A 118,524-nucleotide genomic window follows, 5' to 3' on the forward strand; every position below is an offset into this window, starting at 1 on the left:
ATGCCAGAGATGGTTAATGGGTTAATAGATTAGGTAGATCCCAATCTATTCCCCTTATGCATTTTGCAACTGAATTTTAAGTAAAATTTAAATGCATGGTCTTTGTTTATTGTTTTATATGTTTTTTTAATAGAGTTTTATTATTTTTCAGTTACAAAAATAAACATTCCATCTTTCCTTAAGCCGTGTGTCGTCTGGGTACAAATATCTTTGTGCAACATTGTTCCTCATTTACTACATCTTTCACATTCATATTAACATTATTTCCCTGTTTAGTATTATAATATATTAAGCATTTAAATATAATAAAACTCCATGTTTCTTCTTAATATCTTCTAGTAATGATATAATATCAACATTAAACATCATTATTCTCATCATCATCATACTAACAGTTTTCATCTTATTTATATCTCTATCTAAATATATTGTCTATTTATTTTTTAGCCTTCTTCATTTCCAAACTCCTTTTTTATTCTCCAACCATTGGTAAAATACTTCCCACATCACTTTTATATGGTATTTTTATTGAGTGACTTTAAACCCCTTAGAGTTTGCCTTGGTTAAACGGATGGTATAGTAATACGTAATAATACTTTATGTAGCCAATTTGCATCAACATACAATATATATAAATAAACTGTGCTCATGCAAATGGGCTATAAAGTATAACTACGTATTACTTCCCATTTTATTTAGGAAATCTTAATTTCTCATAGCTAAATAATGTACAGTATTTAAGAAGCATTGACTCTTATAGAGCTACCAATATATGATTTTCCTTGCCTAACAACAAAACAACATCTGATTGCTAGGCATAAGAGAGCTGGTATTTCTCCCAAGGGCGCTGCCATGGGATTGATGAAATAGTAGCTAGATTTACATATGGTTCAGTTGGCTATTAAACACACCCATTTTCTTGATAGGCATAAACTATAAATGAGCAGAGAGACTGCATTTAAAACTAACCAGGCTTAGCATAGTTTGCATGCACATTACTAGGAAGACTTGTAACTCTCCTAAGTATCACATTCCATTATTATCAGTATGAAAACTGGAAAATAAAGGATTTTTCAAACTGAATATATCCAGTTGCAACAAGGTACAGCCTCCATCTGCCCAGAATAATTGATAGTGTTATTCCTTCTTATGAATTTCTGGTTGGTATGAGTAAAGTTTCAGCAGTGATGAAATTCTCCCTTTTAGAATATTTACTTCTCAACTTCCCCTTGTCATCATGGTCTTTTGAAGGAAACAGAGCCGGGAATAATGGCAATTACCATTTGATGCCACTAGCACCCAGCATTCAAAGACCCTTAAATCTCATGCCTCAGTACATTCTCAAAGAAACAATATAGAAATCTAATTCACATGCCATGCTAAATCATATTTTTATTTGTTTCCCTGAGGAAGCTTGCAAATATTAGAACATACATCTTAGCATAACTGTGAGTTCAGCCCATGTATCACATATCACACTATATGACAATGTTCACTAAGCCAGAATTGGTTAGGTTTCTTCATTCCACTAAACCATAAATATGAATTTATTAGCTAGAAAAGTTGGTACATGTGAAACGCAAAGAACCAAAATGCAATGTGCAAATCCAGCCAATAGATATCTTCTCTGATGACTCATTTATAGGTGTGTGTTTATGAAGATAATATATTATCTAGAAATCTGTGTGCATTAATGGATTATTTTAATTATTAACCTTATTCAGCAGTGGCAAACACTAGCTGTTAAGAGACTTATGAATACCTCATAGCACAAATTTGTTTTGTAGACAAAACCAAATTTCATGAGATAATGCAACATTAGCATAATTGGGTAGGAAAAAATGTACAGTACAGGAGAAGGAACATAAAGAACAATAAAAATACCTTAAAACGTTTGTTATATAAATGTTGGAATCAATCAACTGACGATCCAATTAACCCAGATCATACCTATAAAATGTTTGCTGTAGCAATCTTGCCAAAATTCAAAAATGTCCAATTTATAACAGAACAGCCTAACGTAAGGCAGCTTTCTAACATGGGTCAGTTCTTAAAACTTTTAGCTGTAGCTAAAGAATCAAAGGGAGGCTAGAGCTTAAAGGAAAGGAGGGGGGAAGCAAATGATCATCTCGGCAGAAATCTCTCCCCCAGCCCATTGCAGAAGCCCCTGGAGCGCTGTTCTTAAAGCGTTTAACACAATTACAGGTAGTCCTGGACTTACCACCGCAAAATTTCTGTTGTGAAGCATGACAGTTAAGTGAGTTTTGCCCCATTTTAGGAACTTTCTTGCCACAGTTGTCAATTAGTGCAGTTAAGTTAGTAAAACAGCTGTTAAGCGAACAGGCTTCCCCATTGACTTTGCTTGTCAGAAGGCCACAAAAGGTGATCACATGACTCTGGGACACTACAACTGTCATAAATCCATGCCAGTTGCCAAGCAGCCAAATTCTGACCATGTGATGATCACGGAGATGCTGCAATTGGTGAAAAATGGTTGTAAGACTCTTTTTTCAGTGCTATGTAAATTCAAAATGGTTGTAAGTCAAGAACTATTTGTATCCCTTTTCCTGGTCTTCAATAATGTTGTTAACCTATCCACTCACTCATACACAAAGATTTTGTTGTTTTATACAAGTGTCACAACTGCAGCTGCCCCCAACCGGATCCTCTACACCCAAAACAGCAATGACAAAAGTTATTTATCCAATTTTTAAAACCACCCATCCTCCCCACAGAGGCTCTAATACTCACAGGATATGCTCTAGACTAGAGCAAATATCCCAGGTCTTGTTTGGCTGTTTTTAAGTAACTTTTGCTTATAAATGTTTACATTGCTTGCTTCCAAAACTTCATGGGAAAGGAGGGTTCTTTATAATAAAGTTCAGAATGTAAGTAATTTTGATAATAATGCTAGGAGGAAAAATGGTGGTGAGGGAGAAGAAAAAGACTGGAAGCAGTGGCCAGGCCTGTTTCATTTTTTTATTTTTCAAATTGTTTAAATTCATTTTATATTTTCTGTGCCACCCAGACTAACAGAGACGTCAGCTGCATTATATTTAATGTATTGTTACTATTGTTTTAATGAGTATATTTGGTAAGCCTCTCAGAATCCGTTGGAATGGGAGGCTGCATTAGTAAAACTATTAGTATTGCCTCAGTCAGAGAAAAACCAGTCACAATAGCCTTCCATCCTTCCGAGGTGGGTAAACTGAGGACTGAGATTGTTGGGGGCAATAAGGCTGTAAACTTCTTTGAGGGGGCTGTAAAGTAGTGTGAAGTGGTATATAAATCTAAGTGTTATTGCCCCCCTTTCCTCCCTCTGTCCTTTCCTTCCTTCCTTCTTCCTTCCTTCCTCCCTCCCTCCGCCTTCCATCCTTCCGAATAAAATGAGGACCCAGATTGTTGGGGGCAATATGCAGACTCTGTTAAACGCTTAGAGGGGGCTGTAAAAGCATTGTGAAGCGGTATATAAGTGTGATTGCTATTCCATCCATCCACCATAACATGCAGTGGTTAGAAGGCAGTACTGCAGGCTAATTCTGCTCAGAGTCAGGAGTTCAAATCTGACCAGGCTCAAGGTTGACTCAGCCTTCCATCCTTCCAAGGTTGGCAAAATAAGGACCCAGATTGTTGGGGGCAAATAGGCTGACTCTGTAAACCGCTTAGAGAGGGCTGTAAAGCACTGTGAAGCGGTATATAAGTCTAAGTGCTATTGCTATCTCTCCTTCCTTCTTTCCTTAGCCATCCATCCTTCCGAGGTGGGTAAAATGAGGACCCAGATTGTTGGGGGCAAGAGGCTGACTCTGTAAACCGCTTAGAGAGGCGTGGAAAGCACTGTGAAGCGGTATATAAGTCTAAGTGCTATTGCTCCTCCCCTTCTGCTGCTGGGGATGATGGGAGCTGTAGTCCAGCGCTCCCGAAGAGTGCCGGGACGAGCCCCAGGCCCCTCGACGCAGGGCAGCGGCCCTTCGTGCGACGCCAGGCACCCTTCCCATCTTCCCTCAGCGGCTCCCCGCATCTCCCCAGGGGGAGGCGCGACAGGGATGCCTCCCACCCGGAGTGCCAAGGAACGGGAGGGGGTGAGAGGGAGTTCTGCCGGCAGGCAGGCCGCCCGGGGAACGGCGACCGCGCGGCCCCGCTGCCCCGCAAACGCCCCGGATACCTGCGAGTCGCGGAATTCCACCACCACATTCTCGCTACTCCAGCGCGCGGCCATCTTGGCTGCCCTGGAGGCGGCGGCGCGACGGCGGCCAGGAAGTCGTCGCGCACGGAGTGCAGGGCCTGCCGGGAGGCGTAGTTCTGGGCGCTTAAAGGAGCCGGAGCTGCGCAAGAGCCAGACCTACGTTTCTTTCCTCAGGGTTGGACTACAACTCCCAGAGTCTCCCCTCGCCTGGCTAGGAACCATGGGAGTCGTGGTCCGACGTCGGTTTGTTTTGATCTTTCTTAAGGCAGCCTGCCTCCCACTTGCTCTCTCTTTTTCTTTCCTTGCATGCCTCTGTCATTGGATTTGCACAACAGGCTAAGACACATACACACACCACACACACACACACACAATCCCTCTCTTGTAAATTGAAAGCAAGCTTATCCTGCTTATGAGCGCAGACAGGCCACTGCTATGTTTTTGCACAATTATTCTGGACATATTTCCTAATGATGATGATGCCTGATCTCTACTCATGCAAAGACACAATAGGCTGGGAAGGGATCTGTCAACCCTCTATTCAAAGTTTAGGAGAATAGGGATTTTAGTCAATCTTTACCTAGGAGAGATATGAATCTTTCCATTCCTGATTAGAGCACAATATAACTACGGCTGAAAGTTCACAACTGCCACTTCAATTACATCACACAAGTTAATTGCACAAAAGATGAGGCATGCTGGACCTACTCCTAAATAAAATCAGGTTCTTACAAGTTGGGACAAAACTTTCCTTGCTGCCTACTGACCATCCCAAGGAATTCCTGGGATTTGTACCATCACATTTCAAAAGCTCTTATGACTGGAATTGTCTGAGAGCACAAGTAAAATGGACAGAAGTATATTCTCTTCTCGGCTGACAACACTCAAGATTTCATAACCCCTTACCTGAAATTGGTGTGAAGGTTTGTGCGGCCCACTGTAAAAGAATTGGTTGAAAACTGGTTCTGTTCTACCTTTTATTTTTGTCTTTTACATCTCAGAACTCCCCGTTTTTGTTGAAAACGGGCTTGGCTGCAAACCCTCCAAATGCGAAAATATGATTTATCTTGATAGCATTTTTTTTAAAGTTTGCGAAGGAATTACATTGGGTGAATTAACTTATACTAGCCTGGTGCAAAATGTAGAAAAGAATGGAACCTAGAATAAGGTTCTCTTATTTCAAAAGTAGGGAGCGATGGCCACCTGTCCAGAAGATGCAGAATACCAAACAGAATGCAAAATATCTGGAGCAAAGTCAGGATTTATTATGCACAAATGTTTCCAATTCTTGGGAAAAGGAAGACACCCCTTTAGGTGTCATTCATCAACAGGCAATTTTAGTATATAAAAGAATAAAATGCTAATTTATTGTATTTGTGTGCGTGTTAAACACAAAAAAGAAAAAAATACGTAACACATTCAATCAAGAGACTTAAAGGTTTATACAATACAATACAATAGTAGAGTTGGAAGGGACCTTGGAGGTCTTCTAGTCCAACCCCCTGCCTAGGCAGGAAACCCTATACCGTTTCAGACAGATGGCTATCCAACATCTTCTTAAAGACTTCCAGTGTTGGGGCATTCACAACTTCTGGAGGCAAGCTGTTCCACTGATTAATTGTTCTAACTGTCAGGAAGTTTCAATGAGAATAGAGCTGGAAGGGATCTTGGAGGTCTTCTAGTCCAACCCCCTGCTCAAGCAGGAGACCCTATACCATTCCAGAGAAGTGGCTGTCCAGTCTCTTCTTTACAGATCTCCAGTGAGATTTTTTGTCTGCCAATGAGTCTTATGCAACAATGGATTCTATCTGCTTCTTTAGCTTGTCTCACATTCCCTCCCCCTCCCCCTTGGGTTAGGGGTATCAACTGAAGGTTGAGAGTTATCTCTGGAAATATATGTATTCAATCCATAATCACAATAAGATTCATGCATCAGGAGATGGCAAAATTTTTAAGATGGGATTTTAATGCAACTGGTGATAAAAAGAAAAAAGAAACGAGCCGATTTGTATTTTGCGCCAAGTCAAAATTTGTTAATCGTGGTTTATTAAACTATAAATGGCAAATCATCGTAAGCTTTATATCATGGTTTATATAAGCTATCCTGATGGAATTGATAATCATGCAAGACACAAAGCAGAATATCTGACTGTGGGCGACACCTATAATTATGGTTTGTCCTCTTTCCAAAAATGTATCTCCTGAGGTTGTTGTAAAGATAAAATCAAGTGTGAGATGAAGAAATATTGCCCTTTGCAGCAGAACATAAATGTGCTGAAATGCGCACGTCATGTAACTGTAACTGTTTTCAGGGTTATTTGATACATCTTTGGTCCAAAACTAAGTTTCACTATGTTCTATTAAGGCTTCATTTGATGCATCCTGTGATGGAGGTAATGTGGAGGTAATGGAGTACAGTTGAGCCCTAAATTGTTGCTAAGTGAAACATTTGAGCCAATTAAGTAAGTGCGGTAAAATGTTCACGATTCACCTTTTTTCAGTGCGCTTGTAACTTTGAACGGTCCCTAAATGAACTGTTGTAAATCGAGGACTCCTAGTATTGGAGGGCGCAACATGCTTTAATCCAGGTCTTCAAACTTGGCGACTTTTAAGACTTGTGGACTTCAACTCCCAGAATTCTCCAGCCAGCAGAGCTGGCTGGAGAATTCTGGGAGTTGAAGTCCACAAGTCTTAAAAGTCGCCAAGTTTGCTGACCTCTGTGTCAATCCATCAACCATGGGCCCTGCATGCCCCCAGCCCCAAACAGACCCCAGTCCCCACTCCCACAAGCCACGATTGCGCAATCCCTGCCGCCCCCCCCCCCCAAGCAAACCAGGATCCAGCCCAGCCCTTGGAAAGCTACCCGGGGCTCTGCTTCTCGGCGCGAGGGGGAAAATCTAAGGCTGCAGAAAGTTCATCAAACGCCTCGGCTGTTCCGGAGGCGTTAACGGCAAAAGGCCGGAGAGATCGTCGGTTAAAGCCGTTCCAAAGCTGGCTCCCGCCTAGCCGAGCCGGGACTTCGGAGCCTCGTGGCGGGGCAGGAGGGGAGCCAGGCGCGCCCTTCCTCCGTCCGCTTAGCATCCCGCGGCGGCGGCGGCGGGAGGAGGGGAGGGGAGGCGGAGAGGAGGAGACGGGGAAGCCGCGGCGCAGGCGCTGTGCGCGGCTCTATTGTCTCGGCTCCGGGAGCCCTCGGGAAGCCCGGCTGGGGACGGCCGGGGACGCACCAGCACCAGCCCGCCGCCCTTTACAGCCCTCGCGGCCCCGACGGAGCCAGACTCCCGCGGCGGGGCTGCTGCTTGGCCCGGTCTTCGCATGCGGAGCGGCGCTTGGGCAGCCGCGCTCTCTTTCCTCCTCCGCCGCCGCCTTCCGTAGGGCGGGACCCCCAGCTGTCCCCGCCGTGGATGAGCCCGGGAGGCGCGGCGGGCCGCCCGTTGGGGCGCGGCGGCGGCTGCTGCTGCTGCCGCTGCACGGAGAGGCGGAGACGGGGAGCGCGGCCGCCGGGGCTGCTGGCCGCCGTTGCGCGATGCCGGGGGGCCTGAGCGCCTAGTGGCCCTCCCTGGCTGGCTGGCGGGCATGGGGGGCAAGCAGAGCACGGCGGGCGCCACGGCGGCGGGGCGCTCGCGCGGAGGAGGAGGCGGAGGCGGCGGAGGAGGCCCCGTGGCCAGCGACGACAGCGCGGTGCCGCCGCCCGGGGGAGCCCCGCACTTCGGGCACTACCGCGGCGGAGGCAACGGCGGAGGAGGCGGCAGCAGCAGCGGAGGAAGCGGCGGCGGGAGCTCGGCGATGGGGCTGCGCAGCCGCTCCGTCAGCTCCGTGGCCGGCGTGGGCGTGGGGATGGGCGGCGTGGAGCCGGCCGGCGCCGGCAGCGTCCCCTTCGGCCTGTACGCGGCGGCGGCCGGCACCGCCACCGGCACGACCCCCACGGCGGCTTCCTCGGCGGCGGCTTCCTCGGGCGACTCGGAGCGGGATGCAGGCGGCGGGTCGGGCGCGGACTCCGCCCACTACGGCCATGGCAACGGTTACCAGGAGACGGGAGGCGGTCACCACAGAGACGGGATGCTGTACCTGGGCTCCAGGGCCTCGCTGGCCGATGCTCTACCTCTGCACCTCGGACCCCGGTGGTTCAGTTCGCACAGCGGTGAGTGGACGGGCTTGGGGAGCCCAAGGGGGCTCTGGGGATGCGGCTCCTGGGGGCTAAAGACCAGCCACGGTGCTGGGTTCGAATCAGGAGCCAAAGGCCCGGCAGATGGGGAACAGGTAGCCTTTGCAATCTCAGAAGGCTAAAGGGTGTCAAATTGCTGGTCAAGGAAGTGTTAAAAGGCCCTGGCCGCTTCCTTCACACGTCCTTTGCACATGTGCCCTTCACACCTGTGCCCCCTCTTAATCTGGGTCAGGCTTCTTGTGTGTGCATGATAAAGTTGGGTTAAGCCAACCTCCTCGGTATTCAGGACATTGGGCATGTCCAGAAAATGGGTAAATACAGTAACCAATTACAGTTTGTTAAACCAACAGTTACGTGTTGTGAGAGGCCCTTCTGGTATTAAGAGATATTGTTATAAAAGCCATGTGCTGGGAACTAGATGCTCCATTGATCTTCTCTTTCCTACTTAGCAAGTCAGGGAGTGCTTACTCTAGAAAGCATCCTGAGCTCTGGATTTGGACTAAGCCTGGTACAACTTTGGCCTTCATAAACGGCCTGGGTAGCATTTTTGCCTTATTTGATTTCTGTGGTACATGAAACCTGGGATCAGAGAATACTTGTTCTTGAAGCGACATTCAGGCTTGGTTTGAACGACAGGTCAGGCTAAAACATGGCAGTGGGATGATATGTTGTGTGTATCTAGATAAATATGATATGTGAATGAAGGCAGTTGGAGTAAACGCCACCTAAAATATTAGCCAAATAGCTCCCTTGTCTTCCCAGCAGAGGTTAGCTGGGGAAAGAGTAACAAGGGGGTAAGAATGGAGGGTGGACAAAAAATTTGCCAGCCACTTGTGAATACCTGGAGCAATTTGATTAGTTAGTTCATGGCCTGGGGCCTCCTAGGACTTATTTTCTTTGCTTAATTTTGCTTTAGTTGTTGATTTTAGATCAAGGGTAGACAATTCATTTCCCAGATGGCCGCATCAGAAATTGGAACTGTTGTGGAATGCCAAACAAATAAGGCTGTGAAGCTTTATTCACATAGATAAATTGGGGAAAAATAGTTACCTTCAAAATAACAGCAATCCATGTGTCCCCAAAGGTGCTTTTTCAGGAGGCAACTGGATTTTCTTGTGTGTGTGTGTATTTTAAGAGGTTTCGCTTCTCATCCAAGAAACTTCTTCAGCTCTGAGAGGATAGTGGGGAATGGAAAGATTCATCTTCCGTTCATCCCACTATCCTGACAGAGCTGAAGAGGCTTCTTGGATGAGAAGCAAAACGTTCTTCAAAAGTAAAAACAAGAAAATCCAGTTGCCTCCTGAAAAAGCACCTTTGGGACAACCGTGACCTGGATGGCTGAGAATCTCTACAGACTTTTTAGCAATCATGTGGGCTGGACAGAGACAGCCAAAAGTCTGCATGTGGCCCAGAGGCTATAAAATGCAGATATCTGGTTAAGATGCGTCTAAAAGCATCACTATATGACTCTCCTACCACCATGGTGCTTCTCTTTTTCTTTTTAGTACAGGGGTGAGAAACCAGGTCGATTCTCAAGATTTCTATACTGTAGTCTCCTCTGTATTCTTACCATTGACAAAAACCACAATAGAACAGCTTTTGAAGGTACTACATCCTCACTTCTGTTGTTATTAAAACCGGAAAGATAACACAAAAGTATCTTTCCCAATACTCTGTAACTTGGGGGTGGATAAAAACTCTTGTCACAATTCCATTGTGGTGGCCCTACAATGGAATTCTAGGAGTTGAAGTCCAGGTATCTTACAATTGCCCACACGGTTGAGAAAGACTGAATTGAGTTGGTGTAAAAGAATGTAGAATTAGGTAAGATTGGCTCTCCTAGATCCCATGGAAAGCATTATGAGTTTTAGGGAGTTTTGTTTTTTTCTTGTGAGAGAATGAAAAGGGTTAATACTGTGGAACATCACATTGGTTTACAGGAAGTATACTCATTTCTGAGAAAATAAATATGGAGGGATTTCCCCAGCAAACTCATTAGGAGGAAGTTAACAGAAAAAAATTTATTTCAGGCAGAGAATGGGACAAGCTTTTTAGTTTAGGCCTCTAGCAGTCAGTTCCTGAAATTGACTTTGGGGATGCCCCCCAGGGAGCATGCCTGGAAATGCTGCCAAGAATTTCCATTGGTTGAGTTGCAGGGAGAAAGTATGCTCAAATTAAGTAACATCCCAAAGCAAAGCAATTTATAACTTAGTTTTGGCAGGAAATAGAGGAAATCATGTTCTTTTTGCCAGCCAATTGTGCTTCCTTTATCTGTCCAATAGTTGCTTAATTGATTAACTTTTCAATTACACTGGATTATATCAGCAAATGTGAGATACTGTACCTCATTTTCCCTCAAACCTATTTCCTGCTCTGTTCAGTTGAGCTATGAAGGTTCTGTTTTGCTTTCAGTTTTGCATCTTACAAGAATTGCATTGGCTGCCCCAAAGTTAGAGATGTGAAATTGCTCTGCCATTGAATTGTTTGTACTCCTTGGTAGGGATTTCTGTATTTTGGTTTTGCTCAGCTTTCCTTTGTATTCAGATGGAGTAGACATCTTGTGTGCATATTTGTGTGTGTACTGTGTAACATGTGGATAGGGTATTCCATGCCAGTTATATTCAATTTAGTTTTGAAGATTCAGTGCAATCTAAGTGAGCTATCACATCAAACTAATGCAAACCAGTAGATATAAAAAGTCTTCTGCCCAGATGCAAAATCTTTTTTGCCCAATTCACTAGGACTTCCATCTTAACCCAAGTCGTAAGTCTACACCGACAGACCAAGCTGGATGTTTACATTTTTAATGGTTCTAAATTCGATTGCATTTTCAAATCAATTTTGTAAAATGTTTTTGGATGGATTTGTACAAATAAATCCAGTTAGCAATTCTTCAAACCTTCTCGGACTTCAGTTTTACCTACCACGCTGAAGAGCTGTTTTGTCTTCTGGAATTTTGAATTTTGTTCCAGCTGCTTCTCCTGCCCAGTTTGTGGCTCACTTACTCCCCGCCTACGTAGGAGTTACACTGCTACCATAACTTTGAATGATGCACCACTTCAATATTGATTGATGCCTTTTGAGTCTCATGTTCTTCAAACTAACCTCCAACGGTAAATCCCTGTATGGTTTGCAAAATGATTGGCTACTGATGTGGTGCCTTCGTCCCTTGACACTGTGATGGTGACTCTGGCAGTACTAATTAAAAATCCATGTCTTCGGTGTCCAGATAATTAGGTTAATCATGCAATTAATACATTCCATCAGCATCCATGTCTCTGAACAGCTGGAGGTTTGCCTGCTTGGCACCCCCCCCCCCCCCCCCCTGTGCTGCAACCCTCTAGAATGTCCTCTTTGGGAGAGGACTTATTTTTCTCCAAGGGGAAGTGACAGAGGGCCGTGAAGGTCATGGCACAAGTGACCAGAACTCCTTGATAATAATGCTTGCCTAGCGCTCTGGCACACAGGCCAGAGTCTGTAGGTTTGTAAAGAATAAGGCAGTGAAAAAAAGGCTTCACTTTGCAATTAAACAGCAAGCAAAATTCGTATATGGCCTTTGGCCAGGTTAGCCTCCATGAATCTGGTTATGAGCTCCCCTGATGTTGGTTTGCTAAATTCCTTCCTTCTCTGGAAGGTGAGATGAGACCCTCCTGGCCAGGCTGATTTTAAGACAGAGTCAAAAAAGTCACGATCACAGCCCCATTGGTTGGCTCCTGCTCCTGGGCTTGCCTTGGCTTGAGCACTTTTAAAGCCCACTTTTGGACAAAAAGGGCTCTGCATATTTACTTGCTCAGATATTTGTTTTCCTTCTTTTCAGCTGCTTAAGGAGCTACAAGGTTGGTGGTATGAACGCACTCCGTTCTTGCCGATAAAAGTAGCCTGCAAATTCATATCTAGCAGCCTACGCATACCTAATCTTAGCCCTTTGGAGCCAGAGGGAAAGAAAACTCAAATTCTGCTAAGCTTCCACCGAAATCTCTTACTCACTTGAACTCTGGCAGATTGCTATTTATAAGCCTGCCCAAAGTGTCTCCCAAAGGTTTGGTGTTATTTCTAAAGGCGGAAGTGGAGACAGGTGTGATTTCAGCCTGTTTTAGTCAGGTTGGCTGTGCAGAAGCTCCCGGCTGCTCTGGTCTTCTTGGTCTGGTCACAACCTTTGGGTTGGAGAAGACCACTTCTCACATTATTTATTTGCTGAGTTTATTGGCTGCCATGGAGCTACTCCGGGGAGCTTACAATAATAAAAAGGAAGAAAATGTAAGGAGTATAAACGGAACCGATGTAAAATAATAGAGCAATAAAATAAACCATGACAAAGGAAGACAATGAGAATAATACAACAATATGATAACCAAAGGTGGACCAATGGAGAGCAGAGTGCGGGGGGGGGGGGGGGGGAGGTGGCTTCTGCCATCAATCTAGCAGCCACATCCAGTAGGTAATTCCCCCATTTGTTCCCCAGACTACCAGTAAAGCCAGGACACCAGGGGTCTCTGTCCTCTCTGAGCTTTGCTTGTTTTCTTGCATGTTTTTTGTGTGGATATAACACATGCGCTTCTCTGGCCCAGCGTTCCGTGCTCTTACACAACAGCCTCTTGACATTTGTGGGTTTTACAAACCCCTTGCTGGGAATTCCTGAGCAGTCCCTCCAGCTGTGCCAGCATCTTTTCCTGGGAGCCAAAGACCTTTTCCTTGCAAGTCTCGCAGCGTTGACGAGAAATAAGCAACAATAAAGAAATAGTCATTTTTCTATTTCTTTTTTTATCCTCCCAAAGTGTCTCAGTAGGTTGGACTTGTTCTTTTCTTTTCTTTTCTTTTCTTTTCTTTTCTTTTCAGGGTGTCATAAGGTACAAAGCTTGTTTTTTAAAAAAAAAACATCTGCCATTTCTTCCCAAACATCTGCCATTTTGAGCCATTTCTGACAAATGGCAGTCCAGTCTCTTCTTGAAAACTTCCAGCGATGATGTTCCCACAACTTCTGAATGCAACTTTTGTTCCATGGGTTGATTGTTCTCACTATCAGGTAATCCCTCCTTATTTCCAGGTTGAATCTCTCCTTGATCAGTTTCCATCCATTATTCCTTGTCTGGACCTTCAGGTGCCTTGGAGAATAGCTTGACCTCTCTGTGGCAACCCCTCAAATATTGGAAGACTGCTATCCTGTCTCCCCTGGTCCTTCTCTTCACTAGACCAGCCATGCCCAGTTCCTGCAACCGTTCATCGTATGTTTTAGCCTCCAGTCCCCCAAATCCTCCTGGTTGCTCTTCTCTGCACTTTTTCTGGAGTCTCAACATCTTTTTTATAGTGTGGTGACCAAAACTGGATGCAGTACTCTAGGTGTGGTCTTATTGAGGCTTTATAGAGTGGTATTAGTACGTCCCTTGATCTTGATTGTATCCCTCTGTTAATCACTTAACTCTTTGTCCAATAGTAAGGAAATTAAGACTTCTGCTGGGCTGCTGTTTTCAGGTATTTTTCCATTGTGTGTAACCATCTTGGCTGCTTTCATTTCTGAATTCTATAAAAACCACTGGGAGGAATTCTTCTTGATGTATCTCCTTGGAAATGTGAGAATCTAAAGAGAGGACAAACAGCTAGGCAGATATTTGTATATATCTCAACATCTTTTTTTATAGTGTGGTGACCAAAACTAGATGCAGTATGGGTGGTCATAGAAATGTGATTAAATAAATAAAACAAAATGTTGCGTGCAGAACCACAGGATAAAATGTGCTCCTGGTGTTTTGTACAGGATGATAGCACCAGGCTGACCTTCTGAACTTAGGAGCTAAGTATAGCTCCTGGCCTGGTTGTAAATAGATAAGAAAATAGGTCCTAGACTCTTTATAGTTCTTTACGGAAAACAAGACTATTTGAGTGGGAGATGGGATGGGAGCAATAGGCTGGATGGGGAAATCAAAACACCAGACCTAGAAGAAGGGAATAGCAAAGAGCTTCCATGCCATTGCTAGGAATCTAGCAGTGGTGTGTCCATGTAGCCATTAGGAATTAAATTCAGTTCGTGAGAAACGTTATCTTCATTGTGTAAGCCTTGCAAATTTCAGATAACCAGGATTACATTGGTGGTTCTCTCTCAGCTGCCTGGGAATTAGAAGAGTGAAGTTGGTTGTAGTTTTCACCTACTATATGGAACCCTAACGTCAGAAGGGATCAGGGGTGGGTTCCTGCCAGTTCTGACCTCTTCTATAGAAGAGGTTCCACAAATCTACAGTGCCGTTTAGAACCGGTTCCAGCTCCCCCCCCCCCCCCCCCGCACATCATCAAGATGAAGAGCGAGAGGAGGAATTCTGGGAGTTGAAGTCCACAAGTCTTAAAGCTGTCAAGTTTGAACATCCCTGGTTTTTTTTTTCTAAAGGGTTAGGGGCGCAAGGGCCTTGTAACTTGACAGCTTTAAGACTTTCACGCTTCAATGCCAGAGTTCCTGAGCCAACATGACTGGAGGAGGAATTCTGGGAGTTGAAGTCCACAAGTCTTAAATCTGTCAAGTTTGAACACCCCTGGGTTTTTTTTTAAAGGGTTAAGGGTGCCAGGGTCTTGTAACTTGACAGCTTTAAGACTTGCGTGCTTCAAATGCCAGAGTTTCTAAGCCAACATTTTGGTTGCTAAGCAAGAGCGTTGTTAAGTGAGTTTCACCCCATTTTACAAGTTGGCCACGCCCACCCAGTCACATGACTGCCAAGCCACTTCCACTCGGTCACATGGCTGGCAAGCCACTTCCACCTGGTCACATGGCCGGCAAGCCACTCCCACAAAGCAGGGCACACCTACAGAATAGATTCTAAACATTTTTGAAACCCACCACTGGAAGGGATCTACCAATTCTATCATTACTTGATCAACTAGAAAGAGTGCAGAGAAGAGCAACAAAGAGGATTAGGGGACTGGAGACTAAAACATATGAAGAACGGTTGCAGGAACTGGGTATCTTTAGCTTAAGAGAAAGAAGGACTAGGGGAGACATGATAGCAATGTTCCAATATCTCAGGGGTTGCCACAAAGAAGAGGGAGTCAAACTATTCTCCAAGGCACCTGAGGGTAGAACAAGCAGCAATGGGTGGAAACTAATCAAGGAGAGAAGCAGCTTAGAACTGAGGAGAAATTTCCTGACAGTTAGAACAATGAATCAGTTGAACAGCTTGCCTCCAGAAGTTGTGAATGCCCCAACACTGGAAGTCTTTAAGAAGATGTTGGATAGCCATTTGTCTGAAACGGTATAGGGTTTCCTGCCTAGACAGGGGGTTGGACTAGAAGACCTCCAAGGTCCCTTCCAACTCTACTATTGTATTGTATTGTAACTACACAGCCAACTAGCAATGGCACTGACCCTCAACCAACACTTCACCTTCCAATGACCCTCACCTGACATCTACCCATCACAAGACCCTCAGCTGACATGACCCAAACCTGACCCATCTCAAGTCCCATCACAAAAGTGTCATCATGTCACACCTGATGTGACCCTCATCTGATGTGACCTCCCCATCACAAGACCTACTGACCAAACGAAGCCCTGATAAGCAGAAGAACACCAACGTTGACATTCCCTAACTTCCACTGGAGATGTTACCTAGCGTGGTAACGAAATGTTCAGAAACCAACCCAGAATGCCAGAGAAAACCTTCACCCTCACTTGCCAAAGAGGTTATGCTATGCACAAGGATGGAAAGATTTGGCAATACCATCATGGTTGGCAATCATAGTTTATTTAGGTAGTTCCTGCCTTTATTATTTTTATAAATAATTCAAGGCGGCCAGCATACTTAGTATACTTTCCCTTACAAGATTAACCCTATGAGGTGGATTGGGTTGATTTAGAGCAGGGGTGTCCAAACTTGGGAACTTTAAGACTTGTGGACATGCTGGCTGGGGAATTCTGGGAGTTGAAGTCCACAAGTCTTAAAGTTCCCAAGTTTGGACACCCCTGATTTAGAGGGACTGGCCCATAGTCACCCAGTCAGCTTTCATGCAAAAGATGAAACTATAATTCACTGTCTCCTGGATTCTAGCCTGGTGCTTTCTCTACTAGACCAAAGTCACTCTAGAGATGGTAGACCTGTCTGATTAGAGCAGGAGTGTCAAACTCAAGGACCGGGGGCAGTGGTGGGTCCCGGATACCGTTGTAACCAGTACGGTGCAACGGGACCGGGCGTCCACCACATGAATGTGCGCATGCGTACTTAATACCTGCGACGTTCCGCGATGCTCCAGCTGCTCAGCGAAGCGTTGCGCAGGCACAATATGCTCTGTGCACATGCGCAGAAGCCCCGAACAGTTCAAATACTGGTAAGGAGAGCGGGTGAGCCCTCCGGAGCACCATACTAGAACGGTATCTGGGGCGTACCGGTCGGATCCCACCATTGACCGGGGGACTGGATCTGGCCCACGGGTTGTTTAGATGTGGCCCGTGGGGCCGCCCTGGAATCAATGAAGGATCCTCCCGCAGTGCCTCTGCGAGTGAAAATGGAGTTCAAGGCCAATTTTTGCTGGCAGAGGGATGCAGGAGCCCCTCACAGCCGAAAACGGAACTCAGGAGCCTGTTTTCTCTCGCAGAGCGCTTGGGCGACAACAGGCGCCTTCGACATGAGTGACATCAAGCTGGCCACGCCCATTCCCACCCCCACCCCCCGAGGTCAAACACAACCCTGGTGCGGCCCTCAATGAAATTGAGTTTGACACCCCTGGATTAGAGAAAAAGCAATATCTATGCTTATTGCTGACTGGAAATCCCTTAAGGACTTTTTACATGTGAAGGCAAATATTTTTTACATAAAACAGGAAAAAATGAACTTATTATGATTTGTGGTTTTAATGACTAGATAGAAAGAAAAGAATCACAACGTAACTCTAGAGCAGTGATGGTGAACCTTTTTTGGCTCGCGTGCCACAAGTGGGGGGAGCGTAGGGGGGTCGAGTGCGGGCGTGCCGCACCCATAATGCAACGCGCGACCCCCCCAGTGCGCATGCGCACACAACGCGCGACCCCCCCATTTTTACATGCTTTTTTTGCCCTCCTCAGGCTCCAGGGGCTTTATAGGAGCCTGGGGAGCCTCCCCCGACCCCCCAGAGACCCTCCGGACGCTTCAGGGACCGTCCGGAGGCTTCTCTGAAGCCTTCGGAGCGCTTAAAACCACCCTCCGAGCATACTGGAAGTGACTTCCGGGTTGCTGGGAGGGTGGTTTTAAGCGCTCCGAAGGCTTCAGGGACGGTCCCTGAAACCTCCGGGGGCGGGGGCGGGGAGGCTCTTTTCGCCCTCCCCAGGCTCCTATAAAGCCTCTGGAGCCTGGGGAAGGCGAAAAATAGCTTTTAAAAAGGTGAACTCAGCTGACAGGGCAGCGCCTTGCGTGCCCTGACAAGTGGCTCCGCGTGCCATAGGTTCGCCATCACTGCTCTAGAGAAAGTGGTAAATCTACAATGGTACTTAGAAGTGCTGTAAAGACATTCAGAAGCCACTTCGTTATATCTTGTTTTGTTGTTCTTTTCTATTTTTATTTTATCTTCTTTTCACATTTCAAGCTTTCTCTTTTGTTTTCTTTTTTTTTTTTTCCATCTTCATTTTAATTTGCATTCATTTTACTCTTGTTTTTTCCCCCCAACTCTCAGTAAAATCATATTACAAAAAAGCCTCTTGCCAGCGTACGCAGCGGATCAAGGGACATTTGTTGAAAAGTGCCATTGTTTATGCAAACACAGACAGGCAAATTCAGAGAGTGGCCTGTGAAAGCAGCTAGGTTGGCACTGAGGCAGCCAACGGTGATGAGCTCATTTGGCAGCCCCACATGGACTGTTGGAAGAAAAGTAGAAATAGCATTGTTGGCTACAAAAAGAGAAGAGGTGTTTATAAAGGCACCTACATCCTTCAGCAAGTTAGAGATGCTTAGCAAAACTTTGGATTTTATGTACAGGTGATCCTCGACTTACAACCATAATTGGGTCCGTTGTGAAGCAAAGTGGTGGTTAAATACAGAGAAAATGCCATTTTTTTTGCCATTGATCTTCAGCGAATCACTGCAGCTATTAAGTGAATCACGTGGTCGTTAAGCAAATCCAGCTTCCCCCACCGACTTTAGTTGTCCGAAGCTGGCTGGGAAGGTCATCCATGGCGATCACATGACCCCGGAATGCTGCAATCGTGGGAAATCTACGTAGTCCTCAACTTACAGCAGTTGATTTAGTGACTTACAACATCACTGAAAAAAGTGACATGTCCACTTTTCACACTTGTCTGGTCATGTGATCAAAATTCAGACAGTTGGCAACCGATTCACATTTATGACGGTTGAAGTGTCCCAGGGTCATTTTGCAACCTTCTGATGAGCAAAGTCAGTGGGGAAACCAGATTCATTTAACTTAACAGCTGCTATGATTCTCTTTAACAGTTGCCAGAAAGGTCACAAAATAAGGCAAAACTCAATTAACAACCGTCATAACTTAGGAACATAAATTTGGGGCTCAGTTGCGATTGTAAGTCAAGGACTGCCTGTACCTGCAGGTTGGGCCTGAATTTTGATTATGGTGGCCAAGAGGTTGCTATAACAGTCCTAAGGATGCCGACCCTGCCACTCTATTTTAACCTCCTCCATATTTAACTGTACATATTTAATTTTTCTATTTATTGTATTTTGATGTATTCTTTGCATGGACTGTACACCGCCCCGAGTCCCTGTTGGGAGAGGGGGCGGTCTAGAAGCACAGTAAATAATAATAAATAATAATAATTGTGACTTTAAACGGTCGCTAAATGAATAATTGTAAGTAGAGGGCTTACAAAGGTCTGGTTTATTGAAAAGAATGGTTTGTTCCCAGCAAATCCCAGAAAATGAGAGGCTGCCACAAAGAAGGGGGGGGCTGGGGGTCAGTTTATTCTCCAAAGCACTGGAGGGCCGGACAAGAAACAATGGATGGAAACTAATCAAGGAGAGAAGCAACCTGGAATGGAGGAGAAACTTCCTAGCAATTAACCAGTGGAACAACTTGCCTTCAGAAATTGTGGGTGCTCCATCACTGGAGGTTTTTAAGAAGAGACTGGAGGGTCACTTGTCTAAAATGGTATAAGTTCTCCTGCTTGAGCAGTGGGTTGGACTAGAAGACCTCCAAGTTCCCTTCCAGCTCTATTCTGCTTCTAAAATCCCAGGAAGGGTTAGAACAGGCAAATTCGGCTTGAATTAGGTGGTATTATGCCTTTTCTTGTCTTGAGAAGTGGCATATTTGTTGCACAGGGTTTCTGGTGTCACCCAACAGGAGGGGGGGGGGGCGTGCGCTGAGCATGGATGAGCTGCAGGAAGCCGCAGATGCACGTATGGTTTAAGGCTCCCTCCTGGGGAGGAAGTGGGCAAACTGCCACAGATGGTTACCTGTTTGTTCCAGCTGGTGAGATGCGGATGGGTGTTTCTCAGATGTACTTTTAATTCTGCAAAATCTTCCTCGCTGTTTTCCTTTTTAAACTTCTTTGAAATTCCCACTCCTCCTCCATTTGGGGGGCGTTAGGCTTCAAATGGGGGTCACCCATCAGAAGAAAAATGGCATCTATCCAAAAAAAAAAGAAAGAAGGAAGGAAGAAGGAAGGAAGAAAGAAAGAAAGAAAGAAAGAAAGAAGAAAGAAAGAGAAAGAAAGAAAGAAAGAAAGAAAGAAAGAAAGAAAGAAAGAGCGAACCATTTTGGACAGACAGGACTTGTTTTCCCCCAACTTTGCTGCGATTTTCATAAATATCTGTTTAATCTAGCACAAAGAGCCTGTGACAAAACTTCAGGGTTGTGTGTGACCCCTGAAAAACTTTGGGTGTAACCTGCCCGTGACTTTCCAGTAGCTGCCAAATTGTGGCTTTAATGCAGCAGAACGGAGAATAATTTTATGCTCTATTTCAGTGATTCTCAACCTTGGCCACATTAAGCTGTGCAGACTTCAACTCCCGCGTTGCTGGCTGGGGAATTCTGGGAGTTGAAGTCGCGCAATTTAAACTGCTCTGTTTTAACTACACCTGAACATATAGTCAAGTTTTGGTGTTCGCCCTGTACCCACCTATTCTTTTGGTCCTGTTGAGGGTTGAAGATAACACATCCCAAAGTCATTTTGTTCATCTCCCTTCATGCTTGACCCATGGAGAGCTTGATTTTGCATTAAAACTTCCCCTCTGCTGCAATAAATCCAGAAAAAATCCAGAACGCCAGGGAAATATATTTGAAACTCAGCAGGGAGAGTGGCCGTTTGACATGCTGAACAACATGTTGAAAATCCTAAAGTACTGTACAGGTAGTAGTCCTCGACTTACAACAGTTCATTTAGTGACGGTTTGAAGTCACATCGGTGCTGAAAAAGGGACTTATGACCGTTTTTCACACTTATGACCATTACAGCATCCCGCAGTTCTGGCTCTTGGCAACCGACTCATATTTATGGCGGTCGCAGTGTCTGGGGGGGTCACGTGATCCCCTTTTGCGACCTTCTGACAAGCAGAGTCAATGGGGAAGCCAGATTCACTTAACAACCGTGCTGCTAACTTACCAACGGCAGTGATTCACTTAACAACTGGTGGCAAAAAAAAAAAAAGATCGTAAGATGGGGCAAAATTAAATCTTTCACTTAGCAGCAGAAATGTGGGGCTCAACTGCGGTTGTAAGTCAAGGACCACCTGTATCTTAGTTCACTCGTAAGAAACATCCCGGTTTCAAAGGGAAATCCTGTTTTGTAAATACAGAAAAAAATTTCTCTGTGCCCTTTTCCACTTTGGTTCCTATGGAGCCTGGTTTGGGCGTGTGGCTCCCCCCCCCCCCCCCCGAGAGAAGTAGAATAAAAAGGGTGAATTTGATCGCTGGTGAACATGATTTTGTGCGTTGAGTAAGGGGATTTCATTGTCTACCAAGATGTTCAGGAAGCTCAATTGGGTCATTTCGTGTCAAGTGGTCTGGGGCAGGGGTGAAATCCATCAGGTTCTGACAGATTCTGGAGAACCGGTAGCGGAAATTTTGAGTAGTTCGGAGAACCAGCAAATACCACCTCTGGCTGGCCCCAGAGTGGGGAGGGAATGGAGATTTTACAGTATCCTCCCCCTGGAGTGAGGAGGGAATGGGGACTTAGCAGTAGCCTTCCCCTGGAGTGGGGAGGGAATTTGCAGTATCCTTCCCCTGGAGTGGGGAGGGAATGGAGATTTTGCAGTAGCCTTCGCTTGGAGTGGGGAGGGAATGGAGATTTTGCAATATCCTTCCCCTGGAGTGGAGAGGGAATGGAGATTTTGCAGTATCCTTCCCCTGGAGTGGGGAGGGAATGGAGATTTTGCAGTATCCTTCCCCTGGAGTGGGGAGGGAATTTGCAGTATCCTTCCCCTGGAGTGGAGAGGGAATGGAGATTTTACAGTATCCTCCCCCTGGAGTGGAGAGGGAATGGAGATTTTGCAGTATCCTTCCCCTGGAGTGGGGAGGGAATGGAGATTTTGCAGTATCCTTCCCCTGGAGTGAGGAGGGAATGGGGACTTAGCAGTATCCTTCCCCTGGAGTGGGGAGGGAATTTGCAGTATCCTTCCCCTGGAATGGGAGGGAATGGAGATTTTGCAGTATCCTTCCCCTGGAGTGGAGAGGGAATGGAGATTTTGCAGTATCCTTCCCCTGGAGTGGGGAGGGAATGGAGATTTTGCAGTATCCTTCCCCTGGAGTGGGGAGGGAATTTGCAGTATCCTTCCCCTGGAGTGGAGAGGGAATGGAGATTTTACAGTATCCTCCCCCTGGAGTGGAGAGGGAATGGAGATTTTGCAGTATCCTTCCCCTGGAGTGGGGAGGGAATGGAGATTTTGCAGTATCCTTCCCCTGGAGTGAGGAGGGAATGGGGACTTAGCAGTATCCTTCCCCTGGAGTGGGGAGGGAATTTGCAGTATCCTTCCCCTGGAATGGGAGGGAATGGAGATTTTGCAGTATCCTTCCCCTGGAGTGGGGAGGGAATGGAGATTTTGCAGTAGCCTTCGCTTGGAGTGGGGAGGGAATGGAGATTTTGCAATATCCTTCCCCTGGAGTGGGGAGGGAATGGAGATTTTGCAGTATCCTTCCCCTGGAGTGGGGAGGGAATGGAGATTTTGCAGTATCCTTCCCCTGGAGTGGAGAGGGAATGGAGATTTTACAGTATCCTCCCCCTGGAGTGAGGAGGGAATGGGGACTTAGCAGTATCCTTCCCCTGGAGTGGGGAGGGAATTTGCAGTATCCTTCCCCTGGAGTGGGGAGGGAATGGAGATTTTGCAGTAGCCTTCGCTTGGAGTGGGGAGGGAATGGAGATTTTGCAATATCCTTCCCCTGGAGTGGGGAGGGAATGGAGATTTTGCAGTATCCTTCCCCTGGAGTGGGGAGGGAATGGAGATTTTGCAGTAGCCTTCGCTTGGAGTGGGGAAGGAATAGGGATTTTGCAGTATCTTTCCCCTGCCACGCCCACCAAGCCATGCCCACAGAACTGGTAGTAAAAAAATTGAATTTTACCACTGGTCTGGGGGTCCCTGCTCGCCCATGTACTACCAACCACGGGTGGGTTTCTTGGCTCAAGATCCCAAGCCTGTAGTTTGCTTTCTTCCTCGAGGTTCCCAAGCCTTGTGAGGGTATCTGTGCGGTTCCCAAGCCGGCAACTGGGCAGCTTATCCTAGATTCCCAAGCCTAAAGTGGGTATCTTACATGGTTCCCAAGCCAAAGTCCGTACTGTACAGAGCTGGCTGGAGAATTCTGGGAGTTGAAGTCCACAAGTCTTAAAGTTGCCAAGTTTGAAGACCTCTGCCCTGGGGTTCTGAAACTCCCTATCTGGTCTGCATGATTTCCATTTGTTCAAATGATTTACCTGTGTGCTTTAGGGCAGGACACAAATCCCTGGGAACTTAGGCACAGGTATGACAAGTGATACACAGTATGCAAACTGCACTTTCAGGTAAGAGAAACCTGACAGCTTAGTATTGTGGAACGATCAGAAGAGTTGCAGAGGCTTCCCATTGCACCTGTAGACCTCAACCTACAAGAGTTCATTTAGTGGCCATTCAAAGTTACGACAGCACTGAAAAAAAAGTGACTTACGACTGTTTTTCAAACTTAACAGCTGTTGCAGCATTTCCACCATCAGGTGATTAAAGTTCAGACGCCTGGCAACTGATTATTTACGAGGGTCGCAATGTCCCAGGGTCATGTGATCCCCTTTTGAGATCTCCTGATCAGCAACTTAACATCTTAGTAACTTACAGCGACAACTGAGACAGGAAAGGTTGTAAAATGGGGCAGAACCTCACTTAAACGAATGTTTCACTTAGCCACAGATATTTTGGGCTCAATTACGGTCGGAAGTCGAGGACTGCCTGGGTAGGCTGGGTTCACCAAGGTACTCCAATGCGTTGTTTACAAGCCTCGTGTTTCCATTTGCTAAACTGAGTCACCTTGGTGAGCTTTGCAATTTAGTAGTGTTGTGCAGACAGAGTCTGTTTGATTAGTGCACTTTATGTTCCAATCCACCTAGAGAGACAAGCCGGGATTTGTAGATAAGGCCTGCCTTTCCTCATTCCAATCCGAGTTTCACGGTCTCACTTAAACGGCAAAGCGGGAGGGTGTTTGTTCATTTATTAAGCTGAGAAGGTCACCCAAAGCATAAGACTCTGAAACACGGCGTTACGTCCATGGAAAGTTATTCCTCAAACAGATAAAATCCTATCAGTCCTCAGTACCTGCCCAACCCCAAGGCTGGGGGAAATACCAGTATTGTATTCGAATTACGATGATTGTTTGAATATGAGCCAGCAACGTGCAGCTGAAGCCAAAAAAAAGCGAATACAATCCTGGGTTGTATAAAAAGAGGCGTAGAATCAAAAATCACGTGAAGGATTAGTACTGCTTTATAAAGCCTTAGTAAGGCCACACCTGGAATACAATGCAACCAGTTTTGGTCACCATACTACAAAAAAGATGTTCAGACTTTGGAAAAAGTTTAGAGAGGAGAAGCGGATCAAAGGCCTGGAGAGTAAAACATACGAAGAACGGCTGCAGGATTTGGGTTCGGTTAGTCTAAGGAAAAGAAGATTTAGGGGTGACATGATAGCAGCATTCCAGCATTTGAGGGGCTGCCACAAAGAAGAGGGGGTCAAATCATTCTACAAAGCACCAGAGGGAAGGACAAGAAATAATGGATGGAAACTAACCAAGGAGAGAAGCAACCTGGAATTAAGGAGAAACTTCCTAACAGGGAGGACAATTAACCAGTGGAACAGCTATGCCTCCAGAAATCATGGACGCTCCATCACTGGAGGTTTTTTAAAGAAGAGACTAGACAGTTGCTTGTCTGAGATGGTCCCTTCCAGCCAGAGGTGGTATTCCTCCAGTTCTGACGGGTTCTGGAGGACCGGTTGCGGAAATTTTGGGTAGTTCGGAGAACTGGCAATGGCAAATAGGTTGGCCCCGCTCCTCCTGCCTCCCAGCTGATCTTCTTTTGTTGCCCTGAACAGGAGAATGGAGCTGGAAAGCAGGTTGGGGAGGCGTGGGGGCGTGGGGGGGGGAGATAGAAAGAATGGGGATTTTGCAGTAAACTTCCCCTGCCACGCCCACCAAGCCACGCCCACAGAATTAGTAATTTAAAAAAAATTGAACCACTTCTTCCAGCTTCTGTTCTATTCCTGTTCCCATTCCACAAAAGTTCATTCAGTGACCATTCAAAGTTACAACGGCACTAAAAAAAGGCGACTGGTGACCGTTTTTCACACTTACGACCATTGCAGCATCCCCATGGTGGTCACGTGACCAGAATTCAGATTGGTTGGCAACTGATTCATTTTTATGACACTTGCAGTATCATGGGGTTCACCTTTTGCGACCTTCCGACAAGCAAAGTCCATGGGGAACCAGATTTACTTAACAATCACGTCACTGACTTAACAATTGCAGTGTTTCACTTAACAACTGGGGCAAAAAAGCTTGGAAAATGGAGCAAAATTCACTCAGCAACAGAAATTTTGAGCTCAATAGTGGTCGTAAGTCGAGGACTACCTATAGCCACATTTTGTTAAGAGCCTTCTTAAATATCAGCCTCCGGGGTGGGGGCGGGGGGGGAAGGATTATGGTTGTTTTTTAACTATTATCATAACTGACACCACATTTAACTTAATTTGGACTTTTACCTAGAGCAGGGGGATGGCCTAAGTAGCTCTTTGCAATGCTGAAATATCAAAAGAACGAAGTGTCCTTGATGTGTAAATTTTTTTTGCAAGTTTGTTTCTTGAATGTTTTATCAAAACATCCAACACAAAAATGGAACAAAGGCTGAGAAAAAGGGGGAAAAAAGGGGGGGATGACAAGAAGGAAGGCAAACAGGATCTGTTTAGACATTTATTAAAGCACTCATCTACAAGAAGGAATATGTCGTGTATCCATCAAATATTAAACAATATTTAAAAGTTTCTAAATTAAAGAGAATACATTTATTCCCATGAGATGTCAGGACATCTGTGTCAACAAAAAATCTATTGCATCATTTTTTTTTGCAGAGTGGATAAAATTGCCTTTTCATAACTGGATAAATTACACAATTCCACTTCTTAAAATATTGGGAGTAGTTCTACTCATCCAATTTCTCCAAATTATTCTCTTAGCAATGGTCCCACACCCAGAATAGGTTGATTGATATTTCTTTAAACGTTTACAGATTTCCCCTTAAATGACACCTTGATGGGTAATGTTGAAAATTTATACAGGTAGTCTTTAACTTACAGCCACAATTTAAGCAAGACGGTTGTTAAGTGAGCTTCACCCCATTTTGCAACCTTTCTTGCCACAGTTGTTAAGTCAATCACTGTGTTAAGTGTGTTTCACTTAACAACTGTGGCAAGAAAATGTCATACAATGGGGCAAAACCCAATTAACAATTGTCTCATTTAGCAACAGAACTTTTGGGCTCCATTGTGATCATAAGATGACAACTACCTGTGTTTTACATGATTTTCCATCTAGGAGACAAGTAGACTTTGGAGAGTGGTGCGTTGGCCTAGAACAGGGGTCAGCAGCACATGCGGCTCTGGAGCTGCATGTGGCTCTTTTATCCCTCTGCTGCGGCTGCTTGTCACCGGTCAACTCCACAATTGATAGGGTTTTTGGTTAGGACAGGTAGAGGAAAAAGGATGCCGCGCTAGGAAGAGACTCTATGGTGGGGAAACTGGACTTCCGGTTGGCTCCAGAATTGAATAGGGACCTTTGTGGCTCTTTGAGTGTTTAAGGTTGCCAACCCCTGGCCTAGAAGTGGAGCTCTTGCTTCACAATCAGGAAGCTGTGAGTTCAATCCTAGGTAGAAGCAGATATTTCTCTCTCTTGGCACACTGAGAATATATCTACTGGACAAAACTCCACACTGGTGACAGTAAGGGCATCTGGCCATTAAAACACTCTGCTAGCTCCATTTAGTTGCCCAGATTCCACCCCACAAGGGATTATGGCAGGGGTGTCCAAACTTTTTGCAAGGAGGGCCAGATTTGGTGATGTGAAAATGTGTGGGGCCGATAATTCAGCCTGACATTCTTTGAACCCTTAACATTAAATGTGAATTAACTACCGTATTTTTCAGAGTATAAGACGCACCAAGATTTTGAAGAGGCAAATTAAAAAAAAAGTTTTTGCACTCTCCCCAAAACAGCCCATTTTTCGTGAAAACGGGCCCTTTTTTTAAAGGGCATGAATAGCCCTTAAGAGGCTTCTGGAGTGCTCCTGGGGGCTGGGGGGGGGGGCAAAGTTGAGCAAAAAACGGCCCGTTTTTTGCTCATTTATGCCCTCCACAGTCCTCAGGAGCACTCTGAAAACCTCCTAAAGGCTATGCACAGCCATTTTGGTGAAGGGGGCAGAGTTTTGGGAGGCAAAAAATGCTGTATTCGGTGTATAAGATGCACCCAGATTTTTAGCCTCTTTTTTGAGGGGAAAAAGATGCATCTTTATACTTCGAAAAATACGGTATTTTATGAAAGACTAAACCAATAACTCCAGTGGGGAGAAGAGGCTGCAGGCCGCTTGCAATTTGAAAAAGGGCCGCATTTGGCCCCCGGGCCGCACTTTGGACATGCCTGGATTATGGGGTCGTTAAATGAAATGAGACGAGTAGATTTTGGCAGGGATCCTACCTGACATGCCTCAGATTGCATCCCATTTCACAATTCCAGAAGGCTTAAAGATAGCATTCTTTAAATTGGGGGGAGATCCAGCCCCAGACCGGAGGAGGTGATGGTTGATGATTGCTCAGCTGCACAATTTTCAGAGAGGAAGGTCACCAGCTCATCACACCTTTCAAGGGAGGAGATGATGGACTCCAAAACAAAGAGACAACAACAAAAAACACCCTATTATCTGCTGTGTGGCAATCCTGCAGCTCCCTTTGTTTCTCACCAGAGTCTTCAAGGTGTTCTTGCCAACCAAGGTTACAAGCTTGATGATTGGTTCCTTAAAGAAGACCTTGAGGCTTGACGGGACTTTTCGGTTTTTCTCAAACTGGATCTTCCAACCCAAAGCACACCTGCTTTTGCTCCTCTCCATTTCTGTTCTCCAGGCAGCGAGATTTCATTTTAATTGTTGCTGTGAGCCGTTGTGGAAGAAAAGCACCTGGGCTGTTGTTCCCAATGCAGTCTGGATTTTCGTTTTGTTTTGGGTTGGGTTGGTTGGTTGAGATTGGGAAGAATTAGGTAAAAGAGAGATACTCTTTAAATTCTGGGGGGACTTGCATTTTCCTGGTTGAAGGAAGGCTGAAAACCCCTTGCCATTAACTGCCCCAGAATCCAGCAGAGCCCATAAAAACCTGTCAACAATGGTGACGAAACCAGGGGTGAAATTCAGCAGGTTCTGACAGGTTCTGGAGAACCAGTAGTGGACATTTTGAGTAGTTCAGAGAACCGGCAAATACCACCTCTGGCTGGCCCCAGAGTGGGGAGGGAATGGGGATTTTGCAGTATCCTTCCTCCAGGAGTGGGGAGGGAATGGGGATTTTGCAGTATCCTTCCTCCAGAAGTGGGGAGGGAATGGGGATTTTGCAGTATCCTTCCCCCAGGAGTGGGGAGGGAATGGGGATTTTGCAGTACCCTTCCCCTGGAGTGGGAGGGAATTGAGATTTTGCAGTATCCTTCCCCTGGAGAGGAGAGGGAACGGGGATTTTGCAGTACCCTTCCCCTGGAGTGGGGAGGGAATGGGGATTTTGCAGTATCCTTCCCCTGGAGTGGGGAGGGAATGGAGATTTTACAGTATCCTTCCCCTGGAGTGGGAGGAAATGGAGATTTTGCAGTATCCTTCCCCTGGAGTGGGGAGGGAATGGAGATTTTGCAGTATCCTTCCCCTGGAGAGGAGAGGGAATGGGGATTTTGCAGTACCCTTCCCCTGGAGTGGGGAGGGAATGGAGATTTTGCAGTATCCTTCCCCTGGAGAGGAGAGGGAATGGGGATTTTGCAGTACCCTTCCCCTGGAGTGGGGAGGGAATGGGGATTTTGCAGTATCCTTCCCCTGGAGTGGGAGGAAATGGAGATTTTGCAGTATCCTTCCCCTGGAGTGGGGAGGGAATGGAGATTTTGCAGTATCCTTCCCCTGGAGAGGAGAGGGAATGGGGATTTTGCAGTATCCTTCCCCTGGAGTGGGAGGGAATGGAGTTTTTGTAGTACCCTTCCCCTGGAGTGGGGAGGGAATGGAGATTTTGCAGTACCCTTCCCCTGGAGTGGGAGGGAATTGAGATTTTGCAGTATCCTTCCCCTGGAGTGGGAGGGAATGGAGTTTTTGTAGTACCCTTCCCCTGGAGTGGGGAGGGAATGGAGATTTTGCAGTATCCTTCCCCTGGAGAGGAGAGGGAATGGAGTTTTTGTAGTACCCTTCCCCTGGAGTGGGAGGGAATTGAGATTTTGCAGTATCCTTCCCCTGGAGAGGAGAGGGAATGGAGTTTTTGTAGTACCCTTCCCCTGGAGAGGGGAGGGAATGGGGATTTTGCAGTGTCCTTTGTTTGGAGTAGGGAGGGAATGGATATTTTGCAATATCCTTCCCCCAGGAGTAGGGAGGGAGTGGGGATTTTGCAGTATCCTTCTCCTGCCATGCCTACAGAATCGGTATTAAAAAAAAAAATGAATTTCACCACTGCTCCAAACCTGGACTGTATTTGTGCCACTTTCCTTAACTTACATCCTCCAGATATACGGAGGCTAGAAGTCCTGAATCCTTCAGCCGGTCCAGGGAGCTCCAACCTCATCTTATCTGAAGGGTGCCAAACTGGGGGAATCTAATTTAAGCCTGGGAAGATGGTGGTCAGGAATCCAGGAATGCCGTACCCTGGATTAATTTCTGTATTGTGTGTGTGGGGGGGTGCGTGCATGCCAATGGAAGATGGAAGAGGCGGGGTGGTTGCTACCACAGTTCCTGGCGCCAGTGTAAGGAAGGCCAGAGGTTGGTGATACGAGGTGTTCTCCCTCTGTATCATATCACCTTAGGTTGGAGCAGAAATGGGGGTGGGGGAGAAATCTGTGTGTTTAGTTTTCCACTCCGAAGAAGAAAATCGTGTATCTGCTGACATCATGCAGCTGATCCCAGCTATTTTAGAGGTGTGAGCTTCTGTGCGCACATGGGCAGGCTCCCATATGTCCCGGTGTCTATCCAAATGTGCAAAAGAGAGAGAAAGCAGGACTTAGAATAACTTTATTGTCACTAATCAAGAAGTGAAGCAACCTAGAATGAAGGAGAAATTTCCTGACAGCTAGAACGATTAACCACTGGAACAGAAGTTGCCTCCAGAAGTTGTGAATGCCCCAACACTGGAAGTCTTTAAGAAGATGTTGGATAGCCATTTGTCTGGAACGGTATACGGTTTCCTTCCTAGGCAGGGGGTTGGACTAGAAGACCTCCAAGGTCCCTTCCAGCTCTGTTCTGATTGATTGACAGTACTTAGGAAGATTTTCAGTTCTCCAGGTCATGGTTGTCCCCTTTTTTCAAAAGGCAACTGGACTTGAAGGGCTGAGATCAGAACAGGAGCCAATGGGTGGAAGATCATTAAAAAGAGATCCAACCTAGAATTAAGGAGAGGCTGGACTAGAAGACCTTCAAGATCCCTTCCAGCTTGTTCTGTTCTGTCCTGTCTTGTCTTATCCTATCCTATTCTATCCTATCCTATTCTATTCTATTCTATTCTATTCTATTCTATTCTTGTTCTATTCTTGTTCTATTCCTGTTCTATTATATTCTATTCCTGTTCTATTTCTGTTCTGTTCTATTCTATTCTTGTTTTAAATTGTTTACTGTATTTTAAGCCTTAACAGAGAATGTTTTCACATTTCTGCATCATCTAAGCTGCCAAGTTGCTTACATACACACATGCACGAATGTATACATACATATGTGCATGCATTCATACTTACAAACAGGGCGGAGTGGAATTCTGAAACAAGTCCAAGGGACTGATGAGGTTTGCAATTTGGATATAAACTGCATCCAGATGGAAATTTATTCTATTGCATAAATCTACCAGGAGATGAAACAAGAAGAGAGGCTTGGGGGGGGGGGGTCAAGTGGGTTGAGGGAAGGGAAGGAAAGTCGCAGTTCAGAGTTATTTTGGCCAGCAAGTCTTAAACCTGGGTGGGCAAAATCCCATCATTACTTGTTTTCCTGGCCCGAGTGAAGAAGGCCTATTCCCTTCTTTTTCACCCCTGGCTAGTAATTCCGGGTGTGGCATTCCCAGTCCAACTATTGAACACGTTCTATGGGTGAAAGCAGCCCGAGCTACCCTTCCCCAATGAGAGCATTCATCTTCCAGGGTGGAAAAGGGAAATCCAGAATTAGAAATCATGTTAGAATAGAATAACAGAGTTGGAAGGGACCTTGGAGGTCTTCTAGTCCAACCCCCTGCCTAGGCAGGAAACCCTACACCACTTCAGACAAATGGTTATCCAACGTCTTCTTAAAGACTTCCAGTGTTGGGGCCTTCACAACTTCTGGAGGCAAGCTGTTCCACTGATTAATTGTTCTAACTGTCAGGAAATTTCTCTTTAGTTCTAAGTTGCTTCTCTCCTTGATTAATTTCCACCCATTGCTTCTTGTTCTACCCTCAGGTGCCTTGGAGAATAGTTTGACTCCCTCTTCTTTGTGGCAACCCCTGAGATATTGGAAGACTGCTATCATGTCTCCCCTAGTCCTTCTTTCTCTTAAGCTAAACATACCCAGTTCCTGCAACCGTTCTTCCTATGTTTTAGTCTCCAGTCCCCTAATCTTCTTTGTTGCTCTTCTCTGCACTCTTTCTAGAGTCTTCACATCTTTTTTACATTGTGGCGACCAGAACTGAATGCAGGATTCCAAGTGTGACCTTATAAAGTGGTATTAACACTTCACCTGATCTTGATTCTTATCCCTCTGTTGATGCAGCCTAGAACTGTTCATTTAGTGACTGTTCGAACTTACAACGGCAATGTAGGAAGTGACTTATTATGACCGTTTTTCACACCTACAACCATTGTAGCATCCCATGGCCACCTGATCAAAATTTGGATGCTTAGCACTTGACTAAAACGTATAGCGGTTATCGTTTTCTGAGGTCCCGTGATCCTGTTTTGCGACCTTCTGACAAACAGAATCAGTGGGGAAGCCAAATTCACTTAACAACTGTGCTGCTAACTTAACAATTGCAGTGATTCACTTAACAAGCGTGGCAAGAAAGGTTGGGCGAATCTCACTTAGCAAATCTCTCACTTAGCAACAGAAAATTTGGTCTCAATGTCAGCCGTTGTACTACGGCTGTTGTACTGCAGCCATAGTGCAACAGGACTACCTGTTGTAGGAGAAATGTTGACTTTGGGGGGGCACTTGTTGACTAAACCAGTTTAAGGAAGGGTGAACCCTGTAGGATTCATTTAATAAAAGCCATGCTGATTTCTCAGAGTCTCCCTGGGCTGGATGACCCATTTATTGCAGTAAGCCTTTTTTGCTTTTCTTGATGGACGGCTTTGTAATTTCATGGGTTGTTCTCCTCCTGCAATGGTCTAAAACAGGGGTGTCCAAACTTGGGAACTTTAAGACTTGTGGACTTCAACTCCTAGAATTCTGGGAGTTGAAGTCCACAAGTCTTAAAGTTCCCAAGTTTGGACACCCCTGGTCTAAAAATAGAGCCGTAATGGTTTGGGTTTAAGAAGGAGCAGAGGAAGCAATCTTTCTGCAGGACTTCTGGCCCTGGGGGCCTGCTCTGTAATTAAAACCTAAAGGTGTGGAGAAGCAGAGGGCAGGGATTGTCAAGGGTGTGTTACTTGCAGACAGAGGCAAAATGTAGGCCTAGCCCTGGAGCAATCACAGCCTCCTTTCTTAGAAAATCCTTCTCTCTATCTGTCTACCTTCCCTTTGCATTCCAAAGTGACTAATAATGCAGGCCATTAGAGCTGCATCAGAAATGAACCAATCAGAGGAGGTAATAATTAGTAAGCAGGTAAGAACTGTTGAAAATAACGTCAGTGCCAGAAGGATGGGTCTCAGAAATTTGAGGCCAAACCTCAGAGTCACGTCAACAGAATGGCCAGGCCGCCTTGTCCGCCCAACGAAATCAACCCCGTTGTGGGTGCCCACACGATGACTACCTTCACACAACCTGCTAAATCAGTGTCTGGATTACTGCAAGGCGCTGAGACGTAGATTGCTTCATAGGTTGGGGGAAACCTAAGCTTAGCCATAATAACAATTGATGAAACTTGCATGATCTCAAGTAGCAGTGTCAAGACAACTCATGCCAAGCTCAAGAAGGCCAAGGGCCAACATTGTAGCATGGGTGCTCGCTTCGGCAGCACACATGCTAAAATTGGAACGATACAGAGAAGATTAGCATGGCCCCTGCGCAAGCATGATGCGCAAATTCGCGAAGCGTTAAAAACAATTAAAAAAAAGGGCGAGGAGGAGAGAATGAGAGGAAGACGGGGGAAAGAAGAAAGAGGTAAAGAGAGGCGGATGGAAGGAAGAGAAAGAGAAGGAGAGAGGGTAGGAAGGGGAAGAGGAAAAGTAGGAGTAGGGGAGAGGTAAGGGAAGAAGGAAGGGGAAGGAGAGGAGGAAAGAAGGAAGTAGAGAAGAGAGGCAGGGAGAAAAGAAAGGGAAAACAAGGTGGTGTTACCACAGGCGGAAGGGACGGTAAATAAAGCAACCCAAACTGTATATTATAACCTATTAAATGATATAACAAATGCATAAGGAAATGTAAAGAAGAATAACAATTATTGAATATATACTTACAATGGTATGTAAGAGAATAAAAAATTAAAAGAAATTGGGGGGGAAAAGGAGCATTGTAGCATGGCAATACAAGCCCTTTTGTAGGAGATGATCAGGCTGAGCCCGGAGGGAGGGGGATCTAAGTCCAACCCACCTTGAATCCCGCTGACTCTTATCAAACGCCTATTTGCTTGGACCATTAATAGTACAGCTTCTTGAGTGATGAGGTGGCCTAGAGGAGGAGCTCTCGCTCTCACAATCGGGAGGCTGTGAGTTCGATCCTAGGTAGAGGCAGATATTTCTCTCTCCGGGCACGAGAATATTTCTGCTGAATATAACTCCACATTGGCAACAGGAAAGGCATCCGGCCAGTAATCACTCTGCTTCATTCAGTTGCCCAGACTCCACCCCACAAGGGATTATGGAGTTGTTAAATGATGATGATTAATAGTACAGATCCTTGTAGAGAATGTAAGCTGGCAATAAACCTTTATATCCATTTGAACTGCCTGGACTCCTGATTTCCTTGGCGTTTGACATCTTCGCTCTCAAGGTGAAATCCAGACAGGACAAGTTGTTTTACAGCTGAAGGGAGTCTTGGGACAGGCTGGCACGGGCCAGAGAAGATGCCGTAAAATTATTCCAGGGGCTTATGAGCTTGCCATCAGAGGAACATTAAAATAAGGTCTGTTGCAAGGTTTTAACAAAATGACGAGTGGAGGAATTAGAATGCCATTTGTGAAATAATGTTTCACTGTCTGCCTTAGAAAGTTGTTTCTAAACGTTGTAGGTTCCATTCACAATAAGCCCCGTTGAAATTGATGTCACCTAAGCTTTCCTTTGCAACTAAGCTGCTTTGGGTGCGCGTTCAAAGTCAGTTTTTCCTGATGGCTGGACTTCCTGGAAAGTCCTTACCGTTTGCCGAAGTGGTTTGCAACTGTCATCTTCTATAAATTTAATAAAACTCAAACTCAAACTTCCCAGAGCTGAGAGAGGGACTAGGCCCAGGCCATCCAGCTGGCTGTGTGCTTTAAATCAGGATTAGAACTCGTGGTCCCAGCTTTCCTATCTTGAAAAGAAACCCTTGGGTTTACTGAAGATGGACATCTAGTTTGGCCACCACTGAGTTACTCCTACCTGTCCTTTTCTGTCAAGCTGCCCATCCCACAATTTGAAAGAATCACTCGACATGTCCATGGTTGTTGAGTGGCAAAAGCTGTTGACTGATAGTGGTGGATATCTGTAGCTCTGGTGTAGGATGAAGATAGAAGTTCCTTCTCCAAGATTGCGGGTTGATTTCCAAATGTTTAGTTACCAGACCCTTACAGCAAAATTTAGGGGATGTTTACTGACCACACAATACCCTTATAAGCAGAAGAACATTCAACCCTGGCACCCCGTAAATCAGGGGTGTCCAAACTTGGGAACTTTAAGACTTGTGGACTTCAACTCCCAGAATGGCTGGCTGGGGAATTCTGGGAGTTGAAGTCCACAAGTCTTAAAGTTTCCAAGTTTGGACACCCCTGCCTAAGACCATTGAAAACACATATTTTCGATGGTCTTAAGAACCCGTGGAGTTTTGGGGTCCCTTAAAACAGGGGTTGGTCTTCAACCTGGGCAACTTTAAGACTTGTGGACTTCAGCTCCCAGAGTTCCTCAGCCAGCTTTGGGGGTTGAAGTCCACAAGTCTTAGAAGTTGTCAAGGTTGGAGACCCTTCCCTTAAAACAGGGGTGTCCAAACTTGGGAACTTTAAGACTTGTGGACTTCAACTCCCAGAATTCCCCAGCCAGCCATGCTGGCTGGGGAATTCTGGGAGTTGAAGTCCACAAGTCTTAAAGTTCCCAAGTTTGGACATCCCTGCCCTAAATGAAGATGTTGCCTAGCCTAGTAACGAAACGTTTTGAAACCAACCCACAAACCTGGAGAAAGAAACCCCACCCTCATTGTTGACTCAGCTGGCAAACGGAGTCATGGTATCCACCATTACTTACTGGTAAGTCAAGATTTAAAACCCCACATCTAAGGGTAACTGAACAGATTCGCTGGGGTCCCATAAGGAGCTAGGAGCAATGAATCTCATTCTGACTCCATGGGAGGAAACGCAGGAGGCAACTTTCTCAAGTTCAGAGTTCCAACAAGATGGCAAACTTCAGCCACTTAACCCTTTTTAGACAACTCCAAATTTGGAATCCTAAAATTACAAACTCATTTTGAGCCAGTAGTTAGAACAACTGGTGGCAAAACTTTTGGGTCAGTGCATCAAAAAAAAAAAAAAATTGGGGGGGGGGGGGTTGCGTTGGTTTCATTGGCTGTTAATTGCATCTTTTCAAACTTCTCCACCAAACTTTCAGGCAGAGAAATTGGGCAGAGGATTTCCTCCAATTTCTCCAGGGGAAGGATAAATTTTCCTGTAATTCTCCAGGGTAAAACTCCTCCTTAGCAGTGACAAACACATCATGATATGAAAGTACTAAGATGGGATTTTTTTTTTAAAAAAGTATCTTATTATATACTTAAATAAGTAAGTACAGTAAAGTATAGTAAATAAGTATATTATATAATAAGTATATAATAAGAGGCAGTTGTTACGATGCAGTACTGCAGGCTACTTCTGGTGACTCCTGGCTGCCTGCAGTTTGGCAGTTCAAGTCCCACAAGCTCAAGGTTGACTCAGCCTTCTGTCCCTCCGAAGTGGGTAAAACAAGGACCCAGATTGTTGGGGGCAAATAGGCTGACACTGTAAACCTCCTAGAGAGGGCTGTGAAGCGGTATATAAGTCTAAATGCTATTGCTATCTAACTGAATGTTGTCTGTCTATTATCTGTCTGTCTGTCTGTCTGTCTGTCTGTCTGTCTGTCTGTCCGTCCGTCCGTCCGTCCGTCCATCCATCCATCCATCCATCCATCCATCCATCTCTATATCTAAGAGCCATGGTGGCATAGTGGTTAAGAATGCAGTATGGCAGGCTAACTCTGCCCACTGCTAGGAGTTCAATCCTGACCAGTTGACTCAACCTTTCCATCCTATTGAGATTGGTAAAACAAGATTGTTGGGGGCGATATACTGGCTCTGTAAATGGCTTAGAAGGGGTTGTAAAGCACTGTGTCTTAGTTTGCACTGTGAAGCGGTATATAAGTCTAAGTGCTGCTGTTATTGCTACTTCCAGCCCTTCAAGGAAGATCAGACTAGGAATAATGCTATGTAAGTCAATTCTACTTTTATTGTAAAGCTATACAGTCGTAACAGAATTTTGCAAGTCTGAATGTGCTTTCTCAAATTACTTGTCTGCCCCCCGAGACAATTCTCTTTTATCTGTTCTCTTGGTTGCAGCTCTCTTTCCTGCTCCTCAAGGTTATTCCAAACTTTCCATTACATCCACACCCACAAGCATACTGAAGCTGACACATTCATTGTTTTGCCCTGGCCTTATTATCACGTTTGCATTGTTTTATTTTTGTTTGGCTAGAAATTAACGATTAAACATTGTTGGGCGGGGGACCCACACTGTAAGGGAAGACACCACATTCCACTCAGGGCAATTTCTCTTGAGATCTCCTCCCCTTGGAAAGATCTTTCTTTATTCCGACAGAAGCCCCCCGTGGGAGAAAAGCCCTCGGAAAATATTCTCCGGGCGTACTAGAGTGAATGGGGAGGAGGGAATCTGTCAGAGCCACCTCCTCGAAACCTTAGTCTTCCTCTCTCCTCTTTCTGGTTCCTTCCTGCTCAGAGGGCAGAGAAAAGTCAGCACTGCCAAGGGTGTGTGTGTGTGTGTGTGTGTGTGTGTGTGTGTGTGTGTGTGATGTGCAGGCCTCTGGTGCAGCCCAAGAGCACATCTAAATGCCCTCTGCTCTGCTCGGGCATGCCAAGACTGTGAACCTGGGCAACTGGCCAGCTACCCACCTGGGCACGTCTATCAAAGCAACATCCCTCTGCTGGGAGAATTGTCAGGCGTGTTGTTGACATAGTATTTCGCCCCTCCCCCCCCTCCTTATTTTTTTTAATCCCGTGGCCACATCCGGAAAGGGACTGGAGCTCCTGCTTCAGAGGGTCGGATGATCCCTGTTGATTTCCTCCCCTGGAGTAGCCAGAATGGTCCTTAGGTGGCTCTGGCGTTTGGCTGCCTTCCTGCTCTGCAGAGGTGAGCCCCTCGGATTCCCCCCGTGGAGTTTTGGGGTCCCTTAAAACAGGGGTTGGTCTCCAACCTGGGCAACTTTAAGGCTTGTGGACTTCAGCTCCCAGAGTTCCTCAGCCAGCTTTGGGGGTTGAAGTCCACAAGTCTTAAAAGTTGTCAAGGTTGGAGACCCTTCCCTTAAAACAGGGGTGTCCAAACTTGGGAACTTTAAGACTTGTGGACTTCAACTCCCAGAATTCCCCAGCCAGCATGGCTGGCTGGGGAATTCTGAGAGTTGAAGTCCACAAGTCTTAAAGTTCTCAAGTTTGGACACCCCTGCCTTTAAAGACCCATTGACTGCTCTGTGGTGCCATGCGTGCATCTCGGGAGGTGGGGGCGGCATGATGGATCACCCCTGCCTTTTCCGCAGGAATGGGAATTTACTAACCCTGGGTTGCGGTCCATTTCACGTCTCCCGCTAATCCCGCCACGGTCTCCGGCTGGTGCCGCTCTTTTTTATTTTATTATTTTTTTAAAGATTATTTCTGACTGCGCAACTGGACTTCGGCATAGACTATAAAAATAGAGGGTGTTTTTCTCGGTTGCTGGGCGATGGGGAAGCTTTGCTCCTGGTTGCCCAGGTAGAAGCCTGTACCGCTTGACACACAGGTCTCCCTTCCGTTGCTTGCTTGGGCTTGTTTTCGATGGTTGGGAAGCCATTTCGACAAACTGCGATAGCTGTGCTGGGCGTATCGGACCTGGACAGGCTCCCTCGTTCTTTGGGTCAACCCCAGGTGGAATTCTCTAGGCCAGGGCTGTCAAACTCAAGGTCTGGGGCCCGGATGCGGCCCATGGGGTGCTTAGATCTGGCCACAGTAAAGGACCAGCCCACGTTGCCTCTGCCCAGATGAGTTTGCATGATTCATTGTTTTATTTAGAACTACCTTTTGGGACCCAGGTCAGTGTTTCTCAACCTCAGCCGTTTTAACACGCGTGAGACTTCAACTCCCAGAATCCCTCAATCAGCATGAATTTCCGGGGAATTTGAAGTTGAAACCCACACATCTTAAAGCTTGTTGGCTGGGGAATTGTGGGAGTTGAAGTCCATACATCTTAAAGTTGCTGAAGTTAAAAAAAAAACCACCTCTGCCTTACAACATCCTGTGTTTTGAGAAGCACGTTTTAAAACGCCCTCCACACAGTCACCCATGCGCTTGTGACGTCCCGACTGGACTACTGTAATGCTCTCTACATGGGGCTCCCCCTGAGATGCACCCGAAGGCTGCAGTTGGTTCAGAATGCGGCCGTGCGGGCAATTGTGGGAGTTACTAGGTACTCCCACGTAACACCTCTCCTGCACGGGCTGCACTGGCTACCTGTGGCTTTTCGGGTGCGTTTCAAGGTGCTGACTATCATCTTTAAAGCGCTCCATGGAACAGGACCTAGGTATTTGCGGGATCGCATCCTACCCCATACATCCCTTTGGCCGATCCGCCCTCACAGAGAGGGACTCCTCCGGGTGCCGTCCACTAGGCAGTGCCAGCGGGTGACGCCCAGGAGCAGGGCCTTCTCTGTGATGGGCCCGACCCTCTGGAACGACCTCCCCCCCGATATCAGAAAAACCACCGATCTCTGCTCCTTCCGTAAGAAGCTTAAAACCCACCTGTTCAATTTAGCCGGCCTGGCCTAATCCCAGCTTAGTCCCTCAAGTCTGTATTTTAAATTTTTAGGGGTGGGTTTTAGGTTGTTTTTAATTTTTATTACTTTGTACAGCCTATTGTTTAATTTGATTTTATGGGAATTTAAGGGTATTTATTTTTGTATACGGTTTTTTAATGAGATGTCTGTACACCGCCCCGAGTCCCTCCGGGGAGAGGGGGCGGTCTATAAATCAAATAAAACTTAAACTTAAACTTAAAAGGCCTTTTGACAAGCAATTCTGGGGCTCAATCTACAGGTAGCCCCTTCCATCCCATCGGTCTTTCTTTTAATGAGGTTGGATTGTCTTCTCAGGCAATCACTGTCTCCTTTCCACTTTTTCTCTCTTGCAACATATCAATTACTGTAAGGAAAAGGGATGAGAAGCGGTACCGTGATCTTTGCACAAGCCCCTTTCAGCTCTGAAGCAGGCTGAGCTGGAATCTTTTCCAAATGTAATTGCTGCTGTGTAGGAATACTTAATGAATTTGCAGACGACACAGAGCTGAGAGAGCGAACACGTTGGGAGAGCGAAGAAGAAATTCAAGATGATCCAGATCTCTTAGAGAAGATAACAGAATGAAGTTGAAGAGGGACAAATGCAATAGCTTTCGTTTTTGAGAAGGGAAGGAAATCCACAGGTAGAGGAACTGACCTTAAAAGTAACCGAATAATAGTTTGAAAAGACCTTGGAGGTCATCTAGTCCAACACCCTACTCAAGCAGGAAACCCTACACCCTTCCAGACCAGTGGCTGTGCAGTCTCCTCTTAAAAGCCTCCAGTGATGGAGCACCCATAACTTCTGAAGGCAACTTCTGTTCCACTGGTTGTTCTCACTGTTAGGAAATGTCTTAAACATAAACACATAGGATAGGATGGGGATGCTATAAAGTCACATGAAATATCTGAATATGAATAATAGGACCAGCATCTTCAGCGTTGATGAAGGTACCTGCTCTGTCCTGAGCATTAACCATCTTAAGAAAAATTCAGGGAAACCCAAACAGATGCCAAGAATGAAACGAGAATGACAAAGGGATGGATTAAATTGTGCATGTTTCATGCTGGGGAAAAAAAAAAAGAGCAAACAGGAGAATCCAGTAGGGTTTTTCAAATACTTAAAGCAGTGGTTCTCAACCTGTGGGTCGGAACCCCTTTGGGGTTCGAACGACCCTTTCACAGGGGTCGCCTAAGACCAGGGGTGTCCAAACTTGGGAACTTTAAGACTTGTGGACTTCAACTCCCAGAATTCCCCAGCCAGCTATGCTGGCTGGGGAATTCTGGGAGTTGAAGTCCACAAGTCTTAAAAGTTTCCAAGTTTGGACACCCCTGCCTAAGACCATTGAAAACACATATTTTCGATGGTCTTAAGAACCGAGACACCAATTTTATGGTTGGGGTGTCACCACAACATGAGGAACTGTATTAAAGGGTCGCGGCATTGGAAAGGTTGAGAACCACTGACTTGCTGCTGCAAGACTCTACAGACTGACTTACAAGCAACAGCAGGACAAAGTGGCAACAATGGTGCTTTAGAATATCTGCAAGAAATACCACTTGCCTGTAAGCAAGAATTGGTGGGACCACAAAATAGAGACAGTTGACCACCTAGGTTCAAGATCTGAGCACTGCATGACGGGTGAACCAGCACCAACTCCTGCCCTCCTAGCACTTTGAAAGCATGCCAATGCAAGTAGATTAATAGGTACCACTTCGGCGGGGAAAGTACCGTGTTTCCCCGAAAATAAGACAGGGTCTTAATTTTCTTTTGACTCCCGAAATAAGCGCTTGGCCTTATATTCAGGGAGGTCATATTATTTTTGAGGTGTAGGAGGCAGCGAGCGTGGTCACCTCGTGGCTGCTGCTGTCTTGCCATTTTTTCAGGGAGGGCTTATTTTCGGGGAGGGTTTATTTTAGCGCATGCACTCAAAAGCCCGATTGGGCTTATTATCTGGGGAGGTCTTATTTTCAGGGAAACAGGGTAATAGCATTCTGTGCGCCTTGGCATATATAGTCATGCTGGTCACGCGAGTGTCTTTGGACAATGCTGACTCCCTTGGCGGAGAAACGGAGATGAGCATCATACACTCGAGTCCCCCTGGACAGGGGAAACCTTTATGAAGAGCTAAAGGGTCCTCGATCTTCAGAATTCATATAGATAAGCATCTACCACATAACACTTCAGACTTAACAACTGTCAGTAAGAAAGACAAAAAAGTAAAATTGATACCAATAGTAACAAGTGCCTTCAGTGCGACCCCCAAAATCGGGTGCCCCATTTGAACACCGTCGGCATTGACAAAATCCCCATCGGTCAATTGCAAAAGCAGCTCTCCTCACAGCTTACATCCTGCCCTGATAACCTTTAACATAATCAAAGAACAACATCTGTCTATCTCAGGTCCTTGGAAAGTACTCAGTAGGTAGAAAAAAATGCCAAAACGCTGACTGTGTGGCCAACCATAACAATAATAAAGAGTCACAATTGTGTCGTCTGGGAGTGCAGTGAAGTATATCTCTAGCAAGAAGAGTCCTTCTTTTCCTTCCCTTGCAAACATCGTCCCCCTCCTTCACGTGGCGTCCAAGGACAAGGTGTCAAAAATGCAGCAAAGCAGGTTCTGCTGCCATAAACCTTCTGCTCCAGTGGAGAATTTCTTGGCTGGATTGGAAGAGAGGCGACTTAGCAGCCTAAGAACCAGCCTGAAAAGTTACTGGAAGGAGAAGCCCCTATCAATAAAGGACGAAAGAACCTCAAGAGATCAGTCCGATGAGGAGGGAAAGGAAGAAAGGGTAAAGCAGAGGAAGGAAGGGAGGAGAAGTAAGAGTAGGAGAGAAGGTAAGAAGGAGGAGGAGAGAGGAGGAGTGAGGGAAAGAGGGGGAAAGAAGAAATGAGGGAGGAAAGGAAGGAAAGGCAAAGCAGAGGAAAGGAAGGCAGGAGACTTAAGAGTAGGAGAGAAGGTAAGAAGGAAGGGAAGAGAGGAGGAATGGGGGAAAGAGGGGAAGAAGAAAAGAAGGAAAGGAAGAAAGGGTGAAGCAGAAGAAGGATGGGAGGGGAAGCAAGAGTAGGAGAGAGGGTAAGAAGGAGGAGGAGAGAGGAGGAGTGGGGGAAAGAGAGAGGAAGAAGAAAAGAGGAAGGAGAGGAGGAAGGAAGGAGCAAGTCTGTTGCAGAATGAGATGGAGACATGGGGTGGCAAGAAAGTGACCCAAACTGTATTATATAGATTTGTAAGAAGATAATGATAAACATTAATGGTTAACAGAAAAATGTTAACAGCACCTATAAGAATGTATATTTGTGAATGAATTTGAAAGGGAAAAATAAAAACACTTTTTCACAAAAGAAAAGAAAAAGAAATCAGGATCAAGCACCATGCACAGAAGGATCTTGCATCACAGTCCCCGGATAAAATGCTATATAAAATGCTCGTGTAACAAAATCCTGGGTTAATTTTGGCCAGCCCCTTAATTCTGCAAACAGTTCCCGGGAGCTGAAAATCCTGAAGTGGAAACACCAAACCACACAGCCATGGAAAGCACAACTCTATCGCTGAGCAGTCTTGTTGGAGCAGATTAACAACAGATTAACAGAGTAGGAAGGGACCTTGTAGGTCATCTAGTCCAACCCCCCACCCAAGCAGGAGGCCCTACACCATTTCCGACAAATGGCAGTCCAGTCTCTTCGTGAAAGCCTCCAGTGATGAAGCTCCCACAACTTCTGAAGGCAACTTCTGTTCCAATGGTTGATTTTTCTTGCTGTCAGAAAATTTCTCCTTATTTCCAGGTTAAAGATTTCCTTGTTCAGTTTCCATTCATTCTTCCTTGTCTGGCCTTCAGGTGCTTTGGAAAATAGCTTGACCCCCTTCCTCTCTGTGGCAACCCCTCAAGTATTGGAAGATGCTCTCCTGTCTCCCCTGGTCCTTCTCTTCACTAGACTAACCATGGCCAGTTCCTGCAACCGTTCATCGTATGTTTTAGCCTCCGGTTCCCAAATCATCCTGGTTGCTCTTCTTGGCACTCTTTCTAAAGTCTCAACATCTTTTTTATTGTGTGTAGTGATCAAAATTGAATGCAGTAGTCTAGGTGTGGTCTTACTAAGGCTTTATAGAGTAGTATTAGTATCTCCCTTGAGGTGATTGTATCCCTCTGTTAATGCAGTTTAGGATTGCATTGGCTTTTTTGTCGGCCACTGCACACTGCTGGCTCATATTTAGCTGGTTGTCCACTAAGCCTCCAAGATCCCTCTCACAGTCACTGCTATTAAGCCTGGTTTCTCCCATTGTATATGTGTCCTTTTGGCTTTTCTTGCTTAAGTATAAGACTTTACTTTTCTCTACACTGAATTTCATTTTGCTAGATAGGGCCCAGCATTCAAGTCTGTCAAGATCCATCTTCTCAGCATGAAGGACATGTTGGTTTTCCTTTTGGTGGAAGTGGACCTCGGCCTGTTCCTGGGTTCGGTTGACCTTCCCCCTTTAGGCTGCGTCTGCCCTTCCTAGTCTGATCTTTGCCTTTCTCCAGCTGAGAGCCTGACCAGAAGCCATGCCCTCTGCCAGATGAGCTGGCCAACTTTTTGCAGTGGGGAAGAGATGCCAGCCAAGATTCCCAGCCCAGGATGATGGCTCTTTGGGGAAAAGCACGAGCAAAGGCCAAGTAAATCTCTGGACAATAGCAGAAAGTCATTTTTGCTTTCAGTCTGACTGGATCCGGTCCTCTTCTTTTCCAGAGACACATTTCAGGATTGTGACAGCACCAAGATAATCAAAATAATCTCACTAAGTCACCTTGAATGGTTCTCTATAGAGATCTCCATTGGTCACCTGTCCTTGTTTGTTAGATTTCTATCCTTCTTTTTAGCGCAGGGTGGATTCCACACAGCTGTCTCTTCCCATTTTCTCTATCGCAACAGCGCTGACAGGTGGGTTAGGCTGACACCAGCTGAAAGTCTCCAAAGAGATTGTGTGGTGGAGAGGGGGGACTTGAACCCAGGTCTGCCCTGGTGTAGGAGATGACGAGGCTTAGCCCAAGGGAGGAGTCAAACACATCAGTTATGCGTCCGTGCGCCCACAAGAGACCTAAGCCCAAGCCACCTTGAATTCCTTCTCTCTTATCTCCCACTAATTTCCCTTGACTTTTAGTAGTTCAGATTCTTGTAGAGAGCTTAAGTTTTATACTATTTGAACTGCCTGAGTCTCCTGATTTTCCTGTCGCTTGAAACCTAAGCAGTCACCACTCGACCAGATGGGCTGCCTGCTATTCAAGTTGTGGCTCTGTAGCCTCCATGTTTGTGGCAATGGCTCTGGGGGTACAGAGGAGTTCCTATCAGGGTGTTGCATGGCGCATTTTCCATCCTCTTTAAAATATATCCGATTATTCCTCCATAGATTTCCCACGGTTTCATACCATTGCTAGTAAGCCCCAGTAGCTGCAGAGGTGCTTAAAAGTTTGCCGAAGTCTTTTGGATTTCCCATATTTCTGCATAAACATGGCCCGAAACGTGATCCGTTCTCCACACAAATCCTTAAATGAGAGAAAGAATATCCCGTTTGAAAAGGAGGCAGAAACATTATACTTGGCCATTGATTCTTTGAGGAAAAGGATCCAAAAGATGGTGAACTTTTGCTTTCGGTAATTGGTGCGCGCAGTTGAAAAGGATCCACAAACTTTAAACGCCGCTGTAGTTTAAAAAAGGGGGGAAATAGGTTCTTCGGCCAGCTGAACTGGAAGCGCCGTGCAGAATCTTTGAAAAGGGAGTTCACCCCCATAACTTTCGTGAAAAGAAGATGATTTGCGAAGGAGATGAGCACTTGACAAGCATTTTGCTCAACAACTGCAATCCTGGCACTCCCAGTTGCAGTCGTTAAGCGATCTCCCAGATCATTAAGCAGACGGGGCAAAAGAGATGCCTGCCCAGTTCTACCCGGAAAGGAACTGCTGCAGAAATGGAGCTCCAGTCTCCATTTGGCTAAGCTCCGTCTCTCTATCTCCACCAGAGACGTCCATTCCCCCTCCATGCGCAGAAGAAAACTGCTCAGATGGGACTGGAGCTCAGAGGAGTTGGCTTGCTCTCGATACACAATCCAGAGCCCCAAAGGGAGTCTACCTGTAGCATGTCAGCGTTTTCAGAACCTTCTGATTTTTGTTTGTTTGCGTTTACCGTATTTTGCGGACTATAAGATGCACCTTTTTGCCTCAAAAAAGAGGCTGAAAATCTGGGTGCATCTTATACACTGAATACAGCATTTTTGGCCTCCTGAGACCCCGCCCCCTTTGCAAAAATGGACTTGCATAGCCTTTAAGAGGCTTCCAGAGTGCTCCTGGGGGCTAGGCAGGGCAAAAATAAGCTAAAAACAGGCCTTTTTTGCCCCCAGGAGCATTCTATAAGCCTCCTAAAGTCTATGCATGCCTTTTTTTTTGACAAAAAACAGGCCCGTTTTCGTGAAAAATGGGGCATTTTTGGGAGGTCTGCAGAGTGCAAAAACTTTTTTTTTTTTAATTTGCCTCTTCAAAATCTTGATGCATCTTATACTCCAAAAAATCTGGTGTTTGTTTTTCAACAACGGTTGCCTGTTCTGAAAAAAAATGAAACAATGCTGGACTTGATTGAAAGGCTACACAGGCCAGGCTGGAAAATTCAGAAATTACTCTGGAAGAAACCCATGGCAATCACCCTTTTTACATTATAGGTAGTCCTCAAAATAGAATGGTTCATTTAGCGACCATTCGGCACCGAAAAAAGGGACTTGCACTTACGACCGTTGCAGCATGCACCAAAAGTCATTCAAACAGAATTTGGGTGCAAGGCAGCGAGCAAGTCCTTAGGACGTTTGTAGAATTATGGGATCTTGTAATTGTCATTGGTGACTTTTCCTTGGGGCATTCAACGAGCAAAGTCAATGGGTTCACTTAACAACTGCAGAGATTCACTTAAAACCAGGGGGGGGGGGGACTGCAAAATCGGGTGTGATTCACTTGATAACCTTCATGCTAAGCTGTGGAATTTCTGGGTCCTGTTGTTGTTGTAAGTCGAGGAGTACCTGTGCTGTCAAGAAAACTGCATATTGTGAGCCTCGCTTGTCTATTTAATACAAAGGTACTCAATTTCATTGAGGGCTGCATCAGGATTGTGTTTGACCTCAGGGCGCCGGGTAGTGTGGCCAGGACAGGGTGGGTGTGGCCACATTTTGGGCCATCTGCCAGCAAAAATGGAGCTTGGGGGCTGCATGCAGGGCCCCTCCCAAGCTCCTTTTCCACTATCAGAGGGCTGCAGGAGGCTGTCACAGCCGAAAACAGATCCTGAGAGGGCCACACGTGGCCCTCCCATGCTCCTCTTCCACTGGCAGAGGATTGCAGGAGGCTGTCCCAGCCTAAAACAGACCCTGAGAGGGCCCTGCGCGGCCCTCCCAAGCTCCTTTTCCACTGGCAGAGGACTGCAGGAGGCCGTCCAGTCTGAAAACAGACCCTGAGAGGGCCACGTGCGGCCCTCCCAAGCTCCTTTTCCACTGGCAGAGGGCTGCAGGAGGCTGTCTTGGCCAAAAGCAGATCCTGAGAGGGCCACGCGCAGCCCTCCCAAGCTCTGTTTTCACTAGCAGATGGCTGCAGGAGGTTGTCCAGGCCAAAAACAGAGCCTGGGAGAGCCATGCACGGCCCTCCCAAGCTCTGTTTCCGCTGGCAGAGGCACCGTGGGCCAGTCCTTCACTGTTTCCAGGGCGGCCCCGCAAGCCACATCTAAGCACACCCCACGGGCCAGATGCAGCCTACGGGCCTTGCATTTGACATCCTTGGGCTAATAGAATATCCTGGCTTTGCCCACGATTGAGCCTAAATGCCGAACCCAAAGAAACACGCCTCATAAGACGAAGGAGCTGGGGGGGGAGGGGGGGATAAGAGAATTTCCACTTAAGAGATCCGAGAGTCTTCAGGGCGGGAAGCATTTCTCTCTCTCACGCACACAGATCATTGTTCGTGCGTCTATTCTTTGAAACCCTGGCCAGGATTATTCAGATTGGGCTGGTTGACATATGCGATTTAATATCCATTTAACAGCGTCTTTAGCGTGAGCTATTGAATCCGCTGTAATTGGGTTATAATTCGCACGGGCGGGGGGGGGGGAAAGTCCTAAGGAGACGGCAGCTGTGACCAGACCTTAATATTTTAAGAAGGTGCTGGACCCATCCAGAGGGTGGGGTGGGGAGGGCTAAGCTTTTTTGGGGGGGGAGGGGGTTATATTCTATTTTCTGGTTCGTGCAGCCAGCAACCTTCCCTGCAAAAAATAAATCTTGCAACCCCCTGCTTTTTGACTCCGTCTTGTCTCACATGGCTTTCTGTAAACTGAGTAATTTTCAGCACGTCGCCTTACATAAGAATACAAAAAAATCCCAGCTCCCTTTGCAGCACTTGGGTTGACTCTGCCCATCCTTCAGGAGAGCAGCTGCAAGATCGTTCCTTTCCCTCCTCCGGCTGCCCCAGTCTTGAGGGGGACCACGCAAACGAGCCTGCATTTGCAGACAGGATCGCGGAAGTCCGACTTTTCCCTTTGCATTAAAACGCTCGAAAGGACTCGGATTTTGAAGCCCGTAGAATCCTGTCCTTTCCTATTTATGTAATTTTATTTCATTTTATTTTTCGCTCCTGTCAGATTTTACCGTACAATGTTATTCCTCCGGCAAAAAATGTCATCTCAGATCATGGAAGAAGTAAGGTGGCATTTTGAAAAAGTCCTTTCTCGTGCACAGAGTTTTGTGTCTCTCAGCATTCAGGGCGTCTTTTGTCATTTTCAACTTTGCAACTGTTTAGTTCCATTTAACGCAACGTTGTGTGTGTGCTTTGGGTGCCGCGGGAACGATGGCTTCAGCCTGCGGGAATTCATCCCCGAGCTGTTGAAAATCCGCTTGGCATCCATTGTAAGAAGTAAACGCAGGTAGTTCTCGACTTACAACAGATCACTTAGGGGCCGCTTGGAGTTACAACGGCACGGAACAAAAGGGACTTACGACCGTTTTTCACCCTTACGACCGTTGTAGCATCCCTATGATCATGCGATCAAAATTCGGATATTTGGCCGCTGTTTCATATCTATGACGGTCACAGTGTCCCGGGGTCATATGATCCCCTTTTGCGAACTTCTGTCAATGGGGAAACCAGATTCACTTAATAACGGTGTGACTGATTTAACCACTGCAGTGATTCGCTTAACAACCGTGGCAAGAAATCTAAAATGGGGCAAAGCTCACTTAACAAATGTCTCACTTAACAACACAAATGTTGGGCTCAATTGCGGTCATAAGTTGAAGACTGCCTGTATACCCATGTACCTGTAATGTATCTGTCTACCTATGTACCTACACCTGTACATATAAACATGTCAGCCTCTTCCCGCAAACCGCTCTGCATCTGGAGGGGGAGAACATGTCTGCCCCCTAACCTGCTTCCTGCCCCCCACCTCTTTTCCAGGTTTCAAGTGCCCCGTTTGCTCCAAATCAGTGGCTTCCGATGAAATGGAAATGCACTTTATCATGTGTCTCAGCAAGCCCCGTCTCTCCTACAACGGTGAGTTCTCCTTTGCGACCTGCAGAGCCCTCTTTGCCAGGCCTGGCAGTGGCTGCGGGGGGCAAGGCGGTGGGGCACCGAGAACATCCCCCCTGCCTGGCCTTCCGGCTGCCAGTCCTGCCCCTCCCTCCATCAGCGTTCTTGCCATCTTATGCCCTGCCCTGTTCGCCTGGTGTCTCCCCGCTTCTTTGTACGTGGCATGAGCCACCCCCTGGCACGCTGGTTCAGAAAGGCCGAGCCGGGCATCCAGTGAGGCAGGGCGAGAAGGCGCATGAGAGCCCCATTTCTGCCTCTGGCAAAGAGCAAAGCCGACTTCCTTCATGTTTCAGAAGGCGATTGTTATGAGTTGCTGCTTCTGCGCTGGGTGCCAACTTCTATTCTTGCCTTGCCAGCCCCCAGGGAAGACGAGCTGCCCATTTGCAGCTCCTCTGTCCTCTGTCCGGCAGCAGGGAGGGGAGGGGGCTGCCCGCCTTGCCTTGGCCTGATCCAAAGGGCTGCGGAGTGGACTCTGCTGCCATCTAGGGAGGGGCCTGAGGTGCAGCAGCCCAGTCGGGCAGAGTTGGGGGAGGGAGGGAATAGCTGTTGGGGAGCTGCTCCCCCTTGTGCTCGTCCTAGGTGTCCTCCTGCCTGGCACGGGGCTGCCAGAGGGCAGGGCCAGCTTCTCAGCTATCTCAGGCGGCTGGCCAACACGGGGAGGAGCCCCTGCCTCCCAGGTGCAGGAAGGAGCCTGCCGGCTCCCAGGGAGGAGGGCCTCTGGTGGGCGGGCGAGGAGACATCGGTGCCAGCCCATGTCATCCCTGCAGCCTGCCGTTGTTCTACCCAGCCAGGTCGAGACAGCAGGGATGGCGCCAGGCAGCTCCCTCCGTGGGGCCAGGGGGGAGAGCAGCAGCGAGCGTGGCTTGAGGATGCAGCCAGAGAGATCTGCCCAGCCTCCGCCGGAGGGCCGGTGCCAGCTGATCCAGCTGGGATGCAGCCAAGCCTGGCCCTCCTTGCCCTCAGGGAGGTCCCTTCCTTCTCCTTCTCTCCCTCCCCGGCTCTGGGCGTGCATCTAACAAGCGCCTTACTCGAGGTCGTCTCAGGTCAAGTGCTGGGGGAGGAGAGGCGGGTGGGATCGGTGTTAGCAAACCCCCAGCAACTTCACCATCCTCCCCCCCCCCCCATTGCTGTCACCTTCGGGGCTTAGTTTTGGAGCTGCCGAGGCAAGGTGGGCTTCACTGGGGCACCTTTGGGGAGACGGCAAGGAACGGGTGCTGCATCTGGTCTGCCCCAGGTGCATGGAGACTACCACGCCCAGCGTTCCCAGTCCCCAAGGATTTGACCTGTCCTTTTTTTTTCCACGTCTTGGGCATCTTTGGCAGGCAGGGTGGCCGATTTGGGCCAAAAGGGCGCCTGGATCCCTCATTCCAACAGGGCAAGCTTTCTCCCTAGGGGCCAGAGGAATGCCTGCCTTTGGATGCCAATGCAGACATTAAGACGAAGCCGTGGACCAAGGAGGGATTTAAGTCTTGCATTGGGGGTCAAGCCTAAAGCGAGCCCATTATTTGCAATGGGAGAAATATCAGATTGTTTTTCGTTCTCCTGCATTCCTAACATCCTGGTGGTCTGTTTTCTAGAATCCAGCTTGGATAGTTCTGTTTATTTATTTATTTTTTAAATATGATCTTGATTTTTTTAACTGGGGTTAATTTTAATCAAGTCTTGGAGAAGCTGATCACTCATGGTGACTCTGGCTGCTTACAAAAAAAAAACCAACCCAGTACAGAAGCCAAATACCACCATCCCCACATGCAACCACAATTGGACCAACCACTCAATGGGCCCGATACCACTCTGGGGTACCCAGGACTGTCAGCAGAGCCCTGCCTTCTTACAAACCAGTAAATCTCTGTCATTCTGGATGGGAGCTTCAATCCTGGAACGTCCTTTTATGTTAAAAAACCCCCCAAAACTTGTTCTTAACGAGAGGCCCGGGGGCTCTGCCAGGAAAACGGGCTCCCGAGCACCGTTTTCAGCTGTGACGGCCTCCTGCAGTCCTCTGCCAGTGAAAACGGAGCATGGGGGTGAGGCAGCCCTCCTGAGCCCCATTATTGGCCGTGACGGCCTTCTGCAGCCCTCTACCAGCAGCCCCCCCCCCAAGCTCCATTTTTGCTGGCAGAGGCACTGATGGCCAATCCTTCGCTGTTTCCAGGCCAGCTCCGTGGGCCTGATCCGGCCCCCGGGCCTTGAGTTTGACACCCCTGAGGAGCCCTACAATGTGGGGTTTCTCCCAAAGTGCCTTGGTGTCCTCCGACCTGGTAGATCCCGAACGTCTCTCCCTCCTCAACCTAGTCAAGGGAGGGGGGGGGAGTTGTGTGAACCCAGCTGCCCTTTCCTGGCCCGCCTCACCGTTGCCTTCTCTTTCTCTCCCGCAGACGACGTGCTCACCAAGGATTCTGGCGAATGCGTCATTTGCCTAGAGGAACTCCTGCAAGGAGACACGATAGCCCGGCTGCCCTGCCTCTGCATTTATCACAAGAGGTAGAATACGAAGAGCCTACCCCCACCCCAAAAAAAAGAAGCCCCCCCCCCCCCCCCCCCCGCGCTGGGCCTGCTGGTTCAGATGGGTTGAGAGGCTGGGAAAGGACCTTGTTGGTCTACCAAGGCTTCTCTGAACTGCTCCTCTTCAAACCCCATGCATGCCACGCATGGGGGGCCCTTTCCTTCTGCCCCCGCGACCCTCCCAGAAGCCTCTGCCATGCAGGGCAGTGAGGGAATCCCTCTTCTCTTCTGCAGCTGTATAGATTCCTGGTTTGAAGTCAACAGATCCTGCCCAGAACACCCGTCAGATTGACCGTGGGATCCCACCCGGACTTCTTTCCAGGTGAGTTTCTTCTGCCTCTCGGCCCTAAATGGGCCCATTGTAAAGAATCTCACTCCCTCTGCTAACTCCCAGTTTAACCCGAAGAAAAATGCACCCTGGACTAAGATTCCAGTTATGGCCACGCTGGGTGAGAATTTGGAAAGCCTCTGTCCCAGTCGAGACAGGGAGGGCGCACCGGGGTTGGGAAGAAAAAGATTTAGGGCAGTGTTTCTCAACCTTGGTGACTTTAAGTGCTGTGGACTTCAACTCCCAAAGTCCCCCAATCAGTTGGCTGGGGAATTCTGGGAGTTGAAGTCCACAGGACTTAAAAGTCTCCAAGGTTGAGAAACACTGATTTAGGGGAATGGTGTATAGCAGGGGTGTCCAAACTTGGGAACTTTATGACTTGTGGACTTCAACTCCCAGAATTCCCCAGCCAGCATGGCTTTCCCCAGCATGGACTGGTGGACTTCAATGCCCAGAATTCCCTAGCCAGCATGGACTTCCCCAGCATGGACTGATGGACTTCAACTCCCAGAAATCCCCAGCCAGCATGGACTTCCCCAGCATGGACTGGTGGACTTCAATGCCCAGAAATCCCCAGCCAGCATGGACTTCCCCAGCATGGACTGGTGGACTTCAACTCCCAGAATTCCCCAGCCAGCATGGACTTCCCCAGCATGGGAGTTGAAGTCCACAAGTCTTAACGTTCCCAAGTTTCGACACCCCTGGTGTAGGGTTTCCTGCTTAACGGGGTTGGACTAGAAGACCTTGAAGGTCCCTTCCAACTCTGTTATTCTAATTCTAGATAAAAGTCCACCAGTTGTAAAGTGGCCCATTTCTAGAATAGAGAAAGGTGTTCAGAGTAAGGCGTTGCTTTGGCTGGCTTCTAGTTCCCACCATGGCTGGCTGGGGAATTCTGGGAGTTGAAGTCCACAAGTCTTAAAGTTTCCAAGTTTGGACACCCCTGGTGTATAGCTTTTAACAGAGGCACTTGAAAGCAACCCAAATGCTTCGTGCAGGCAAAAATGGAAAGAAATGTTGTCAGCCCACAGAATAAAGGAACTGGTTATTAATAAACGAGAGAGAGAGAAAACACGCTCTTTTAAACAGTTCTGCAGCAAGTGATTTGTCAGTAAGCATTGCAAACAGGAAGTAAATTCTCAAAACTAATACTTGTTTTCATTTTTCCCCTAAACAAAACCGAACAAGCAAAGTCCTTGAACCAGCCTTTGTTAGTTGGCCAAAGGACAGAACTGGGTTGCCATTGGAATCTTCCCACATTATCTTTCGAATTCTTGACACAACCCTAAGATTTTTCCAGTGATTTCCCAACCAAGTTCAAATCAGTTCTGACTCAGCTTAGCTTGTTTGAGACCATTAGGGGCTGTCGAAAGACGCATGTGTAGCCAGAACCTCTGAACTGAACCTTGCCCGATTTCATGCTTGGTTCAAATGTTCTCATAAACCTTGAGGCGTATTTCAGTGAACCGAAATAGAAGGATTCTCCCTTGGGCCTAGGGATGCATGGTTTAATAAAAGTGTTTCCAAAACAGAATATTTTTCCCGGTTCGTTAATTTTGGTTTAAGATCGTTGTCATATCCGTTCTCATGACATGAGCCCATTGATCTAGAGTAAGTAAAGAGTAAGGTTCTACATTTAGGCAACAAAAACGGAATGCACAGGTACAGTATAGGTGGTACCGTGCTCAATAGTAGTAACTGTGAGAGGGATCTTGGAGTCCTAGTGGACAACCATTTAAATATGAGCCAGCAGTGTGCAGCATCTGCCAAAAAAGCCAACACAGTTCTAGGCTGCATCAACAGAGGGATGGAATCAAGATCACGTGAAGTGTTAATACCACTTTATAATGCTTTGGTAAGGTCACACTTGGAATACTGCATTCAGTTCTGGTCGCCACGATGTAAAAAAGATGTGGAGACTCTAGAAAGAGTGCAGAGAAGAGCAACAAAGATGATTAGGGGACTGGAGGCAAAAACATATGAAGAACGGTTGCAGGAACTGGGTAGGTCTAGTTTAATAGAAAGAAGGACCAGGGGAGACATGATAGCAGTGTTCCAATATCTCAGGGGTTGCCCCAAAGAAGAGGGAGTCAAACTATTCTCCAAGGCACCTGAGGACAGAACAAGAAGCAATGGGTGGAAACTAATCAAGGAGAGAAGCAACTTAGAACTGAGGAGAAACTTCCTGACAGTTAGAACAATTAATCAGTGGAACAGAAGTTGCCTCCAGAAGTTGTGAATGCCCCAACACTGGAAGTCTTTAAGATGATGTTGGATAGCCATTTGTCTGAAACGGTATAGGGTTTCCTGCCTAGGCAGAGGGTTGGACTAGAAGACCTCCAAGGTCCCTTCCAACTCTACTATTGTATTGTATTGTATTGTATCTACACAATCCCCGTAGGATGTACACCAGAGGTTGTATTCAGAGGGTTCTGACCGGTTCTAGCAAACCAGTTGCAGAAATTTTGAGTAGTTCAGAGAACCGGCAAATTCCACCTCTGGCTGGCCCTGCCCCTGTCCCAGCTGATTGATGTGGTCGGTCTATTGCTGCCTCCCATCTGATCAGCTTGGTGGTCTTTTGTTGCCCTGCACAGGAGAACGGAGCTGGAAAGCAGGTTAGTGGGGTGGGGAGGGAATGGGGATTTTGCAGTATCATTCCCCTGCCACACCCATCTAACCATGCCCACCAAGCACTGCCACGCCCACCAAACCGGTAGTAAAAAAAATTGAATCCCACCACTGATACACATTCTGGTCTTATTCTTCTAATACTGGGTTGGATGGATTTTCTTTGTGCTCCTGTAAGGACACTCTCCTCGCCTCTCTCTTTCCTGCTTATCCAACTTTTTGTGTCACAGGAGAGTAGGGGGTGGGAGAACGTTGTCCACTCAGCCCAAGAATTTGAGAAAGATCGTAGGTTGAGGGCCACCTGAAGGAAGATTTATGACTTACGAAAAGATCATCAGTCAAAGACCACCTGTAGAAGATTTAGGGTTGTGTTTCTCAAACTCTGTTGAGGTTGTGGACTTGGACTAGAAGACCTTCCCTCAAAATAACTGTGTTATTCTGTTAACCTTGAGAACTTTAAGGTGCATGGGCTTCAACTCCCAGAATTGTCAATCCAGCATACTGGCTGGGGGAATTCTGGGAGTTTAAGACCGCACATCTTAAAAGTTGTCAAGATGGGGAAACATGAATATTGGGAAATACGACTTTATTGCTGGTGGGGAAGAGTTGGGGACTCAAAATCCTTTTCATGCCAGGGATTGACCAAAATCTGCCTTTGGTCACCAGAAGATCCTTGCAGAATCGGTTGGGAAATCCACCTGACTCTAATAGAGGCCAGCTAAGGGCCAATCGAAAACCTCTCATTCAGGGGTGTCCAAATTTGGGAACTTTTAAGACTTGTGGACTTCAACTCCCAGAATTCCCCAGCCAAGTTTGGACACACCTGCTCTAATTCAGCCTTTCCTGGATCTTTTGGGAAAAGGCAAATTTCCGGGGGGGGGGGGGGGAGGAGTCAAGAAACCCCAGCAAGAAGCAGTGGTGATTATGGTAAGCATCCTCTTCTTTATTGTTTGTTAACCAGTGGAACAGAAGTTGCCTTCATAAGTTGTGGGTACTCCATTACTGGAGGGTTTTAAGGGGAGACTGGACAGCCGCTTGTCTGAAATGGTATGGGGTCTCCTGTTTGAGCAGGGGTTGGTCTAGAGGACCTCCACGGTCCCTTCCAACACTGTTCTTCTTTTATTCGTTGAAAGACACAGAAGCGAAACACATTGGCTTCTTTGCGTAGACGTTTTTGGGAGAGCTTTTCAGTTTGCTTTATTTTTTTCTCAACAGGTCATCTCACCAATCCATCCTTCTTCCACACACCCACTCCCAACTTCCTCCAAACCAGCTCTGGGACACCCCCTCCCCGAAGGCAGCCTGGGCCTTTTAGTGTTCAGTTCTGGACTTCAGAGGCAGGGAAGACACCCAACAAGCAACTGTCGCTCCGCGAGGCCATACTTGGGCTACCGTCTTCCAGTCCGGGCAGGGGGACGAAGAAGAGGGCCTGGGGCAGTAGCCAGTGGCCGCTGCCCCCACCCCACCCCACAGCAACGCCATGATGTTTGTTTGGGCTAGAACCGGCCACGAGCAAAATGGAGCACGACGCACTTCGGTGCCATCCAAGGACTCTTCCTTCCTGCCCATACGCAGGTTCCTTCTTGCAGGGGTGGGTGGGTGGTAGTTTACCCCTCCCTTTTTATTTTCTTGAAACAACAAGGCCATTTCCCCCCTCCCCTCTTGCCTCCCCCCCACTCTCCCCAGCCTTGAGGAGGAGGAGAATCAGGTGTTTTCTGTGGCATTTTTCTGAAGGTGTTGTAAGTTTTTCTTTTCAAATGTTTACAAAACAGCCGCCATTGTGTCAACCAGTGTGCCAGCTGATGTTTATAAGGCTGCATTCTCGGGCAGGTGGGGAGCAGAACTTCCAAGACCTTTTTCTTTTCTCTTCCATCAACAAATCCCCACCCCACCCCCAATTGCCAAAAGTCCCTTTACTCTTTCTCCCCCCCCCCCCCTCGACCTCCGTGCTGGCTTCAGGGGCTGTTGCAAGTCTCCTGCAACAAGATCAGAACCGTTTTTCAGCCCTTTGTGGAGCACAGGACTGGGCCTTTTTCTTAAAGCAACACAAACAGAGGATACGACACCCCCCCACCCCCCACACTCCTGCCCTGCCAGTCCACAATTGAGCACGAAGCAAAGCCTGGCTGAGCCACAGGATTGGGGAATTGGGGTGGGGGAACCCCTGATGGACGGTTTTGACCCGCAAGGAAGGGAAAAAAAAGTATCTGTATTTATATAGGAAAAAAAATGAAAAAAAAAACAAACTTTAAAAATTACAAAAAGGAAAAAAAAAATCAAAGCTTGGGAAGGTCAAACTTCCCCTATTAGTCAAGTGTTTTGATATGGTATTCAATAATGCTCAATAAAATAGTCACTGTTATTTTATTTCCAGGTATTCTTATTTGTCTGATGGATTTGGGATGCGAGGGGGTGGCTGAGCATTTTACCACCCCTCTTTTTAAACTCGGAAATGTGAGTGGACATGTATGGGGGATGGAGCAATGTTTGTGAGCAGTGCTCTGGTTAAGCCACAATCTGAAAACAGGGTGGTTTTTTTTTTTAAAAAAGGAAATAACCTACTGTATTTTTCAGAGTATAAGACGCACCTTTTCCCCCTAAGAGGGTGAAAATCTGGGTGCATCTTATACACTGAATACACCATTTTTGACCTCCCGAAACCGCGCTCCCTTTGCAAAAATGGCCGTGCATAGCTTTTAGGGGGCTGGGGAGGGGAAAATGAGTGAAAAATAGGCCATTCCCCCCCCCCCAGCCCCCAGGAGCACTCTGGAAGCCTCCTAAAGGATATGCATGCTCTTTTTTTTTGACAAAAAACAAGCCGTTTTTGGGAAGTCTGCAAAGTGCAAAACCTTTTGTTTAAATTTGCCTCTTCAAAATCTTGGTGCGTCTTATACTCCGGAAAAAATACGGTAAATGAAACTGCAGCAGGATTTAAATCACTAGAAATTGCCATTTTAAAAAATACAAACAATATCTCCAGGTCCATGGTTGGACTAGAAGACCTCCAAAGTCCCTTCTGACTCGGTCATTCTGTTAAAGGAGGATCTGGCTGCAGGATCCGACCTCCCATATACTACTTGGAGGACCCTGAATAGGTTAAGAGTTGCAGTGCCTAAGCGTACAACCCACGTGGAACTCAAGTGCAGGCAGATAGCAACATGCTGTGTGAATGCATAGACGCTGGTATGTCGGTTACTACCAGAAACATCTACTGATGACAGCTTATTTTTAGCCAACGACAAAGCCAAAAAGGTGGGTTGGTTCTGTCAGTTTTCAAGTCTGATCTAGACACGGAAGGAGCAGCGAAGAGCATCTATGTTCCCTGATGGATGAATCCTGCATTAATCCAGTAGGAAAAATCTGGATTCGTCCTGCTTCAATTCACCGCAGCTTTGACAAGAGCAAAATAAAATAAAAGCTCCCAAGAGAGAAGAGGTGGATCGAAGTAAACTGAAAAGCTGGGAAAAACATGGAATTTTGCTTCCAGGCTCATCCAACAGAAATACTCAGCCTGTTGTCTGCCAACTCTGCATAAGCCAGATTTGCCCCTAAGGCAATGTTAACAAAGAAGGAAATAAAGGGATTAGAAGTTCTTTAAATTAAGGTTTCGCAACCTCCAGTTTCAGTGAAATACATTAAATCGGCACTGAAGCATCTGAGGAAAAGGTTGGTGTGTGGTAACGACAAAGATAAGTGTTGCTTTCTGTATGTGTTGTTGTTGTGACATCTCGCAGATATACCAAAGGAGTGGAATTTGTGTTGTATTGCCACAAAGGATTGGATCCAACAGATGCCTTTGGAACTGTTTCCTAACTTTGGAGACTCCCGGTGTGGACTTCAATTCCCAGAATTCTCCATGAGCTTGCTGGTTGTGGAATTCTGGGAATTGAAACACACACACACACACACACACAGGGTTGGAAAATGTGGCCTTAACTTATTTCCCGGCTTAGTTCAAAAGGCCAACCACTGACCTCAAATTACGCCTGAGCATTTCCATATTACGTGAATAAACACAAACACACAGCATTAATTTTAATGTAGATTTGTAAGGCAAATTCAGACAGTTCTGTATGCTTACTCTTCCTATCAGAGGCATGGCTGCCAAGTGTGTAATCCAAAGGAAGCTGACAGGTGGGTATAGTGTTTAAGGCAGTGTTTCCTGTCAACCTTAAGATGCGTGGACTTCAACTCCCAGAATTCCGGCAGTTGAAGTCCACGCGTCTTGAATGCCAGCTGGGGAATTCTGGGAATTGAAGTCCATGTATTTTAAAGCATGTCGGCTGAAGAATTCTGGGAGTTGAAATCCACGTATCTTGAATGCCAGCTGGGGAATTCTGGGAATTGAAGTCCATGTATTTTAAAGCATGTCGGCTGAAGAATTCGGCAAATTGAAGTGTCACTTACTTGGCTTTGAGTTATCATGTCCTTTGAACCAACTGTGGTTTATTCAGCAGGCTAGAATTAAACATAGTTTAGTATGATATAGAATCCAGTCAGCAGACGAGGTGAAGAAGTCTTTGCTGTGGGCACCTCTGGAGAACCACAACACCTCACTTTGGTTAACACCTGCATTTCTGACCCTGCTGGAGCGAGGAGATAAAAGCGAAGACGCCTCACTCTTCTCGGACTTCTCGGCAAGGAAAGCAAATTCAGGAGCCTCTCCCAGCCAGGCCTTGCGGAGGTTCGAGCACCTTTCCAGGGTTCATGAGGTTTTTGGGATCCAAGGCCACCTTGATCTGCCACATGGTGGAGAGGGCCACTTCCCCTACTTCCTCGCGCAAAAGCCGACGTTTGCCCAGGCCGATGCCATGCTCCCCTGTGCAGGTGCCACCCACTGCCAAGGCCCTCCTGGAGAAAAGCGGCAAAAGAGATCAAAATGCACACCCCAAATCTCAAGGTAAGCGAAGGAAAAGAACTGGGGCATTTTTCCCCCTCTCGTTTTTTTTCCCTGCTTTTGAAAACATTACGTTTAGCAACAATAAAACAGAAAAACTTTTGTAATGTTATTTTTCTCTTTCCTTCCCTCTCCTTATATCTATATCTAGTTTCTATCTATTCTTCTCTCTTTCTCCCCCTCTCTCTCCCCCCCCTCTCTCTCCCTCTTCTCCCTCTCTATCCCTCCCTCTCCCTCCCTCTCTATCCCTCCCTCTTTTCCCTCTCTTATTCCCCCACCCTCCCTCTCTATATCCCCCTCTCCCTTCTCTCTCTCCCTCCCTCTTCTCCCTCTCTATCCCTCCCTCTCCCTCTCTATGCCCTCTATCCCTCCCTCTCTTTTCCCTCTTATTCCCCCACTCTCCCTCCCTCTCTATATCCCTCTCCCCCTTCTCTCTCCCTCCCTCTCCCTCTCTATCCCCTCTATCCCTCCCTCTCTTTTCCCTCTCTTATTCCCCCACTCTCCCTCCCTCTCCCCCCTTCTCTTTCTCCCTTCCTCTCTATCTTTATCCTTCTCTATCCATATGCATATCTCTATCCCTATCCATATCTATCTACATCCATCTATCCATCCATCCATCCATCCTATTATTATAGCTATCATCTATCTATATCTATATCTAATTTCTCTTCCCTCCCTTCCTTTCTCCCTTTTTGGTTCCTGCCTTCCCTTCCCTTTTCTCTCTCTTTCTTTCCCCCCTCTCCCTCCCTCCCTCCCTCCCTCCCTCCCTCCCTCCTCCCTTCTTGAATTTATCCATTTTCTTAGGAGACTATTCTTCATCCCGAAGACATTTTATGCGTAAAATCTTCAGCGGGGGGGGGGGGGGGGATGAAGGAATATCAAACAGGACTTGGAGAAAAGACGTGGAAACGGCTAAGCACTTTTGGAGGAAAGAGGACTCTGCCTCAAGACAAAGGTGAGAGTGAGGAAGAAAGTCAGCCGAGCCCACCTTAACTTCGTTGACCTAAGAGAGGAACTGGGAGCACCTTAAAAAACGTACACACTACCCCTCCCCAGGTAGGCCTGTTCAAGCAGACACAGCAGGAATTCCAGTAAGGTTCCTTTATTATAACAAGGTAGAATTAGAGAACCTTGAATGCTTGACAAGGTTTCTTTCTCACCATCTTCTTTTAGACAAGATCAAGGGATTTGTGGAGAGGAGGAGAAGAAGAGGGGGAAGAGGAAGAGGAGGACTGCGGGGTCTTTGGTGCTCTCTGAGCTTGGTCCTTTTCTTGCAGATGTTTCAAGACCTAACTAGGGAACATCATGAGGTCTAGAAGGGAGAGGGATTCTAGAGGAAGAGGAGCAGGAGGGCTACGACTGTGGGGGTCCTTGGTGTTCCCTGAGGTTGGTCCTTTTCTTGCATTCTGAGTTTCCCCCTCTTCTCCCTTTCTCCAGATTGGAGGATCAAAGCCCGCTCCCAGGTTTTTTTCTTCTAAATTCCTTGTCACTTGTGCCTTCTCCCAACACGGACCGGAAGTGCTGTCCCTGGCCACAAGGCCTTGAAGGCTCCTTTTCTGTTGTCCAACCTGTAGTGGGCAAGGGCTCTTTCGTCCAACCCACAAAGGATTCTCCCTCCCCACCCCAGCCTACCTGCCCAGCCGTTTGGCAAACTCCGCCACCTTCTCCTTTTCTTCAACGTCTTCAGGATCAAGAACCAGCAGGCAGTGAAAGTTCCCGTCGCCAACATGGCCGACAAGAGGACCTGGAGACACGGAAGGGACAACATCCCTCGTTTCAACCTCCCCTCACATTTACTCTTTGGGACTACAGCACCCATCATTTTGCAAATCAAAGAGGACGCCCCTCTCATCTGGAAGACACCCAAGCACTCATTCAAGAACTTGGCCAACTGATCTAGGATTTCAGGTAGTCCTCAAGTTACGACCACAATGAAGCCTGCCCAATATGGCCTCAAGTTGTAAAAGCCATAAAACTGATTTTAACCAGGTGTTTTTTTCTTTTTTTGTGGCAGTCAAGTGCGAATGCCATTTCTGCTTGGAAACCACTTCTGGATTTTGTGCGTGAGGTGGGAAAAAAATGAAACTTTGATTTTGAGTTTCACTGGTTAGATAGCTTTGTTGTTATAGGAATGGCTAATTAATATGATTATTGTAAAAGTAAAAAGTTGAGGTTTGATGTTAATGCCTTATTCTACGGCACCAAAGGGAGTTGGAAGTTAATGCCTTTTTTTTTCCTTTTTCCCTCTTTTCTTTCTTTCATTTTTCTTTTCTCCATTCCCATCCCTATTTTCCCCACGATTTACTTTTCTGTTTCCTTTGTATGCTGTATTACAAACTAATAAAAAACTTTTTTTTAAAAAAAGTGTGTGAATGCCACAGACATTAAGCAAACCCATGGTGCAATTTTGTGAAAATTGGGAGGAGGGCTGTGAGAGTGGTTGGATCTGGATTGTAAGTCCCTTTTTTTTTCAGTTAGGTCATAACTTCGAATGATTGCAAAAGAACTGGTCGTAAACTGAGGCCTGCCTGTAATCAGTGTTAATCCTGGATGATTTTCTGGACATAATGAGACTCAACTAGTCCAGGGGTCTCCAACCTTGGCAACGTTAAGCTTTGCCAGACTTCAACTCCCAGAATTCCCCAGCCAGCAAAGCTTTGCCGGACTTCAACTCCCAGAATTCCCCATCCAGCAAAGCTTTGGCGGACTTCAACTCCCAGAATTCCCCATCCAGCAAAGCTTTGACGGACTTCAACTCCCAGAATTCCACATCCAGCAAAGCTTTGGCGGACTTCAACTCCCAGAATTCCCCATCCAGCAAAGCTTTGCCGTACTTCAACTCCCAGAATTCCCCAGAATTCCAAAGCTTTGGCGTACTTCAACTCCTAGAATTCCCCATCCAGCAAAGCTTTGGCGGACTTCAACTCCCAGAATTCCCCATCCAGCAAAGCTTTGGCGGACTTCAACTCCCAGAATTCCCCAGCCAGCAAAGCTTTGCCGGACTTCAACTCCCAGAATTCCCCATCCAGCAAAGCTTTGGCGGACTTCAACTCCCAGAATTCCCCATCCAGCAAAGCTTTGGCGGACTTCAACTCCCAGAAGTTGAAGTTTGTCAGGCTTAATGTAGCCAAGGTTGGGGACTTCTGGACTAGTCCACCTTCCAACTGAAGCTCTCACTGGCTGGGATGAAGTAGTTTCTGCTTCAGTGTCATGGGACCCAGGCAGGTTTAGCCACAATACCGTTCTTATTTATTTGGAGAAAACCTGTTAATGTGCAACTGACTTTCGCTTAACCTGGCTTTAGAGCTGAGTATGTTGTGCAAACCCAGATTCTGTTAATTATTTCTTTAAATGACACCAATTGAGAATGACTTCCATGCAGCCAGGAGGAATACGGTTTGTTTCAAACATGCCTTCGTTTAAGTCTGGTCCCCTTTATGACGTGTAGACTTCAACACAGCCAGAATTCCTGGCTGGCTCATGAATTCTGGGAGTTGAAGTCTACACGTCATAAAAGGGCCATCGTTCCCCAACCCTGATTTAAGCGAATGAAAGGTAATTTTCTTTAGAATGTTTTTCAAAGGAAAAGACAATTTTGATGCAGTTCTCCTGAGTTGGAGAGCTTTATGGTTGAGACCTCTGTAAGAATTCTGCCTTTCACTGCACAAATGTCTGCCTAGCTGTTTGTCATCTCCCTAGATTCTCACATTTTCAAGGAGATGTTTCAAGAAGAATTTCTCCCAGTGTTTTTTTAGAATTCAGAGATGCAAGCAGCCAGGATGGTTACAAACAGTGGAAAAATTCCTAAAAACAGAAGCTCAGCAGAGGTCTTAGTTTCCTTAAGCTCAATGTAGACTATTATTGGACAAGTATTTGAATGATTAACAATCAAGATCAAGGGCCAATACCATTCTATAAAGCCTTAATAAGACCACACCTAGAGTACTGCATCCAGTTTTGGTCACCACACTATAAAAAAGAGGTTGAGACTCTAGAAAGAGTGCAGAGAAGAGCAACCAGGATGATTAGGGGGCTGGAGGCTAAAACATACAATGAACAGTTGCAGGAATTGGGCCTGGCTAGTCTAGGGAAGAGAAGGAGCAGGGAAGACATGATAGCAGTCTTCCAATATTTGAGGAGCTCCCACAGAGAGGAGGGGGTCAAGCTATTCTCCAAAGCACCTGAAGGCCAGACAAGGAACAATGGATGGAAGCTGATCAAGGAGAGGTTCTGTCAGGCCTGTAGTTATGTTCTTTTTAGGATCTTTGGCCTGCCACACTTTCTTATAATTTCCTATGTGTTTTATTAGTGTAGTTGTTGGGAGGGGGGAATAGAAAGGAGTAGGATTGTGGAATGTATTGTTGACATTCTTTTATAGAAGCCAAGGTCATCTTTTGTCTCCGCACCTCGACACCTGACCGGAAGCAGAGGGGTGTAGATGCCAGCGTGGAAGATAATGATTGGAACATGTGATGGATTTGTGGGTGTGGGGATAGATCATGAACTTTCAACTGGGTGGAATTCCAAGGAAAAAATTGGAATTCCATAGCCGTGCTAACTTGCCTGTTATGAATAAATGGGAACTTTAAGGAAGATTCTGCCTTGGACAATGATTTATTTCATACATGGTATTTAGAACGCTAACAGGTTCAACCTGGAAATAAGGAGACATTTTCTGACAGAACCATCAACCAATGGAACAGAAGTTGCCTTCGGAGGTTGTGGGAGCTTCATCATTGGAGGCTTTTAAGAATAGACTGGACTGCCATCGGTGAGAAATGGTGTAGGGTCTCCTGCTTGAGTGGGGGGTTGGACTAGATGAACTACAAGGTCCCTTCCAACTCTGTTAATCTATATCTATAACTGATCATCAGAAGCAAGCTGGGCAAATGATCCAAAGACTCCCACACCGCAACCTTTGTTTCACGTGTTGTGATGCATTTACAAAAGGGACAGTACAATGTCCCTTTCATCATTCGGATGAAAGCACTCCCTCCCATGGATTTGCCATTGGTCCCACAGTTTGGGGGGGACGAGGGACTGGCCAATTCCCTCATCTCCTGGGCTGGACCACCGAACAGCCTCGTGACTAAGGTGTCCAACCACACTCAGCTCACCTGTAAGGTTGGAGTCCAGCAAATCTTTCTTGGTTTCTAGTAGGACCTCAGGAAGGCGTGAGAGGGGGACACACACATCTGTGGAATAGCCCTGAGGAAAGAGAGGAAGGGTAAAAGGTTGCATTAGAGCGGTGTTTCTCCGCCTCAGCCACTTGAAGGTGCGTGGACGTCAACTCCCAGAATTCCTGAGAACCGTGCTGTGGCTGGGGAATTCTGGGAGTTGACACACATTTTCTAGTGGCTGAGGTTATAATAATAACAGATTAATAACAGATTAACAGAATTGGAAGTGACCTTGGAGGTCATCTACTCCACCCCCCTGCCCAAGCAGGAGACCCTACAACAGCGATGGCGAACGTTTTTTGGCTCGGGTGCCATAAGTGGGGAGAGCGCAGGGGGGGTCGTGTGCAGGCGTGCCGCACCCATAATCCAATGCACAACCCCCCCAGTATGCATGCACGCACTACAGGCGCCCCCTCCCCATTTTTGCTTGCTTGTTTCGCCCTCCCCAGGCTTCAGAGGCTTTATAGGAGCATGGGGAGGGCGAAAACAGCCTCCCACTCCGCCCGGAAGCCCTCCGGAGGCTTCAGGGATATTCAGGAGGCTTCCCTGAAGCCTCCAAAGCAGTCAAAACGACCCTCCGAGCAAACCGGAAGTGACTTCTGGTTTGCTCGGAAGGTATTTTAAGCGCTCCAAAGGCTTCAGGGACCTTCAAGAGGCTTCCCTGAAGCCTCCGGAGCAGTCAAAACGAACCTCCAAGCATACCAGAAGTCCGTTCCCGAACTTCCAGTTTGCCCGTAGGGCCAGTTTTTTGCACTCCGGAGGCTTCAGGGAAGCCTCTTGAAGGTCCTATAAAGCCTCTGGAGCCTGGTGAGGGTGAAAAATGGCTTTAAAAAAGGATGAACTCAGCTGGCCAGCGCGCGCATGCATGCTGGCTGACAGGACAGCTCCTCGCATGCCCTGACAAATGGCTCCACGTGCCACCTGTGGCATGCGTGCCAAAGGTTCGCCATCGCTGTTCTAGAGTCTCCATATCCTTTTTATAGTGTGGGGCCCAAAACTGGATGCAGTACTCTAGGTGTAGTCTTTCTAAGGCTTTAAAGAGTGGTATTAGTACCTCCCTTGATCTTGATTCAATCCCTCTGTTAATGCAATTTGGGATTGCATTGGCTTTTTTGGCTGCCACTGCACACTGCTGGCTCCTATTTAGCTGGTTATCCACTAAGACTCCGAGATCCCTCTCACAGTCACTGCTATTAAGCCTGGTTTCACCCAGTCTATATGTGTCCTTTTGGGTTTTCTTGCCTAAGTGTATGGTTCAGAAACACTGCTATAGATTCACATCATTAACTAGTTTTGAAACTCAGAACTGGGATTAAGGAAAGTATAAGGCAAGGAGATCACTCTAGATCGCTCAGAAAAATTGAGTCAAACTGCAACTGTTCTTTCAAGATAACCAGGATGCCCTCCAGCTCACCTTTTTGCCAGGACGAAGAGCCAAAGCTGCATACCAAGCATCGTGCCGAGCTGCCCAGAGCCTTCCACGGGACTCCGGCTCCCGGGCCCACGCAAAGTCCGAGCCTCCGTTGGACTGCACAATCGCCTCTGCAGAGGGAGATTTGCATGAAATCCCACTTCTGCCACCACGTCAGCCTGGTCCGATGGATTTGGGTTTATAGGGCGATGCTACCCTGATCTACTGTTATCCTGCAGGTAGTCCTTGACTTACAACTGTTTTGTTTAGTGACCGTTCAAAGCTACAATGGCACTGAAAAAAGTGACTTGTGACGTTTATGACAGTGATGGCCACTTGCAGTATGGTCACATGATTGAAATTTGGGTGCTAGGCAAAAGGTGTATAGCAGGAGTGTCCAAACGTGGGAACTTTAAGACTTGTGGACTTCAACTCCCAGAATTCCCCAGCCAGCCATGCTGGCTGGGGAATTCTGGGAGTTGAAGTCCACCAGTCCATGCTGGGGAAGTCCATGCTGGCTGGGGAATTCTGGGAGTTGAAGTCCACCAGTCCATGCTGGGGAAGTCCATGCTGGCTGGGGAATTCTGGGAGTTGAAGTCCACCAGTCCATGCTGGGGAAGTCCATGCTGGCTGGGGAATTCTGGGAGTTGAAGTCCACCAGTCCATGCTGGGGAAGTCCATGCTGGCTGGGGAATTCTGGGAGTTGAAGTCCACCAGTCCATGCTGGGGAAGTCCATGCTGGCTGGGGAATTCTGGGAGTTGAAGTCCACCAGTCCATGCTGGGGAAGTCCATGCTGGCTGGGGAATTCTGGGAGTTGAAGTCCACAAGTCCATGCTGGGGAAGTCCATGCTGGCTGGGGAATTCTGGGAGTTGAAGTCCACAAGTCTTAAAAGTTCCCAAGTTTGGACACCCCTGCTATATAGGTTCTCCTGCTTCAGCAGGGGGTTGGACTAGAAGACCTCCAAGGTCCCTTCTATCTCTTGTTCTGAATGATTGATTGAATCACTGCGGTTGTTAAGTGAATTTGACTTCTTCCTTTGACTTTGCTTCTCAGAGGTCATAAAAGGTGGATTTTATGACTCATATTTACAACAGTTATGACCTGCGCAGGATCATTTGATCATCTTTTATGACGATGAGCAAAGTCAGGCAGGAAGTGAGATTCACTTAATAATCAAGCTACTAACTTAAACAACTGCAGTGATTTAATCCATCATTCAGAACAAAGCTGGAAGGGACCTTGGAGGTCTTCTAGTCCAACCCCCGGCTCAAGCAGGAGACCCTGAACCATCTCAGGCAAGTGGCAGTCCAGTCTTTCCTTAAAAACCTCCAGCAATGGAGCTCCCACAACTTCCAAAGGCCACTGGTTAGTTATTCTCACTGTCAGGATTGTTAGTTAATCGTTTTCACTGCTAGGATTCACTTAACCACATTGGCAAGAAAGGTCATAAAATGGGACAAAATATTCACTTACTATCTGTCTTGCTTAGCAACAGAAGGCTCAATTGAGGCCGTAAGTCAAGGACTACGTATACAGGACCACCTATGAGTGGTGCGGTGGCCTAGAGGTGGAGCTCTCGTCTCACAATCAAGAGGCTGTGAGTTCGATCCTAGGTAGAGGCAGATATTTCTCTCTCTGGGCACGATGAGAATATTTCTGCTGAATATAACTCCGCATCGGTGACAGGAAGGGCATCCGGCCAGTAAACACTCAGCTCCATTCAAGGGATTTGGGGGTCGTTAAAAGAGGATGGTGATACAGGACTATCTATGGGTCCATGCATTGCCAAGCCCTACACAGAGCTGAATTCACACACGTCGCGAAGCCTACACCAATCAAAGAGGACAGTTTCATGCGCTGTGCAAACCAAGTCATGGTCCAGCCATACGCTGCCCCCCTCCCATCCCCCGGTCCCGATACGTGGGACGTACCTGTGGCTCCTACTTGCTCCTCCACGCTCTGTTGAGTGCCGTGGAACTCCAGGAAGAGGGTGGGCAGCTCTGCATAGCTCAGGCCGCTGTAGCGGTTACAGGCGCCCATCATGACCTCGTCCAGGAACTCTGCGGGAGGAGAAATGCGCGAGCAATGCCCAAACAATCTGGCCTACAAGACGGTTTTTGAATTGCGCCGTCTGGGTAGTCCTCGACTTACGACTGCCTCAGAGTCTGCCCATTACAGTTGCAACGATTTTAAAGCTGGTCACGTGACTGGACCTGGTTTTTATGGCAGTCATTAAGTGAGTCGGCGTGGTCATTAACCGTGTTGGATTACATGAACTGTGGGACACACGGTAAGCGGGCATGACTGCAGGCTCGTGGCCAAGTTTCCGAAATGCAGTCACTCGACAGTAGAAGGGGCTGGCCGTCAGAACTTCAGGATGGGATTGTAAGGCCTTTTGGGGGGTCTATCATAGCTGAAAGCTGGACCATCAGGAAGGCTGAGCGCCCAAAGAATTACGGCCTTTGAACTGTGATGCTGGAGAAGACTCCTGTGAGTCCCTTGGGTGGACTTTTTTCCTTACCCTTCCTTTCCTTCTTTCCTTCCTTCCCTCCTTTCTTTTCCCCTTCCTTCATTCCTTCCTTCTTTCCTTCCTTCCCTTCCTTCCTTTTCTTCTTTCCTTCCTTCCCTTCTTCTTTCCTTCCTTCCCTTCTCTTCCTTCCTTTCTTCTTTCCTTCTTCCCTTCTTTCTTCCCTTCCTTCCTTCCCTTCCTTCTTCCTTTCCTTCATTCCTTCCTTCCTTCCCTTCCTTTCTTTTTCCCTTCCTTCCTTCTTTCCTTCCTTCCATTCCTTCCCTTCCTTTCTTCTTTCCCTCCTTCGTTCCTTCCTTTCCTTCCTTTCCTTCCTTTCCTTCCTTCCTTCCTTCCTTCTTCCCTTCCTTTCTTCTTCCCTTCCTTCTCCCCTTCCTTCCTTCCTTCCTTCCCTTCCTTTGTTCCCTCCTTTCCTTCCTTTCCTTCCTTCCTCCCTTTCTTTTTTCCTTCCTTCCTTCCTTCCTTCCTTCCTTCCTTCCTTCCGATTAGAATGCACTATTGCAGGCAAACTCTGCCGACTGCCAGCAGTTCGATTCTCGCCAGGCTCAAGGTTGACTCAGCCTCTCACCCTTCCGAGGTCGGTAAACTAAGGACCCAGATTGTTGGGGGCAAGAGGCTTAGACAGGGCTGTAAAGCACCGTGAAGCGGTATATACGCCTATATACGCCTAAGTGCTGCTATTCCTCGGCCTCCACCCTCCCAGTTCCCCTTCGCCATGAGCAACTGGAGTCCCACTCACCAATGCGGGCAATGGGGAGCCCAGCCTGGAGAACCTGCACAGTGCTGTCCACGGCTGCTTGGATGTTGGGGAAGGCACAGATGGCCGCCACGGTGGCCTCAGGAATACCATGGAGTCTCAGCGTGGCCTGGGTGATGAACCCCAGAGTCCCCTCCGAGCCCACAAACAGCCCCGTTAGGTGGTATCCAGCAGCGCTCTTCCTGCAGAGGAAGGGAGAACTTGGTGAGATCTGAGAACCAACCCAGCCGCCTTCCATGCATTCAGCTTTGCATTGGTGAGAGACCCCTGGCTGGGTGACCACAACTCGCTCAGCTTTGCCGATCTCCAAAAGGGAAATAATAGAATAGAATAAATTTAATTTGTTAGCCGCTCCCTCTCCAAAAGGACTCGGGGTGGCGTACAATAAAAACCCATACAAATATACATATACATACAATACATACACACATACACATAAACACATACACGTACATATACATGGAGGAGATAACAATCGTCAAATGCATACAATAATAATAATAGAATTAAAATTAACAATTAAAATACCCTCAGTTAAAATTACAAATTTAAAAAAAGGCTGTCAGGAGCAATGGGATAAAACTATGGTTGAGCCAGGCCAGCTAATTGGAAAAGGTGGGTCTTGAGCTTTACACGGAAGGAGCGGAGATCGGAGGTAATCCTGATGTCAAGGGGGAGGTCATTCCACAGGGCTGGGCCCATCACAGAGAAGGAAAGAGGGCTGGAGCTGATGGACATGCATTGAAAGGGCAAGGAGAATAGCCAACATCTTCCGTGTCCCCCTGCCAACCCAAGTGCGTCTCGTCAAGGCGATGGTTTTCCCAGTTGCGATGCGTGGCTGTGAAAGATGGACCGTAAGCAAGGCTGAGCGCCAAAGAATTGAGAATGTCAGGCCTGCCTCATTCAGTCTCCAAGAAAGAAACAGCCCCCCACCCACCCTCTGTTTGGATAGAGATAAAGGTACTTTTACTGGATACGAAATGAAAACAGAGAAAGCGAAGCAAGATCTGAAGCAAAAAAGCGTGAACTTGCACATATCAAATGTTTACCCAAATCCTTCCCCGCAATTACCCCAACCCAGGGGTGTCCAAACTTGGGAACTTTAAGACTTGTGGACTTCAACTCCCAGAATTTCCCAGCCAACATGGCTGGCTGGGGAATTCTGGGAGTTGAAGTCCACAAGTCTTAAAGTTCTCAAGTTTGGACACCCCTGCCCCAACCCAATGTACAATCTCCAACTCCCAAAGGTGTCATTGGGGGGGGGCGCATCTTCAGGTGGCCTCATTCTGCTGGTATGCAGAGACGGTTGACCTTGGCCAAACCCAAACACGACCCATCAGCATGTGCAGAAGATGGTGAGAACAAAACTCCCTTTTTGGAGAATATCTCAACCAGCACTTTTCTCCTCCCAAATACCATGAGCCCCCACTCTCCCCATTTCTACGGCAACCAATAGCAAGCATGCAAGATGGAGGCTGACAGAGGCCTTTGAACTCTGGTGCTGGAGAAGACTCTTGTGAGTCCCTTGGACTGCAAGGCCATCCAACCGGTCAGTCCTAGAGGAGATCAACCCTGACTGCTCTTTAGAAGGCCAGATCCTGAAGAGGAAACTCAAAGACTTTGGCCACCTAATGAGAAGGAAGAAGGACTCCCTGGAGAAGAGGCTCATGCTGGGAACCATGGGGGGCAAAGTATCTTTGAGGGGCACCACAGAAAGGGCACCCAACTGTGACCCAAGGAGAAAGAAAGAGGGAAAGGAGGGGTTACCTGGGCCGCCGATTCTGCCCGGCTGTATGCAGGACTCTGCCATCTGGCAGGACCACTTGTAAGTTGAGGACATTCTGGCGCATGGTGCCATAGCGCACCGCGTTTGTCCCGGAGGCTGCAGTGGCCACCATGCCACAGAGCGAGGCGTCTGCCCCGGGGTCTGAGGAGGAAGAGAACAGCAAAGTGAGAAAGAACCTAAGCCCCTCACCCACCGCCCATCAACTGCAGGAGCCTTACCCCAATTCTTAGGCCAAGATGAAGGGAGGTATCAATACCACTCTATAAAGCCTTAGTAAGGCCACACCTAGAATACTGCATCCAGTTTTGGTCACCACACTATAAAGAAGATGTAGAGACTCTAGAAAGAGTGCAGAGAAGAGCAACCAAGATGATTAGGGGACTGAAGGCTAAAACATACGAAGAACGGTTGCAGGAACTGGGCATGGCTAGTCTAGTGAAGAGAAGGACCAGGGGAGACAGGAGAGCAGTCTTCCAATATACAGATTAACCGACTTGGAAGGGATCTTGTAGGTCATCTAGTCCAACCCCCCACCCAAGCAGGAGACCCTACACCATTTCTGACAGATCGCAGTCCAGTCTCTTCTTGAAAGCCTCCAGGGATGAAACTCCCACAACTTCTGAAGGCAACTTCTGTTCCATTGGTTGATTCTTAAATCTCTCCTTCTCCAAAGCACCCAGAGGCCAGATAAGGAAAAATGGACAGAAACTGAACAAGGACTAGATGACCTACAAGGCCCCTTCCAAATCAGTTAATCTGTATATTCTCTGACTTGAGCAGATCTGTGCCGAGTTCAAAAGGCAACAATGGGGAAACCTGCAGGTCATCTACATACCATGCACAATTCAGGTGTGGCTGCTTTAGCTTTCCTGCCAGGGCATCCCCAGGAAGGTCAGCCAACTCAGGATGGCAACAGGAGGATCAAAGCTCCATTTTTTTAATCTAGGTGTTTGGGAATAACTGTGCAACACGCACAGCTTCATGGACATCTTAGAAAGCTCTTAGACCCTAGAAAGCTCTTAAGAGCTTCATGGACATCTTAACTTTTTCTGCCCATGTACGTCGTTCTGAACTTACAACTGTATTTGCGCCTGTCCATTATGGTTATAAGTTATGACGGCCATATAGCTGGTTATCATAGGATCGACTCTATTTTACAACTTTTTTGTTATGGCTGTCATTAAGCAAGCACCATAGTTGTTAAGCAAACCAATTGTCCGTTAGGGGCCAGTTTTGCTGAAAATCAGAAGTAAACCCCCCTTCTAACTAAAACATCGTAAAACATGGTCACATTACTGCCAAGTGGCCATATATGCGAGGTCGGTTGCTGAGCAACCAACATGCAGTCACAAGCTTAGGGAGGTGACCATCAGAACTTCAGAACTGAGTCGTAACTGTGCCCCTGGCGAGGTCCGTCATAGCTTCAAATGGCCACTAAGCTATCTGTTGTACTACCTGTCCTCTGTCAGCATCTCCTTCCCTTGCCCTGCATATTTTTGTTAAGGATGAAGAGCGCAACGTCTTCTTCTAAATGAGTGAGAAGCATCAGAAGAAGGTTTTCATTTGGAGATCGGCTCTGGCTCACCCCATTTTATTTAGGGGGGGCACCTCAGAGGATACCCTAAAGGCCAGCCATCCTCCAAGCCAGGGCAAAACCTAAATGCGTCGTGCATTAATTTATTTTTTTCCATGAACAGATTGCGAACTGCAAATAAAGGGCTACACAGAACCAGGTTGCTCAAAATCGCTTCCATCGCTTTCTCCCTCTCTCTTCAGAGTCAAAAATTACAGTTTGGGGGCAACGCTTGGAGGCTTCTCCATCAAGGGGCATCCATGGAGGAGTACAAAGGAGTGTGGCTTTGGACACATGGACGGACGGACGGACGGACGGACACGCATCCCATTGTGGCCATTATCTGGATATTTTTGACCAAGTGAGAACAACCAATCAACGGAACAGAAGTTGCCTCCGGCGGTTGTGGGAGCTTCATCACTGGAAGGTTTCAAGAAGAGCCTGGACTGCCATCTGTCAGAAATGGTGTAGGGTCCCCTGCTTGGGCAGTGGGGGTTGGACTAGATGACCTACAAGGTCCCTTCCAACTCTCTTATTCTATATTCAATGGGACAACTTTCCTTCGGAGGTTGTGGGAGCTTCATCCCAGGAGGCTTTCAAGAAGAGACTGGACTGCCATCTGTCAGAAATGGAGCAGTGGGGGTTGGACTAGATGACCTACAAGGTCCCTTCCAACTCTCTTATTCTATATTCAATAGGACAGCTTTCCTTTGGAAGTTGTGGGAGCTTCATCCCAGGAGGCTTTCAAGAAGAGACTGGACTGCCATCTGTCAGAAATGGAGCAGTGGGGGTTGGACTAGATGACCTACAAGGTCCCTTCCAACTCTCTTATTCTATATTCAATAGGACAGCTTTCCTTTGGAAGTTGTGGGAGCTTCATCCCAGGAGGCTTTCAAGAAGAGACTGGACTGCCATCTGTCAGAAATGGAGCAGTGGGGGTTGGACTAGATGACCTACAAGGTCCCTTCCAACTCTCTTATTCTATATTCAATAGGACAGCTTTCCTTTGGAAGTTGTGGGAGCTTCATCCCAGGAGGCTTTCAAGAAGAGACTGGACTACCATCTGTCAGAAATGGTGTAAGATCTCCTGCTTGGGCTAGATGGTCTTCAAGATCTCCTCCAACTCCGTTAATCTGTCCATCTCAACATCTCTCAAAGATGCTGAGACCCTAGAAAGAATGTGGAGGAGAGCAACGAAGATGATTAAGGGCCTAGGGGCTAAATGGTAGAAATGATGGCTAAGGGAACTAAATATGTTTCATCTCACGAAGAGGAGGCTCAGGGGGGGGGGGGGGACATGAGAGCCATCTTCCAAAATTTGAAGGGATGTCCCAGGGAACAGGGGGTTGACTTGCTCTCCAAAGCAACTGATGGCAGGACAAGAAGCAACAGGTGGAAGCTCAGCAGAGAGAGAGAGCCAACCTGGAAATAAATAAGGAGGGATTTCCTGACAGTGAGAATCAATGGAACAGCTTCCCTCGGCAGTTGTGGCTGCTTCATCATTGGAGGTTTTATGAAGAGACTGGACTGCCATCGGTCAGAAATGGTGCAGGGCGGTGATGGTGAACCTATGGCAATCATGCTCGATGTGGCACATGGAGCCATGTCGGCTGGCAGGCACACATCACCCGTTCCTCTTCCAGGTTTCTGGTGCACATCAGCTGGCCTTTGTACGTGCATCAGTGGCGCACAAGAGCTGGTCTTCCGTTTTCCTCCATGAGCATGTGCGCTGGCCAGCTGACTGTCATATGCGCATGTGCAACAGAAACGCAGAAACCTAGCTGGAAGTTCATTTTCAGGCGTGCACATGTGCCCTCAGCAGCTTCTCTTCCGGGTTGTGGCCAAGACGAGCGTTCAAGCGCTCCCTTTTTGGCACTCGGTGTCGGGCCTCCTGCTTGGGCAGGGGGTTGGACTAGATGACCTTCAAGGTCCCTCCCAACTCTTGTGAATCTAAAAGCTAGACCCTTCCCCCAGGGGGCCCTGCCTGAGCCTCAGCTGGAGCACCTCGACAGGTATACTGACACAACCCCTCCCAACCTTGCTGGGGGAAACCCCCCAACCTTGACCCACTGACGCCTCCCCTCCACCTGTCTCCAAGCTGCCGTACCGACAGGGAACCACAGGCCGTTCCCACGCAAGTATTTGTTCAGCGCCTTCCGCGTCACTCCTGCCTCCACAGCGACCGTGAAATCTTCAGGGTTAAGCTCAGAAATTTGGTCCATTTTCATCAGGTTGACACACACACCTCCCTGGGGGGGAAGCACAGGCAGAGTTCACACAACCCAAATTACAAAGATGCAGCAATAGCAATAACACTTGTGCACTGCCCTATAGCACTGTATATGGGAATTGTTAAGTAATTAAGCTCCCTGTTGGGAGAGCGAGTATGCAGAGAAGCGTAATGAGAGTGATATGGAATAACACGCACAAACCAGCATATAGAGACACTGAATAGTATAAAAATATAGTAGTTTACTATGTATAAATATAGAAGTATTCAGAGTCCGGTTATCAGTCCAAGTCATACACGGTTCAGTAATTCAGTTATCAATATAATCAGTCTAACACACAAAGTATAGCTAAACAGTTGCAAACCACAATACCTCAAAATACACCAACCAGCTTCTAACAAAACAGAGAGCTAACAGCCATTCTGGCTCCCTCTTGAGGTAACAAGCCAATTACATCTCTCTAACATTTAAAGTAACAGTAATCATAGCTTATATACATTGCCAAACCAAGCCTAGGGTTACATTCCTAACAGGAATAATGTAAGCCTTATTTGCATATCTCCTCCCACAACCTGGGTCCTCATTTTACTGACCTTAGAAGGGTGGAAAGCTGAGTCAATCTTGAGCCCGTCAGGAAAGAACGGCTGGCAGTGGGCAGAATTCGCCTGCGATGCTCCATTCTAGCCATCGCACCACCAGGGTTCCTATCCCTTCCTTACAGGTAAAGTTTCTTAAAATGAAATCTCCTGCCTGAGCTGGGGGTTGGACTAGAAGACCTCTAAGGTCCCTTCCATAGACTCCGTTTTTCTCTTAACGCTCCTCCAAATTCCTATTCTAGGCTGCAGCCATGGAATCTCTTGGCCGTGTGGACAGACTGGGCAGTCGCTTGTCTGAAATGGTCTAAGTCTGTGATGGTGAACCTATGGCATGTCTGTGGACACACGCGCCAATTTCAGCTGCTCTTCTGGTTTCATGTGTGTGCCAGCCAGATGGTCTTTGCAGGTCCTGGAGCGCCGGAAAATGGCCTGAAAATGCCCCCAAAGCAGGCCATTCGGGGCCATTTTTTGGGCCAAAAACAGCCCCCAAAACAGCCAAAAAGCAGGCATGCGCATGCTCGCCAGATGGTCTTTGGGTTTCCAGCACTCCGGCACGTACACTTGCACACACCTTCCAGTTTAGGCACTTGGTGCCAAAAAGGTTCACCATCCCTGGTCTACGTTCTCCTGCTTGAGCAGGGGTTGGACTAGAAGACCTCCAAGGACCCTTCCAGCTCCGTTTTGAATTAAAATTTGGTTGCTCCCAGCTGACCAACCAAAGCTCAGAAGGTCCCACCAACCAACACTGAAAAAAAAGCCACGCTGACTTAGATGTAGACCAAGCAGACTTAGCAGGTCCAGCGGAATTAGAGCGACCTCCAGTTAAGACTCCGGCCGGATCCCACGCAGGATTAAGCCTCTGCAGCAGTGGTGGGTTCCAGATCCCCTTCCAACCGGTACAGTTGGAACAGGCCGGCGGCGTCCACATGGATGTGCGCATGGGTCTTATCGCTTCCGTGAGCCTCTGCGACGCTGCAGCTGCGCTGAAGACTTAAAAGGAGCTCGGGCAGGTGGGTGGGCCCTGAGGAGCACTGTACCGGAACGATATCCGGGGCTCCGGGCAGGCTCCGGTACACCCGTACCGCGGCATACCGCCTGCAACCAACCACTGCTCTGCCAGGACCACACCAACCTCTGCTCCACCTGCCGCAGATCCTCCGGTTCTTACCTGCACAGCGGTGACGCCCCCTTCCAGCCCTGTGCCCGTCCCGAAGGGGATGACCGGAACCCCTCGGTCGTAGCATGTCGCTGCCAGCAAACTGACCTGCTCCACACTCTGGGGCCAGACGACGGCATCCGGGGGGCAGTTCCTAGGAGGGAGGGACATAGCAAGCTTCCCTTATGGGGAGTCCTCGACTTATGACCACAGCTGAGCCCAATATTTCTGTTGTCAAGTGAGACGTTTGTGAAGTGAGTTTTACCCCATTTTACAACTTCTCTTGCTTCTCTTGTTAAGTGAATCATTTTCAGTTGTTAGTAATACAGTTGTTAAGTGAATCTGGCTTTCCCATGGACTTTGCTTGTCAGAAGGTCGCAAAAGGGGATCCTGTGACTCCTTCCCTGGGACACAGCGACCGTCATAAATATGAGTCAGTGGCCAAGCGTCTGAATTTTGATCACTTGACTATGGAAATGCTGCAACAGTAATTCTCAGCTAAGCGAGAATTACTTATATCCATTTCATTATTCCAAGCCATATATAACACTTATAGCAAATATATAGCAAATATAGCACTTAGTAATAGCCTTTAGACTTATATACCGCTTCACAGTATTTTCCAGCCCTCTCTAAGTGGTTTACAGAGTCAGCCTCTTGCCCCCAACAATCTGGCTCCTCATTTTACCCCCCCTCGGAAGGATGGAAGGCTGAGTCAACCATGAGATGGTGAGAATCGAAGTCATGGCAGTGGGCAGAGTTAGCCTGCAATACTGCATTCTAACAGGAAGGAAGGAAGGAAGGAAGGGGGGAGGGAGGGGGGGAGGGAGGGAGGGAGGGAGGAAGGAAGGAAGGAAGGAAGGAAGGAAGGAAGATACCAGCCCTCTCTAAGCAGTTTACAGAATTCAGCCTATTTACCCCCAACAATCTGGGTCCTCATTTTACCCACTTTGGAAGGACGAAAGGCTGAGTCAACCTTGAGCCTGGTGAGATTCGAACTGCCAAATTGCATGCAGCTGGCATGCAGCAGAAGTAGCCTGCCCTACTTTACTCTAACCACTGTGCCACCGTAGCACAAATATAGCCCCAAATTATTTCAAAAGTCTGGGGTTTCCCATTTTCTCAACATCCGCGGAGGACCAAGCAGGAGACAACAGATCTATGACTATGATCTATGACTTACTACTTTGTTGTGTGCATGCACTGTGAACTCACACGCTGCAGACAAATTGTGTGTCCAAACACACTTGGCCAGTAAAGAATATTCCTATTCCAGATGAGGAGAAAGAGAGCAGAAGCTCCCAAGAAGTTCTCTGAGCATCTCAGAGGTCTGAAAATGTTCTGGCGACAGGCGCATTTCCTGGCCTCCCGATGTAGAAGACATACCTGTGCATAGACTCGTCCTGCCCATGTTGCTCACGGACAACGGTGGCTGTGGACACATTGGGCCCCCCCACAATCGCTCTGAGGGAATTGAGGAAGTCCTCCGTCAGCCACTCCTGGGGAAGGAAAAGAGGCCGCATGGAGATCATGACACAAGATGGAAGCCAGAATTTGTCTGTGGCTGTCGCAACTGAAGCAGTGGCAAGCCGACATTATATTATTCCCCTGTGGGCACCTCCTTCCCAGCCATGGGTTCAGCTGACCCACAAATCCTTAATCCTTTCCTTTCTTTCTGTTTTGCACCAATTTTATCCTAGCACTAAAACAGACCCCCAACCAATGGGAATTAAAAATTCCTAACAGGGAGGATAATTAACCAGTGGAACAGCTTGCCTTCAAACTGTGGGTAATCACAATGCCCACTTAAGAAGATACTGGACAGCCACTTATCTGAAAGAGTACAGGTTCTCCTGCTTGATCAGGGGGCTGGACTAGAAGACCTCCAAAGTCCCTTCTAGCTCTATTCTCTATTCTCTGCTCCACTCTATTCCATTATTCTATTATTCTATTATTCTCTATTCTATTCTATTCTTCTCTATTCTATTCTACTTTACTCTGCATTCTATTCTCTATTCTATTCTATTTTATTCTATTCTACTTTATTCTGCATTCTATTCTCTATTTTATTCTAAATTCTATTCTATTCTATTTACCCTATTATTTCTATTCTATTCTACTCTATTCTCTACTCTACTCAGCATTCTATTCTCTATTCTGTTCTATTCTCCTCTCCTCTACTCTGCATTCTATTCTATTTTATTCTATTATTCTCATTCTATTCTATTCTATTCTTCTCTATTCTATTCTACTTTACTCTACTCTGCATTCTATTCTCTATTCTATTCTATTATTCTATATTCTATTCTAAATTCTATTCTATTTTATTCTATTCTACTCTGCATTCTATTCTCTATTCTATTCTAAATTATATTCTATTTACTCTACTATTATTTCTATTCTATTCTACTCTACTCTACTCTGCATTCTATTCTCTATTCTATTCTATTCTATTCTATTCTATTCTATTCTATTCTTACTCTACTCTACTATTATTTCTATTGTATTCTATTCTTACTCCACTCTATTCTACATTATTATTCCTATTCCACCCCATCCCATCCTAATTAGATTCTATCCTATCCCGTGGAGCTCAACTCCTGGGGGCTTTGTGGATCTCCCCTCACAATATTCTTGGGAAGCAGATGACTTTTCCGTTTCCAGGCACTCTCTAGCGGATTCCCATTCTAATATTAACCAGGCCTGGCCCTGCGTAGCTTTAGAGGTCAGACCACAGAAATAGCTTCAGTCCCAAATAAAACCCAGCAGCATAGCCTCTGATGAGGATCTCCAAGGCAGGGGGGGGGGAAAGACTGGAGATCTAGTAGATCTCTCCTTCTGATCGGCATCAGACACCCAGTTTGCCGGGCTCAGACAGTTCCATGCTGGATCTCTTGTAGACCTACTAGATCTGTTGCAAAGATCTATTGTGACACCAAAATCTGGCTGGAAAAGGAGAGGTGGCTTGCCCCCCCCCACAGATCCTGCCCCCCCCATCTGAATCAGTGGAGAATGTCCACTGAAGACCCCCACATACCAAAGCTGGATTTCCCTTCCAAGGAAGAACGCCAGTCTGGAGGAACAGAACGTGCCCCTGTGCATGTACAGAGGGCTGACTCCTTCATTTTGCTAGCAAGTTTGAGAAAGCAAAAATTGTGGTTCTCTATGTGGGGGCTCCCCTTCTCTTCTGGAAGCCCAACTCTTTTGGGAGCTAGTCAAAACCTGAGTGTTCAGGAAGCTCTTTAACACCAGAGTTATTAAAAATACAATTGTTAATATATGTAGTCCTGGACTTATAGCCCCTCATTTACTGATCCTTCAAAGCACTGAAAAAAACAGTGATTGTAAGTAGCAGACTACCTATAATTGAACATAATTCTGATTTATCGCATTGTGTATGTATCTACTTATTTCTGCACTGGCTTGTTGTCAACTTCCCCAAGTGACTTACACCTGAAGTGGGTTAAAAAAATCTTATAAACAAGATAAGAAAGTGGCTGGAAGAGATAACTGAACAGAGGAGAGAGTTGAAGCCGGAATTGTTTCTCCTGGGAATCTTTGATGGGAAAATGCGGAAAGAACTACAATACATAACACTACACATATTAACTGCAAGTAAAATCGTCTTAGGACAGAACTGGAAACAAACAGATACCCCACCAGACCCGATTATAAGAAGGAAAATCTATGAATGTGCAGAAATGGACAGACTGTCTATGGAAATGAAGGAGAGGGAAGAAACCGAGTATTATCAAATTTGGAATAGATGGGACTCCTGGCTTGAGAGTAAATGTAAAACCTAAGATGTAAACCGGTGATGGTGAACCTATGGCACATGTGCCAGAGGTGTAGACACGCACACCATCACTAGCTGCTCTTCTGGTTTCCAGCATGCTGGTCTTCGCGGGCGCTGGAGGACTGGAAAATGGGCAAAAAACCCAGGTTGTTTTCTGGGCCATTTTTCAGGCGATTTTTGGGCTATATTCCAGGCTAAAAACAGCCCCAAGATGGCACAGAAAACATCCCATAAAAGGTCCTTAAAACGGCCCAAAACCAAGCCATTTTGAGGCCATTTTCTGGGGTGTTTTTTGGCTGTTTTTTCAGACAAAACCGTCCTGAAAATGGTCAAAAAACAGGCATGGTCTTTGGGACTCCGGCGAATGCACACATACATATGCACACAAATTTTGGTTTGGGCACTCAATGCCATATAAACGGTAAAAGTATAATATATAGAGTGTATTTAAATAAGGATATAACTTAGGATAGTGATATAGAGATAGAATTTCTTGTAAATAGGATGGTTACAAAAGATATTGATACCGATATGGAAAGGCTGTTATAAGTGTAAATTTGTGTTTTGTGTTTTAAATGTTGGAAAATTCAATAAATACGATTTGAAAATAAATAAATCTTATAAACAACTAAACAGGCATTAGGCAGAAATTCAACTGGTGAAGTTTTAGGGCCATGCTTTTCAAATTTGCCTACTCTAAAATAAGCCAGACTTCAACACCCTGTGGGGTGGGGCATTCTGGGAGTTGAAGTCCACCCCTCTTAAAGGAGCCAAGGCTGAAAAAAATCATGCTTTAGGAACCTCTGTTGGGAGGGTGGAGGAGGGGTGGGTTATTATCATCTTGGTGACTTTCTGCAATTGTGAAAAGTAATCACAAACCACACCATCCCACTTTGCACAACAGACCAAGTCAAGATTTATAACCCCGTTAATCTCATCAGGTGGGAACTAGAAGCCGGCCAAAGCAACGCCTTTCTCTGAACACCTTTCTCTATTCTAGAAATGGGCCAATTTACAACTGGTGGACTTTTATCTAGAATTAGAATAACAGAGTTGGAAGGGAACTTCAAGGTCTTCTAGTCCAACCCCGTTAAGCAGGAAACCCTACACCAGGGGTGTCGAAACTTGAGAACGTTAAGACTTGTGGACTTCAACTCCCATGCTGGGGAAGTCCATGCTGGCTAGGGATTTCTGGGAGTTGAAGTCCACCAGTCCATGCTGGGGAAGTCCATGCTGGCTAGGGATTTCTGGGAGTTGAAGTCCACCAGTCCATGCTGGGGAAGTCCATGGTGGCTGGGGAATTCTGGGAGTTGAAGTCCACCAGTCCATGCTGGGGAAGTCCATGCTGGCTGGGGAATCCTGGGAGTTGAAGTCCACCAGTCCATGCTGGGGAAGTCCATGCTGGCTGGGGATTTCTGGGAGTTGAAGTCCACCAGTCCATGCTGGGGAAGTCCATGCTGGCTGGGGAATTCTGGGAGTTGAAGTCCACCAGTCCGTGCTGGGGAAGTCCATGCTGGCTAGGGATTTCTGGGAGTTGAAGTCCACCAGTCCATGCTGGGGAAGTCCATGCTGGCTGGGGAATTCTGGGAGTTGAAGTCCACCAGTCCATTCTGGGGAAGTCCATGCTGGCTGGGGATTTCTGGGAGTTGAAGTCCACCAGTCCATGCTGGGGAAGTCCATGCTGGCTGAGGAATTCTGGGAGTTGAAGTCCATCAGTCCATGCTGGCTGAGGATTTCTGGGAGTTGAAGTCCACCAGTCCATGCTGGGGAAATCCATGCTGGCTGGGGAATTCTGGGAGTTGAAGTCCACCAGTCCATGCTGGGGAAGTCCATGCTGGCTAGGGATTTCTGGGAGTTGAAGTCCACCAGTCCATGCTGGGGAAGTCCATGCTGGCTAGGGATTTCTGGGAGTTGAAGTCCACCAGTCCATGCTGGGGAAGTCCATGCTGGCTAGGGATTTCTGGGAGTTGAAGTCCACCAGTCCATGCTGGGGAAGTCCATGCTGGCTGGGGAATTCTGGGAGTTGAAGTCCACCAGTCCATGCTGGGGAAGTCCATGCTGGCTGGGGAATTCTGGGAGTTGAAGTCCATCAGTCCATGCTGGGGAAGTCCATGCTGGCTGGGGAATTCTGGGAGTTGAAGTCCACCAGTCCATGCTGGGGAAGTCCATGCTGGCTGGGGAATTCTGGGAGTTGAAGTCCACCAGTCCATGCTGGGGAAGTCCATGCTGGGGAAGTCCATGCTGGCTGGGGAATTCTGGGAGTTGAAGTCCACCAGTCCATGCTGGGGAAGTCCATGCTGGCTGGGGAATTCTGGGAGTTGAAGTCCACCAGTCCATGCTGGGGAAGTCCATGCTGGCTGGGGAATTCTGGGAGTTGAAGTCCACCAGTCCATGCTGGGGAAGTCCATGCTGGCTAGGGATTTCTGGGAGTTGAAGTCCACCAGTCCATGCTGGGGAAGTCCATGCTGGCTGGGGAATTCTGGGAGTTGAAGTCCACCAGTCCATGCTGGGGAAGTCCATGCTGGCTGGGGAATTCTGGGAGTTGAAGTCCATCAGTCCATGCTGGGGAAGTCCATGCTGGCTGAGGAATTCTGGGAGTTGAAGTCCACCAGTCCATGCTGGGGAAGTCCATGCTGGGGAAGTCCATGCTGGCTGGGGAATTCTGGGAGTTGAAGTCCACCAGTCCATGCTGGGGAAGTCCATGCTGGCTGGGGAATTCTGGGAGTTGAAGTCCACCAGTCCATGCTGGGGAAGGCCATGCTGGCTGGGGAATTCTGGGAGTTGAAGTCCACAAGTCTTAAAGTTGCCAAGTTTGGACACCTGCGCCCTACACCCTACTTTAACTGAGACATGGCTGGCTCAGGAATTCTGGAAGCTGAAACCCACAGCTCTTAAAGTTGCCAGGGCTGCCCACCCGTGCCCTAATTATCCAAGGGTGGGAAACTGTGGCCCTTTAAAGATTTGTGGACTTTTAACTCCCAGAATTCCTCTGAGCCAACCATGCTGGCTGAGGAATTCTGGGAGTTGAAGTCCACAAGTCATAAAAGGGGCCACAGTTCCCCAACCTCTGCTCTAACCCAAAGTTAACTTCAACCTTTCAACTTCCCTTACGGGACAAACGGACGTTCCAGCGACTGGGAGCCCAAACGCACTTGGTGCAACCCGGAGCAGCAGAAAAATCCGAGGGGAAAAAATCAAATATTTGAGTTTTGTGCAAGGGAGAAGCCAAGAAAAGAGGCAAGCACCTGGTTCAGGTAGGTAGGCGGGTATGCAAGCGAGCAGAAAGCTCCCGTGCAGTACAACAGATTTACAAACTGGCGTTCCAGCGACTGGGAGCCCAAACGCACCTGGTCCAACCAGGAGTAGCAGAAAACTCCGGAAGGGGTGTGTGGATCAAATAAGTTTTGTGCAGGGGAGAAGCCAAGAGGCAAGCACCTGGTTCAGGTAGGTAGGCGGGTATGCAAGCGAGCAGAAAGCTCCCGTGCAGTACAACAGATTTACAAACTGGCGTTCCAGCGATTGGGAGCCCAAACGCAACTGGACTTTCTTTGCCACCAAGAGGAGCAGAAAAATCCGAGGGGAAAAAAACCCAAATATTTTGAGTTTTGCGACGGAGGAAGCCAAGAACAGAGGCAAGCACCTGGCTCAAGTAAGTAGGTAGGCAGGTAAGCAAGCGAGCAGAAAGCTAGCAGATCAGCAGCTGACCCGTGCAAGGCGGAGGCTCTCCCGTGCAAGGGATACAGCCGTCCCCCACCCCTCCCAACCCTCGACCCGGGGGCTCTGGAAGCTCCCCTCCCCTCCCCGAGTCACCGTGCCCGACCATCCGTACCCGCCGTCCGCGTACCTTGGCGGGCGCTGCAGAGAAGCGCCTTGCCGCGCAGCCCAGAGCGCGCCCCAGAGCCATGGCTGTCGGCGGGGCGGGTCTAGGGGAGGGGGCGGCAGGGAGGCGGTGCAGCCCTGCTGCGGCTTAAGGAGGCCCGGGAGCCCGAAGGGGGAACCTGTGCGCGAGCCCCACGCGTTCCCTGGCCTGACTTCTCCGTGCAAAAAAAAAAAAAAAGATGCTTGCAATGTGCAAGCCTTGCATTGCATTGCTCAAAAGCAGCCTGGACTTTGCAAACGCGCCTTTCTTTTCCCCGCATTTGCCTCCCCCCCCCCCGCCCCGAAAGCGCGCTTGCAAATCTTATAAACATATATAACTGCCTAAAAGTCCTTAGAGCAGTGTTTCTCAACCTTGGCAACTTTAAGTCCTGTGGACTTCAACTCCCAGAATCCCCCAGCTGGGGGATTCTGGGAGTTGAAGTCCACAGGACTTAAAGTTGCCAAGGTTGAGAAACACTGCCTTAGAGATTCTTCACCATCCAGGTGCTGGTTGTCCCAAAGGTGCTGTTTCAGGAGGCAACTAAACTTTCTGGTTTTTCTTTTGAAGACATTTCTTATCCTGAGGCAGGACATAAAAGTAATGCAGGACATAAGAGTGAGACAAGACATGAAATGAGGCAAGACACAAAGAAGGAATAAGTTTAAAGACTTGTAGAAGAACAGGAAATTTAAAATGAGGAGGAACAATTTTATAAGATTTGGGACATGTTTTATCAATGGATACAATTACCATAACCTTGAATTGTAATAATAGAATGTGACAGGAGATATTATAAAGTCATATTACTTTTATATGGATTTTATAGATTTATAACAATGTAATGGAATATTGGTATATATATGAATTGAATATATAGATTCTATAGATTTAAATGGAATATTGGTGTGTATATATATATATATATATATATATATATTTGTGTTACAACCCCTGGTATGACTAAATATGGGAGGAAGGTCACTACTCCCTCTTTCTGTCCTTCGGCTTCATCACAGAAGACCATGCAGGCAGAAAACCATATTCTTATTTTTAATGTTGCCTTTTATATTTGTGTGTTGTATTTGTACTGATAAATAAATAAAGGGAGACTAGTATAGATCTATTTCGAGCTAATTAGCTCTCATCAGCTAGCCAGTTCAAATCCCAGTAAGGGTATGGCTAGCTGATGAGAGCTAATTAGCTCGAAATAGATCTATACTAGTCTCCCTTTATTTATTTATCAGTACAAATACAACACACACATATATATATATATATATATATATATATATATATATATATATATATATATATATATATATATATATATATATATATATATATATTTGTTTTCGTAGATTTTCACGGGTGTAGGTATGCTGGTTTTGTTGTATTCGGGTCTTTTCCCGTGTAAGGTTGAGATTGTCTTTGCAACGTTTCGGCAGGATCACACCTGCCATCTTGCCAGCTTGAAGATGGCAGGTGTGATCCTGCCGAAACGTTGCAAAGACAATCTCAACCTTACACGGGAAAAGACCCGAATACAACAAAACCAGCATATATATATATATATATGAATTGAATATATAGATTTTATCGATTTATAACAATGTAATGGAATATTGGTATATATATGAATTGAATATATAGATTCTATAGATTTAAATGGAATATTGGTATATGTATATATGAATTGAATATATAGATTTTATCGATTTATAACAATGTAATGGAATATTGGTATATATATGACTTGAATATATAGATTCTATAGATTTATAACAAAGTAATGGAATATTGGTATATATATATGAATTGAATATTTAGAATACCTTGTTTAAAATGAAGAAATAATAATTGTAGTTGATTATATGAGATACAATGATAAAGATGTATTTATATACACTTGATGGATATTTTATGATTTTACATATAATTGAAAGTAATGATATACAAATATATGTTGGTGAATTCTTTTTATATATATATACTGCAAAAAATATTAAAATAAGATAGAGGATAAGATATGTTACTATTTAATAGATTTTCAATGATGTGATAGATAGTTAGCATATATATGAATTTAATCCTTAGAATACATGTTTAAAAGGAAGAAATTATAAGAGTAAATGGAATATATGATTTACAATGATAATCAATGTACTAACGTATATTGGACTGATAACTACTGATTCTATATGCAATTGAAAGTGGTGATGCACAAATGTTTGTGACCAAACGACATGCTAAATAGATATGTAAATGATATTTTTATGTATGTTTTTGTTTGTTGTAAAATAAAATAAAAACTTTTTTAAAAATTCACACCTGCCTCATGTTCAGCTAAAGTTCAGCCAACCACAAACCCATTATCGGAAACTTAGACCTTCTTTGCAAGTCACCTGTGACCTCGATCTCCCAGAGGAGGCCAAGATGTTTATCTGCTTTTGCATAGTAACAGTAGTCTATAGATTATGTGACCAATTAACGCTGACATAGTACATTTCCGGGTCTGACTGCTTTTGAAGAACATATAAGAACTCGCTTCTCCATAAGGAAGTTGTTCAGATGTTTAGATGTCTGCTTTACCTATCTTGCTCTGAACTTTTGCACAAATAAAAACTACTTCTTTTGGTTCTGAAGTCTGAGTCCCTTAATTTTCTGCAACAATCCAAGAAGCTTCTTCAGCTCTGACTGGATGGTGGGGAATGGAAGGATTTATATTCCTTGCAGAGAGCTGGTCATTTGCATCCTTTTTGGAGGCACTTGGAGGTTTACCTCAGTCCTCAGAATCACCCGAGTAGTGTAAATGGTTCCTGCAGTCTGCAATTTTTCCTCTGGAAATTCATTCCTACTCCCACACCATGCAAAGAGTGTCCATCCCAAATTGTATGGCTAACAGTCTGTAGAGATTCTCAGCCAGCAAGGAAATGACTCCATCAATGGAACAGTCAGAAAACAACGAAATTCCAGTGGCGGAATTCTAGTCAGTGCTACTGAAGGACCACATCTGGACTGTCTAGTGTTTGCAAAGTGGAGGAGAAGAAATGTTTAATATGGCTAGTTTTTATCAGCCCCATTATTTAAGGGTCCCCCTCCACTCAATATGGTTCATTAAAATTCAATAAATGCTCGGCATTTTGCTGCCTTTTCTTTAAAGTGCCGGTTAACTTCAGTTGTCACTTTCCTTGCAATCAGGGTTGGTGTTTCTCCACATTCGATGCCTGCAGAATATCTACATCCACACTTGTTCTCCAAGGTAATAAAGTAATGATTAACTTCCTTGCCTTTTGTTTTATACTCGAGTCTTTGAAGCAAAACAAACACCAACTTTGTTTCGAAAGGTGATTGGAAAGGAAAAAGAAATAAAGGTTGTAGTTCCTTAATTATGTGGTTGCTAGACCGGTGTTTTTTGACCTTGGTAAATGGGACTTTAATTCCCCAGAATTTCCCCAGCCAAGCTTTCTGGGAATTGAAGTCCACACATCTTCGAGCCAGCCTTCAGAAACAATGGACTAGACTAGAGTAACTCTTCTTTCTTGGTAAGAATCGTTCGCTTTTGCCTATCTTGGCACAGCGTTTCATATCTATAGAAGATAACAGAATCTCAGAGCTTGAAGGGACCTTGGAGGTCTTCTAGTCCAACCCCACACACAAGCAGGAGGCCCTACACCATTTCAGACAAATGGCGGTTCACTCTCTTAAAAGCCTCCAGTGATGAAACGCCCACAACTTCTGAAAGCAAATAGTTCCACTGATAAATTGTTTTCACTGTCAGAAAATTCCTCCTTATTTCCAAGTTGAATCTCTCCTTGATCAGTTTCCATCCATAATTCCTTGTCTGGCCTTTGGGTGCCTTGATCCCCTGCTGTCTGTGGCAGCCCCTCAAATAGGAAGACTGCTCTCCTGTCTCCCCTGGTCCTTCACTAGACCAGCCATGCCCAGTTCCTGCAACCGTTCATCGTCTGTTTTAGCCTCCAGTCCCCTAATCTTCCTGGTTGCTCTTCTCTGCACTCTTTCTAGAGTCTCAACCTCTTTTTTATAAATGCCTTGTTCAAAATGTGGTCTTATAATTATCATATAATTACCAGGACATATTATCCTATATAATATATAATTACATTGTAAGGCCTTATAATTATATTATCTGCATTTTTGAACTGCACCCACACGCAGTGGCGTAGCGTGGGGGGTGCAGGGGGTGCCGGCCGCACCGGGCGCAACATCTGGGGGGGGGCGCCCTGACTCGCCCCGCGCCGCCCTTTGCCGGACTGTGGCCGCCTCTTTCCGCGCCCGGCTTGGCCCGCGAACTAAGCTTCCCGGCCCTGGCACGCCCAGGCCCCTCCTGCGCACCGCCTACCTCCCAGCGGAGCCGGCAAGACCCGCCGCGCCGCCCCAGCGGGAGCCGAAGGAGAGCGGCGCTGCGCTCCGTCTGCCCGCGGCTGCAATGCCACCGCGTCCTCCCGCTCCGCCTGGAGCGCCCCGGGGAGCCGGCGCCTTCCCGAAGCCCCCGGTGCGCCTCCCACCCCCGCGGCACCTGCTTCCCTTCAGTCGAACCTTTTCCCGCTGCCCTGTCGAGCTCCTCCTCGGGACGAAGGCAGGAGGCCAGCATGGAGAGCCTCACTTGACTGATGCCGACCCAGGGGCAGCTGCAGTCAGGCCGCCCTCGGGTTAGGGGGCGCAAATTACTTGCCCCGGGTGCTGACAACCCACGCTACGCCACTGCCCACACGTTTTACGGAATGCCTCGTCCAAGGGGAGCTGCACCTGTTTAAAAGCCACCACATTCTGGTTGATAGTGGCCTCCCAAGAACCTGTGCAAGAATCCTGCCGCAACTCTGAGACACTACGGAATGCCAGGAAAAAAAAAAAGAACGATGCAAAATCTCTGCTGCTGCTTTTATTGATGTTCCATTACTGAAGAGTGTTAATTATTAGCAAGTGTAGATTTAATGAAGGGCAGAAGTTCCGTAACGCGGGCATAGACTCCTGGGCTGGAGGGAGAGCAGGTGCCGCTGCCCCAGGAGACGATTCCAACCAGATTCCAGGCCCCATTCTTCTGGCAGACCAGAGGACCACCAGAATCGCCCTGCAGGAGAAACCAAGAGAATGATGTCAGTGGCTGCTTGAATGTTGGGTTGGATGTGACTTTGGAGGAGGTCACAAGAGGCCGATCTTCAAGGATGGAGGCATTGGCCTTGATCAAGTCTTTGCTTCACCAAACCAAAGCAGAATGGCCAGGGGAAGTCAACTCCGGGGACAAACTAGGACCAGAAAAGACCTGGAGACCTTTATGATACAATTTTCATTGACTCTCTGAAGATGTTGAGAACTTAATAATCACTTAATAATAACAGAGATGGAGGAGACCTTGTTGGTCATCTAGACCAGTGTTTTTCAACCTTGGCAACTTGAAGATGTCTGGACTTCAACTCCCAGAATTCCCCAGCCAGCGAATGCTGGCTGGGGAATTCTGGGAGTTGAAGTCCGGACATCTTCAAGTTGCCAAGTTTGAAAAACACTGATCTAGACCAGCCTCCCCGCCCAAGCAGGAAACTCTATACCACTTCTGACAGATGACAATCCAGTGATGAAACTCCCACAATTTCTGAAGGCAACTTCTGTTTCATGGGTTCATTGATATTCGTGTCAAAAAAGTCTCCTTATTTCTAGATTAAATCTCTCCTTGATCAATTTCCATCCATTATTCCTTGTCTGGCCTTCAGGTGCCTTGGAAAACAGATTGACCCCTTCCTCTCTAAGGCAGCCCCTCAAATATTGGAAGACTGCTATCATGTTTCCCCTGGTCCTTCTCAGCCATGCCCAGTTCCTACAACTGTTCATCATATGTTTTAGCCTCCAGCCCCCTTGACATCCTGTTTCCTCTTCTCTGTACTCTTTCTAGAGTGTCAACATCTTTTTTATAGTGTGGTGACCAAAACTGGATGCAGTATTCCAGGTGTGGCCTTACTAAGGCTTTATACAGTGGTATTAGTACCTCCCTTGATCTTGATTCAATCCCTCTGTTAATGCAGTTTAGGATTGCATTGGCTTTTTTGGCTGCCACTGCACACTGTTGGCTCATATTTAGCTGGTTGTCCACTAAGCCTGAATTGTCCACTAAGCCTGAATTTCATTTTGCTAGATAGGGCCCAGCATTCAAGTCTGTCAAGATCCATCTGGATCTTGATCCTATCTCCCAGCGATGTAACAATGCTTGCCTAGAGGTTCACCAAGTGGGAGACATGAAATTAGCAAGACAGAACTAAGGAACTGTGGAGTATCTATGTGGAGCAAAGATGGTTTTGTAACTTAATCCCTGCTCCAGAGGGCGGAGAGCAGGAATTCTGGGAAGATGCACAACCCCTGCCAGAAATTACCGACTGGGACGACCAGAAAAAAACATACCATGCACGAAGATGCGCCTGCAGCTCCAGCACAGACCATGACGTCAACGATGCGGTTGCCCCAAAATCTCTTGCACTCCTGATTGGTCAGCAGAGGAAGTGCCACCTGTTGCAATTTGTTGGGTGAGAACTTGTCTGAAATAGATCAAAAACACAAAAATGAGGCAAGACGCACGGAGCAAAAATGAGAAACGACACTCTCATATTTATGTCATCAATGACTCTTGGCTTGGGGACAAATCCATGTATAACTTCTCAGTTTTAAAACCCTTGAAGGAAGACCTTCCTGTGTCCCAGTCTTGATGGCTTCGTAGCAGCCTCTGAAACGGAGCTTGTTAGCTTCTAGCTTTTTTCCATTCATGGGGAAAAAAATCAAGTGTTTGGAAGTTGCATAGAAACAGCAGCATTTACTTAAAAAAAAGACTTAAGTTGGAGGTTGGGCCTTTAAAAAGCTTGCTTTGGGGAAATTAAAGAATAAGCAAAGTACCAGGAAAGTATGATAAAGGGAATATATACCAGTATTGAATATTACTTGTTTTGACAGCAGCAAGATTGTATTTGAACAGTATTGGAAAAATGAGCAAACACCTACAGAAAAAGATGTAATTTAAGATTTTTTAGATGGTGCAGAAATGGTGCAGACATTAAAGATAAAAGAAAAAGAAGACACAGAGTGTTTTCGAATGTGGGACTTGTTTTACAAATGGTTGGATAACAGAGGTAGAAATTAGGAGCGGGAAAAATATTATTAGATAAGCAAAGTAAGCACCTATGTATGTAAAATGAAAATGTATAAATAAGCTGTTAAAAAAATAAACAAATAATTCAGCGAGAAAAGGCAATGAACTAGCAGTGTATGTTGGGAGAAGGTGTAAATATTAATGATATTCAGCTTATGTTGGAATTCTATAGGGTTTTCTTCTCTGTAGTAGAATAGAATACTGCTGGCTAATTTATTGACTACAAGGCATCGTGTTTTTGTTCACTATCAACAACCACATATAAGTAATCCTCAACTTACAACCTGCCGTTTAGCAATTATTCAAAATTATGACAGAGGTCCCTAGAGGTACTTAGGACCTGGTTCCAAAGTTCCAACATTTGCCCTGCACAGTTACACAACTGCCAGGTCAAGCACTTGGCAACCAATAGCACTTAGACTTACACATTGCTTCACAGTGCTTTACTAAGCGGTTTACAGAGTCAGCTTCTTGACCCCAGTAATCTGGGTCCTCATTTCCCCAACCTCGGCAGGATGGAAGCCTGAGTCAACCTTGGGCCGGTCAGGATCGAACTGCTGGCAGCGGGCAGTGACTTAGCCTGCAATTCTGCATTCTCACCACTGTGTCACCACAGCCATTATTGCCATAATGCTGTGTCCCACAGTTATGCAAAGCATTTTAAGACGTTTTTGCCAAAAACCCAGGAATTAACTTTTTGTTTCCACGAAAACTCATAGTAAACAATTAGTTCATTTAACACCACTGCGGTGCTCGCTTAATGACCGCCACAACAAAGGTTGCAAAATTGGGTAGGTCACGTGTGTGACCCGCTTTACGACAGTTGTAAGACGAGGACTGCTTGTAGATGGGCTTTATCCATACGGATCTGTCCGAAACTTGGCTAATTGCAAGAATAATAACAGAATAACAGAACAGGATAACAGAGTTGGAAGGGACCTTGGAGGTCTTCTAGTCCAACCCCCTGCTTGAGCAGGAAACCCTAAATCATTTCAGGCAAATGGTTGTCCAATCTCTTTTTAAAACCTCCAGGGTTGGAGCATTCACAACTTCTGGAGGCAACCTGTTCCACTGGTAAATTGTTCTAACTGTTAGGAAGTTTTTCCTTAATTCCAGGTTGATTCTCTCCTTGATTAGTTTCCATCCTTTGCTTCTTGTCCTGCCCTCAGGTGCCTTGGAGAAGAGCTTGACTCCCTCTTCTTTGGGGCAGCCCCTGAGATATTGGAAGAGTGCTGTCATGTCTCCCCTGGTCCTTCTTTTCATTAGGACTATGAGATGATAACGGTATTTTCCAATACTTGCTGTCCCAAAGAAGAGAGGGTCAACCTATTCTCCGCTGCAGCTGAAGGCAGGACAAGAAGCAACGGATGGAAGCTAATCAAAGAGAGAAGCAGTCAAGATAAATAAAATGACCCGTTTTATTCCTGCTCATCAGGACGTCCCTTCCTGCCTCTTTTACTGCCTGTCCCCAAGAAGGAGAGGCCCCGTTTTACCAGTATGATGCAGATATCCCCATCCGCTGGTGACACACATCATCCCACCAGGGAAAGCGTCGTTGGCTTTGGGCAGACACACAGGAGATACGCGGGCCGTCAGCCTGGCCGGGGTGGCCAGCTTGAGCAACGTGATGTCATTTTGGGTGGTGAACATGTTATACCGGGGGTCTTTGAAAACCTGAGAGAGGGAAGAAAAGGGTTTAGCCAGAATTCTGGGAGTTGAAGTCCACAAGTCTTAAAGTTCTCAAGTTTGCACACCCCTGTCCTAATTGAACTGTACATCCCAGCGTGATCCTTTCTGGGTGCACTGCGTCTTCATTTCACCGCATTTGCCTCCCACCCACCCCGGAAGCGCGCTTGCAAATCTTATAAACCAGGGGTGTCCAAACTTGGTAACTTTAAGACTTGTGGACTTCAACTTCCAGAATTCCCCAGCCAGCATGGCTGGCTGGGGAATTCTGGGAGTTGAAGTCCACAAGTCTTAAAAGTTCTCAAGTTTGGACACCCCTGGTCAAAGCCAAGAGAAAGCTGGCCACGTGTCTTGGAAATGGCTCAATTGTGGCAACAATTACACAAATGGTAAAGTCTCTTCCCATGAGTTACATGGATACCTCTCTGCATTGTCTTGATGCTTTGTTGGTTTATTATTTATTTAATAATAAATAAACCAGCGGGCTGGTGCACATGCGCACGCCCGAAACCTTTCCGGCACTGCCGCATGTGCGAAGGCCAAGTGATTGTCGCATGCGCGCCAGAAACCTGGAAGAGGAATGGGCGGCACTGTGCATGCCAGGCGACCTGGCTCTGCGTGCCACTTCAGGCACGTCTGCCATAGGTTTGCCATCACGATTCTAGGTTGTTTGAATCTCCCACTCTAATCAACAACCTAATTTCTTTCCACGTATAGTGATAATGCTATTTCTTACAATCCATAAATGCATGAAGCCACCTTATTTAGGGTGGGTCCCCCCAAAAACCTAGTTTAGCACCCTCGTTGTGGTACTCATTCTGCAAGGCTGTGCAACCCGATGGGCATTTTGTTTTGTCCCTCCCCATGCTTCCATGTCACAGTTGCCCTGCTCACCTTGGCTATGTTGATGATTTGAACGTCTTCCTCAGGAGTACTTTTGTCAAATGCACCCAGCACCACCAAGTGGCTTGTCCTGGCACGGAAGGGGAAAATTAGGGGAAAAAAGATCCATTAATTAAGAATCCCCTATGCAGCTGGATAAGATGACGGAAGCAGGAACTAGGCAGATTTCATCTGGAATAAATGCCAAACTATCATCAAATGCCGTGTTTTTCAAGCTTGGCAACTTTAAGATGGGCGGACCAACTCCCATTCTGTGAGTAGAAGTCCACACGTCTTAAAGTTTCCAAGGTTGAAAAAACACTGGTCTAAAGACACTGGTCTGAAGCTACTTATATGATCCCTGGTCCAGTTTTTGATAAAGTGAAAAATTAAGCCATATGCCAGCTTCCCACTTCCCAGTGCTGACCCCAAACCCTAGAAAGGACCTAGTTCTTCAAAAATTTGAACCCCCAAACCTCTCTGGTTAGATCTTCCATGAGTTCCATCCTTACCTGACATTGCAGTGGGCAGCAGTGATCACCCAATTCTCATTGATCAGAGACCCTCCACAGAAATGGAAGCCAGTGTTGTCCTGCAGAATGGAAGAGATTGAGTGGATGGTGAGAAAAAGTCCTGAGATGCTCAGCTCACCAGCCCTCTGGGCAGCAGACCATGGTTTATCTACCCCATGTGTTGCAGAAAATGACAGGCTTTAGACTTCTCAGGATACAGGAAAAGTTTATTTGGCAGCCAGGTTCAGAAATGTTAGCCCATGGCTAACATTGCAAATTCTGAACACCTTTATTATTGATGCACGCATTTTTATACATTCTCAAAGTAGCGTAACACGGAAATACTTAACACATTTCTTATTGGTTATTTAGGGGGAAAAGCCTTATAAGTAGATGGGGGTCTTACTTCTCCTTTTGTTACAGGTATGGGCTACATGTCATTAACGAACTTTATTTGAACTTTGTGGTTTTGGACTTTTGACATAGGGACTTTTACTGGAACATGTTGTGGTAGAAGGTTGATGACATTTCCTTATCTTTTGAAACAGTCTTCCAACTGTCCTTTCTATGCCACGTCTTCATTCTTATATTTTAATCCATATTTTATTCTACTTTACACGGATCCTCCCCACATTTGCCATCTGTCCTGATGGCTACAGTTGAAACAGAGTTTTCTTCTCCATCGTTTTAGATCAATGATCCTCAACCTTAGCAACTTTAAGATGGGTGGACTTCAGCTCCCAGAATTCCCCAACCAGCAAGGCTGGGGAATTCTGGGAGTTGAAGTCCACCCATCTTAAAGTTGCCAAGTTTGAGACGTTTTGTTTGAGGTCATTGCATCTGCTGCATCTTATCCCAGCAAAAGTTCTCACTTGGCACCAAAAGGTACCGTATTTTTCAGAGTACAAGACGCACTTTTTTCCCTCAAAAAAGAGGGTGAAAATCTGGGTGCATCTTATACACTGAATACACCATTTTTGGCCTACGGAAACCCAACCCCCTTTGCAAAAATGGGTGTGCAGAGGTTTGGGAGACTTGCAAAGTTCTCCTGAGGGCTGGGGAGAGACTTTTTTTGCTTGTTTCTGCCCCTCCAGCCCCCAGGAACACTCTAAGAGCCTCCCTAAGCTCTGCATGCCCTTTTTCTTTGCAAAAAACAGCCCGTTTTTGTGAAAAATGAGCCATTTTTGCTTGGTTTTTTTGCCCCCCCAGCGCCCAGGAGCACTCTACAAGCCTCCCAAAGCTCTGCATGCCTTTTTTTTGTTTTGCAAAAAACAAGGCATGCAGAGGGTTTGAGAGGCCTGCAGAGTGCAAAAACATTTTTTTTAAATTTACCTCTTCAAAATCATGGTGCGTCTTATACTTGGTGTGGCTTAAAGTCCAAAAAAGACAGTACATCATTTTCTGACTCTCCACCCAATGCAATAGCAATAGCACTTATTTATATACCGCTTCACAGTGCTTTCCAGCCCTCTCTAAGTGGTTTACAGAGTCAGCCTATTGCCCCCCAACAATCTGGGTCCCCATTTTACCACCTTCGGATATATGGAAGGCTGAGTCCACCTTGAGCCAATCAGGATTGAACTGCTGGCAGTGGGCAGAATCAGCGTGCAATGCTGCATTCTAATTACGGCACACCACGAATAGATGGATGGATGGCTGGGTGGGTGGGTGGATGGATGGCAGTATTAATAGCATGTAGACTTATATACCGCTTCACAGTGTTTTTAAAGCCCTCTCTAAGCAGTTGACAGAGTCAGCCTCTTGCCCCCAAACAATATGGGTCCTCATTTTACCCACCTCGGAAGGACGGAAGGCTGAGCCAATCTAGAACCTGGTGAGACCCGAACTGCCAAACTGCTGGCAGCCGGCAGTCAGCAGAAGTAGCCTGCAGTACCGCACTCCAACCACTGCGCCACCACTAACTCATTTGGTCTTCCAAATTTCCAGGCAAAGCAAAGCAGGTGCGGCATTCTTACCTGCAGAGAGACTTGCCAAGGCCATGAGCCGGGCACGGCATCTTCCCCATTGACTATCCGGGAATAGCCACTGATTGAAGGGGTGATTGCGGGGACACCACAACCTGGCAAAGAAACAAAACGTTAATCCCAAAGAGGGTCTTTGACCTGGACTCAGACCTGGGAAGAGAGTGGTTTTCCTTTGAACCTGTTTGTCAACCCTGAAGCTGACCTGACCATTTCGAAGCTTCGGTGTTGCCACACTGGAGCTGAGGAACAGGGGAATAGAGATAGCTGAAACAAAATACATTGGGCGCTATCTAATAAAATGAAATTCAAGGGTGAAAAGAGTCAGGTTCTACATTTAGGCAACAAAAACGAAATGCACAGGTACAGTATAGGTGGTACCTTGCTCAACAGTAGTAACTGTGAAAGGGATCTTGGAGTCCTAGTGGACAACCATTTAAATAAGAGCCAGCCGTGTGCAGCAGCTGCCAAAAAAGCCAACACAGTCCTAGGCTGCATCAACAGAGGGATAGAATCAAGATCACGTGAAGGGTTAATACCACTTTATAATGCCTTGGTAAGGCCACACTTGGAATACTGCATTCAGTTCTGGTCGCCACAACATAAAAAATATGTGGAGACTCTAGAAAGAGTGCAGAGAAGAGCAACAAAGAGGATTAGGGGACTGGAGGCTAAAACATATGAAGAACGGTTGCAGGAACTGGGTATGTTTAGCTTAAGAGAAAGAAGGACTAGGGGAGACATGATAGCAGTGTTCCAATATCTCAAGGGTTGCCACAAAGAAGAGGGGGTCAAGCTATTCTCTAAAGCACCTGAGGGTAGGACAAGAAGCAATGGGTGGAAACTAATCAAGGAGAGAAGCAGCTTAGAAATGAGGAGAAACTTCCTGGCAGTTAGAACAATTAATCAGTGGAACAGAAGTTGCCTCCAGAAGTTGTGAATGCCCCAACACTGGAAGTCTTTAAGAAGATGTTGGATACCATTTGTCTGAAATGGTATAGGGTTTCCTGCCTAGGTAGGGGGTTGGACTAGAAGGTCCCTTCCAACTCTGCTATTGTATTATTATTGTACTATTGTACTTTCTCCTGGGAACCAAGGGTGTTCTCACACCTGGTCGGAGAGAGGAGGAGTAACATTACCAGGCAACTGGACAGCAATCTGATTGGACCATGTGACTGATTGTTTGGGGAAGGGGAAAAACTTTTACTTTTAATTAGGTGAAAACTGTGGGAACCTTGAGAGTCGGTTTTCACCAGAACTGTGCCAATATGATGTATCCAATAAAATTATTATTTAAGGAATCTACTGGCCTCTGAGATATTTTTTTAAGTTTTTAAAAATTATTATTATTATTATTATTATTATTATTATTATTATTATTATTATTATTATTATTATTATTATTACCAACATATCAATGTATGAACAGTGTGGCAGCTGGGTGTCATACATTCTAATACAAATAAAACCAATAAAATGAATCATAATTATTACATTCAACATACATTTCTAATAGTAATACATATTTATATTAAGTTGCAATCTGTCATTATTCGATTATTCCATGTTTTCTCTTGTTACTGCTCTTATTTTATTATTTTAAAAGTATATATTAAAATTCCCCCTTTCTTCTATTTCTGTCTCTTATTCTAACTTTTAATCCTGTCACCCTTTATTAAAAGATCTTTTCTTTCCACCCTACCTAGCTTCTCGCCTACCTAAAAAAGGGAAGGAGAGAGAGAGAAACAGAAAAGCAAATCAGAACAATAACAATAAAAAGAAATCATCTATCCATCGTCTCTTCCTCGCTTCAATACTTTAATTGCTGTGCTTTTTTTTCACTAGCCTCCCATATTCCTCTCTGGGATCTCTTGGCCTCGGAGTTTTGTTTGCTATGGGATTATTACTTGGAACTCTGATACTGTTTTTGCCCACAATTTACTTTCCATAATGGAGGCCGGTTGTGTAGTGAACACAGCACTTGTAAACAAGAACAAATCCAGTGGGGTCTTCCATATCCAGGAAGCCTCCCGGTCAGGAGTTACAAAAAGCAAATTTTATAGAAATTTAAGCCAAGCTCTTGTGTCTGGATAATGCAGGTGGCATCTCAAGTTAATGGTAATAGCTGAAAGGGACATAACTGATGGAGGCCCAATTGCCAAACTCTGGGCTTTAGTTGAGGGGTGTTTAGTTTTGCAGGGATGTGGTGGCTCAATGGTTAAGAAGCTGCTGAGTCTTGCACCGTTAAAGTTCTATAGTTCAGCAGTTCAAGACCCGAGTGCCACGAGATGGAGCGAGCTCCCATCAAGTGTCCCAGCTCCTGCCAACCTAGCAGTTCAAAAGCATGTAAATGCAAGTAGATGAATAGGTAGTCCTCAACTTATATACCTGCACACAGGTAGTCCTCAACTTAGGACCAAAATTGAGCCCAAAATGTATGCTGTTAAGTGAGCTTTGCCCCATTTTACGATCTTTCTTGCCACAGTTGTTAAGTGAATCACTGCAGTTGCTAACTTAGAAGCACGGTTGTTAAGTGAATCTGGTCTCCCCAACGACTTTTGCTCGTCAGAAAGTCGCAAAAAGGGACAGTGCAACTGTCATAAATGTGAGTCAGCGGTCAAGCATCCGAATATAAACCCTGTGAACTCTGGGGATGCTGCACGTGTTAAAAACGGTCGTAAACGACTTTTGTTCAGTGCCGTTGTAACTTTGAACGGCCACTAAACAAAGTACTGTAAATCAAGAACTACCTGTAAAACCCCCAGGGACACCTATATCTTCGTGTTTAGTTTGGTTGAAGGCCATGAATTCAGAGTCCTTTTCAGAGATGTCAAAGGGAGCTTCCAGCCTCTTGCCTCCCCTCGGGGACCCATCTCTTACCCCGTAGAGCAGGGGTGTCCAAACTTGGCAACTTTAAGACTTGTGGACTTCAACTCCCAGAATTCCCCAGCCAGCATGGCCTTCCCCAGCATGGACTGGTGGACTTCAATGCCCAGAATTCCCCAGCCAGCATGGACTTCCCCAGCATGGACTGATGGAGTGTAGCACTGCAGTTGTTCAATTAGGACAGGGGTGTCCAAACTTGAGAACTTTAAGACTTGTGGACTTCAACTCCCAGAATTCACCAGCCAGCTCTGCTGGCTGGGGAATTCTGGGAGTTGAAGTCCACAAGTCTTAAAGTTGCCAACTTTGGACACCCCTGCCGTAGAGAAACGTAGGTTGAGTCTCCTTCCCCTCCACCAAGGGCAAAAGCAAGTTTAGGATACTCACCACTGGCGGCACCCAGAAGAGCCAAGCAGGAGAGCAGCCAAACCAAAGCCATCTTACTTCTTGAAGGAATGAGGAGGAGGGTAAGAGCTGGGCATCCTTATATTGGGAGCAGGGGTGGACATGTGGCAGGGAAGAAGGCGGGTTCAGGCTGGTTTCCCACCATCTTATCGCTTGAAGACCTTGAAGATAAGCTCAGCTCCCGCCGGTCAGGCCAGGTGGTGTGGGGATGGTCAAGGGCCCAGGTGACATGGCAAGGAGACGGCCATAAGGGCGTGGCTATCTGTGAGGCAGAAGGCTTTTGCTGCAGGCCCCACCCTTGTAACCCATTGACCTGTGTTCGAATGGAGCTCAGAACAGATCAGATTCACAGAGTTGGAAGGGACCTTGTAGGTCATCTAGTCCAACCCTCATCCCAAGCAGGAGACCCTACACCAGTGGTGGGCAACCTTTTTTTTCAACTGAGCCAAATCTCGCCAAAACCACGATTGAAATTTATTTTGAGAGCCACATTTTTAAAACCGAAAATACATAGGATGGTACACTGTTTTTAGTTTCAATAAACTCTGGCATTTGAAGCACGCAAGTCTTAAAGCTGTCAAGTTGCAAGACCCTTGCACCCCTAACCCTTTAGAAAAAAACCCCCCAGGGGTCTTCAAACCTGACAGTTTTAAGACTTGTGGACTTCAACTCCCAGAATTCCTCCTCCAGTCATGTTGGCTCAGGAACTCTGGCATTGAAGCATGCAAGTCTTAAAGCTGTCAAGTTGCAAGACCCTTGCACCCCTAACACTTTAGAAAAAAAAAACCCAGGGTCTTCAAACCAGACAGCTTGAAGACTTGTGGACTTCAACTCCCAGAATTCTGAGAATTGAAGTCCACCAAGGGCATCAATCATATTAGCCCAGGCAGGGATCTGCAAAATTGGCTCTTAAGACTGGTGGACTTCAACTCCCAGAATTCTGAGAATTGAAGTCCACCAGTCTTAAAACAGCCACCTTTGCAGACCTCTGTGTTAGCCCAAAGCCTGGCGCTGGGCAGGCCTTGCTCCCCCATTGGTGGAGCCCCAAGAAGCGAGGTGGGAGAAAAAGAGACGGAGGCCAAGGAGCTTCCCCCCGCCCCCGCAAAAATCTTATCAGGGAGCCGGCGGGCAGTAGCAAATTAGCTGATCAAGCGGCATGATCGGCTAATTTGCTACTGCCCGCCCGGCTTCCCGGTTAGATTTTTGCTGGGAGGGGGCGGGGGGGAAGCTCCTTAGCCTCCGTTTCTTTTTCTGCCTCCTCGCTTCTCATCCCTGCCCGACTTCAGGATCCTCCCTAATCATTGTGGGTCGAAAAGAAAAAAGGGAAAGAGGCGCTTGTTTTGAAGTGCCCGAGAGGAGGGAGGGGAGCGGGCGCCCGGCACACAGAAGAGCCACATTAAAGTGTGTAAAGAGCCGCATGTGGCTCGCGAGCCGCGGCTTGCCGACCACTGCCCTACACCATTTCTGACAGATGGCAGTCCAGTCTCTTCTTGAAAGCCTCCTGGGATGAAGCTCCCACAACTTCCGAAGGAAAGCTGTCCCATTGAATATAGAATAAGAGTTGGAAGAGACCTTGTAGGTTATCTAGTCCACCCCCACCCACCCAAGCAGGGGACCCTACACCATTTCTGACAGATGGCAGTCCACTCTCTTCTTGAAAGCCTCCAGTGATGACGCTCCCACAATTTCTGAAGGCAACTTCTGTTCCATTGGCTGATTGTTCTCACTGTCAGAAAATTCCTCCTTATTTCCAGGTTGAATCTCTCCTTCTGGCCACGACTTCTAGACACCTTATTTTGGGGATACAGTGTTGATACCTTGGGAATCCTTGCTCAATTAAAATGTGCTTCTCAGTGTACCAATAATTTTGCTTCCTACAAAAACGTGCAAAGGGAGGGAATGAAACCATTCACTTCTTGGGGACAACCACCAGAGATGGGGAGGATATGTGTCTCTTTAAGAAGCAACTCCTCTATAAAAATGGGAGATTACTTTCTCTGCTTTCATCTGTGTGGAGCACATGAGATTTCAGTTGGCCAAGGCAACAAGAGAGTGCTTTGCTTTCCAGCTCCCTTCAGATTTCATTGCCCCAAATAGCTTGAAATATGTAGCGCAGGAGCATCTTCTTAGAAGCCACTTCCCAATTAGCTGTGTCCCCTGGCAATTTTCAGCCACATTGAGGGAATCTGCCTGAGCTCAGATGCTAAGCAGGGTTAGATTTGGTGGTAGCCTCCGAGTTTCGTGGCTTGGGAGGCTGCCTTCACATCCTAGAGACACAGGCTAGGCTGAGAAGCCAACAAAACATCTTGGAAGAAGCCAAAGGAAGCCACATTCATGTTCTTCCCATCTGTGAAGATCTTGGGAAAATACAGCTCGTCTGCCTGGAATCCACACTGTATATAAGGCATTAATACAATTGAGTGGGTCCAGAAGTATTTCACGGGAAGAGTACGCCACTCCTCTGCTCACCATAGAATCCCTTGTGCCACCAGATTTGAAATTTTGGGCTTGGAGAACCTGGAACTACTCAACCTATGGTTGGACCTAAGCGTAGTACACAAAATTGTCTGCTACAATGTCCTATCTGTCAAGGACTTCTTCAGCTTCAACCTCAATAATAAAAGGGCAAACAATAGATACAAACTCAAAGTAAACTGCTCCAAACTCGATTGCAGAAAATGCGACTTCAGCAACAGAGTGGTCAACACCTGGAATGCTCTACCTGACTCCATTGTTACATCCTCAAACCCCCACAGCTTCAACCTTAAACTGTCTACCGTGGACCTCACCCCATTCCTAAGAGGTCCGTAAAGGGGGCGTGCATAAGTGCACCAGCGTGCCTACCGTCCCTGTCCTAAAGGTAAAGATAAAGGTTCCCCTCACACATACGTGCTAGTCGTTCCTGACTCTAGGGGACGGTGCTCATCTTCGTTTCAAAGCCGAAGAGCCAGCGCTGTCCGAAGACGTCTCCGTGGTCATGTGGCCGGCATGACTAAACGCCAAAGGTGCATGGAACCCTGTTACCTTCCCACCAAAGGAGGTCCCTATTTTTCTACTTGTGTTTTTACCTGCTTTCGAACTGCTAGGTTGGCAGAAGCTGGGACAAGTAACGGGACTCACCCCATTATGCAGCGCTAAGGATTTGAACCACTGAACTGCTGACCTTTCTGATTGACAAGCTCAGCCACTGAGCCACCCCGTCCCTTGTCCCTATCCTACAATTCCCATTTATTTGTTTCGTTTCTTTCGTTCATGTCCATGTTTATATTTATACCTGCTATCTTGTACACGTTTGACAAACTACGGTAATAAAATAAATGAATTCAGGGCTGACTGCGCTTTTGAAGTATCTTGCAGGTTGATCTCTGGCTCTCTTGGACTTGGACATTCTTGATCCCTGAGAGCAAAGTTTGAATTCCCCATGGATAACTTTTTATGATTCAACGAAAAGATGGTCGTCAGCTCTACAAAAAGATGGTCTGTCCTTTTGGAAAGTGTGCTGAATTGCACAGTGTGAGACTTATTTAATTCTCCTCATTACGAAAGCCTAAATTTTTAATATGACCCATTTAATAAGTTTGAGATGCCCCAATTTGCAACTTATCCAGTTGTTTCCATCCAGCCAAAATCCTCTCCGTGGGGGAAGATGATGATATGTGTGAGTGTGTAAGAGATCTGTAAGTGCATGTATGTAAAAGATCAGGAGCCAAGACTGATGGGAACTCCCCAGGAAAGGAGCTGGGAATGTTGAAACGGGGGTAAGAAAATCATCTGGAACAGGCCCAATCATATATTTTTACATAATCCATGGACTCCTTAATAACAGCAAGGGATCCTCAGGGGGGGAAAAGAGAAAAAAATGCTACTTGGGGCTTGCAAAAATAAGGTTGGCTTAGTTAGCGACTGGGAAGAACTCTGAATGCAAGAGCTTCTGCCCTCTCCAGCAGCCCCAAGTGAGATTGGTAGCATTCACACAACCGGTCCTTCTGTGGTTAACCTAATCTTGGTTATTGAATCAATTATTTATTTTGGTTTGTGCAACATACATTGAAGCGGAAGGGAGGGAGGGAGGGAGGGAGGGAGGAGGAAGGGAAATAAGGAAGAGAGAGAGGAGGACAGAGGGAGGGAGGAAGGAAAGGAAGGAAGGAAGGAAGGAAGGGGAAGAGGGAGGGAGGAAAGAGAGAGAAGGAAGGAAGCAAATGTAGGAGGCTAGAGGAGGGGGGGAGGGAGGGAGGGAGGGAGGGAGGGAAGGAAGGAAGAGTATAGTAGGTGGGAGGGAGGGAGGAAGGGGAGGAGGAGGAGGAAGGAAAGGAAAGGAAGGAAGGAAGAGGGAGGGAGGGAGGGAGGGGAGGAGGGAGGGAAGAAGGAGAGAAGGAAAGAAGCAAAGGAAGGAGGCAAGAGAAGGGAGGAAAGGAAGGAAGGAAGAGGAGGGAGGGAAGAAGGGAAGGAGGAGGAGAGGAGGAGGGAGGGAGGAAGAGGAGAAGGAAGGAAGGAAGAGGAGAGAGGGAGGGAGGAAAGGATGGAAGGAAGAGGGAGGGAGGGAGGAAGGAAGGAAGGAAAGTGCTGGATCATTCCAAAAGTCCAAACACGATAATGCCCTGATCTTCTCATGGAGATGCTGTTCATTTGTACCCAGGGAGACCTGTGGAAACTTGGAATGGTTTGAACATGATTTGTGGAAGGAAACAGAGGGTTGGCTAGCTGGCGATGGTGCCTGCCCTTATCTCCAGCTATTGACAGGGAGAACCTCTTGCGTAAGAGTAGCAGGTGTTCACTTTAGCTGTGAACATTCTGGCAGGAAACAGGTGCGTTGTTGGGAGGAGAAGGCCAGGTGACTTCTGAGATGACCCCGTCAGAGGAGGGGCAGGTTTGGGAGATAACAGGCCACCCCTTTCTAGTGCCAACACCTGTCACCAAGCTGGCATCAAGAAACAGCTTTTACTAAGCAAGTGCTGTTTGTGGAATTTCACAGCTGATCTGGAGGTCATTGCCTTCCATGCCAACCCTGCATAATTCTCTCACTCTTCCATATATTTTCTTTAACAGCACATGTAATCATTTGGAGTTAGTTAGTTTACTTTATTGATTAGTCCTTGGGCCATATCACAGTGCAGGTTTCCAGACACAAATGATTAATAAAATCCAATTCAAAATGAAATGGGAATTTAAAAAAAACAATTTAAAATGAGATTGGAATAAAATGCAATAATTTAATATATGGATAAATAAAACATGATAAAATTATATTTCAGCGTCACCCCTACAATCTACCCCAATCAGTCCCACATATGCCGACCTGAACCGAACCATTTTGCTCAAGTTCTGTGCCGTATTAAAAGTTGTTTTCTGGCCGCACGTAAGATACAAGTTGTTTTACTATAGCGACTTGTCATAGTTTATCTAGAATAGATTATTTAGCTATCCAAGATATATTATCTAGATATAGATTCTTTTCCAGAGAAAAGAAGGACCAGAGGTGACATGATAGCAGCATTCCAGTATTTGAGGGGATGCCACAAAGAAGAAGAGGTTAAATTATTCTCCAAAGAACCTGAGGGTAGGACAAGAAGCAATGGGTGGGAACTGATCAAGGAGGGAAGCAGCCTGGAATTAAGGAGAAACTTCCTGCCAGTGAGAACAGTTAATCAGTGGAACAGCTTGCCACCAGAAGTTGTGTGTGCTCCAACACTGGAGGTTTTTAAGAAGAGACTTAGAGAGTCATTAGTCTGAAATTGTACAGTATAGGGTTTCCTGTCTGAGCAGGGAGCTGGACTAGAAGACCCCAAGGTCCCTTCCAGCTCTATTCTGATTGATTGATTGAAAGATATTGACAGGTGGATTCTCAATTTCCCACTACCAACAGACCAACATGACTCTGCTTGCTTTCTGGTCCAAGAGGAAAGGAAGGATACCCAGAATCTTCTTCTGATTGTCCCCATGACAGTGGCCAAGAAATTTAGTTTAGCTGAGATCACTTTTAATATCCTCTTAAGCCCATTACAAGCTCCTGCCAATTATTGATCGTATTATCAAGAGACTAGCGTGTCCATTCCCATGGACGTACGAGTCCCAGACTACTCCAGGGTCACAGGCTGTAGTGGAAAACTTAGCAGAAAGTCGTATGCTGGCTATACAAATCTTTGTCAACGTTCCTACACCGTATAAAAGAAGCTGCATCTGTAGCTTTCCTTCTACTAACCTTCCCACTCAGAAGGTTCAACCATGGTTGTGGTATTTACCCTGCCTGGCATTTTTCAGTGCCGCAGCTGCTTTTACCCTGCCACCCCGTAAGTATCCTGCCTGTTGTGAATTTTTCTACAGTCCTTGAGGCGAGGGATGTCCTCCCCAACCCTGGCTGAATTATCCAGGGTTTGGTCGGCCAAATAGTTGGCAAGAGCCACAAGATGATTAGGAAACATAGGAAGAACGGTTGCAGGAACTGGGCATGTCTAGTTTAATGAAAAGAAGGACTAGGGGATGCATGATAGCAGTCTTCCAATATCTCAGGGGTTGCCACAAAGAAGAGGGAGTCCACCTATTCTCCAAGGCACCAAAAGGCAGGACAAGAAGCAATGGGTGGAAACTAATCAAAGAGAAAGAAAACTTGGAATTAAGGAGAAATGCCCTGATATTTAGAACAATTAACCAGTGGAACTACTTGCCTCCAGAAGTTGTGGGCGCTCCATCGTTGGAGGTTTTAAGAAGAAATTGGATAACTATTTGTCTGAATGGTACAGAGTTTCCTGCCTAAGCAGGAGGTTGGACTAGAAGACCTCCAAGGTCCCTTCCAGCTTCTATTATATTCTATGCTATGCCATGCCATGCCATTCTAAATATAAAAGTACCATTATAGATAGTCATCAAATTTCCATTGCTAAGTAAGGTACCACAGTTGTTAAGTGAACGACACAGTCGTTAAACAAATGCAGCTTTCCCCCCCCCCCCCCATGGATTTTGCTGGTCATTGGCTGGCTGGGAAGATTGCAGATGGTGAGGACACAGTTCCAGGATTCTGTATCCGTCATCAATCCATGCCAGCTACCAAGTGCCCAAATTTTGATCCCATGACTGTGGAGAGGCTGCGTCCATCGTAAGGAGATCCTGGATGCTTCCATCTGTACCATTCCCAGGTTCGTATCGATGGCCACTAACTCATAAGGACGCGGTGGCTCAGTGGCTAAGATGCTGAGCTTGTCAACCAGAAAGATCGGCAGTTCGGTGGCTTGAACCCCTAGCGCCGCGTAACAGAGTGAGCTCCCGTTACTCATCCCAGCTTCTGCCAACCTAGCAGTTCGAAAGTAAAATGTAAAAATGCAAGTAGAAAAATAGGGACCACCTTTGGTGGGAAGGTAACAGCGTTCCGTGCGCCTTCAGCATTTAGTCATGCCAGCCACATTACCTTCGGACAGCGCTGGCTCTTTGGCTTTGAAATGGAGATGAACACTGCCCCCTAGAGTCGGGAACAACTAGCTTTATCTTTCCTTTTACCTTAACTCAAAGAAAATTGTAGAATTGGGGAAAGATGATCTTCTCTGTTGCTTCCAGCCTGTGGGAATCCTGCCATCAAGCCTGTCATCACAGGCTACTCCCGTGTCGTCAATGGAGAGGATGCAATGCCCAGATCGTGGCCCTGGCAGGTGTCTTTACAGGTAATGGGCGCATGGAAGGATGGTTGCGTTGCCTCTTCCTTAATGCTTTTTCTTCCAGAAGCTTTCAACTGCAGTCTGGCTTCCTCAATGTTGCAGGGCTTGACTAAAGAGGTTGCAGAGCCTCTGACCATGCACAGAATGCACAGGCCACAGAGCTAAAGCTGAGTCCAAATACTTATCCTAAAGAGCAACAAAAATGATTAGGGGACTGGAGGCTAAAACATATGATGAATGGTTGCAGGAACTGGGCATGGCTAGTTTAATGAAAAGAAGGACTAGGGGAGACAGGATAGCAGTCTTCCAATACTTGAGAGGCTACCACAGAGAGGAAGGGGTCGAGCTATTTTCTAAGGCACCCGAAGGCCAGACGAGCAATAATGGATGGAAACTGAACAAGGGGAGAGATTCAACCTGGAAATAAGGAGACATTTCCTGGCAGTGAGAGCGATCAATCCATGGAACAGAAGTTGCCTTCAGAAATTGTGGGAGCTTCATCCCTGGAGGCTTTCAAGAAGAGACTGGACTGCCTGCCATCTGTCAGAAATGGTGTAGGGTCTCCTGCTTGGCGGTGGGTTGGACTAGATGACCTACCAGATCCCAACTCTGTTAATCTGTTAAGAGTTCCGGTTCCGGCGGCGGCAGCGACGGGCAGCTCTTTGCCCGCTCCGGCTCCCCGGTGGGCTTCCCCACTCCTTGGGGGGCACAGGACACCCCGCAGAGGGGTCCTGCCGGAGGGGCGGCATCGCGGGGGTCTCCTGCAGCGCCGGCGGCCGGCGGGGGGTCTCTTGCGCGCCCAAGGCACCGGGAAGCAAGATCGGAGGGCGCTTCGCGTTTCTGTGCCTCGCGCCTCGCTAAAGCCGACCGGAGAATGCAACAATAGAAGGATGCAGCTGCAGTGCGGTGAGGTTGCTTCTCTCTTCACTCCCTATTCTGCACGAAGGATTATTCAGCTTTCTTTAAAACAACTTTCGGAGCAAGTTGGAGGTGCGGCTGGAGGGAGGGGGGTTTCCCCCCCCCTTGGACAAGCGGCGAGGAACAATTTTGCTCTCAGCCCCCGGGGAAGGAGGAGGGGGGAGAGCCAACGAATGAAGCCTCACCCAGGTTGAGATGATTTTCTTTTCAATTTAATTTTATATATTACTGTGATTTGAGGACTTCTGGAACTTTTTTAAAAACTTTGTTATGCCTCTGTGCCCAAAACTGGCAGGGCAAGATGGCACACTTCCGTTGTCTTTATGAACTGTGAAACCTGACTCCACCTTTAAAATTCAGGCTTCCGGTCTTTGTCTCCGTGTCTCCCAGAGGAAACTCTTGTGGATTGGTATTTTTTGAACTTTCTAGGGGAAACTTTTCATCTATTGCCAGACTTATTAGAGAGATTCTCTTCTGCCTGGTTCTCCTGCTCCCGGAATTCACCTGGCTACCCTTCTTTTCTGACTGTTTATCTTATATATGGACTGAACTTTTAACGTTATAAAGGATGGCATCCAAAAGACCACCTCCTGGAAAACCTGGCTTTGCCACGTCTGCTCCAACATCTGCAACATCCAGTCCAGCCACACAGTCAAAGATAACAGAACTGATGCAACCCAAGACTACAGAGATGGACTTTCAACAAATGCTTCAACAAATTTTACAGGGCCAGGAGGAAATCAAGAAACAGCTAAGGGAAATGAAAGATGAAATTAAAGAAAATCAAGCCCAAATTTATAAGAACTCACAAAGACTGAACCTTGTGGAAGGGGGGGTGGAGGAGGTGAAGGGGGTGGTAGAAGCTGTGCAGAAAGGGAACAAAGATCTTGACATCCAACAGATGAAATTAGAATTTGAGAGAATGTCCTATTATCTTAGATTTCAAAATGTTATAGAAGAAGATGGGGAAAATATAAGGGACATCATGACAAACATCCTGGCTGACTACACACACAAAGAAAAACAACAGATGGGGTGGGATATAGACCTGGTTTATAGAGTGAACTCAGCTTATGCTAGAACACACAATGTACCCAGGGAGGTTCACATTAAATTCCTTAGAAAAAGCACAAGAGATGAAATTCTGGGTGTACAAAGGGGGCAAGCATTGACATATCATGATATGGAGATAACCATTCTGAAGCAGATCCCTAAGAAGATTAGAGAAAAAAGAAAAAATTATTCGCAATTAGCGAATAAATTATACCAGAAAGGGGTGTGGTTTAGATGGTTGATGCCTGAAGGTATGCTGATATTCTGGGAGGAGACAAGAATCAGAATCAATGCACCCATAGAGGCGCAGGCCTTTATGGAAAAAAATAAAACACTCCTAGAGAAAACACCAGACATTACAACGGACACGCAGGACACGGGAGGGGCCAGAGCTCTGCCAGTGGAGGGAGATGGGGCAATAGCAAGAAGACTCAGATCACAAAAATAAACAAGAAAATCATATTATTATAAATTGACCGAAAGTGATAATGGAATTATACTTGGATTTTATACTGTAATGTTTAATCTGATTGAATTTAGTAATAGAACTAATATGCTGGTTGTAATGCATTATATATAAATGTATACTATGGGTATGGAGGGAGGGGCGCCTTTCACATTTTGCAACTGCCAAAATTTGTAGACCTGTCCATTTACCCTTTTCCCTATAAATCTTGAAAACCCAATAAAATTTTATTATAATAAAAAAAAAAGAGTTCAGTAGAATCAGGTTTCTGTTCATGCAACCTTTCAATGTGCAAATGAGTTACTACACAGTAACTACACAGGGTACGGCCATCCAAGCGTTTCCACCCAAAGCTTTTATTGTATCCTGGGCACACCTTCTGCACAATGTTTTGTGAGGCCTCCAGATGGCCTTCTCCTCCGTTTCCCCCTTCCATATGGTCTCCCCAGTTTCCCTTTTATTTTAATTGCAGATTGGAGCCCCCCAAGGCTTGGTCTTCTGTGCTTCCCTTTCTGCAGCCTATTCCACATTTTTTCTCTCCTCTCCCCTCCACCCCCGCCAAAAAAACCAACAATCCATGCAGGGATAGCTGTGGCGTTTGGTCTGAAATGCCACAATGGCTGCTGCGATAGTGCGATCTTTTGCTTTTTGTGGGCATTGGATATAGATTAAGAGAGTTTGAAGGGACCTTATAGATGATCTAGTCCAACCTCCTTCTCAAGCAGGAGACCCTATACCATTTCTGACAGATGGCAGTCCTGTCTCTTCTTGGAAGCTTCCAGTGATGAAGCTCCCACAACCTCTGAAGGCAACTTCTGTTCCATTGCTTGATATTTCTCACTGTCAGGAAATTCCTCCTTATTTCTAAGTTGAATCTCTCTTGGATGAGTTTCCATCCATGATTCCTTGTCTGGCCTTCAGGTGCTTTGGAAGATAGCCTGACCCCCTCCTCTCTGTGTCAACCCCTCAAATATTGGAAGACTGCTCCTGTCTCCCCTGGTCCTTCTCTTCCCTAGACTAGCAGTTCCAGCAACCATTCTTTGTATGTTTCAGATTCTAGTCCCCTAATCATCTTGGTTACTCTTCTCTGCACTTTTTCTAGATTCTCAACTCCAGAAAAACCTGGAATTTTTTTTTAAAAATGCTGTGTCATTTTTGTGTATGGATGTTTATGTGTGAAGTTTTCTATTAATTGGAGTTTAAATCAAAGGGTGACCTGGCTCCTCTGCATTTTTTTATTTCCTTATTTCACTCAGATTGGTGGGCCTCGCCCATTTTACCCAAAGGCTGGAATCTAAGGGGTCAGTTCTGCTTTTGCAGATTAGTACTATAAAACCCTAGCAAGACCACACCTGGAATACAATGCAACCAATTTTGGTTGCCATATTACAAAAAAGATGTTGAGACTTTGGAAAAAGTTCAGAGAAGAGCAGTTAAGATGATCAAAGGCCTGGAGACTAAAACATACAGAGAATGGTTGCAGGAACTGGGCATGGCTAGTCTAAGAATTAGGGGTGACATGTTAGCAGGATTCCAGTATTTGAGGGGCTGCCACAAAGAAGAGGGGGTCAAATTATTCCCCAAAGCACCAGAAGGAAAGACAAGAAACAATGGATGGAAACTAATCAAGGAGAGAAGCGACCTGGAATTAAGGAGAAACTTCTTAACAGGGAGGACAATGAACCAATGGAACAGAAGTTGCCTTCAGAAGTTGTGGGTGCTTCATCACTGGAGACTTTTAAGAAGAGACTGGACAGTCACTTGTCTGGAATGGTATAGGATCTCCTGCTTGAGCAGAGGGTTGGACTAGAAGACCTCCAAGGTCTCTTCCAGCGTGTTCTGTTCTGTTCTGTTCTGTTCTGTTCTATTCTATTCTATTCTATTCTATTCTATTCTATTCTATTCTATTCTATTCTATTCTATTCTACTCTACTCTACTCTACTCTACTCTACTCTACTCTACTCCACTCCACTCCACTCTACTCTAAACTCAAATGGGCTTGATTCTCAACCCCATTTGGGGAGGAAGGCACTTAAATCCTGAGGGGTCAGGGCAGTCTACCTGTTGAGGAAGGACCTGAAAGGAGACTCCAAGTGCTGGATGCATCATGGCCTTGTTTAGCTCACAACACCTCTGCAGGGCCACACAAAGTGTGTCTTTTGCCAACTACAGCCTGACGTGGGTCTCACACCGTCTTTGTGTTGGCTTTCCTCGCAGGAGGCAAGCGGATGGCATTTCTGCGGTGGGTCTCTGGTTAACGAGAACTGGGTGGTGACCGCTGCCCATTGTGGGGTGACGTGAGTAACACACCTTCTTCCTTGCTGCGGGGGAAATTAGCCACTGGATCCGGGCCACGTGGTACTTAGATCTGGCTCAAGGGGCCGCCCTGGAAACAGCATAGCACCAGCCTGCAGTCCCTCTGCCAGTAAAAACGGAGCTCCCGAGGGGTGCGTACGGCCACCCCGAACTCTGTTTTGGATGGCAGAGGGTTGCGGGAGGCCATTGCAGCCATAAACAGAGCTCAGGAGCCCATTTTCACTGGCAGAGCACTCGGGCCACCACAGGCACCCTCGACACGAGTGACGTTGAGCGGGTCATGGCCCCCCTGGCCCCCCAAGGTCAAACACAACCCTGAAGCAGCCCTCAATAAAATCGAGTTTGATATACCCCTGCTCTAGGACTTCAGCTTGTCTGTTTGCAAGCTCTTGAGTACTTAATTCAGTGGTGGGATACGACTGGTACGCCATGGTACGGGTGTACTGGTGCCTGCTGGGAGCACCAGGTACCGTTCCATTCCGGTGCTCCGGAGGGCCCACCTGCCCACCCGCCATCCTTACCTCTATTTGAGCCGATCGGGGCTTCCACACACACACACAGAGCATACGGCGGCCTGCGCGATGCTCCGCCGAGCAGCTGGAGTATCGCGGGCGGTACGTACGCATGCGTGCGCTGTGTGTGTGCATGTGGTGGACACCCGGCCCCATCGCACCGTACCGGTTTCACCGGGATCTGGAACCCACCACTGACTTAATTCCACATTCCCAATCCTGGGTTGTTGAAGTCACCTATCCGCTTCTGCAAGCCGTGCTGTGCCCACGCTTTCATGATGTGTGCCTGGCATTCACTTTATGTTTGCCTCCTGCAGGACCAGGGATGTCGTGGTACTTGGAGAATTTGACCGCTGCTCTCCCAAAGAGGACATACAGAAGCTGGCCGTAGAGAAGGTGGGTGAGGTCGCTGGATGTCCAAGTATTTTTAAGACCAAGTAGTAGACCACAGCCTACTTTTGGGGAAGATAGAAAAATGTGTGATAGACAGCAGCACTACTAGCTGGATTCACAGCTGGCTGACCAGCTGCACTCAGTCTGTAGTCCTTAATGGAACTACATCTACACGGAGGGAAATATGTAGTAGAGTACCACAAGGTTCCGTCTGAAGCTCACTACTCTTCAACCTCTTCATAAATGATTTAGATGAGAGGCTAGAAGGGGAACTTATCAAATTTTCAGATGACACTTAACTAGCAGAAATAGCCAATGCTCCAGGAGAGAGGCTCAAGATGGAGATGGATCTTGACAGACTTGAACACTGGGCCCCATCTAAGAAAATGAAATTCGGTGTAAAGAAAAGTTTTACACTTAAGCAAGAAAAACAGGAACAGCGAGAGGGATCTTGGAGTCCTAGTGGACAACCTCTTAAATAGGAGCCAGCCGTGTGCAGCAGCTGCCAAAAAAGTCAACCCAGTCCTAGGTTGCATTAACAGAGGGGTAGAGTCAAGATCACGGGAAGTATTAGTACCGCTTCATAAAGCTTTAGTAAGACCATACTTAGAACATTGCATCATCCACTTTGGCCATCCTGATAGAAAAAAGATGTTGACATTCTAAAAAGAGTGCAGAGAAGAACAACAGAGACAATTAGGGGACTGGAGGCTGAAGACATCTGAAGAACGGTTGCAAGAAGAGGTTACACAGCCTTTGGTCTGGAATGGCATAGGGCAGTGATGGCAAACCTTTTCAGCACTGTGCCCAAACCAAAATGCGTGTGCACGTGCCAGAGTGCCAGAAACTCAAAGACCAGATGCCCAGCAAACGCATGCCTGTTTTTTGGCCATTTCCCAGGCCATTTTCAGGGGTTTTTTGGAGCATTTTCAGGCTATTTTGGGGGGGCATTTGGGGGGCATTTTCAGGGTGTTTTCAGGCCATTTTCTGGCACTTTGGCACCTGCAAAGACCAGCTGGCTGGTGCCAGAAGCCAGAAGAGCAGCTGGTGATGGCTCTGTGTGCCATCTCTGACACATGTGCCATCACGGGCATAGGGTCTCCTGCTTGAGCAAGTGGCTGGACTAGAAGACCCCCAAGGTCCCTTCCAACTCTGTTATTCTACATTCTGTTACTACACCTTCATGCCAAAAGTAGTATTCGCATTCATAACTTTGATTCCCTGATCTGAAAATCAAAAAGCTGGCAAAGGGTGATGGGCATGAGCAAAGATAGCCAGGAGGGAGCTAACGAACTCCTGGACTTCCTCCACAATCTTCATCATCTCCTTCTTGCAGCCTTAACAGCTTCTCTCTTCTCCCACCAGGTCTTTGTCCATCCTGAGTGGGACTCCGGGAAAATCACCAACGACATCGCCCTCATCAAGCTGGCCACGCCTGCCAAGCTCACGGAGACAGTGTCTCCCGTGTGCCTGGCCGATGCCACAGACTCGTTCAAGAGTGGAGACCTCTGTGTCACCAGTGGTTGGGGCAAGACACGTTACAATGGTGGGTCTGAGAGGAATCTTGGCTCTTTAGGGGGTCTGCTTCTTCCTTCTGCTTTGGATAGAAACCAGTATGCAGAGGAATGAGTAAGCTCAGCCAGTAGGGAAGTGGTGGAAAGAGGGTTCACCTAAGCAGCTTTGGCGAAACATGGCCAGATGGCCAAAATCTGGAAGGTAGCCATGGCAAGAGTCTTCTTCTGCTCCCAAGAAAGATTCCTCAGGTCCATGTAAGTCACCTGGAGTTTTATTTTATGCACAACTGCAGAGGGACCAGATAGCAGAGCACAAAATATCTCTGCAACTCAACCCATAAGTTGGAGAATTGGAGTCGTCAAAATGAAGACTCAGCATCCCACAGTCCAGCGACCTCTTGTCTGTCTGGAGACCACCAATTTCTCCTGGCAGCCAGTATCTCCAGGATCCAGAGAAGGGATCTCTGCTCCCAGTTTGTGAAGGAAAGCTGAGGGTTTCTCCTCCTCACTTCAGTTGGGAGATGTATTGTACAACCTGAAGGAATAGGTGGCACCTGAATGCCAAGGGAAGGGAAGGGAAAGGGTGAAAGTGAGACAGGAATAGAGGGGAGAGGAAGGAGGGGATTGGTGAGGAGGGAAGGGGAGAAGAAGGGACAAGGTGGAAGGAAGTGGAGGGAAGGGAAAGAAAAAGGAGGGAAGGAAAGGAAAGGAAAAGGAGCAAAGAGAAAAGAGAAAAGAGAAGGGAAAGGAAAATGGAAGGGGGAATGGAATGGAATGGGAGGGGAGAAGAGAAGAGAGAAGAGAAGCTTGCTAGCTTCTCCTAACCCAGTGATGGTGAACCTTTTTCCTATCATGTACCAAAAGCGGAGGGAGAGCAGGGGGGGGTCGTGCACAGGCGTGCCCACACCCATAATGCTATGCATGTGGGGGACCCCGCACACCTGCGTGCGTGACCCTCGACCTCCCCTCCATCACCTGCTTTTGGCACGTGATGGACCTGTTTTGCATCCTCCCCAGACTCCAGAGGCTTTATAGGAGCCTGGGGAAGGTGAAAACAGCCCCCGTGCCCCCCCAGAGGCCCCCCTGAGCCTTCAGGAGGCTCCCCTGAAGCCCCCAGAGGGAGAAAAATGGCCCAACGCACAAACTGGAAGTCCATTCCCGAATTTCCATTTACACGTTGGGTTGTTTTTTGCCCTCTGGGGACTTCAGGGAAGCCTCCAGAGGGCGAAAAACAGCCGAAGAAGAAGGTTGAAGTCAGCTGGCCAGCACGCCCCTGTGCTCTGGAGCTGACAGGGCAATGCCTTACGTGCCCTAACAAATGGCTCCGCATGCCACCGGTGGTACGTGTGCCATAGGTTCACCATCACGGTCCTAGCCGAAATCACCAACTCCACAAAGTTATTTTCTGCATGGCATTGAATTACAAAAACTTAAATCCTGCCCTGAAATATTTACATTTGGAATTCAGCTGATGGGAAATAACAGAGGAAGCGGGGGGGAAACAGGAAGATCAGCAGATTTCTCTCTGTTCGCTGCAAGGACCTCAGGTTGCAACAATAGGCATTGTTTTATCTCCAGCCTGATGCAAAGAGGAATTCGGGGGGGGGGGGGTTTGAGGCTAAGAAAAATAGAACACGGAGCAGCTGATCAGCCTTCTGGGGCGAGTTCTGAGTTCGTAGGAGGCCAGAGAGCAGCCAAAGATGGATAAGATCCTTTACACCGGAAACCTTCTGGCTGCTGATTTAATCTTTTCTCTTGCAGCTTTCGACACTCCATGCAAGTTGCAGCAAACAGCCCTGCCTCTCCTGTCCAATGAGCAGTGCATGGAATTTTGGGGCGACAAAATCACTGATTCGATGATCTGCGCGGGTGCAGCAGGCTCTTCTTCATGTATGGTGAGCACCCCTCCCCCCCCAATTCTCCTCCGTTTGCTTATCTTTGTTTTTGAGGCTACTCTTATTGGGGTTGCAAAAATCTAAACCTCAGTTTGGGCTAGTGGAGTCCTCCAAATCTCCACTAGAGGGCAGCAAAGGATTAGAGTTGTCTAGATTGGTTTTAAAATAGATGGATTTAACAGATTGACACAGTTGGAAGGGACCTTGTAGGTCATCTAGTCCAACCCCACACCCAAGCAGGAGACCCTACCCCATTTCTGACAGATGGCAGCCCAGTCTCTTCTTGAAAGCTTCCAGTAATGAAGTCCCACAACTTCCGAAGGCAACTTCTGTTCCATTGGTTGATTGTTCTCACTGTCAGGAAATTTCTCTTTATTTCCAGGTTGAATCTCTCCTTGGTCAGTTTCCATCCATTATTCCTTGTTTGGCCTTCAGGTGCTTTGGAAAATAGCTTAACCCCCTCTTCTCTGTGGCAGCCCCTCAAATATTGGAAGACTGCTCTCCTGTCTCCCCCGGTCCTTGCCATGCCCAGTTCCTGCAACCATTCATCGTATGTTTTAGACTTCAGGGCCCTAATCATCTTGGTTCAGTTCAGTTTCAGTTTATTAAATTTATAAACCGCCCCCTCTCCCCGAGGGGACTCGGGGCGGTGTACAGACAGAAATAAAATATACAATAAACAACAAAAATACAAAACCCCAAACAAACAAATTAAGCACAAGTCTGTACAATAGTCATAAATTAACTAATGATTAAAACCAATTAAAACCAATTAAAACCAATTAAAATACCCCAGAATTTAAAAATTTAAAATACCGGCCAGGAAGGTCGGGATTAGATCATGATTATGATTGCGATTGGGCCAGGCCAGCTAATTGGAACAGGTGGGTCTTGAGTTTCTTACGGAAGGAGCGGAAACTCTTGGTTGCTCTTCTCTGCACTCTTTCACTGCATAACAAGCCACATAGAAACTAACCAGGTTTGCATTAGACAAGCTTAGCAGGTGGCACAAATGAAGCCGTTGGGTCTTTCACTAACTTAGTTCTTAAAGCGTATCATGCTTTAAGCCCACATTTCATCTGAACTGGCAAGATCTTTTGGCTTTCAGATGCCAAGCAGGGAAAACGGGGGCCAATCCCACCCCTGAAATTCTGCCTGATGGGGAGAAAAGTGGGGTCTCCAAGGAACTCAAATCCTTTTTATTTGTTTTTGGTATCTGCAGGGCGACTCTGGTGGACCTCTGGTGTGTCAGAAGGGCAACGTCTGGAAGTTGGTGGGCATCGTTTCATGGGGCAGCGGCCGCTGCTCAGTCACAACGCCAGCTGTCTATGGTCGGGTCAATGTCTTGCGTGACTGGGCAGAGACGATCATGGCCAATAACTGACCTCTCTGAACCTTTGGAGAAGGAGAGAAAGCAATGGATGCATTAAAATCGTCTTTCTCTTGAGCCTCGTACTTGTCTTGCTTATGGGTGGCCCACCCAATGCAGATAGACAGACAGATTGATTAACAGGGTTGGAAGGGACTTTGTAGGTCAACTAGTCCAGCCCCCCACACAAGCAGGAGGCCCTACACCATTTCTGACAGATGGCAGCCCAGTCTCTTCTTGAAAGCCTCCAATGATGAAGCTCCCACAACTTCCGAAGGCAACTTCTGTTCCATGGGTTGATTGTTCTCACTGTCAGAAAATTTCTCCTTACTTCCAGGTTGAATCTCTCCTTGATCAGCTTCCATCCAATATTCCTTGTCTGGCCTCCAGGTGCTTTGGAGAATAGCTTGACCTCTTCCTTCCTGTGGCAGCCTCTCAAATATTGGAAGGCTCCTATCCTGTCTCCCCTGGTCCTTCTCTTCCCTAGACCAGCCATGCCCAGTTCCTGCAACCGTTCATCGTATGTCTTAGCCTCCAGTCCCCTCATCATCCTGGTTGCTCTTCTCTGCACTCTTTCTAGAGTCTCAACATCTTTTTTTATACTATGGCGACCAAAACTGGATGCAGTACTCTAGGTGTGGTCTTACTAAGGCTTTATAGAGTGGTATTAGTATCTCCCTTGATCTTGATTGTATCCCTCTGTTAATGCAATTTAGGATTGCATTGGCTTTTTTGGTTGCCGCTGCAGACTGCTGGCTCATATTTAGCTGGTTATTTATTTATTTATTTATTTATT

At 46.7% G+C, this 118,524-nt stretch overlaps 5 protein-coding genes across 7 annotated transcripts in view; 2 read left to right on the forward strand and 3 right to left on the reverse strand.

The window, feature by feature from the left end:
• The window catches only part of WDR59 (WD repeat domain 59), a 76,043-nt gene extending 71,749 nt beyond the window's left edge, over positions 1–4,294 (reverse strand). For both annotated transcript variants that reach the window (XM_081963013.1, XM_081963012.1), the window contains exon 1: positions 4,163–4,294. In XM_081963013.1, the coding sequence (XP_081819139.1) occupies positions 4,163–4,216 (54 nt within the window). In that variant the 5' untranslated portion in view covers positions 4,217–4,294. The remainder of the gene's footprint in view (positions 1–4,162) is intronic.
• Positions 4,295–7,365: 3,071 nt separating this feature from the next.
• On the forward strand, positions 7,366–56,747 carry ZNRF1 (zinc and ring finger 1). Of its 2 annotated transcripts, XR_014176221.1 has the most exons (6): positions 7,366–8,321; positions 48,794–48,889; positions 51,301–51,406; positions 51,662–51,749; positions 55,596–56,172; positions 56,211–56,747. XR_014176221.1 is itself a non-coding variant. In XM_081963056.1 (5 exons), the coding sequence occupies exons 1-4, from the start codon at positions 7,757–7,759 to the stop codon at positions 51,717–51,719; spliced, it is 825 nt and encodes a 274-aa protein (XP_081819182.1). In that variant the 5' UTR covers positions 7,366–7,756; the 3' UTR covers positions 51,720–51,749; positions 55,596–56,747. The 2 variants fall into 2 exon arrangements, 1 of the variants encoding a protein (XP_081819182.1); XM_081963056.1 differs by having other exon boundaries at positions 55,596–56,747.
• Positions 56,748–58,413: 1,666 nt separating this feature from the next.
• On the reverse strand, positions 58,414–84,402 carry LDHD (lactate dehydrogenase D). The gene is made up of 11 exons (XM_081963009.1): positions 84,137–84,402; positions 77,883–77,995; positions 76,509–76,650; positions 74,621–74,762; positions 70,922–71,081; positions 69,137–69,336; positions 67,802–67,930; positions 65,872–65,999; positions 64,395–64,485; positions 60,910–61,021; positions 58,414–59,231 (listed from the first exon to the last, which is right to left on the reverse strand). Exons 1-11 carry the CDS (start codon positions 84,194–84,196, stop codon positions 59,033–59,035), a joined length of 1,476 nt encoding a protein of 491 aa, XP_081819135.1. The 5' UTR covers positions 84,197–84,402; the 3' UTR covers positions 58,414–59,032.
• Positions 84,403–89,036: 4,634 nt separating this feature from the next.
• Positions 89,037–99,788, reverse strand: LOC309397214 (chymotrypsinogen 2-like). Its single transcript, XM_081963057.1, has 7 exons — positions 99,631–99,788; positions 96,355–96,458; positions 94,379–94,458; positions 93,879–93,957; positions 92,792–92,972; positions 90,560–90,693; positions 89,037–89,240 (listed from the first exon to the last, which is right to left on the reverse strand). The coding sequence occupies exons 1-7, from the start codon at positions 99,680–99,682 to the stop codon at positions 89,079–89,081; spliced, it is 792 nt and encodes a 263-aa protein (XP_081819183.1). The 5' UTR covers positions 99,683–99,788; the 3' UTR covers positions 89,037–89,078.
• Positions 99,789–105,647: 5,859 nt separating this feature from the next.
• On the forward strand, positions 105,648–117,806 carry LOC309397211 (chymotrypsin B-like). Its single transcript, XM_081963054.1, has 7 exons — positions 105,648–105,935; positions 107,194–107,297; positions 111,947–112,026; positions 112,875–112,953; positions 114,316–114,496; positions 116,226–116,359; positions 117,582–117,806. Exons 1-7 carry the CDS (start codon positions 105,770–105,772, stop codon positions 117,741–117,743), a joined length of 906 nt encoding a protein of 301 aa, XP_081819180.1. The 5' UTR covers positions 105,648–105,769; the 3' UTR covers positions 117,744–117,806.
• The last annotated feature ends 718 nt before the right edge of the window (positions 117,807–118,524 follow it).

The sequence above is a fragment of the Natrix helvetica genome (genome assembly GCF_964273705.1).
Source record: "Natrix helvetica genome assembly, chromosome: 10".
NCBI classification, from domain to species: Eukaryota; Metazoa; Chordata; class Lepidosauria; order Squamata; family Natricidae; genus Natrix; species Natrix helvetica.

Coding starts and splice junctions, on each gene's coding strand:
- ZNRF1 (XM_081963056.1), top strand. CDS start 7,757: ATGGGGGGCAAGCAGAGCACGGCGGGCGCCACGGCGGCGGGGCGCTCG. Junction 48,890..51,300: donor GCCCCGTCTCTCCTACAACG/GTGAGTTCTCCT, acceptor TCTCTCCCGCAG/ACGACGTGCTCACCAAGGAT. Junction 51,407..51,661: donor CTCTGCATTTATCACAAGAG/GTAGAATACGAA, acceptor TCTCTTCTGCAG/CTGTATAGATTCCTGGTTTG.
- LDHD (XM_081963009.1), bottom strand. CDS start 84,196: ATGGCTCTGGGGCGCGCTCTGGGCTGCGCGGCAAGGCGCTTCTCTGCA. Junction 71,082..74,620: donor CGGCCTGTGGTTCCCTGTCG/GTACGGCAGCTT, acceptor CTTCCTCCTCAG/ACCCCGGGGCAGACGCCTCG. Junction 64,486..65,871: donor CTCTTCGTCCTGGCAAAAAG/GTGAGCTGGAGG, acceptor CTCTTTCCTCAG/GGCTATTCCACAGATGTGTG.
- LOC309397214 (XM_081963057.1), bottom strand. CDS start 99,682: ATGGCTTTGGTTTGGCTGCTCTCCTGCTTGGCTCTTCTGGGTGCCGCC. Junction 96,459..99,630: donor TCTTCTGGGTGCCGCCAGTG/GTGAGTATCCTA, acceptor TTTCTTTGCCAG/GTTGTGGTGTCCCCGCAATC. Junction 90,694..92,791: donor GGGATATCTGCATCATACTG/GTAAAACGGGGC, acceptor GATCTATTTCAG/ACAAGTTCTCACCCAACAAA.
- LOC309397211 (XM_081963054.1), top strand. CDS start 105,770: ATGCTGGCTATACAAATCTTTGTCAACGTTCCTACACCGTATAAAAGA. Junction 107,298..111,946: donor CCTGGCAGGTGTCTTTACAG/GTAATGGGCGCA, acceptor CTTTCCTCGCAG/GAGGCAAGCGGATGGCATTT. Junction 112,027..112,874: donor GCTGCCCATTGTGGGGTGAC/GTGAGTAACACA, acceptor TGCCTCCTGCAG/GACCAGGGATGTCGTGGTAC.